Source organism: Genypterus blacodes, unplaced genomic scaffold, assembly GCF_046128005.1.
Source record: "Genypterus blacodes isolate CSIRO-AG114 ecotype Tasmania unplaced genomic scaffold, CSIRO-AGI_Gbla_v1 ptg000008l_1, whole genome shotgun sequence".
NCBI classification, from domain to species: Eukaryota; Metazoa; Chordata; class Actinopteri; order Ophidiiformes; family Ophidiidae; genus Genypterus; species Genypterus blacodes.
The window spans coordinates 2,821,455-2,965,633 of NW_027466822.1; the positions used below are offsets into that span (position 1 = coordinate 2,821,455).

General features: G+C 42.3%; 8 protein-coding genes and 1 non-coding gene across 9 annotated transcripts in view; 3 read left to right on the forward strand and 6 right to left on the reverse strand.

Moving 5' to 3' along the window:
* Positions 1 to 34,387: 34,387 nt before the first annotated feature.
* rnd3b (Rho family GTPase 3b) lies at positions 34,388 to 43,551 on the reverse strand. Its single transcript, XM_076157292.1, has 5 exons — positions 43,243 to 43,551; positions 42,268 to 42,355; positions 38,444 to 38,553; positions 38,142 to 38,267; positions 34,388 to 35,077 (listed from the first exon to the last, which is right to left on the reverse strand). The coding sequence occupies exons 1-5, from the start codon at positions 43,345 to 43,347 to the stop codon at positions 34,838 to 34,840; spliced, it is 669 nt and encodes a 222-aa protein (XP_076013407.1). The 5' UTR covers positions 43,348 to 43,551; the 3' UTR covers positions 34,388 to 34,837.
* Positions 43,552 to 56,403: 12,852 nt separating this feature from the next.
* trnal-caa (transfer RNA leucine (anticodon CAA)) lies at positions 56,404 to 56,514 on the reverse strand. The gene is made up of 2 exons: positions 56,477 to 56,514; positions 56,404 to 56,449 (listed from the first exon to the last, which is right to left on the reverse strand). It is a non-coding gene; the product is annotated as a tRNA-Leu (tRNA).
* A 763-nt stretch (positions 56,515 to 57,277) lies between these two features.
* dhrs12 (dehydrogenase/reductase (SDR family) member 12) lies at positions 57,278 to 62,174 on the forward strand. The gene is made up of 10 exons (XM_076157281.1): positions 57,278 to 57,399; positions 59,123 to 59,256; positions 59,439 to 59,521; positions 59,956 to 60,048; positions 60,152 to 60,233; positions 60,500 to 60,561; positions 60,680 to 60,784; positions 60,881 to 60,971; positions 61,486 to 61,623; positions 61,808 to 62,174. The coding sequence occupies exons 1-10, from the start codon at positions 57,344 to 57,346 to the stop codon at positions 61,924 to 61,926; spliced, it is 963 nt and encodes a 320-aa protein (XP_076013396.1). The 5' UTR covers positions 57,278 to 57,343; the 3' UTR covers positions 61,927 to 62,174.
* A 3,333-nt stretch (positions 62,175 to 65,507) lies between these two features.
* wdfy2 (WD repeat and FYVE domain containing 2) lies at positions 65,508 to 82,468 on the reverse strand. The gene is made up of 12 exons (XM_076156219.1): positions 82,169 to 82,468; positions 81,214 to 81,281; positions 76,876 to 76,949; positions 74,144 to 74,198; positions 73,857 to 74,007; positions 72,236 to 72,348; positions 71,974 to 72,100; positions 70,372 to 70,477; positions 68,658 to 68,759; positions 68,128 to 68,258; positions 67,779 to 67,887; positions 65,508 to 67,219 (listed from the first exon to the last, which is right to left on the reverse strand). The coding sequence occupies exons 1-12, from the start codon at positions 82,303 to 82,305 to the stop codon at positions 67,190 to 67,192; spliced, it is 1,203 nt and encodes a 400-aa protein (XP_076012334.1). The 5' UTR covers positions 82,306 to 82,468; the 3' UTR covers positions 65,508 to 67,189.
* A 2,039-nt stretch (positions 82,469 to 84,507) lies between these two features.
* ints6 (integrator complex subunit 6) lies at positions 84,508 to 101,502 on the forward strand. Its single transcript, XM_076156829.1, has 18 exons — positions 84,508 to 84,948; positions 85,087 to 85,164; positions 85,656 to 85,805; positions 89,517 to 89,606; positions 90,043 to 90,226; positions 91,334 to 91,459; positions 92,072 to 92,223; positions 92,619 to 92,771; positions 93,081 to 93,213; positions 93,385 to 93,479; positions 93,578 to 93,688; positions 93,859 to 94,077; positions 95,016 to 95,142; positions 95,265 to 95,407; positions 96,432 to 96,618; positions 97,090 to 97,461; positions 98,415 to 98,508; positions 99,341 to 101,502. The coding sequence occupies exons 1-18, from the start codon at positions 84,838 to 84,840 to the stop codon at positions 99,432 to 99,434; spliced, it is 2,619 nt and encodes an 872-aa protein (XP_076012944.1). The 5' UTR covers positions 84,508 to 84,837; the 3' UTR covers positions 99,435 to 101,502.
* A 564-nt stretch (positions 101,503 to 102,066) lies between these two features.
* On the reverse strand, positions 102,067 to 107,912 carry serpine3 (serpin peptidase inhibitor, clade E (nexin, plasminogen activator inhibitor type 1), member 3). Its single transcript, XM_076156865.1, has 9 exons — positions 107,822 to 107,912; positions 106,964 to 107,238; positions 105,358 to 105,591; positions 104,239 to 104,481; positions 103,532 to 103,730; positions 103,154 to 103,254; positions 102,915 to 103,001; positions 102,416 to 102,499; positions 102,067 to 102,299 (listed from the first exon to the last, which is right to left on the reverse strand). The coding sequence occupies exons 2-9, from the start codon at positions 107,226 to 107,228 to the stop codon at positions 102,247 to 102,249; spliced, it is 1,266 nt and encodes a 421-aa protein (XP_076012980.1). The 5' UTR covers positions 107,229 to 107,238; positions 107,822 to 107,912; the 3' UTR covers positions 102,067 to 102,246.
* Positions 107,913 to 114,726: 6,814 nt separating this feature from the next.
* On the reverse strand, positions 114,727 to 132,703 carry fam124a (family with sequence similarity 124 member A). Its single transcript, XM_076154789.1, has 4 exons — positions 132,480 to 132,703; positions 127,418 to 127,449; positions 119,751 to 120,502; positions 114,727 to 116,092 (listed from the first exon to the last, which is right to left on the reverse strand). The coding sequence occupies exons 1-4, from the start codon at positions 132,533 to 132,535 to the stop codon at positions 115,265 to 115,267; spliced, it is 1,668 nt and encodes a 555-aa protein (XP_076010904.1). The 5' UTR covers positions 132,536 to 132,703; the 3' UTR covers positions 114,727 to 115,264.
* Positions 132,704 to 134,262: 1,559 nt separating this feature from the next.
* On the forward strand, positions 134,263 to 137,086 carry tsn (translin). Its single transcript, XM_076157277.1, has 6 exons — positions 134,263 to 134,419; positions 134,959 to 135,052; positions 135,181 to 135,277; positions 135,604 to 135,719; positions 135,797 to 135,876; positions 135,989 to 137,086. The coding sequence occupies exons 1-6, from the start codon at positions 134,354 to 134,356 to the stop codon at positions 136,217 to 136,219; spliced, it is 684 nt and encodes a 227-aa protein (XP_076013392.1). The 5' UTR covers positions 134,263 to 134,353; the 3' UTR covers positions 136,220 to 137,086.
* Positions 137,087 to 139,579: 2,493 nt separating this feature from the next.
* Positions 139,580 to 144,179, reverse strand: part of arhgef49 (Rho guanine nucleotide exchange factor 49) — an 18,024-nt gene continuing 13,424 nt past the window's right edge. The window contains exons 4-6 of the mRNA XM_076155111.1: positions 141,291 to 141,883; positions 140,814 to 140,959; positions 139,580 to 140,531 (exon numbers count right to left, since the gene is read on the reverse strand). Of these exons, the coding sequence (XP_076011226.1) occupies positions 139,697 to 140,531; positions 140,814 to 140,959; positions 141,291 to 141,883 (1,574 nt within the window). The 3' untranslated portion in view covers positions 139,580 to 139,696. The remainder of the gene's footprint in view (positions 140,532 to 140,813; positions 140,960 to 141,290; positions 141,884 to 144,179) is intronic.

Consider the following 144,179-nt stretch of genomic DNA (forward strand, 5'->3'; position numbering starts at 1 on the left):
AAAATAAGTAAAATAAATAAAACAAATAAAATTAGACTCCCTAAATGGAAATATTTTGGTGAAAGTCCAGTTCCAATTCCAGAATCACAGCAAAGAACAGTTCTCACCAGAGGTGGTCTGAGACTAAAAAATGTTTTAAATAAACTCTGAATTGGTTCATGTTATATTGCATGAAGGAAATTCTAGCCTCAGTGCTACATACATACAGTATACTACAATATCTCATTTGGTGTGGCTCATCTCAATGTACTTGGTTCCCCTGGGTGATGTTATCAGAAAATACAACATGCATTCCCATAGCTATGCTGATGACACACAATTCTACATTGTATCTTAGCCACTCTGTACATTAATAACCTGAAACTGAGCCCCAAGCAGTTTCAGGCTGTCACATTTTTACTTAATGTGGGCTCATTTTTCCCTGCATCTGCAAGTGCTGCACCACTATGGAAAGAGCACAATCATGGCTGGAAGCAGAAAGAACTCAAAAATGTCGTTTGTACACTATAACACAATTATGTCATATAATATCTATATATAAATCATAAAAAATGAGAAAGTCAAAAAGTGTAATTTCTTTGATCATTTATTTTACAAAGAAATTTAAAAAGTGGAAACTATGGGTCTGTCCCAAAAACTAGTGTGCTGCCTCCATAGTCAGCATTTAAGTCATCATGTGCGCGCCCTCGACACAAAGGCTGTGCCAATTCTTAGTGAGCAGGCTGCTAAGATGCCTTATTTTGATCGAACTTTTTAGGCATCATGCCATGGTGACTTACAGAGTGAGGCAATCCCACGACGCAAATGTAAGTTATTTCAACTACTGTGGAGTTTGTGTGTTTTTTCATGGGTTAGCATGTTAGCTAGTTGTGTTGTCTTGGCAAATAGTTTCTAATGCGTGTGACTAGCTAGTGCTATCGCTATGTTAACAGTAACATGGAAATAGAATAATTCATTTTAAATCAACACGGTTATTAAACTAATCAACCACCATGGTTACTGGCACTTATCTGTCAGTAACTGGCAAGGTAGTCATTTGTTTGTTTTTGGTTCTCTTCACTTTCAGGGACCAAGCAGCAGCTATACTGAGAGGAAGAGTCCCTGGTTGCCATAGCACTGAGCACCTGGTTCACCTGGAGCCTTAAAACAAACATGGCAGCCACCAATGGCCCCAACAACATACTGGAAAACTCTGTGCTCTTTTATTTGTGTTTATCTATATTTCTATCTCTGAAATGTTGTGTTTTATACTATTAATCGCCTTGTTCCTTTTTATGTCAAAGTAATTTGAAAACTATGTTTTTGAAGATGCTATACAAATTAAAAGTTATTAAGATTTTGGGAGTAAACCTCCCCACCTAAGCTGAGGTAAAGATCAATGGTTTCTTCTTCATAACATTTTATCTTAGATTATAATGAAATGTCCAGTGTTGTCAAAGGTACCAAATATAGGATGATGCATTCAAGGCAAATCTGTATAATATATCTCAAACCGATTTGTAAGGAAAATTAAATTTAATCAAAATGTTATTCATCTTAAGTCTTTGAAATTACCCTAAATGGTTTTCCTGAGATGCTAAAAGATGTGAAATATAACAAGTAGAAACATCAAATAAAATCTTAAAAGCTGTGATTTACAATTTGTGACAATAAGCTACTATTTAGGCAGCTGAGGATGTAGGCAGTTGTGGGGCTCTGTTAAACGTCATACCCTGTGCTAAATTGTGATCTCAGTATAATAGTTAACAATCCAGGAGTCCCATGTCCAGCATGAGAACTAAATTCAATAACTTGTTTTTGTACTTCTCAAATGTTTGCATTTATTGCGAGTTATATAACTTCAGGTCAGAAAGCATAGAGTGTTAAAACTTTAAAGCCCTTGCTCTGAAAGCGTCTGGACCACATAAAACCTCATAATTATATGGTCACAATTATCAAAAACAAGACATTTGTGACATTAATTCAATTAATTCAAATGCATTATGGGTATTTGTACTATCGGTAAATGGTAGGGAGCCAGCACACTCATCTCCACACACACTGGGAGGAGTTGAGAGTGAGCATCTGGGAACTTTTCGCTGACTTGCACTTTCTCACTTCATTATCATGGCAGCACATGATTCCCGCACTTTCAGTCCCCAACTCACCAACTCCTCAGGTCAGCTCATTGGGATACGACCTATGTTGCCACACCTCCATTGATTTTAGGTCTTGCACTGCACTCCGACATGCCACAATCAACACAGGGAGACACAGGATGTTTATTACATCACACAGCTGTATACATCACCAAGACATGGGGCCTGTACTACGAACAAAGCTCAACAGACCGAGCCTTGTTTTTGTAAACTGGCTTAACAAAATCAAAACCCCACACCCCACACACCACACTACGTCAAAGGGATCCTACAGGTTCCCTGGAAATTCTTAAAAAGTTTCCAACACTAAACAGAACTTTCCCAAACTTAAAAGTTTGTGAGCACTAATATCATACTTTAAATGTTACTGCTGTGCATAATATGTGGTGAATTTTAAATCTTTTAGGATCATATTGTTATATTATATATTATATTATTGTATTTTGTAATATTATAATGTAATAACATTGTTACGCAGATGGTAATTGACACAGATTTTCACTGAAATCCAAACCCTGGTGTTTTGCGGCTAAGCAGTTCTGCAGTAAATGTTTCTACATTCCAGTTATGAAGTTCAGAGCAGAGACTGAGTGATGTACCAACTTTAATCCCAACAACCATGCAGGTAACAAGCTGCACAGAGGAAGTGGTCTGGAAGATGTCCCATGATGCATCTGGACTGGGACTCAATGAGAACACAAATATGCATAGCTATGGTATGAGAGGTGGGAGAGAACACACACACACTTTAGCTCTTTATCCACCAGCACCTTGGGCTCTAGTGTGATAACCCTAAGCTTTACCTTTGACATAACTACCTGAACTCGTCACACCCTCATTGGTGCACTCCTTGTGTGCGTCTGCATAAGTCACCTCTCCTCACCTTCTGCTTTGCGCATGAAGTCCTTCAGGTCTTACCAGCTACAGCAGCTTGACAAGTTCTCCACAATAAGCAGGTACTCTGTACGGACTGGAGGCCTGTACTTATCCCTGCCAGTGTGGCTCTACGATGCAACTTAATGAGCCGATGGAAACACCTGACTTCTGGATACTGGGCTCCAAACCATATCTTAAAACATGCCAAAACACTTACAAAACATTATACTGCTTTCCATTATGTGCGGATCCAATTTCAACACAATATTAAAAAAAAAATCTGTATCTGTGGATCAATAAGGAGAGGACGAAGGGTTAACGCCATGCTCCAGCCATAGCTCATTTATATCTGGCCTGCACATGAGCAGAACCGGTAACTACGCTCTCCCTACCATCTCGTGTGTCTTTGGTAAAGTTCACAAATGTAAAGACTGAACAAGTTATGGGAACATTAACACAGCTCAACAATTATCAACAATTGGGGGTGTCTGTTCAAATATAAACCACAGATGTAACACTTCTCCAACCTACTGCAAAGGCAGTAGGAGGAGAGCTGCAAAGCAAAACAGAAATCTGAAGATCTATTGTCTATTTATGTTTTTGTACTTCATACATACAGTCATAATCGTAATCATCAAGTTCATCAGCTAAAAGTAAATTCTCTCTGTTTCTGATCCCTGTGCTGTTAATTGACACTAACCTTCTCCTAACAAAACTGCTTACAAACAAAATGCTTACAACTTTGAAAGAAACTGAGAAACTGATTGTATCCAGACAGGCACAAGGCAGGTGACTGAAAATAGAGAGTTTGAGGGATTTCAGCTTCTAGTTTCTGGCCAAATGTATAGGCTACATACAGCAAAAGTAGTTGTAGTTTGTATATTTAGCATAAGACATGGACTACATTTCAATGAATAATTCATATTTGTGCATTGTATGTCCTCCTTTACACTATGTGTCATTTGATTGATTGTAATGAGTCACTTTGTGTACGTGTGTATGTGCCATCGTGTGTTTTTATTGTGCTTTGTGTTTTATTGTGTGTGAAAACTAAAGTTCTCATTGTGGGATAAAAATAACTCAATGCAAGGTTTCACAGAGAATGACTAAATTTGTTGAGGAACAGATGGAGAAAATGAGTTAATGATTGACAGATGTGTATGATGTGTGCTGATAAGCGAAGAGGCCTGTGATTACAATTCCTCTGACACTGAGAGGTGTGTGAGAAAAGTGTAATAGTGTTTGTTTTGTTGTTGTTTTTACGAACGTTTTATTTTTACTGTGTTGAAACAGGATTGCACTGTCATACAGATTTAAAAGAGATCTGGTCACGACATGCACGTATTTCAGTGTGTCTGGAGAGAGTAGAGAAGAGAAGAGAAAGTAATAAAAGCACTAAACAGCATTCGGGATCAGTGGATCGATAACTTTCACACCATCCCTACTGTTTCTGTATGGAGAAATTGTCTGGCAAAAAGCAATGAAAGATTTACAATTTACAGCTTTCTTCAATCAGCCTTTTCATGTGTCATGTCTGTGAACTTGTTTAATACTGAAGTGTGTTTTAAACTATTCAATCTGCACTGCAAACTGTGTATTACAATTGATAACCCAACACACATTGATCATTGTTGCAGTCCAGCAATTTATGTAGAAATAAAGTGATGTCGCAATATGCTTTCAATAGAAAGCAGCCTCAGCGGGGACATCTAACATCTGTGCACAGAACGCAAGAGACAACAACAAGACAATATTTGAGCAGAAAGTTGTATAAAGATCTTGTCACTGAATACAGTAATGTCTACTGTCTTAGACATTGCAGAGATGGATGCATTCATCCTATGTAACCTCTCTGTCTTTAACTTCACAGATGTTTGATGTCTGTCTAACTTGAATGCCTCCTGGTTACATTTGAAAGGCTTTTTTCAGAATTTGACAGTGAAACGGGAAATCAGAGTAGAGCTCCAACAAATTTCAGTACTTCTAAGTGTTAATGGTCTTGATCTTAAAGATACCACACAGCATACACACACACACTTTGTTCCCCATGTCTCTCCCCCAATTATGCATCATAAATTCCAAGATGTGTGTCATTACCTTTGGTCCTCTGCTGACTCTTTCATGCTTCTCTAAGCTATGAGTGAGGGAAGAGGAGCAAAAGAAACTGAGAGTGGAAGGGAGCGATAGAAGGAATCCAGATCCAGCAGGAATAAGAAGAGGTAATAAGAAGATTGAGAGGAAGGAACATCAAGTGATGAGAACAGGAAGGATAGGGTCGATTCTATAAATGGATGCAGAGAGAAGCAAGCAGAGCAGGAAGCATTCAGAGAGAAGATCCAAATGGAAAGAAAGCAAGGTGGATGTGTTTTAAAGAGGAAGTGGGGAGTGAAAGCACTTGCTGCCAAGTGTTGTGAATGGAATTATTCAGATGAGGAAGAGGAGAACGTCAAAGAAATGTGTGCTGTGAGAAATGGCCAGCATTCACATATATTCACATCAACCCAAAAAACAAAAAGTGTGACTGCTGTTGAACCTTCACACTAACCAAAAAGGATCCCAAACCAAATTAGCTACTACTGCTACCAGAGCTCCTCTCAATGGCCACTGTGTGTATTGCAATAATGAATACTGAGACATCAATGTATGTATGTGTGCAGCATTATTAATACTCCATCGTTATCCTCTGCTCCTCCTGTTTTAGTCTTGCGACAGTTAACCTAAACATCTTGTTGCTGGAACAAGTAACCATCATTTATCATCATTTTCTCAAGTAAAAGTAAGAATACAACAACAGAATTCATTTATTTTCAGTCACAAAATGTACTCAAGCACCCAAAGCATTGATAACATCCAGCTCTTAGTTTAGTTTCACCTTTAAGTCAAAACCTCATTTAATGCTTTCATAAAAATATTACATAATGTACTACAGATTTACAGCTCTCAGATAATCGATCAATTTAGATAAAGAAACATAATTTATTCTCCAAGTAGACATTTCTGCCAGCCAATACATGATTGCTTTGCTGTTAACATGAGCTTTGCTTTCCTGCTCCTCTACAAACACAGCTCATGCGTTTCAGAAACTCTTGGTGATGTTTATTGACATTCTCAGACCACAATGCCAACCAATTCAGACCAAAGTGTAACAGTGCTGAATTTAATCCAAGCAAACCAATCTACATCAACAAAAGTCATGTGAGAACACTCACTCTGCTCAAACAGTTCATTCAAAATTATATGAACACTCATATGATATTGTGTATTTTTGCATCACAGCCAAATAAATGGCTTTGTCTACTTGCCGGCTGCACTCTGCTAAACTAAGAATAAAACACTATTAATCTAGAGCCTCTTTATTTGTAGCCTGCTGCAAATAGATGTGACAGATGAGCTGTTACACTGTGATGGTGACAGGCAGGAATGATTTCCTGACACATTCTCTGCTGTGACAAAGAAGCTGAATGAGTCTTTCAGTAAACAAACTCCGCTGTGTGTCCAGTTCGTCATGGAGGTCATGGTGTCAGTGGTAGCAGTTTGTTCAGTGACTTCCTCTCCATCACTGTTTCAAACGGCTCCAGGTTGTGGCCAATGACAGACCTGGCTTCCATTGATCCCTCTGGCATCGCTAGCATGGATGCTGCTCCGCCCGTAAACCACAGCAAAGTAAAGTCACTCACTTCAACAGACAGACCAATATATATAAGATCACATGTTGAAGGATGTCAGCTTCCTCAGTAAATAGAGTCTGCTCAGCCCCTTCTTGGACACAGCTTCACTGTTGGCCTTCCAGTCCTCTCCGATGTCCAAGTGGACAAACAAGGACTTATTATCATCCACACCCCCACCTCTTCACCCAGGATATGATTTTTTTATTTTCAAAACTCCAAACCAAGCAAAAAAACAACAACATTATACTTCTTTTGCAAAAGCAAACGGTTCTTGCAAAATGCAAACTGTTTAAAAAAGCATCAACACAGTACAGGCAGACCATTACTTGAATAAGCACACAAAGCACCAACTTCACACTGATGGTATAAATGAAAATCCCTTCTGGCTTATGCTTTTTCTGTGTGCACAGCATAGCAGTTTCCAATAAAGGTTTGTTACATGTGGTCAACATACATACACGCAGGTATCCAAATGTGTTAAGTATGGATATGTATTCCCTAACATAACACATTATCAATACAAATAAGGGGAAAACTGTTACTAACACAAAAGCCAGATGGAAACTAACATGGTCCCAGATGACAATGTACATGAGTTTCTTTTGAAAGGAAGTCTGTAGATTACAGCACTTGTAGTTACTTACAAGTTCTAATTTCAAAATATCCAGATGATTCAGTATAGTATAGCAGTATAGCAGCACAGATTTGGTTGAACCCTTTGCCTAGCCTCCCTTATGTTCACGTCATGGTTGACAGCATGGTCAACCACAGTCACCTCTCCCTCCTCTTACATATTCACCTCCTCGTTCTCATCCTCCTCCTTTTCCTCCTCTTGTTCTATGCCCTTCTACTCTCTGTCCAATACTGGCCTCCATTGTTGTCAAATATTTAGAGGGAGACCTTATTATCTAATAGTGTTTCACATGTGTGTGTATGTTGAAAGGCAGTTGGCAAAATACTGTAGCAATGGGACCAATGTTTACAATTTAGCTGGAAGTGTGTGAGCTGGTGCTTAAAAAATCCCTGAGTGTTTGCATTCAGAAATCCTGTGATCACTGTAACTTTCCTCCTAAAATGCAGCGCCACCTCCCTTGTCTTGTTGTCATCAGGCATCATCCAACGCCACTCAACAAAGTGATTCACCAGCCCCCTGTACTCACTCCTGCCCATCCCTACCACACTCCACCACTGCAGTCATCAGAGAACTTCTGCAGCTGACATATTACATGACATATTGTGATGTTGCCTAGGAACATGAACAATAGCACCCAGCCCAAGGTTTCTCCCCCAGTGTCCATTTTTGGCTATATTGAAGCCAACCTCATCAATACATATAACACAGGGAAGGGGGAAGGCAGTAGCTCAGTGGGTAGAGCTTCCGCCTGGGAACTGGAGGGTCCCCGGTACGAGTCCCTGCCGAGGTGCCCCTGAGCAAGGCACCGAGCCCTCAATTGCTCCCCCCTCTGCGAAGGGTGGTAAATGTAATTAATGTAAGTCGCTTTGGATAAAAGCGTCTGCCAAATGCTCGTAATGTAATGTAATAACAATATGCTGGACTGTAGCAACATCTTGCTCCAGGATTCTCTGAAAGTCAGTAAAAGCTCCATTGCAGCCTGCTAACATTTTAAAAACCTTACAGATATTTGACATTTTCTGACATTCAATATCAAGCCTCCTAAATGACAAACTCTGAAATTACAATATAGCCCTATAGCTCCAAAGCGCTCTATAGTGGAAAAAAGTCATATGACATCACAATGTGAAGCCACCTGCCCTGGCTCCCCTTCAGATGGGTCACACCATTTCTCCTTATTGGCCTATTAATGCATCTGTCTAAGGTGCTTCTCATATGCAACTGTCTCATTGTTTTCCTACTTAACTGTTTCTGTGCACAAAACATATTTTTATTTATACTTTATATATCTATTAAGATCAATAAAAATGTATAGCCTATAATATAAACATTAGTGACATTACTAAAAATTACATCAAACCATGAAAACTTATTCAAATTATTCAAGTATAATTGTTTGATAACCCCACTGCGGTTTATTGCAATACATTCACTAAATTGAATACTGTTAAATAAAGTGAACGTGCAGGGGTTTATGGTGAAGTGAGTGGAAGACCCGGGTCTTGTTGATGAGAGGGTTAAAAAGGAATGTTATCTCAATCCACTGACCTCTAGGTGAGGGGACAAAGTAGTGGATACATTCACACATCTCAATCTGATGTCAGTGGGTGTTCCAAAGAACTGATGTGACAGTCTTTCATTGGTTGTGGCAAAAGTATGTAAATGTCCAGGATAAGGGTATATAAGAGGCCATTCAGAAAAGGGCCCTCTGTCTTCTATCTGCAGTCTGCTACCTTCTGCTCCCTTCTATATTCTCTTTGACTTGACCTGGGGCTCTGTCTCCCTGGCTCTTCCCTTTCTCCCTGATCCTTTCCTTCTCTTGCTCTTTCTTTCTCTCTATTTCCTTTCCCATTCTTTTCTTATTTTTGACCATCATTACCTGGTTTGTTTATCTAGTTTATTTTGTCATATGTACCTCTTTAGATTCTTTCACTCTCAGCTATTGCAACTGTAACTGTAATGTCAGCTATCAGCTCATGTTAGTAAACTATCCACCATTCATCTCACTTCTATTGTGCCATGCCTCTCTGTAAAGCTAAATTAGCATCACTAAATCATAATGCCATTCTTATTTATTAATGGAGTCAGATAAAACACAGTTAACTATCTCTGTCCATAGGGTGTGAATCCTTACACCAGCCTTTTGTATACTCAACCCAGCTCAACCAAACCTGCCAAGACGTATCAAAGTAGTTTCATAAACCAGTGGTTCCCAAACTTTTTTCTTTCGTGCCCCCCTTATAAAGATCAGAAGTTTTTTGCTGAGGGAGGCGTAAGTCAGTTCTCCAAACAAAATCAATTCATAAATTCATCATCAGATGAGATACAATATCCATCAATCTGAAACCATGTCTAATCTAAATAATGTTTATAAGGTCTATGAATAAAACTCTCTCAGGCGCGCGCACCCGGTGGGTGGGAGCTTCTTCAACGCTGCAGCTGAATCTTCATCTTTGGGGACAGTTTCCTACTGTCAAGCTCCAACAGACTTTATTTGGAAAAAATCAAGTTAAGTTCTGACAGGTGTTGCTGAACTGATCATCATTAAAAGTCAGAAATAACCACATTTACCTACTTGGTACTAACATGCTCTTTACATTCAGCAGAGCCGGGTTCGTTCACAGGCATTACAGGCATGTACCTATTTAGCACATCGAGCCAAAATGCTATTTAAAATGAAATTTATGATTGATTTATTTTTCTTCAGAATATTTGTCAGGTTTGAGTTATTCTAGGTCAACAGACAGTCCTTTAAATTCTTCTGTTTCAGTTTACGTTGTCTTTCTGCAGATGCTCCAGCTGCAGGCCACTGAGATCAGGAAACCTCCCTTTGTTCTGCAAGCTCAAAAACAGCTTGACAACAATTCAGGAGATGACCACCATCTCTCCCACTCTATCTAGAGATCCTCCTGACATTGCAGACAATGACACGGCAGTAATGGAACACTTTGTCATATTAATATATGACTGGAATAGAGCCAGACAAGAAGAGGCCCTTCAAGCCCAGCAGTCCTCTGGGAGCATGAAAACTGCACTGCAAGAAGAAGGGTACAATTGGAGACAGGGTTGTCCAGCAGCAACACAATACCCAAATGCAACTCACAGGTTTGACATGAAACTCAATGGGCACGAACTGGACAACCCTTTCTGAGGCATCACAAACTTCACAAGCTACTTAATTGTGGACTCACTAGAACAACTGTAGCAAAGACTGAGCAACAGATGCAGAATGTGTGGTTCCTGAATGTGTGTTTCCTCTATAGGGGAGAACTGCAGTCAATAATTCCTTGCCACAGAATGTAATGTTTTTGGTTCTTGAGACATTTTTACAGTAGTACATATCTCTACATAATGCCGCTTTTCAACCTGTTTATAAACATAATTATAGTAATTCAATAGTCATGGTTTATTCTTCAGATTTAATAGCTAACAACAACATTTCTTGACTGCAAAAACATTATATAAAGAGAGATCAAGTTTCTCATTGCTTCTCTTCCTGTGGTATAAAATAATGCACTGTTGGTGATATTGGCAGCAATTTTGGTAAAAGTTTGAAGAGCTATTTGGAGTAAGAAGAGGTATATTGCGAAATATGGCTGTTGTAGCAAAAAGCTCACAGTCTGTCACATACCTGCTTGGCTATTAAGCATTACACTTTGTAAGCAGTTAATACTTCTGTGAGTTACCCATGTGTCTTCTCTTCCTGCTGTGGTAGATGACTCAACACCACACACAGCACTTGCTATCTCCGAAAGGCTTTTCCTAGGCTGGAAGGTTTAAGCCTCCAAGCAAAGCAGTTTTCTCTAAAACCCCATACATAACCACACAGAAACTCCACTGTGAAGCCAGGAAAAAAGAAGATTGCTGTGTTTTGTTTGCTGTGTAATCCAGCCGCAGCGTTTGGTACACAGCAGGTTGGATCTATATCTGTGAAAACCCCCCATGCTGGTCAGGAAAATATATTGATTGTTATGTGATGAATTTTGTCTTGGTTTGTGGAAAAAATACAATTACAAGCAGAACTTTGCACATTAGTTTTTTCTCTCATGAAACCTGGAAGTCATTTTTATTCAGATACAGACTGATTTGTGGCTTTTTCCATTTTGTTGTCAGCAATTCTCTCTGCAGCTCAAGGGACCTGTACAAGATGGGATGCTGGAGCTGACTGGCTGGCTGGGTGTGTGTGTGTGTTGATCCAGCGCAAAGCTCATTCTGTTATTTGTCACCTTTGGCTCAGTGAAATATTCCTATTTTGCTACAAGGAGCTGTAGTCGTGGTTTCCTTCCAAATCAACCAAAGTTTTCTCTCCAGCATGATGCGTATGCTTCTAAATAAGGGGTCTCCAACAGGTCGATCGCGAGCTACGAGTACCGTACCGTGTTTCTAAGTAGCTTGCTAAAGGTTCAAAGAATACATTTGACAACACAGCGCCAGTTGGTAAACCTGTTAAAATTTCTGTCCAATCAAATGTAAAGACATCCCGCCACCTTCTGTTACAAAATAATTATAGGCCAAGCAGCTGTTAGTCCAACAAATGACCCTGCGACATGAGGCGATGTTAGCAGGCTAGCCAATGCACGCCGGATTCGACACCTCGATTACCTCGGAAAATAGCCCTAATAAAAGGCACAAAATATACTATTCTCATGAGGAATTAAGGTGTGTGTGTGTCTCATTTGCGGTGCTAGCTTGTCTGTCGAGCACACAGCAACTTTTCACCGGACTTCTGGCTGCTGGCAGGCTACGAACAGAGGGGGTAAAGAAGCTCCATAAGAGTGAATTTAGGAGGATTACACTCAGGGAGATCAGCAGACACTCTCCCTCATCTCACTAAAATCAGAACAGACTGAATGCATGTGAATTACAGATGATATGGGAACTACAGGGAATACCCAGAATTACAAGGAATATGAAGGGTAATTGTGACAGTGATAAGTGGACAGACATAAAATTTGAAATAAAAAGCTGGAGACCCCTGTTCTAAATGATTCCTCCTGAATTATCAGATCACACAGGAATGACTTCTGATTCTTCTTCAACATTTAAAACAATATGGAATTGAAGGAAAAAATACTTAATATATTAATAATGTCTTATATATATTAATAATATATATACTCCCTCTTATGAATGCACAGTGGCAAAATAAAGTTACCTTGATTTCTGCATTAGTCACACATCAAATGTGGTTCTGACCTGCATCTATATTATAATAATAGACCAAAACATGTATAGTATGTGTGTTGTACTAATGGCAGACAAAACTGTGTATGAATATTCACAGTCCATCATTGATTAAGCAAGTGAAGCTCTTGTCTAATTTTGAAATTTTAATTGTGTGGGTTGCAGAGTGGCTTACTGACTATTTGGAGGTATTAATACTTCTATATTTTAAAAATCATGCAAATAAATAATAAGCACTGCATAATTGAAGCTCATTCAGAAAGCTCCAATTATGTTAATTGCAGAGTTTCCAATGACAAATTAAATAGGATTTCAATTTTAATTTCATCAGTTCATATTATTTAGCAAGAAGTGAGCAGAAAATCAAATAAACATAGCAAAGTGGTTTTCTCTCTGAGGCAATTCCAGAGAGCCCCAAACTTGTGTAGAGTGTAAAACGTCATCGTATAATAGGTGATAATAAGATCGCTGGCTTTGTGTGGTATATTGATCAAGTATGATTATATAAACAACTACCTGTGGGAATAATGGAGTTGGTAATGAGAATGCGGTGGAACACACAGGTATCACTGTCACTGGAGTATCCTACTGTAGTGCAAAGTAACATCAAAAATGTATTATAGGTCAAATGATATCTATTTAGAAAAGTGACTGGTAAGAAAAAAGAATCAAAGAAAGAAAGAGTAGGATGAAGGGTTGATAGGATGACAGGAGTAGAAGACCAGGAAATGCACACACAGTGTTCCCACCGATCTTAATACCAGTTATTATCACCTATCCATACAACATATGGACATATTGTTGCCAGCAATCTCATTATTATCACATATTATTCATTATTCAACAAAACATATCACATGCACACATAACAGATACTATGACCATTGGGTCATTAGGTCCACACACATGCCTGTATGTGCATAACGCATGCATGCTCACACATTTTCACATGTACCTGCAAGAAACTTTTTAGATACTAAACTTTCTCCATTAGTCCACCTCTGTATACATCTACACAAGCAAACAGACAAGGACACAGACTAAACCATCTTGCAACCAACAAAGGGAAACAAACCTTTGTTAGTTGCAAGATGGTTTAGTCTGTGTCCTGACTGTATCCAGTCCGTCCATCTCCTAGTCTGTATGTGCTTCAATTCAATTCATATTAAATAGATGTATCAGATTATATTTATAGAGCACCAAATCACAACAAAGGTTATCTCAGGGCACTTTTCACATAGAGCATCTAGAGACCCAAAATTCTCCCATAAGCAAACAGTTGGCAACAGCACTAAGGAAAAAGCCGGGAGGAAACCTCAATTAGAACCGGGCTCTAGGTGTGTGACCATCTGGCTGGACTGGCTGGGTTGAGAGAGGAACAGAGAGAAGAGAGAGAGGGACGAAGAGAGAGAGGAGAGAGAGTGATTAGGAGAGAGAGGGAAAGTTAATTGGTCTCTGCCTTTTTGGCTGAACTACATTCCAACACCTTCAATTTGTACATTATGCACCATGTAGGTGTGAAAAATGAAACATTGATGTTTTTGGATTTCCTACATGTCTTTTCTGTTTCTTGCTGTACTTATCAGCTCATGGATCCCTATCCAGAGGGATTTATAGAGCAGCTGGAGGTTCCAGGATGCCGTAGTTTTACATCAGTATGCTGGGACCTTGGACAGTTAAGTCTGCTGGGGATTAGGTCATCATCATTCATCTCAGGACATCTTGGTGGCCAAATTCCCTGATGTGTAGGCGAAGGGTCTTCTGCAAGAATAACTCTCCACTTTTTCTTTTACTCGTTGCTACTAACAATATAACAGCAATTGCTTACTGGAAACATATGGGCTATTTCAGGAGACTAAGAATCAGCTCCACATCATGAATGAGCTCCATCATGACCAGCTCTATCCAAACCTGAGCCACCTGGCTGTGATCACCCTTACGATAAGTACAGCTGTATTCATTTATGAACTAGGTAAGACTGCTTCAGATTGATTGGTTTGCTTGCCATGTGTGTGTAGCAGTGAGCATGAGAACAGGACTTGCTTTGGAAGTGTATTCATTTCAGGAGTTACACAGGTGGTACTTACTATTACTGCTCTTCTTATTTTTGTTCCTGCTGCAGGTGAAGACAGGCTTGCTGAACCTCCTGCGGGCGGAGCACCTGGCTGCCTGTGTACCATATCAATCAACCAGCCCCCAGTTGCTGACTTTGCATATGAGGAGGACTTGAAAACCTTCTTTAGAGAAGAAACAAGAAAGGAGCGTGCCACAAGCAATATTGCACAGTTTGTAACTAAGGCTGCAATGAGTAACAACATATTGCAATTATTAAGACAGATATTGTGATTTAAATAAGATCTACGATCACTTCACAGTGATACAAAGAAGCCACTTTGTGTCACTCTGAAGTATTTTGGGTTTTTAACTGTTTGATATCATTGTTGTTAAATAAACCAAACATTGATAGTAAGAATTACACCTAGATGTAATTTAATAAATGAAATGTAATAATGTAATTTGATGTTAAAGTCCAGTTGCCTAAGATTAACTTTCCTTGAGCAGCACCTTATTAACAATGTGTTTGTTATGTCATCTTTATTAACTTCAATAAAAACATGAATGCTGCTGGCTTTGTTCGCCCTTGTGAAGGCTTTATTATAGAGCTGCCCTGAGCAAACACAGGCTAAGGAAGGTAGACGCCAACTCAGTCTACTCACACCTACTGTAACTCTGTGAGTACCTTCTTCCAAACTCACAGAGCCTTTTTCATCCACAACTGATAACTGATAGAATCTAATGTGTGTGAAAGTGTGAGAGAGAGAAGGACAGAGATAGAGTACATGTGTGTGTGTGTGTGTGTGTGTGTGTGTGTGTGTGTGTGTGAGAGAGAGAGAGAGAGAGAGAGAGAGAGAGAGAAAATGTCAAGAGATTGTTTTTTTTGCATCTTTACATCTGGAAACTGAACTTACAAGTTCTCCAAGTTTGAGCAGCTGTACATGAGGTTCCTAGAGCAGCAATGAGCAGGCGCAAAAGAGTGGGTGAGAGGAGGAAGGACTAACAAACTAAACCAACAACATGGCCTCTTTCAGTTTCAGTGAGCATCTCCTCCTTGCTTGGTCCATATTGGTACAGTGGCATCCTCTGCGTTTTCAATTCTGCTTCAACAACTCCATAAATAAATTCATGAGGGTTTGCAATCTGACGCAATTGAACCATCCTGGACAAAACAGATGTGTGGATTACCTTCAGCTAGACTGGGACAGCATGTGCTGTGAGACGGTGCAAGTTCTCTGTAATTAATGAATGACAGGAAAACATCTGGCGTCAGTAAAAGGAGACCGAGAACAATTTGTTGGCATATGTAGACTCTGACACACCAGCAATCAGTCCCATTTAAATGAAACTGCAGCAATTAAAAATCCATTGCAAAACTGTTTTAGATAAATGCTTCACTTTTTAAAGGTTGAGCAGCTTTGATTATTAACACAGCAGCTTTGGTCAAACCCACAAACACACTGGCTTTCTTTTGATTTGATTGTACACATTTCAACATTCAGGTGGTTTAATGATCTTTACTGATGATAATGATTGTGGTGATGATACTGCTTCTTACTGAAAAGCTAACAACTAACTTATTAATAACTGTGATGAAATGAAAGGCCAGGGGACATCTGGTGGAATTTAGTCCAGATCATGTTGGCTGTGTTCTGGATGGAGCTCTTCAGCTATTGAGGATAGATTTAAATGACTAATAGATAGAATAGATGATGGAAATGAATCTGAAAATGTATGTGTGAAGACCAGCTCATATTGGTCCAGATCCAATGGTAGTAAGTGTTCTGGTTTACAAAGCTGGCAGTACTGTTCTTAGTCTCTGCTACCATCTAATGGCAGTCTGAGGGAGAAGAATGTTACAAAATTTAATAACTACGATCCAGATTTATGTCAAAATCTGTCTTCAGGCCAAGCCACACAATTGAAAATATACAAGCTTTAGAGTTATCTTGCTATACCCATGCTAACACACACACACACACACACACACACGCACGCACACAAACTTAGGCAATAACATAACCAACTTGATGGAGGAAATAAGTCTGGAATCATGCAACTACTGCCAAGTGATGGATATAGATGGAGATGATTACAATGAATTTACACATTTAATTTGTTTACACATCAGATATCTAGATAAAGGTAGTGAAAATCTGGATATTTATGGATGAGTGAAACAGTGGACTGATGGGACTTGGAATAGGTATGTACAGAATCCTAGACTGTATATTTAATGACGGTCATTTAAATTTATCGCCCGTTTTATTTTATTGCGCTGTTTAAATATTTTCCCAGCCCCGATTTAATCTCTAAATTATGTATATTTATTCTTAACTTTCATTTCTTTCTGTAAATGCAATCTGCTTCGTGCTGTGTCGTAACTTGGCTCATTTGGTTTTATTCTCATGGTCTTATAAGGTGTCTATGTCTCTTCACTCACTTTAGGTTCTTCCGTGAATTTGTGCATCTTACTTTAGAAGAGCGCAATTGTTGTTGTTGTTGTTGTTGTTGTCCTAGTGTCTTTTACTTCTTTGTCACACCTTGGATTTTCATACTTGTAGATACTAATCACATTTTTTTGGGAATGCAAAAGGTTGAATGAGTAGATTTGATACAGAATGCAGTGTGTGTTTTACCACCTGCTGTGCTCAAGGATTTGGACACTGACATTGCGGTTACACTTCCCCTGTGCATGCCACGACTCAGACTTGGGAAGTCCATTTCCCCTACACGGGGTACTCTCCAGCAGGCAGCTGGGAGGTATCACATACAGTATCTGTCTGATATGTGCTGGAAGACACAATTTACTGCCTGAAACTCATTATGATCACACACTCATGCAGCAACGTATGCATATACATTTGTGTAGTTTGTAACTACATTAAAATGTATTGAGTGTCTGTTGCGGTCAGTGAGTTATGGATCATTTGACCAACTATTGTGTACTCCAGCATCAACTTACAGTCGTGCATATTCAGGCTATGGAACATTGGGTACATGAAACTTGTGCTTCGTAAGGCAAAATGATGAAAATGAATGTGCAGCATCGTCAGGATGTGCAGCATCGACAGATTCAAAGGAAGCACCGCTCTAATATGAAGCTTCGGCCTACAGAAATATGTTGAAAGTGCTAAATGCTTCAACAGTCTTTCCAGTTGTTACCATCAGGTCGCCGTTAAAAAGTCCCTTGGGCCAATTTCTTTTTTACCCGAACTCCATCCTTCCCACTGCCATAAACGCTTTAAACAAACAGCGAAACAATGAACTCTGTCATAGATGTGCTAGGACAGTTTGAACCACGTCCAAAATTAGTTTTCTGAATGTGAGTCTGAACACGTAGCACTCTTATGGCCTCAACTGGCCCAAAAGCAACTGAAGGGCCACATGGGCTGATCTGGTTGGGGATTTAAGCATCATCATGCACAGGGTGCCAAACGGCCAAAGGGTCCTTAGAGTTCTCATTCAGTAATCCATCTCTGCTGTGGTGCATACTATCTGTCTACATAGGCAAAAATGTGAATAAGATATATACTTGAACAGAATTAAAATGATTCTATCAAGTCTTTCAAGTCTGCCTGCTGAAAAAAAGCTGACTAGGATGAATAAATCGATTTACAATCACATAATCGTCACCTCATGGTGTTTTAATGCTGTTTAAATCAACGTATTACCTTAATCAGTAGAATTTTAGTTAAGAAACATAACAGACAGAAGAAACCTTTATCACAGCAATGACATTTGAATGAATGAGCTTCAGAGGTCTGTGACTGGCAGAGCTGACAGATAAAGCTGTGACTACTCAGAGAGAGGAGAGGTACTCTCTCTCTTCCTCTCTCTCTCTCACTCTCTTTCTCTCCATCTCTGGAATGCAGTAGCAGGAGAAGAGGGGAGAGGGAGAAACAGATAGTGAGAGGCTGTGAGATGACAGAGAAACAGGAAGTTTGCTTGCTGACAGGTTGACTCAGTGAGAGGCTGCGAAATTCACAGTGACAGAGTGAAACAGGGAGTTGGAAGCAACTGCAGCAGACACACACACTTAGTATAGAGGGAACCAGAGAGAAAACACCCACAGAGAAGGTGGGAGGAAAAGAGCCTGACAGGGTGGAAAAACAACTGGAAGAAGAGATCACATTTTCCCCGGCCTGCCTGGATCATGCTGCGTTGTAGACAACAGCCTTGGTATTAATTTAAGGGTGATAAAATGTGTTTGCAAAACAGTGTTGATCGTGAAAGTGAAAAAAAGCAAAGAATGCTGATGGAGTGTGTGAGTGTGTGTCATCCAAAGTGATTATCGGTTTGTGGGGCTGGCACTATAGCCGACAAACTTTGTAACTTTCCAAATCCAGCAGTCTGACTGGCATGTTCATTTCATGCCAGGAGTGGTGAGGAATGAGACGGGGGAAGATCTTCATCTCTCTCTTCATCTTTCACTTCTCTTTCCTTCTCTTTCGCCATTTCAAGGAGTGTCGTGAAGGTGAGCACCATTATCTCCATTCATACTACTGTTTATAACTGTGTGCAGATTACAAAATAATGAACAAACAGAATTTCTGCAGACAACAACTCCTCTCTCTAGGGCCAAGGTTAAGGTTTTTATTTTATTTTATTAAAGTCAATTTTAACTGTATTTGTTATTTTTGTGTTACTTGTTTTGAAATTATTTTGAAAGCGAGTTGTAGTGAGCCTTTGTCAGTTCAGTAACTGATCTGAGTGGCCTTTACTGTCTTGTCTTTAACAGTGAGACTGGATCAACAACACAACCTATCAGCAATTCATGTACCAAACGTGTAGAATTAGTATTTGGCGTAACTGTGAGCGTACAGTTATGGGACATTTTGGAGATCGTTTTTGATACAGAAAGGAGGGGTGGGGGGGGAGGGAGAGAAAAGAATGTAGACAGTTAAAAAACACTTAACTTAACTTACCTTTGACCTTTGTCGACGCTAACTGGTGACTTCACTTTGGCACTTCGAGGAAGCACTAAATCACTCACTCACTCACTCACTCACTCACTTACACACACACAGCTTTTGTTGAAGTGTGAGTACAGTGTCTGCGCTCTAAGACCTGCATGCACAATATGAATGAAAGCACACATCTCCCGCACAATTTCACAACGAATCCAATGAATGTTATTAGAATTGAACATTGGAAGACAGAATGAGAGGGAGAGACTAACACAAGTGAAAGGCACAGTGAGAGGGAAATACATGCACAGACTATGCAAGACAAATTCACAACAGAGAAATTCTCTATGATATCAAGGAGGTCCGACAGCAGCCACTCGTGCATGTGTGTGTGTGTGTGTGTGTGTGTGTGTGTGTGTGTGTGTGTGTGTGTGTGTGTGTGTGTGCCTGTACTGCACTTCTGTACTATATTAAGTGAAACAGTTAAAGAGTTTGAATTGCAGCCATACCTTTAAATGGATTTATTTCAGGAGAAAGTCTTATCAGCACCGACTCAGCCACTGTGCTACAGGGTAGAATTCATCTGGCTTCTACTTTCTCCATCCTTCCTAATGGGAAACATGTTCCCCACCCTGCTTCAAGCTTCGGGTGAGATTAACAACACTTCTGGGAATGTGATGAAAGCAGTGTATCACACTCCCGAGGAAAGCTATTCTGTCCATGTCTCTGTAAACTGTGTGAAAGCCATAGAGGAGACAGTCCAATGTGTGTGTGGCATCCAGCAGCCACAGTCCTATTACTTCCTCAGCTCTGAGCCCCACCCACCTCTTCAGCCCTCTGGGCTCACTGAGGGGAAATCTGGTCTCACAAATAGTTTACCCCAGAATCCAAAAGCATTCATTATGTAATGGCCACTGAAATTCACTAACAAGGAACCACCTCCAGGCTAGACAGACATGTTTACTTGGCAGATTTATCTGCAATTTATACGCTCTAGCCTGTCCTGATTTAAAAAGACCACAGAAAAAGTGTAGATTTTGTTTGTTTTCCAAAATATCCACCTGCTCGGTTTCCTCAGGGCTGCTCCAATTAGGGAGGGGACACTAACATACTACACTTACCTATACACCCAATGGCCATCTTTGGGGAGTACACAGATCCTGTTGCTGTAGTACCACCCATTGGTTAAAAAAAAAGACATTTTGCAGGTTGGCTTAGCTGTGCATCTAATTTTGTTTCTTACAGTTAGGCTGACAGTTTGTCCAATTATATTCCATCCAAGTCATCACTCAGTAAGATGAGCTTCCTCTGTACTGTTGTCCTGTCACAGTCCCTCATTTCCTCCCACCACCTCTCACCAAAGCATCTGCAATCTCAATCAGCCATCCTCTCTATTTAATCAGCTTGTCCCATAATGTACATTAATTACACGTACCATGTCCACTTTGAAACTTGTATGTTTCAGGTGATTAAGCATTAATTTGCTTTTCCAATTGGAAACACTGTTGTCCTTAATAATACTGTGTGCCTCTCTTTCCGTCCTCACATGGTGTTTTACAAAAAGCATGCATACACACACAGCTGAGGTGCCTCTGTCCTTCATAAGAAAGTCATGTGAAGGCACAGATGTTGTGTATGTAATAATTCATTATTACATTTAATCATTATCTATAATTAACAATTTGTCCCCTGCTGAAAGGAAGACATGTCTGCACACTGGGGAGGGAGCTGTCTGTTAAAACAAACATTTATTACAATAACAAAGTCGAAGGATTGCAGATATAAACTGCAAGATTGACCTCATCTCTCTATGTCATAGAACACCTGTTGTTCTTGCAGCAGTTTAGAATACGGATGCTGATAGATTTCTCTCACAACCTGTGATTAAACTAAGTGTTGACAACTCTTGGCTGCCTCTTTAAAGCCTAAAGGTTAACATTGCCAAGGAACCCAACAAATGGTGAGACACTGTAATAGGACACACAAAGAACTTGAAAAATTATAAAGACTGTAAAGTTGGTCTGTTGTTGTCTCTTAAACCTTTTTCAGGTCCTGATGGTTTGGCGCCACACTCCATGTCAGATAAATAGCCTCACCAAAAATATTAAAAATAAATGTTTTTCTTGTCAAGAAATACGTTTGTTCAAGTGAGTGCTGTTGTGTGAACCTGTTTGTTCACAAAAGCAAAGCAGAGCACAATCAGAGAATTTGACAGATGTTTTACATCTTTAAACAATATCGTCCTTGGCAGAGGTACCTGTGAGAACTGTTATTGATTTGTCAACTTCTTTCTTTTTTGTTTTTCAAATGTTATTGCTATTGCAACTGCAGCATCAGAAGCACTTGGGCTAAAAAAAAATTCTTGAGAGCCCTGAGGTTCATATCATTGGTAAATATGAAGACTGGGTGGAACAGAGTGGAGGACTCTGTGATTGCTGAGGATGAAAAGAAAACATCTGAATGCATTGGAACCATTTTAATTCAGGAGCTCTGTGGTAATAACTGCTGCACACTCAGATAAGATTAAGTCTGCAAATAACCTGCAGCTACACAGAGTCTTCAGACACACTGTGCTGAGTGGGCGAGTGTGTGTCCAATACTGCAGGCAAATTCCTAGTGCACACAGATTCCTCGCAACTGAAATCCCTTCCACCTTAAAATTTTGTTGCCTGAATTAGTATTCCTCCCTGATATTCACTCTGATAGTAAATGCAAGTTTTTGTGGGTTTGGTGGATCCCAGGAGTTTTTCCCTCAACTGCTATATGATTATAAAATACAGATTTTTCTGAGGTTAAATATAGAGCATTTTAAATGTTACATTACCACAGAGATAGATAGATTTAGTTTTCTCTCAATACATAATTTTGGAATCTCATATGGAACTCATTACCTCTGAAAAGGACACAAAAAAGAAAAAAAAACATTATCAGGAGCAGCAAACTGAGATTTTGAAAATGAAATGCTGATGCTGAGGTCTACTGAGGTCTACTGGGGGCTCTGAGTTTCCCTCCACAGTCCAAAGGAGCAGGCATAGGAGTCATAATATTAATACCCTGAAGGCATTTTATTCTACATCCTTCAACACCTCCACCATAGCCAACCTCCATTAAAAATATAAGGATTTTATAATGTTTTATTTTTGTATTTTTGCAAGTTTCGCAAAAAGTTTGTTGTGACTTAAATTGCCCGGGATCAAGTGTCAACTGAAATGTTAGACCCCAGAGGTCGAATGTCATCCTGCCTTTCAAACGAACTACAAATGAACTTTCCCACACATAGAGTAACGCACCCAGTGTATGGATAGTGAGATTGCATGTGTGTGCTGGCTGTAAAGGAGTCTTAAGAGCTGCAGTTCTGTTGATTTCTAAAGCTTGACTGATAGATCAAAGGTTGGGTAGGTTTTTCTTTACTTATCAACCTTTTCATGACCAATTTACTCAATGTAGAGACTGGTCAACATTGAATTAAAGGATCAGCACGTTGGCTCCAGCACCCTGGTCAGGACAACCAGATGCATTAACATGCCATAGGTCAGCACCGTTTCATCTTTCCAAAGCATCATGAAATTCATCGACCTTAGATGACGTCTATGAACTCCAACGCATACAACTCATATTCCTCAGACAGTTGGGTTCACCCTCTGTTCACATATTGATGTTCTGACTCTACTTTTGATTAGTCCATGTTTGGAGAGGTGTGTTTTACCAGAATTTGATGCAATATACCAAGAGCAATATCCACATTTGGGACAGTCCTCTCTCCCTTTGCAGACTTTAATGAATTCAGTGTTGAAGTGTGGGGGATTTATTTTTTACAGAAAATCATAAAATTGTTCATCGGGGAAATGTTTTATCCATTTGAGTGATGTGCTTTCTTTGCAAATTGCAAACAGCCATGTGTATCTCAGTCTCTGACTGTATTCAGTCCTCTGGTAATTACATAGATTCTAATAAATGAACAAATAAACAAATAAAGATTATGACATATCGGCTGGTGAGGCCTAGAAGAGGAATAATTGGGTTTTATTGCTATGCACTAAATAACATTGTATTGCGTTGTGAGGTGTTTCAGTGATCCTTCTTACTTTTCTGACATTACACTCAGCACTTTTCCCTCTTCATAATGAACACTGTTACTCTGTCTGCAGAGGACTTGGACTTGGTGTCAACTGCTGCTGCATGAAGCCAGGGTAGACTGACCCGGAAACTAGTTCTGTTCAGTTTTATGGGAACTGCATTCATGAATTACACCTGTGTGTTTTGTTGCAAACCTCTGTGTGCAGTGTTTGTCCCTATGCATAATGACCTAAGAAGGTTAAGATTAGCCCATCATAAGGTTAAGATCAGCCCATCCAGAGAGTTGTAGGAAGGTTTCAATTAGAATGTGATTGTGTATTCAGAGTCAGAACATGGACATCTGGATGAGCTTTTTATCCAGCTTCTGTAAGAATGCTGAATAATTCTAATAATAATGTTAGGCGTACTCTACACATTTACAAATCATCTTCTCCTGCTGCAGTCTGAGGAAGGTCAGCTGCAAAAAACTGTATTTCCAATATGTAGTATTTCATAAACAAAGCACATAAGATGCTTTTTGCAATGTGTCACTATCAAGGTAAGTTTTTAAAGCATCAATCAGACAGCAATTCAAAGGCATTTACAGACGCAAACTACAGATTAATACCAAGTCTTCAATAAAAAATGAAAGAAAAAAAATACTGGAAGTAAAAAAATTGCAGATGAAAAAATATAGAAGAACGTTGAATTTGATTGTATATTATGAAAACTTTACAAAGGCCATCCTTTGATCACTGCATGTTTGTCTGCATATTAGCCATGTTTGTGGACTTCAGCTCTGCTTTCAACACCATCATCCCGTCACTGCTGCAGGACAAGCTCTCCCAGCTTCACGTGCCCGACTCCACCTGCAGGTGGATCAAAGACTTCCTGACTGACAGGAAGCAGCACGTGAAGCTGGGGAAACACGTCTCAGATTCACACACCATCAGCACCGGTTCCCCTCAGGGCTGCATTCTTTACCCTCTCTCACAGTGCCTCGAAATGTATAGTGAGGGCTCTTTATGCAGATCCTTCATCCTGTGTGTGCTTATGAAAAGCATCAATACAAGACAGGAGGGGGAGAGCGACACATTGAAACAAACCTCATCCTGCTCTATGCAGGTTTCTCTCTTCAAGTGTCAAATCCGGCTCAGGTCTCAGGAGCAAAATCTCCCCAGGGAAGAGCTCAACCCTGAGCTTTGGACTTCAAACGTGTCAGAAAGTTCATGTCACTGCTAAGACCTCACGTCTGGCGTAGAGGATCTAAGTACAGGGTTTTTACCTTAAGCAGACTTGTATGAAGTGCCTGAGGTGAACAGCTCTGACCCTGGCAAGAACTTCTCTCACACAGAATGATATTACTTTTTTGGGGCAAGTAGCTGTCACGGCCAAAGGTGGGATTTCTTCTCCCTCTTCAAGCCCACATAAAGACATCAAGCCAACATGCTCTGCCATCTTGTTCACTGAACATGTGAACAGATCCAAGCCCTCAGGTCTGGATACACCATCTCCAGGAGCTGTTAAAGAATAATCTCTGATATGTCTGACGGCTGAATTTTCTGGCTTCACTGACTTCACAAAAAAGTTTTTCAGCCATACATACATCCAGTGGGGTCTCTCACAACAGAAACTCACAGTGAATCAGTTTCATACCTTTCACCCCTCTCTGTATGGACTGTATATATTGTGTCTTTCAGGTGTCTCTAGCCGCTCTTCCTGTCTCTCCCAGCGTGCTGCTCAGTTCTCGAGCGTTCCTTTCTCGGTGAACTGTGTGTGTGTGTTGGAGTGTAATTAGACCTCTGGAAACTAATTTACATTCCTTAATTTGTCCTGGTGTTCTGTGTCTGCTGATAAAGACTTGTGTTATCACAACAAACAGAGGTAGAATACAGTCAGAACAGAGGCTCTACATAGGCAAACAATGATGCACTGAAGAAATCAAAATATGAATATGAAAACTTTTAATAATGCTTTCACACTTAACCTTTTGGTCCAACTTTTTATGGGAGAATTTGTGCTTTATTGGAGTATTTATGTTTACACAAATGATTACTTTTACTTCATTACGTTTCTGAAATAGTTTTCCTCTACTACTTAAAGCAAAGTCTACATATATTCAGTGCACCTATGGATAATAGAGGGGGTAAAGAAGAAGGTACAGTTATGTAGAGATGTAGAGAAGTGCACAGCATTTTGTCCTAAATGAATTAGACTGGCCCCTTCTCCATCAGGGGCCACACACTGTTTACAGAAAAGCAGCTTCCTGTCAGCAGCTTCCTGACTCTCTCTCAGATATTACCTGGGACAATTACAGGGCATTTGGCCAATACATAGTGCTACATGAACATGATAAAACTGCAACAGAAGCATATCTGATTACAGGTTACATTTACTGCATCAATATATAAAGCCCTTTTAATATCAATTTAAGTAAATCTTGCAAGCAAGCAAAGGAAAAAACACCACACACACATACTCTAACTTTGTACTCATAACAAACTGTAGACAGTAGCTGTTGGCCTGCACCTCACCATTTTAGGAGTTGTGAAAAGCAATAAGCTGCAGGGTGAAGAAGAGGTGAGGAGTAAAACCGTGGGAAAGAGGTGGTGCGAAAAGACAGTGTGAAATTGTGTAAAGGACAGCATCCATTTCATTCCCACAGAGTAAAGGAGGAAGGCAAATTGCAAGTGAACATATCAGCATCATGAAAAGAATATAAAGTGATTGTGTCCATAAATGTTGCACCAGTAATTACCAGCAAAATAATGGAATCCTGTGATATGCTCACTCTGAAATGTCCCACTAGTTAAAAAAAAATGTGGAGAGTACTTGCACGTTGGACTGCTTGGTAAGGCTCCACAGTGCTGGCTCCAAACTATTGCAAAACTCCATGAGGACAGCTCTTGGTAGCCTTAAGCGTCCTTAGAGGTACTAGTCACTCTCTGCAAATATTTCTACCTGGTCCTGGAAGATACGTTCCCTCCTCAGGGCATGATACGTAACATCCTGAAGCAGCTGAAAAATATGCCTTTGTACCAGTAGGCCTAGTGTGCAGATATAGGCCTACTCTGGGTCTATAAATAACATGATTATGGGATGGCACGGTTACCAACAGTGTGAGTGTAGTCTTTATTTGCTTTGTTAAATTATGGAAACATAACGGAAAGAAATAATGTAAAATGATTAAAGTCATTGAAATCCTAAACTGTTAAATTGAAGAAAACACAATAACCAATTAGATTTGACACCCATGTTGGCATGGGGCCAGCTGTAAGGAATGACATTTCAGGTGAACAAGAGAACTTTCAATACATGTTCTCACTGAGAAGCAAATTAGTAAATTAATCTTTAATAACAGTCTAGCCATGAGTCAAGAGTTGTTGTTTCCCCAGAGAGTAACCCCGGGGGCAACACTGGACATGCACCGAAATCGTGATCGCAGGGAGACCAAACAAACACTGTTAACCTTTTTAGAATGCATTTTTGTTGTGAGAAAAAAAAAAGAAGAAAAGGCTAAAGTATAAACAAAACTTATAGCAAGGAAACTGTTGAAAAAAAATGTATTATTTCGAAACAATAGGCTGTTTAGGAATGAATGATCATACCAGGTACACTCTTTATCTTCTGCCACCTCTCATTTGTTTAAGACTAGGTCATATTATTAAAATTGAATCAAAGATGGAAGCAAAACACCATAGGAGACATGAATATTTAAATCTGTTTTGCTTGTGAATGTTAACGAAATGCTAATTTTTGTAAAAAGCTGCAGCATTCATTTTCTCCATGCTTGTGTGTTCCATGTGAATATCAGGATTAAAACTGTATTCCGAGTCTATTCTGAAGGGCTTTTCCAACCAATGCAGGCCATTTAACGCGTGGTTGAAATACATTTCTTTGGATAGGAGGAAAGATTTATTGCCAAGACGTTTGATTCTTTTTGAGGTAATGCTGGATATCCTGTGTGAGCTCCTCAATCTGCAGTGATTCAATATATCTCTGGCTCTATAAATAAAAGTTGTATTGTTCTGTTTGGGGGATATTTCCATGTTTTTCTCCCTATTGTCTGATTGTCTCAATTTTACTTGAATAGTTTTACTCTTAGTTAACAGTACATCTTGCCAATAAGAATAGAAGATGCAGTAGATCTACTACACACTTTGATTATGCAACACATCATGTATACTCAAAGAGTGGTAGACTCCTATTGATTCTGCTTATACTGTAAATGGCTAAGTCACACTTTGAGTATAATCACAGTAAGGACAAATACTCCTTACCGAATGTTAAGTGTATATGTAATGATTGATTGACTTCTGCTGCTACTACATCTGCTGCTGATTTGTGCTTTGAGGGGATCTTGTCATGTCCCGCCAGATTATGTAAAAAAAAACATCAATCGACCTGATGTTGGTTAACAACAACAATTACATTTTGTCACTAACTTTGGAACCTGTCATGATACAACCAAATACAATCAAAACTTGGTTGCTTGTTGCTTATCAGAGGAGGGAGGGTTTATCATTGTCATGGAGTCGTCATTGAAGAACTACTCTGCCTTGGAAGAGGTATGAAATATCTGAGTGCTCTCTAGCTCTCCCCTGAATCTGAGCTTTCTGCTATCACAAACTGTGGTATCAGGGTTTTGACAGTTCAAAAACATTTTCAGTTGCGCCCTGAAGTTATTCCTGCTTACACTGCAGCTTAAATCTCTGAGTGTGCAGACTGCACCTAATATAAAGATGAAGTTTTGGTTCTGCGTGTCACAGAGGTGGGAAGTTGTCATATAAAATACAGCACAGTCATGACTGAATTGTTATTGAGAAATCCCTACTCTTTTTTTTTGTAGTACTTTGCACTAATTTCAATATGCTGCTGTTGTTGCCACGTCACAATGCATGTCAAGGTACAGAAAGACCCTGTGTTTTACTGAACAAATGACGAATACACTTGAATTTGAACCTTATAGCTGCATTTGGTGCTAGCAGCTGCTAATCTCATTCACATTTAAAAACCATGGTTCCTCTAATCCTGATCCACAACACCACACACACACTTTGATCCCGAGGTGCTGACAGCCTTGATCTAATTTGCTCCTCTGCCCTTCCCAGCATACCATCTGTCATGGGTGCAGCTATTCCTGCTGGAGGGTGCACACAGTCTATAGGTCCATACAGCATTTCATCTGAACAGACACCCAAACCCAGCCCAGAGATGCATCATGTAATATTCAGTCTTGTCTTTTCAAGTCTCTTGTCTGTATTTCAATATGTCTCACACTGAAGCAGACTCCACATTAGCTCTGATGTGTCATAATAACCATACTTCACCTTAAATGGGAAGAGCTGGGAATGAAAGAATCCTGGGCAGAGCCCAGGTATTTGGCACATATGTTGTTGATCGGGAACTGTGCATTACAAATCACTTGAATGTTTACAGAATGCTATTTCTGTGATGGACGCTACATCTGTCACAATAGATAAGATAACCCTTTATCCCTGTCACCCACACACCCCAGCAGCTGAAACACAGCGCAAAGGCAGCAAATGTGCAGAATATGGTGAATTTAAACAAGATCAAACAAAAGAGCGAAGAGCAGTCAGCTGCCACCTAGAGCGGCTGTCTAGTGAAGTGGAGAACACAGTTCAATCATGTCTGACAGACTTAAAGATGTCCTCTATAATGCTCCTCCTGTACACTGGTAATAAACCCCTTACAAATGTTTAGGGCGTGTCCAAATTAAAAGCTGTTGTACTTAGTGAGTGAGCTCATCAATTTTCAGTTCTATTACACCAACCTGTCTGTTGATGGCAACTGCATACTTAGGTGGAATGTTGTGAATTGGCTTTCGGTTTAGACTTTTAATTGAGAAAATTATTCAGCTTTGAATTATCACCCCTTTATTGTTGACGCGTTGATTTCCGTGTATATGCTGTGTGTACACCTACCCTGAAATTCCTGATCAAAACATTTGGAAGGTACAGGCCACAGAATTGTAAATTTGAACCAAAATTAATATAGCGCCTCCCTATGGTTGACTTGTATTTTTTTTATGGCTTAATCTGCCCATGTTATACCGATCCTCAAAATATGACTTCAGTATAGGTTACAGGTATAACCAAAATGCCTTTACCTTCATTAAAGCGCCACCTTGTGGTTGATATGGCCTGGAATGATGAGATGATGATGTGGGTTGTGGGGTTAGGTAATTTAGAGAATTTTTCCAAAAATGGCATTGTGTGATTGGCATTGTGTGTAAACCACTCTTTGTGAAATATTAAAAGGAAGAATCAAGGTTTCATTTTCTACACAGAGATTGACTTTTACAGAGTAGTGTTGCAGCCAGAGTAGTCTTCTTTTCAAGTCTTCCTTAAAATCCTCTTCAAGACCAGGGCCACCAGTTTCCATCTAGTGGGATAAAGTATTTTTCTCCATATCACCCTCAATGCGTCCTTGCTGGGTGAGCTGAGGGAGAGACCACCAGGGTCAGACAAGGACATTGCTTCAGCAATACAGGTTTTGAGATCTATTTCCAGAAACATCTACAGAAATGCGTTTGGCCACAGGAGGATCTAGCACAGCCATCCATGGAAAGGTCAGACATGTTTTGAAGATTAGTAAACCAAGATCTCCCTGCTGCTTTTGCACTAACTGAAGGTCATAACTTATGTGTGTCTGTATCTGTCTTAATTTATGTAATTTCAGTGAGCCACAAGGGGAAAAAGTGAGGGAAAGACCGAAGGAAATGCTTTCCAATTATAGTAGTAAGGTGGCTGTATGTGTAATGTAAAGTTCTGCTCATTTTCGATGTTGTGCATAGTCATCCACAAATGCAGTGAATAACCTTCAATTTTCACGTAAGAGATTTAAGATACTTTATTCTAGTCATTTTGCATGCAATTCACGGCAATCACACCCAATTGATACATATCACACTCACAAACACATGCACTACAGACGGGGTGCAGGGCAGCCATTCTACGGCGCCCGTGGAGCAGTTGGGGGTTCGGTGCCTTGCTCAGGGGCACCTTGGCAGTGCCCTGGAGGCAAACTGGCAACTCACCCGCTACCAGTCCACTTGCTTGGTCCATACGGGACTCGAACCGGCGACCCTCCGGTTCCCAAGCTGAATCCCTATGGACTGAGCTACGGCCGCCCCCAAACCGCTGTATTTTCAAAAACATGTCTAAAGCCCTGATGTGCACTGTTTGTTGTGATTTAAATGTACATAAGAAAAACGTATATCAGAACAACATTTAGTGTCTTGATTTCACAAAACTGTAAAGATGCAGTGACACAGATAGCTGGTATCTACAGAAACAGAAAAGTGTGGAAATGCAGGCTCTGCTTACATTTTTACATGCCATGTAAATTGACAGGAATATAAGTTGTAATGTTTTTGCAATGTGTGAATGAAATGCAAATTATAATTAACAGTCACAAGTTGTACTGACATGGGCATACATAACAATGTAAAGCTCAATCAACAGTTGCAGACAGGTGTTCTGTTTAGTGTTGATTGATTGGAGATTTGACATGGAGTGTGAAACCAGACTGAAAATAACATCTGATGTCCCTGCTGTCTCTGATATTACTCTGGGATTTAAGGATAATAACCGTTGGATAAGTTGAGCATTAAAATGTCTTGAGACAAAAAGATTCACAATAATATTTGGCATCCATAACACAGGCAAAGCCAAGTGTTCATGCAGGGTGAAAAATAGATTTGGTGTAGCACTGTGGAAGAGTGTCCCCTGCTGGACGATGAGGAAGGCAGCGGTGCCACTTTAAGTGTACTGACAGGCATGAGAACTAATTTATGTAAAATCAATGTAACTTCTCTGATAACTTCCTATTTTTTCCACATTTCTTTCTGCAGTGTATCCCATAACAATTACAGCAGGATTTCCAAAAGAGCCTGATTTTTAGTACAAACTGATTTGTAAAGCAAGAGTGCACATTGATTGCTATGTCGGAAAATGAAATCTGAAAATGATCATAATAGAACCACCTGTTTTTAAAAAAAAATTATTGCAATTATTCATGTAATCATAGAAAATAGTCTTTGTGCATTTTCACTATCAAGGGAAGAAAGGCGGTGTGGCATTGGGATGAGTGTATTTGTACTGACAACATTTCCCAAAAGGGTAAGCGAGGTGACCAGAGGGGAGGACTACACTGCATGCTGGGAAATGTTAAGTAAGTAGTACAGGTGGCTGTGTGTTGGAGAGTTATGTGTGAGTGTGTGTGTTTGACTTTAAGTTCAAAAAGTTTTGGACTACCCTCTGAATGCTCACCCAATTTGTTGCACATACAATGTGTACTGATAAATCATTCATGGATCTGCCCCTGGATACTTTCCTAGTACAGGCCACATCTGGAACTGGTTTTCTCTGTTTAGAGGCCAATTTGTGGCCAGCTTAAGACAATTAAGCATTGAAACAATAATAAGGTAAATCTGGTCTGGCTGAGTGTGTGAGCTGACACAAGTAGAAGACAAATGTGATAGATGATCGAACCCACACGACAATCTCAGCCACATGTTTTTCTTCTGCCCCAGGCTACACAATTACTGGTTTAGTTACTTTAACACAATGTCCGCCATATTTTGACCGCAGTTTCTACCTTCTCCTCATACGTCCATCTTTGGAACTCCACTCGACTAAGGTCATCTAAACACTGCGCAAAAAGAAATGATCAGTTTCACTTCTCTGCTTGCTAGACAGCACCTGCTTTTGCAGTGGTAATCTCTCACCCATCCCTCTATTTCACAATGGCTGGGGTCTTCGGGTGGGATTTCTTCCCTTTTTGTTTTTCTTTTACGTCTCTCCCCCTCTTTTCTGTTTTTTTTTTTCAAACTTTCAACTCTGTGATCACACTATTGTGTTCAACATAACCTTTGCTGGCTATAGCTGTCGCTCTTTTTGTCATCGAATAGTCTTAATCAACATGAATAGTACACAGCCTAGTTCTCTTTATGGTTTTGGTTTTTTTCTGTCCCTCCGCTTCTGTCCCCCGGTTATTTAAAACAAATAATAAAGTGTATGGCACATTCTTATGACACATGGACCCAACTAACAGAACTGTGACAATGTGGCTTCACTAATATCACTCTGGTAAAAACACAATTATGCATCTCCAACAACCCTATTATCGGCCACACATTGTACGTCATTAGCTTCTTCGTCTTCTCCTACATTTTGTCCACATGTGTATCATATTTCCTAGGTCCCAATCAATATTTATTTCCTTTCGTAACTAATTAACAGGGCTGAAAACATTTCTCCTATGTCAGATGTAATGCCCTTCTCGTAATAGCGACAGCCATGTCTCCAGTTATTCCCTGTGTTTTCCCTCAATGTTCATCGCATTCACCTGCTTCAAGCCACATACCTGCAATAGTTCATCTCATGAGCTGTGCAGCATCTCTGCCCGGGGTACATATGACCGGGTAGACTACACCAGATCTACATACACTCTTTGAATTTTGTATTCAAGTCATCTCTTGAGTGAATCTTTGGATTGTCTTTAACTGTGTCTCTGTAGGATCACTGCCCGCCTGTTCATGCCTCACTATGCTTCACCAGCACCCTCTTGGTCTTTCTGCCTTTGCCGGGCCAGACTTTGCCCCTCATCCATCCTGATCTCCGGTCAAATCCTGACAACAGACCTCTTTCTAATTAATTTCACTCTGTGTTATGTGATTGTAACCCTGTGTCAGTGTTTGGGTCTCCCTGAGATGATCGTACCTGAATATCTTGATTTCATTCTCATTTGCCAACAGAAAATGTAGCAAGATAAATGGGCCAGGCCACTGATGCGAAAATCCTTGCGACTTAACTAGTCATGAAGAAACCATGGTCTAATGAATACACTCATCATAGTATATTTAAAAGGAAATTTTAATTTTAATGAGATGTGCAGTGTGATCAGGAACACCATACAGTATGGAGGCCTTAATTAACCCTCCTAACATGTCAAGGGAACATCCTGCCTTCATCTTAACTGTGCATATCCTACACAACACTTCGACTCTAACATCTAGTTCCAAACATGATAACCAAACAACAGAAGGAAAGGTACCTTTTAAAGCTTCTGAAAAAGAAGCTATAATATAAATCCCAGAGTTCAGTTTGAAACACATTTAACACAGTCTTCAACTGGGCAGTTATTAAATGGAATTGATTTTGTCCTCAGATGGTCGTCAAAAACAAGCTGTAAGCAGAGACCATTATATGGTGCCACAGAGATACAGCTGTGGGGAATCAATTATACAACTTTAAGGACACAAAAGAAGAAATCACATTACAAAAAATTATTTAGATTGAGTACGTATGAAACCCTGCAAGTCATTGTCACTGTACGGGTTACAAGTAACTCGACAATGGGAACACACAGAAAATAATGTTCTTTACTCATTCAGAATTGACCGTTAATCTTGAAAGAAAAACCCTTTGAGGTTACTTGGCAACTGCTGATTAAAGGATGGAAGAAGGCTGAAAATTTGGTGTGAAAGTTTCAGCATAGGTGCACACGGTCGCCTATCAGGTTTGATTAAACAAAACCTAACTTTACCATGGAAAGTGCAGCACATAATTTCAAAGTACCTAAGTAGTTGGCAACCAAATACTTGGCAAGGCCTTAATTTAACTTCAATTTCACTTTTAAAAACTCACTCCGGGCAAAGATGTCTTGTTACTGTTTGACTGGAAAAGGTGGTTTGCCACCCATTTCTGGAAAGCTGTCATACAGGAGAGCAAGTTCGTCCTGTCTGTTATTAATAAAAGAAGGGTACAGCTGAGTCAGGATGTCATCAGGGACCTTAAGAGTGCCCATTTGCTACTGTGCCTCTTTTTAAAAGCCTCCATGACACCTGATGATTGCTTAGCCACAAACATTTGTTAACTTAAAGATGATTGAATGGCTACTTGAAACATGGGATCTCATGTCTGTCAGAAGTAGCCAACTGGTCCTAGTATGACGCTATAGAAGTCAATATGTGTGAGAAAGATCAGGCATGACATTGATTTGCAGCTCAGGGTGTATGTGCATTAATTTAGGTCTTACATCAAAGTTCATTTTGTTGGGAGAAGACTAAAGGCCTAATGCGTCTATACATTTTACACTTTAAACTTGGGCAATACAGCAATATATCCCAAATCTGTCCAGTTACACTCAAAATTGATTTTACAACTACTACTTCATTGTCTAATAACCCCACAACCCAAAGATACAACCTCTTGTCCTTCATTCGGCTGATAAACAGTGTGGAGCCTGGATGAAAGCCAGCTGTCTCAGTGTCTCCAGTCTGTTTGTTTACATGAGGACACAGCTTTTGACTTTGGTCTGCTGATAGTTAGTTGCCACAGTTGGCAGGTCTCCTCGACTGTGAGACATCCTCTTGGTGACCCGAGATGACTTTCTGCGCTTGACATTCTTGCTCTTGTTCACACAGGCCAGCGTGGCCACGTGGAAAATGTCTCTGACGCTGTTCTCAGACTGCAGGGAGGAACACTCAATGTAAGGAGCACTCAGCTGCTTGGCTGTGTTGAAGCCCTAATAAAAGGAAACACAATCATCTGGTTAGGTTAATGAAGTATGCATGTGACATTAGACATTAAGTGTTCATTTCACATATCCTTTAGTTTTCTGCCACTGAGATCTGTTTTCCAAAGGCAGGAGGCTACGCAACATCACCCAAAGGTTTGGTTCTGATGATCTGAATGACAGTAATATTAAGAAACGACCTGTGTCTCAAATAACCAGACAGAATCAGTCAATCAATATGATAATTTGAGGCGGTGCCCCAATAAAAGAGATGGGACGTTACAAACAAACAACTCAAAATTCTTCAACTTAATATACAAACTCTGTCACAGAAAAACAAAGTACTGTACTGTGTAAGTACTGTGGTCATACAAGCACAACAAAACATACCGGTACATCTCAACTCTCATTACTGTGATAAGATAAAGCAAGATCATCTAAGTCCAGTGATGTTAGCATACGCTTTTGGAAAGCTGCTGATAGACAGCTGGATAGAGGGACAAACCAACAGGTTGGATGGGGGTTCATTTGTTCTGGAAGGGGCTGTCAATACCTTTTTAATCTGAGCTGTTCTGCCTCTGTTTCTGTAAAGTTGTTGTTCCTTATGGCTGATTCTGTTGATGTGATGAGCTCAGCTGTTGGTAAATGCTGTGGTGTGACGGCAAAATGTAACCCTCTGACTGACGTAGTTCCCTGTCTGACAAATTCTTCAGCTATCTATTGTCTGGTAAGTGAAAAGGGGTGAGCGACCCCTGCTTTTCAGTCTCTAGGGGGCGTATCTCTGACATCAAGAGCCCAGTCTGGAATGAAAGTGGGAATTGATCCTTTACATGCAATAAAAGATATATACACATATATATACACACATATATATATACATATATACCCCATACATTACAACTTATCAATGGATATTCCAATGACATGAACACTTGTGATTTCATGGAATATATGAATAGAAGAACAGATGCAGGACAAATCTACGTCACGGAAGATTTACGGATGAAAGATCTAAATCTGATTTACTTGATTAAATAACTGGTTACCATCTTTCCTAAATATCAAAGTATCTAATTCTTAATTCAATATCACTACAGTTATCACTACCCGCCATTGCCTGAACGTCTACCGCCCTGAAGCACTGACATCCACCATCATGAAGTGCTTCCAATGGCCAGTCAGAACCCACATCTGTTCCACCCTTCCTGACAACCTTGACCCCCCGTCAATTCGCCCTCCGGCGAAACACATCCACCGACGACGCCATCGCCCTGACGGTGCACACCACCCTATCTCACCTGGATGCTGCTGGATGCTGTTTGTAGATTACAGCTCAGCATTCAACACAATTGTGAGCTAGTCCCCAAGCTCAGGATCCTGGGTCTTAACAACTCCCTTTGCAACTGGATCCTGGACTTCCTGACAGACAGGCCCCAAGTGCTGAGAATGGATACGTCACCTCCAAACTGACCCTGAGCACTGGAGCCCCCCAAGGCTGCGTACTCAGCCCTCTGCTATACGCCCTGTACACACATGACTGTGTGGCCACAAGAAGCGACAATGTCATCATAAAATTTGCTGATGACACCACCATCCTGGGTCTCATCTCCAACAACAATGAGACCGCCTACAGAGAGGTCAGTGCCTTGGCAACCTGATGCCAGGAAAACAACCTCTCTCTCAACATCGGCAAGACAAAGGAGATGATTGTGGACTACGGGAAACGGCAGGAGGTGGGGCACGCCCCCATTCACATCAATGGGGCTGAGGTGGAGAGAGTTTCCCATTTTAAATTCCTCGGTGTGCACATCAGTGACAATCTCACCTGGTCTAGACATTCTGTCACGGCAGTGAAAACTGCCCAGAAACGCCTGTACTTCCTGAGGAGACTCAAGAAGTTTGGCATGTCTACTAAAACTCTGCCACTACAGGTGTACCGTCGAGAGCATCCTCTCCGGCTGCACTACTGCTTGCTATGCTTTTTATCTACCTTTGTTGAACACACTTATTGTAGGTCGCTTTGGATAAAAGCGTCTGCTTAATGATCGCAATGTAATGTAATGTAATGTCTATGGCAGCTGCTCTGCTAAGGAACGCAAGGCCCTCCAGAGGGTGGTAAAGACAGCTGAGTGCATCATTGGCTCCAATCTCCCCTCCCTGCAAGGCATCTATCACACACTATGCCTTAGAAAAGCACGGAAAATCACCAAGGACCACAGCCACCCCTCACATGGACTGTTTACCCTTCTGCCATCTGGTAGACGCTACCAGAGCATCCGGGCACGACTACCAGACTCAAAAACAGCTTCTTCCCCCGGGCCATCAGGCTTCTTAACCAGTGACTTTGCAGTCTATTATCATTGGCACTCATGCCACTTTAGATTTATTTTTTTGTCTGTTGTTCTGCACTTTAATTCAATTTACTGCCATGCTTAGTACTTTGCACAAATTTCAATATGCTGCTGTTGTCGCCACGTCACAAAGAATTTCAATATACAGTATGACCCTGTGTTTTACTGTGCAAATGAGATAAACTTGAAACTTGGTTAGCAAATAAAAAGGAGTACCGTTTATGGCCACTGGATGGCAGAGTGACTCCACCCGCAGGGGTGTAAGGAGGAATTGGTTAAATTGTGATTTTCCTATGTACTACTGTAGAAAACATCACTTTCCTTTGGTCAATGAAATGAATGTGGGATATTCTACTCATCGTCTGTTCTTTCATTTATGTTCTGAACATTCAAACAGAGACTTGCAAACTTTTCAACTCTTCAAAAATTACTTGTTATTTTCATCTAAAAACAAAGAAATTGTTGTGATTTTGAAAGTTTTGTAAACATTCACAAATAATTCTGTGGCATCATTCAAATAAATCACTGGCTGCACATGATGTTGAGTGTTTCTAATTTCTACACAAAACAGGCGTTACATTTTTTCCGCGAAGCTACTTTGTAGAGCACAATCACCACACGTGACATTAGAAAGAACCAAATCTGGAAAGATGTAGAATCAGTATCAGCAAAGACCCAAACGATACCAAATCCTATTGTGTATCCTGACCAAACGCACTCACCTGATCATATGACACTGGTGTCTGTCTGCTATGGGACTTGGTGAAAAGGTCTGTTCTGAGGTCTGACTTGCATCCCACCAGGAGCGTCTTGATGTTGGGACAGAATTCCTCTATCTCTCCTCTCCACTGGATGGAATGAAAAAGAGCAGGGAGCCATTAACAACACTGTGTATGACTTTGGGGATGTACTGTATCTGCACACACTCAGCACCGAAATGAAATCAGAACTTCACTTAAAATCATAACAAACACTTTGCCATTAAGCGGCCTGTCATATTAAGCACATTAAGATCTTAACCCACCTTTTTGAGAACACTGTCTAAGGTCTGTGGTCTGCTGATGTCAAAGCAGATGAGGACTGCATCAGCATCAGGGTAGGAGAGAGGCCGCACGTTGTCATAGTAGGCAGAACCTTCAATTAGAACACATCCACGTTAGTTACGGTGTATTATGCATCCATATATTTTGTATATGCATGTGTTTGTGTGTTCGTGTGTCTGTGTGTTTGTGATGAAAGTGATGGACGTGAACACAAATTGCTGCAAGTCAACTTCAGCCATTTATCAAAGCAGATTTTCAAACATCTTGTCGTTGCATTTTTGATCCAGCAGGTAGAGCCGTAAGAGCTTCACTGGTGCAGACTGTCCAGTTGCTGCTTGAAGTGACAGTGAGCAGATAAGGAAGTGTGTGTTGGACACAGGGCACGATGCTTACTGTTTCCCCCCAAGTTGAAGAATGTAGGGGCGCATAAAAAACTTTAGGTCGGGTGCAAAAAAACGATGATGATGATGATAATCATCCAACAAAAATGTCATAACCAAACTTGGGCCCTTGATTCATGTCCATTCTTTGAGAGCGACTTCTCACTATTGAATAAATGTTCCAGCATTATTTAAGTGATGTGCTAAAAAAAATGGAATGCAAACAGTGCAGTAGCTGAATCATATTTCTGCCTCTAGTCTAGGTCTCAGTATAGTTTACCAGAGAAAGTTCCCTTTAGGTAGCTAACAATGAAGGGGAAAATGCCTTTATTTCAATGCAGTGCTATGGAATTACAACCCTTAACTTCATGTACACAGCTTACGATTCATTTGACACACCACAAGCTAACACTGGTAACCTGGTGTGCTCCCTGTGCCAAGACCATTCCTACTGACAGAGCAGCGGCATGACGCAATGGAATGCAGCAAGGCCTCAGGCTCCTGATCCTGTTTCAGATCCTGTATCATATAGCCTGACCTGTCGGGAGAGAAACCTCTCTATTGTCTGTCAGGGGTTTCCCAGGCTCAGATGGGCCTCAGAGGGCGCCAAGTCAGAACACTGCTCATTGGTCAGAAATATCTGGGAGTCAATCCAATATTACCCTAGCTAAGTAACTTAGCTAAGTAACTTAGCTAAGTAACTACAATCCCAAAATGATGATTCTTGTTTTTCTGTCATCAGTATAATTAGCCATTTATCATTAAATCTGTCTCATTTAGGTTATTTGCCTTTAAAGACATACACCAGTAAACTATGTGACTTGTTACATTGTCAGTATTACTTGCGTAGAGGTGAGTAAAGGGCCACATAATTTGGTAACAATACCAAGCTAATGTTACCACCTTTTCACAGCATGTTTGATTTGCTATGGACGAATGGTGAACTTGACTTCATGTTAACACTTTCAATTGTAGATCAATCAATAGATGGCTCTGTAATTAAAACTGGTGCAGATCATGTTCATGCCACAAACAAACACTGCTGTTCATGCTGGTGCATGTTTGACACACGCTCCTTGTTTAGGACAATGCTTTATTATAGCTGTATAAGAATTATTTTTGTATTTTATGTTACAGATGATATTTGTCTGTTGGGTTGGTTTTACGTCACAGCTGTGATGTGAATGTCATTATACTTTCTCCACACAAAGTGAGACCAAATGTAGAAGGTTGAATTCTATTGCCGACTGCAGTCAAACACCACTGGAAACACTTTTATTACATTATGTGGTCATCCAGTGTTGTACACCTAGAATTATAGTTAGGTGGAGACATTTTGGCCTCTTCATATTCAGTCAAGTCAATAAACAGTATGCAATTAATTATTGTGCCACCTAGAGATTTTCACTGGCACCATCTCTGGATTTCTCACTGCCAATTTGGAGTGTCAATGCTTCTGTCATTGCTTGGCCCACAGAGACGGGCGCAGACAGTCACACCAGGCTTCCTTGGGAGAACAAACCTAGCTTTGTTAGCCCACAACCAAGACATGACACTACAGCTGCGAGGTAGGTGGGTGTTTGCCCCTATGCCACCTGTTTTATTAATATATAATTAATGATAATTATAATAATGATGTAATGATAGTTATTCCCCTGTACAGTAGCAGATATCACTTTATCTTAGAAAAGTGGTATGATAAAACACATTGTGTCTGGTACTAATGGAAAAGATGGACTGGCTTTGAGCTTTGTATGAGGTGACCAGAGAGCCTTAATTATGGATGGTAGTGTCTGATTTCACACATAACTCACTGCAGGAGAGGGTTTTTGGCAGGGAAAGCTCTTTACCAAAAGGCCTTTCCGTCAAACACAAAAGAGTATAGAATAACCCTGCTTACTGAATCGCCCCATTGAATCCTAGAGAAGGAAGAGGTAAGTGCGCTGATTCATGACATTACTGGAAGTCACAACAATCAACAACAAACTGATCTAGCCTCTCTAGACACTGACTCTGCGTGCATATCTAATCCAGATGGTCCCTTCTTGTCCAAAGTGAGAAACTAGTCTCATGATCAAAATAATTCACAAAAAGTCATGATAAAGCTAGTCAGACTCCTTCGTTGTAAAGTCAGAGCCTCTGTGGACATGCAGCAGTTCTTCAGTGTGCTGCAATCTGACACCACCCCTCCTCCACATTTTTCCATGAACAAATCCACATGGGCAGATGTAAACAGTGATGAAATACTTTCTCGTCTAGCGAATCAGGTTTGGTATGTTAAACAAACTGAGAGGAGGCCCTTATTGTCATAGTCTTGACCGCAGTGCCTTTAAAGTGTCTGCTGATTGGGTATGGGGGTTTTCCATGGAACAGCACAGATTAAACTGCAGAATTTGTTAAGTGCTCTGTCTTTAGGGTCGGAGTCTTGGTGTGATTTTAATACTAAGAACTGATTTAAATATCTTGTGACTTGGTGAGTAGCAAATCCCCTAGAAGGAGCAGCAGTGTGGCATGTTCACATTCCTGACTGGCTCATGCATATTTAGTAAAAAATCCGCGTTGATTTGGCAACAGGAGTTCATCTGACATTGGTTGTCAGAAATAAAAATAAAAATTCCCCCTGTAAGTAATTTGAAAATTTATCATTCATGACAACAATCTGTGTTTTCATGCTGACCCCCCAAGGAAAAAATAGTTTCCCAGCCCTTCTATAGGATCTGACCATGTCTAATCAACAATAGATTGGTTGATCAATATGCACCAAAAGTCCAAAAGTTCTGAGACAAACGTTTGTCTCAGAAGTATGTTTTCAAAAAAGGTTGAGGGGTAGTGGAAACAGCATGTCTACAGAGGTAATTACCTCCAGACCACAGACGGCAGCAACACTCCACAGAGCTATTGTAAGTGTGTACAAAACTCCCAGAGAGAATCCTTATATACTTTGCATTACACTTTACTAAAGGCATTCTTCTTCATAAGAAAGGAGATAGCATCATTCTGTGATTGAATAACTGTGTGTGTATGTTAGGAGGGTGGGCTTGTTCAGATTGTTAGCAACAGTGAAATATGACTCGTAGTTTATGTCCCAAAGCTCCAGAGCCAGTGCTTCGCCTACATTCCAGACAGAAAGCGTCAGACTCTTTCTCTGGAACTCACCATAGGATCGCAGTCTTTTAGCCAAGAGTAGCACATGGGAAGAGTCAGCCCACCCACCCAAGTCAGGGAGTTCAACTTACACTACCTTCACTTTCTCAGGAATCCTAGTCAATATAGATCAACATCTGATAATCCAGTTTTGTCACCCACAGCTAAGGTCAATAAAAAATCCATATACGCTCCATCCAGATTGATCCAGTGCAGTTATGCTGAAAAGCTATAGCTCAAAGGCGTGTGTGTGTGTGTGTGTGTGTGTGTGTGTAGTGTACCTGCAGTGTCCCATAGACAGAGCTCCACTCTCTGCATGTCCAGTTCAAAGGTGGTGGTGTAGTTCTCAAACACTGTGGGCACGTAACCCTGTGAGGGAAGCAGAGGCACATCACAGCCCATCACTCCCATAGCTACTACAGCAGACTACACACCTTTTATCACACACTGTCACTGAGAGACACAGAGTTGGGCTGTCTTCAATTTTTCATCCGATATATTTTTCACACCAGTTATTGACCAAAGTGAACAGTCTTTTACATTCAGTTACAGTGAAACCCTGAAAATGCAAAAGGCCTAAACCTACTGATCATTCATGCATAATAGTGATTTGTGTTGAGCCCATGAGTGTGTTTTTGGTTGGGTGAAAGATCTATTCAGATGAGGGTGTTTAGATGATGGATAGTAGAGTGCTCACCATATTTTTGCCTGTATGGAGCACAGTTAGTTTGACGCCATCCAGTCGTATAGTGTGAGTGTGTGTTGAGTGTATAATCAATGTTAAATGATTGGTGAATAAGGCAGTAATTTATATATTCATTTCATCTGCTATTTGTCAGCCAATGGATTGTTTGTACTCTTGAAGAAATCATTTTCCAATTGCAGAATCCCTTACTTCTCCCTTTTATGTTTACTCTATGTATGTCGAGATCCACTGTATGAAAGATGGTTAAAATAAAGATTCAAAATATAAATAATAATTCCTGCTATCATCTAGGTCTGAAGTTGATTTCAATCTAATGCTGGCATTAACATATTGTTAGTTATTTTTAAACATATTGTTAGTCATTTTATGAAGTTAAAACGTGCTTAGAAACATACTTATAGTTAAATTCAGTTCAGTTAAATGAGTTACCGTGTCTTCCGTTAGTCCATTTCACTGTTAGTAACTGTGTTAGTGCAGCCACACAGAGGAGGGCGCAGTTGTTTGAAGTGTGTGTGTGTTGTGGTTAAAGTATGAAAGGACTTCATATTACCTGAGGGAAAGAATCTTTGGCGAACACGTTGAGCAGCGCCGTCTTCCCACACTCCGTATCTCCAACTACTACGATTTTATACTTGATGTGCGGGTTTGAATCCATCCTGATCCTCTCTCTCTCTCTCTCTCCCTCCGCGGCTCTTTTACAGCAGAACTTTACAGACTTGTTGTTGTCTTGGGTTCGGGGACAGATCCGCTCCAGATCGCGGTTCCTGCTTCAGTCAGTCTTTCTCCGCAGAGCTTACATGATGTTCGAGCCTCTTCCGACTTGGAGCACAGTTTCGGTCCGAGCAGCAGCGGCCAAGATCGACCGAGCCCAGCGGAGGAGGAGGAGGAGGAGGAGGGTGGAGCACCATCATCACAGGAGTCCTCCTCACTGCAGGAGAAAACCACCAAGCCAGACTGCTGCTGTATGTAGCCTGTCATGCATTAATATATTACCCCGCTTGTTATAAGGCTACTTTGCAAAGTAACAAACCATTTGTTGAATTTATTTACAATGTATTAATTTTAAAGTAAGTTATAGCCATTTGTAAGCTTCAGCTGAGATAAATAGTGTGTTGTGATATGTAAGAGGGGCACGCAAGACACATTTCCAATGTGTTTGTCCCAACTTTGACCCAATAAAGTTTCTTCTAAAAAAATGTTCAGGTGAAAAAAAAAGTCCCCCAGAAAACTAAATTAGGCAGCACAAGTTTCATGGTGATGGAAACTCCTGAGACGAGAGCCATAGTCCTGACCTGCAAGGGGTCCCAGGCCCATTCTGCCCAGCTTTATGTACAATGTTCAATCAATAGCCAGAGTCAATCCATTGCTTTTCATACTGCATCAGTCTAGAGTTGTGACTAAACCTTGACAGAGACTAGATACATCTCATTTGAAAATGATATGCACTGTGCAGCAATTGGTTGTGTTCTCCAATGTAGAGAAGCCTACCCGGTGAATGTAATACGTTTTCTGGATTTCTCTTAGTCACAATCGTGGTCTCCTGTTGTGGTGTCCACCATGGCCTGTCATCCCAGTTCTGCAGATGACCCAAATACACTACTCACAAAAAGTTAGGGATAGTCGGCTTTCGGGTGAAATTTCAGGATGAACCTAAAATTAAAATGCACTATAACCTTTACAGGTGAACTTAATGTGACCTTCTCTAAACTTTTAAGTGCACATGTCCAACTGTTCAATGTTTCAGTACTTTTTGCACAACTTGCTGTTCTATGACAAGGAGATTAACGGTAAAATTCACAACAGGTGTTTGATCCATGAATCGACCAGTAAATGTCCTGGTTCAATCAGAATTGGTATTTAAAAGTCCTCATCATGCTGTTCACATTTTGACATCACGAGACCAAGATGACGATTTAAGTGACCACAGAGCTTAGAGTGTCACAGTGTCATCAGCAGGTTGCAACAGAGATACAGAGACTGGAAGAGTCACAGAAAGGCATGGAAGTGGACGTCCTTTGGCCAGATCCAACACTGATGACCGCTTCATTGTGAACAGCGCCCTGCGAAACTGGATGATGAATGCCACTCAACTCCGGGCACATTTATAGGCTTGTCACTGTACCATTCACAAAGTGTAGGGCAGTTCTGTATTGACTAGAGACACCTGCCCACACTGTAACACCACCACCACCAAAGGGTCGTCTGGTGACAACAGTGGCTGATGCATAGCGCTCTCCTTCACGTCTCCGACATCTTTGGCGGCCATCATTTCTACTCGAGGTGAATCGACTTTCATCAGAGAACAGCACTGAGGCCCACTGGTCCCTCGTCCAGCTTAAATGCTCCCTGGCCCATGCCAGACGATGACGCCTGTGCCAGTTACCCTTGCAGGTCGTCTAGCACACAGACCACGCTGATGTAAACTGTTTTGAATGGTCTGACGTGACACTTGGGTGCCTCTCACCACCCTTAAATGTGCCTGGAGTTGAGTGGCATTCATCATCCGGTTCCGCAGGGCGCTGTTCACAATGAAGCGGTCATCAGTGTGGGGGATGTGGCCAAAGAACATCCACTTCTATGCCTTTCTGTGACTCTTCCAGTCTCTCTGTATCTCTGTTGCAACCTGCTGATGACACTGACACACTAAGCTCAGTGGCCACTTCCGTCTGAGAACATCCTGTTTGAAGCCTCGCAATGGCGAGGTACTGTTGATCAGTTGTTAGGTGTCGTCTTGGTCTTGTGATGTCAAAATGTGAACAGCATGATGACTATTTGAATACCAATTCTGATTGAACCACAACATTTACTGGTCGATTCATGGATCAAACACCCGTTGTGAATTTTAACCGTTAAGCTCCTTGTTAGATAACAGCAAGATGTGCAAAAAGTACTGAAACATTGAACAGTTGGACAGGTGCATTCAAAAGTTTAAAGGTCACATTAAGTTCACTTGTAAAGGTTATAGTGCATTTTAGGTTCATCCTGAAATTTCACCCGAAAATCTCTAACTTTTTGTGAGTAGTGTACATGGTGATCTGCTGGTCCTTGGCCCCCCTCACTCCTGGACCTCGAGCTGTTGCTTCACCATTGGCCTCCAAAATCAGGAGCTCACCTGTGGCCTAATGTCTCCAAGCAACTAGGGATGACTCCTGTGAATGGATCTGACCATTAATAAATTAAGTTCACCATATAAAATGCTATTAAGTTCCAAAAAAAATAAAAATAAAATGGATGCTGCCCAGCAGCATCCATTTTATGATGCAGAAATTGGATGCAAACATTTGTTGTAGAAATTGTGCATGTAATTCTGCAGACCTGGTCTGTCTGAACATTAATTGCATTCCATGTTCAAATTTTAGTTTGTAAAGGTAGATATTCCCCCATTTAGTCAAATGATTTCAAAACTGCCTTTGCATTAATTGGGTAGGAGAATGAAGCTGTGATTTGTATATGTAGCGAATTCATAAAAATTAATGAAACACAAGTAGTAAGTAGAAAATTATTTAATGTACGCTTCAGGTTTCAGGTCGTACTGGCCATGGCTGTAGTGCTGCCGGCCAGGGTGCTGGATGCAAGAGTCGAGCTGCTGTCGGCCGGGGTGCTGTATGCGACAGTCGAGCTGCTGTCGGCCGGGGTGCTGTATGCGACAGTCGAGCTGCTGTCGGCCGGGGCCGGGGTGCTGGATGAGACAGTCGAGCTGCTGTCGGCCGGGGTGCTGGATGGGACAGGCCATCCAGCACCGCTGCCGGCCACGGTGCTGGATGCGACAGTCGAGCTGCTGTCGGCCGGGGTGCTGGATGCGACAGTCGAGCTGCTGTCGGCCGGGGTGCTGGATGGGACAGGCCATCCAGCACCGCTGCCGGCCATGGTGCTGGATGCGACAGTCGAGCTGCTGTCGGCCGGGGTGCTGGATGCGACAGGCCATCCAGCACCGCTGCCAGCCGGGGTGCTGGATGCGACGGTCGAGCTGCTGTCGGCCGGGGCCGGGGGGCTGGATGCGACAGTCGAGCTGCTGTCGGCCGGGGTGCTGGATGGGACAGGCCATCCAGCACCGCTGCCGGCCACGGTGCTGGATGCTACAGTCGAGCTGCTGTCAGCCGGGGTGCTGGATGCGACAGTCGAGCTGCTGTCAGCCGGGGTGCTGGATGGGACAGGCCATCCAGCACCACTGCCGGCCACGGTGCTGGATGCTACAGTCGAGCTGCTGTCTGCCGGGGTGCTGGATGCTACAGTCGAGCTGCTGCCGGCCGGGGTGCTGGATGCGACAGTCGAGCTGCTGCCGGCCGGGGTGCTGGATGCGACAGTCGAGCTGCTGTCTGCCAGGGTGCTGGATGGGACAGGCCATCCAGCACCACTGCTGGCCACGGTGCTGGATGCGACAGTTGAGCTGCTGTCGGCCGGGGTGCTGGATGCGACAGTCGAACTGCTGTCGGCCGGGGTGCTGGATGCGTCAGTCGAACTGCTGTCGGCCGGGGTGCTGGATGCGACAGTGGAACTGCTGTCGGCCGCGGTGCTGGACGCGACAGTCGTGGTACTAGCTGCCGTCGCGCTGCTGGCGGCCACGGTGCTGGACGCGACAGTCGTGGTACTCGCTGCCGTCGCGCTGCTGGCGGCCACGGTGCTGGAGGCGACAGTCGTGGTACTCGCTGTCGTCGCGCTGCTGGCGGCCACGGTGCTGGACGCGACCGTCGTGGTACTCGCTGTCGTCGCGCTGCTGGCGGCCACGGTGCTGGACGCGACCGTCGTGGTACTTGCTGTCGTCGCGCTGCTGGCGGCCACGGTGCTGGACGCGACCGTCGTGGTACTTGCTGTCGTCGCGCTGCTGGCGGCCACGGTGCTGGACGCGACCGTCGTGGTACTTGCTGTCGTCGCGCTGCTGGCGGCCACGGTGCTGGACGCGACCGTCGTGGTACTTGCTGTCGTCGCGCTGCTGGCGGCCACGGTGCTGGACGCGACCGTCGTGGTACTTGCTGTCGTCGCGCTGCTGGCGGCCACGGTGCTGGACGCGACCGTCGTGGTACTTGCTGTCGTCGCGCTGCTGGCGGCCACGGTGCTGGACGCGACCGTCGTGGTACTTGCTGTCGTCGCGCTGCTGGCGGCCACGGTGCTGGACGCGACCGTCGTGGTACTTGCTGTCGTCGCGCTGCTGGCGGCCACGGTGCTGGACGCGACAGTCGGGGTACTTGCTGTCGTCGCGCTGCTGGCGGCCACGGTGCTGGCGGCCACGGTGCTGGACGCGACGGTGGGGGTACTTGCTGCCGTCGCGCTGCTGCCGGCCACGGTGCTGGACGCGGCAGTCGGGGTACTTGCTGCCGTCGCGCTGCTGCCAGCCACGGTGCTGGACGCGACAGTCGAGGTACTTGCTGCCGTCGCGCTGCTGCCGGCCACGGTGCTGGATGCGACAGTCGTGGTACTTGCTGCCGTCGCGCTGCTGGAAGAGACAGTCGTGGTACTTGCTGCCGTCGCGCTGCTGCTGGCCATGGTGCTGGATGAGACAGTCGAGGTACTTGCTGCCGTCGCGCTGCTGGAAGCGACAGTCGTGGTACTTGCTGCCGTCGCGCTGCTGCTGGCCACGGTGCTGGATGAGACAGAGGAGGTACTTGCTGCCGTCGCGCTGCTGCCAGACACGGTGCTTGCTGCTGTCCCGGCGGCTGTTGTGCTGCTGCCGGCCACGGTGCTTGCTGCTGTTGTGCTGCTGCCGACCACAGTGCTTGCTACAGTGCTGCTGCTAGCCACGGTGCTTGCTGCCATCGTGCTGCCGGCCACAGTGCTAGAGGCTGTTGTGCTGCTGCTTGCCAAAGTGCTGGAGGCTGTGGTGCTGCCGGTGGCTGCCACGGTGCTTGCTACAGTGCTGCCAGCTGTTGTGCTGCTGCCGGCCCCAGTGCTGGCCATGGTGCTGCCGGCTGTCATGCTGCTGCTAGCCACGGTGCTTGTTGCCGTCATGCTGCCAGCCACAGTGCTGGAAGCTGTCGTGCTGCTGCTGGCCACGGTGCTGCTAGCTGCCGTCGTGCTGGCTGCTGCCGTCGTGCTGCCGCCCACCACGGTGCTTGCTGCCGTCGTGCTGCCGCCCACCACGGTAATTGCTGCAGTCGTGCTGCCGCCGACCAAAGTGCTGGCGGCTGTCGTGCTGCTGCTAGCCACGGTACTTGCATCCGTCGTGCTGCCGGCTAAGGTGCTTGTAACGGTGCTGGAGGCTGTTGTGCTGCTGCCGGCCAGAGTGCTGGCCATGGTGCTGGAGGCTGTCGTGCTGCTGCCGGCCACGGGGCTGCATGTGCTGCCTCTGGCCCCTGTGCTTGTGGCTGTCGAGGTCTGGGCAGCAGAGGAGGTGCTGGCAGTTGTCAAGGTGGATGTTGGGGCTGTTGAGGTTGGGGCGTTGCTGCTGGCCATAGTGCTGCTGCCGGCCACGGTGCCGGTGGATGTCATAGCAGCGGTGTCGCTAGTGGTAGCAGTGGTGAGAGATGGACTGGATGTGGATGAGGGGGGCTCCATGTCATTGCCATTATATGGCTCTTCAGGAATGTCTTCAAATCCCCACATTAAAAAGACATCATCCGTGTTGCCACTTGATGTGACTGCAGTTATATCATTTCCTGGATTGGCTGTTGTTTCCAGGGCATCTGGACCAAATGGCCACTGTGGAATCTCCTCAAAGTCCCATATATCCCACACATCTGGTTCTTCTACAGCTCTAACATGACGCAAGGTACCTTTTTGGGGGACCTTTGCAGAGCAAGTTGCCAGCATTGTGCACAGTTTCCCAGCCAAGTCAAGATAAACTAGTTCAAAAATGGAATCCTGTCAACATTCAACATAGTTAGTTTTTCCACAACAATTTAATTTACAACATGCCAGCCATCATCCATGTCTGAAGTATACTTTGTCCAAATGCGTCACTCGTTTGCATTATGGTGTATATAAACATCGAACAAAAAGTTCGGAAATTTGTGTTTGGTAGATTGCTCTGTTGTAACAATGCTTCTTGGCAATACATGTAATACCGATGGAAAGCCTGTTTATTTCTCTTTGGTGCCTCATTTGTGAGGTACATGCATTTGTGGGATGAGCAGCACAGCTGAGTATGTGGGTAGCGCTCATGATTTTTTTTTGCCAAATCTTCTCTGCCAATGCCAAACAGCTTATTCTGCTGTTGCTATTGACTAGTTTGAGCTTCTGGTACCCCCCAGGTGATGACAATCAGGTGCCTGATTGGCAGCGTCTGACCCTCGTTGGATCGTAGGGTCAGAGTGTGGAGAAGATGGGGAGAACGCTATGCTGATTGCTGCACCGATAGAGTAACACCTTTTGGTGGAGGCAGTGTGATGGTGTGGGACGGCATCTCCATCACTGGAATACGACGCGCGTCATCATTGGAGGCAATCTCAAGCTTAGAGTGTCACAGAGTGTCATCAGCAGGTTGCAACAGAGATACTGGAGTCACAGAAAGGCATAGAAGTGGACGTCCTTTGGCCACATCCCACACTGATGACCGCTTCATTGTGAACAGTGCCCTGCGAAACCGGATGATGAATGCCACTCAACTCCAGGCACATTTAAGGGTGGTGAGAGGCACCCAAGTGTCACGTCAGACCATTCAAAACCGTTTACATCAGCGTGGTCTATGTGCTAGACGACCTGCAAGGGTAACTGACACAGGCACAGGCGTCATCGTCTGGCATGGGCCAGGGAGCATTTAAGCTGGACGAGGGACCAGTGGGCCTCAGTGCTGTTCTGATGAAAGTCGATTCACCTTGAGCAGAAATGATGGCTGCCAAAGATGTTGGAGATGTCAAGGAGAGCGCTATGCATCAGCCACTGTTGTCGACAGACAAGTTTGGTGGTGGTGGTGTTACAGTGTGGGCAGGTGTCTCTAGTCAATACAGAACTGCCCTACACTTTGTGAATGGTACAGTGACAAGCCTATAAATGTGCCTGGATTTGAGTGGCATTCATCATCCGGTTCCGCAGGGCACTGTTCACAATGAAGCGGTCATCAGTGTGGGATGTGGCCAAAGGACGTCCACTTCTATGCCTTTCTGTGACTCTTCCAGTCTCTCTGTAGCAACCTGCTGATGATATCTGACACTCTAAGCTCAGTGGCCACGTCCGTCTGAGAACATCCTGTTTGAAGCCTCGCAATGGCGAGGTACTGTTGATCAGTTGTCGGGTCAGGTGTCGTCTTGGTCTCGTGATGTCAAAATGTGAGCATGATGAGGAGGACTGTTTAAATACCAACTCTGATTGAATCAGGACATTTATTGGTTGATTCATGGATCAAACACTTGTTGTGAATTTTACCGTTAAGCTCCTTGTTAGAGAACAGCAAGTTGGACAAGTGCATTCAAAAGGTTAGAGAAGGTCACATTAAGTTCACCTGTAAAGGTTATAGTGCATTTTAAATTCATCCTGATTTCACCCGAAAGCTGAATATCCCTAACTTTTTGTGAGTAGTGTATATATAAATATATATGATGATTGATGTTTTGCCTTAGACGCAGTCTAATCCAAGTTTTTAAACTGCACGTGAATGTACTGACTCATGAATCTCCTTCCATTCTCATCTCTGGAACATCCAAGTGCATACCTGACTGAGTAGTAATGTTTGACAGGTTTACCAATCCACATTTACCTATTTGGACATGTTATTTAATTGACATTTCTGTATGAATGTAACCAGTAGCCCGTTTGCATATTCAGTGATATTCTGGGTTAGTGTGCCAGATTCTTCAGTGTACATGGAGTATTTCTCTTGAACTAAAAATCATCACATTGTACTGATCTACTACAAATGCATGCTACTAGTATAACGCTTTTTTTTTTACTTACCGTGTCTGATTGTGATACATCTACAGATATTCCATTTGGGCTAATCTGTTGTCTCACCCAGTATCTTTTGTTAGACTCCAAATTTGTAGCACCTGCAAGTATAGAAAGCCAGTTATAAAATGCAACCGTCTCATTTGGGTTTCACATTTTATCCTCGAGTAAATTCCAATTCCTAATGGCATTGCATTGACTAGAAGGACACAAGGTACAATGAGAGACAGCTGAAATACACCGATCATGCAATCGTGTTCAATTTGAAACTGCTGCGGGTCCAAAGCAGAGCTGGAGGAAAGGGGGCATCAAGTCATGAGTCAAACAGGAAATTTTCCATTTTAGAAGTCTTAATGAACAAGACAAATGGGACCAATTTAAAATTTCGGTTGCAAATTTTGACGAATACCCGTTGAAATCTTTTAAGTAGATCTAATTTTAATAACCCTTTTTTGCAATTTTCCGCAAATATTGTCGTGACTTAAGGGTTCAAGAGTGGGAACTAAAACCGAGGTAGAGATAACAGCTCATCATCATTTAACTGCTCCCACGTTCTGCTGCTTGGTTCCAATGGTAAATATACTATTTTGACAAACATGCACACAAGGGGGAAGACATCCTTATGCCATGCCATTTTGGTACGAAAAAAATCCTTACCAAGCTCCTCCACCTTCCTCAGCCATGTTCCAAGATGCAATTTCATGGTAACATTTGTTGTTTGGCAAATTACTAGAGGTGCAGCATGTGACGATGTCACTGGATCTTCACAGGTAGCCATGCCAGTCAGGTTCTTCTGGAGCAGATGGTCATAATAATACAGCTTCAACACCTGGAACTGGATTCCATCTTCAGTCTGGGGGAAAAATAATATTGTCACATATCTTCATGCACTGTAATTCTGTGCAACTCAAGTGGAACATGAATTCCCTTTAGGGCCAATTTAAACTTTGTTTGGCTTGATGTTTTTAATAAACATTTAATTCATGGCAATTTACAAAACACCTCACTATAGGAAATTAAAATTAAGGGAGATGGGGGTTCCGGACCTGTCCAGGAAGAACTTACTGCAAATTGCCTGAATTGTATATTTGGTCACATTACATTTTAGAGTGGCGGAACGTGAATGTGACCGATTTAAACCTGCACTACCATGCACAGTAACTGGACTGTGTCATTAGTCATTTTGTCAGTCTCCCTTACCACATGAGGGCTGCCCGACAATTGTTAAATTTCCTTTCAAGTGAGACTTAACCTTTCTTGCTGAACAGTAATAGTTTGCACTGAAGAGGCTTTTTCAGACTTATCCATTTTGTGCAGTTTGTCGTGATTCATAGGTACTTGAATGCTTCCCTACAAATTCCTAATATATTAAATTATGACTATAGTTTTGTTAATGGTGTGCATGCTAAATTATGATTTAGCATGCATTGATGTTCAATTTTGTCTTCTCCCCCTGTGTGGAAGATAGTGATTGGAATCATTTTTAGGCATTTGAAATTCCGTATTAAAAAAATGTTTTACAAATTTACCAGTTTTGTCATGTGGCAGCCAGTAAGAGGGAACTTCAGCAGCAACCAGCGTGCATGAATATGAACAGAACCTCGACACTCTTCTGACAACAGAAAACCATCTAAGGAAAAAAATAAGTTTGCTTATGGTTGAGCTGGCATCGCTTTTGTGGAATCGCATAGCAGGTAGAAATCGAACACACCTTCCACTTGTAGATCCGAGTGTCGGATCAGCGAAATGCGCACGGACAGCGTTTCATCGCTGCAGTGATACCGAGGCTGGTTTAGATCAGACAGCTCCTGGCCGGCTTCATCCCCTGCAAGTGGGACAGACACATGGCCTGAGGTATTTTTGCTTTTTAAAAAAACATTGCACAGCCGTTCATTTGTTGCCATGGTTGTGTTAAATCTCAAATGAAGCTGGATCTTACCTTGTAGAAATTTCCAAACCTCTGCAGGAAAAGTCCTGGAGGTCCACTTTGGAAGTTCCCTCCCAGTACCGTTTTCAAGCAGTTCCGAGTCCGACAAACGGCCAACTGCGCCCTCTTCGCTGTGTCCATTGTTGAGCCGGGCTAGAGGCAAAATGATCCAAACCCAAGCCATCAGTGCGGGCGCCATGGCAGCGTGCTGGTCCCGTCCGGTCTGCTCAGCTCGGCCGTGCTCCTGATTGAACACCTGGCGCCCAGAGATTGGAGGCCAGAGAGACTCACCTGGCTATTTAAAACCTGCCGTCTAATTACATCCGGGAAGCGAAGCAGGTGTGTGCGATTTAACGCGCGTGCGTGCGTGCGCGCGTGCGCGCGTGCGTGCGTGATTAAATTAGAATATTGTGGAAAAGTTATTTTATTTCGGTAATTCCATTCAAAAAGTGAATCTTCTATATGTTATAGGTCAATATTGTACTTAAGGTTAAGTCAATACTCTAATAACCTTTAAATTGTCTCTCAGTCTAGTTCAGTAGGCTACACAATCATATTATAATTTATTGTGTGGACAAGATGTTTCAAGATGTTTCATGGCATCAGTTCCTGGCTGAGGCTTGGTGACACACCTGCTGACCCCTGCTTACATCACTGATGTTTCATCCATTAGATGTAAGTTACATTAACACCACAACCTATCCTCTGCTTTCAACCCATCCAGCATGAACCCTGAGCAGAGGGCAGCCACTGTGCAGGGCCCAGAGACCAAAGTCAAGTCTAAGCCAGTGCCTTGCTCAAGGGCACCTTAGGACACCTAACATACGTGTTTTTTGAGGCACCACCATCTATACAACATATATATATGTATATAAACAACGAACAAAAAGTTTGGAAATTTGTGTTTGGTAGATTATTCTCTGTTGTAACAATGCCTCTTGGCAATACATTTTATACCGTTGGAAAGCCTGTTTAGTTCCCTTTTAAATGTTTCCCCATTTGTAAGGAAGATGTATTTGTGGGATGAGCAGCACAGCTGAGTATGTGGGTTGCGCTCATGAAAAATTAGCCAAATCGTCTCTGCCAATGCCGAACAGCTTATTCTGCTGTTGCTATTGACTCTTGTTTGGTGTTGTTTGGTGGATTGGATGATTGAAGTCTATCGGTAACAAGGAAGAAACAAGACATATTGGCAATTTTACAATTTATTCATTCAACACCAACCTTAAAACCTGAACCCATGAACCTTACCTGGCTTCCAGCTGGTCCCTCTGAGAGCCTGGATAGAGGGAGGGTGGGTCACAGTTCTGTGGGTCTTATAACCTTCTAAACCTTAAAACCTTTTAAACCTTTTAAACCTTTTAAACCTTTAAAACCTTTTCAACCTTAAAACCTTTTAAACCATAAAACCTTAAAACCTTTTCAACCGCCAACCTTTTAAACCTTAAAAACACCAACCTTTTAAAACCAAGACCAGGCTGGTGACCAGCATGAGGAGGAGGTGCCAGGCTGTTGTGGCTGTGTATGGTTCTTCCACACGCTACTGAGGCTCCTGACCATTTGTTATATGAATAAATTGTAAAATTGCCAATATGTCTTGTTTCTACCTTGTTACTGATAGACTTCAATCATCCAATCCACCTAACAACAACACCAAACAAGAGTCAATAGCAACAGCAGAATAAGCTGTTGCTGTTGGGCATTGGCAGAGACGATTTGGCAAATTTTTCATGAGCGCAACCCACATACTCAGCTGTGCTGCTCATCCCACAAATACATGTTCCTTACAAATGGGGCACCGTTTAAAAGGGGACTAAACAGGCTTTCCAACAGTATAAAATGTATTGCCAAGAAGCATTGTTACAACAGAGAAATAATCTACCAAACACAAATTTCCGAACTTTTTTGTTCGATGTTTATATACACAATAACTTACAATCGATAAAGTCTGCAGGTAAAAAAGGAGATTAAATTTGCTTTACTCTCTATCTTCACTTTGAGTCCTGATTTGCTGAAATTAGATTCAATCCATTCATATATCCAAATAATGTATATTCCATATTGCTCCAAAATCAGGTTGTTGTGTTCTTGCACATGTTGGATGCCAATCGACTGGCATCAAATGTTGATGAGGGTCTTTATCTAAATGTGGTCACTGGTGAAGAGGAGATCCTGATCTGATGGACTGATTACTCTCACCTGTGTTTTGGCAGGCAGGGAGACCCGGAGAGAAATGTCTGGATTGAACAGCAGAGAGAGAGAGTGAACTTCTTGTGGTGCGTGGCTGCCATTGAGGCCTATTTGAGATATTTGAGTTAGAGGCAGCATCAGTGGTTAAGGGATTAACAAAGGTGGTAGCAGCTTAAAACCTTCACAAAGTTAATAACAATATGTTTGTCAATGAGAATATGATGAATATAAGTATTGTACGAAAAGGGAAAAGAGATTATTTATATTGAGAATTTCATGTGTCATATTTTCTTATTCATATTATTTAATTTATGTTGTGTTTTTAAGATTAGAATAAAAATTGTAACCATAAAATGCATTGTAATGCATTGTAATGACAAATACAAATGTAACAACAATTAAACAAATAAATACACAACATTCGATACATTTCACTTTACATATTTCATATTTTCTTATTCATATGCTCATTGAATTAACGTAATTTAATTTTCATGGTTAATTTTTATTGTTAACGCAGTATTATTCTGAAAGCCAGACGCCTATACGGGGTGGTTGAGGCGTCATTAACCCACACTGGTTGAAACGCCATTAACCCATCCGTCAAAAAGCCGTACATTCACTATTTAATTAAATAGCGCAATATTGTAAAAATGCATACGAGTAGTGGGAATGGGGCGTGTTTTAGATTTTGGTATTATTTCCACCGTTATCGTCAGTGGTAAAAGCTGGGTACTTCAGTGTGTTCAGCTGTAAAAAAAAAAAAAAAAAAAAAGATGTTGTCAGAAGTGGGATTCGAACCCACGCCTCCATTCGGAGACCAGAAGTCCCGTATTACGGAAGGATTTTTCACCTTGAGTCTGGCGCCTTAGACCGCTCGGCCATCCTGACAACTACGATTTGTGTTGACTTCACACAGGTTTTCACAGTGGAAGAGCGGTGACGCGACGGTTATTACATATTTGGAGGTTAGGAGTTGACCTGTGATGGTTAATGTTTTGAACGGTATTTCAATGGGAGAGAACCCTTCCGATCGTGTTTGAGAGCTGAGAAAATGGCTGTTTGCATCATGTTGATGCGAACGTCGGCGCCATCCTCTATTTTGAAACGATCATTCATCGCTATGAAAACAGAAATACACACCAACATCATAGACATCCTTATGCATTTTTAGTGGTGGTATGTTGGTACTGAATTTAAACAATTAATACAAAACAAATGATCCAGAATGCAGTAGCTTGTCAGAAACAGCAGGGGTCACTGTGCAGCTCATATCTCTCGACTGGCGTCACTCATTGCATGCACCATGCAAGGATATAACGAACTGTTAAAAGAGCACTGTGCATTGCATATATAATTCATTATCATTGTTGTTGAAAAAGGTTGTTACTTCAAATGAGAGGTTTCTGGGATTTTTTTCTCTTAAGTTGATGAGCAACAAACCAGTTTGATCTCTCTCTCTCTCTCTCTTAATCACTCACAATCTCTCGCTCTCTCTCGCAAAGTGCGTCTCCAGACCAAAAGACCCATGTTGATGGGAAGCTGTTAACTGGAGAATGGCGCCTTGGATTGTAATAATAAATACAAATGTATGCAGTAATGTCCTCATTTGTCCGGAGAGGGCGCTGTAGGGGTTTATCACGTGACTCCCCTGACCCGCCCACGTTACTACATAACCACTTAGCTTGTGAAACAATTACGCCAGTTTTGTTGAGAAAACATGTCGATTTACAGGAATACCGTCTGGTTTGTCAAAGGACTTAAAGAATATACAAGGCAAGTGTGCACTTTTCATTCTACTTGAGAGTTAGCAGGTTGTCTTACGTGTGGATCTATTAGTTTCTACGGTTTGCATAACAAACAAACAAATAATCAGTCTTTTTTCATATTTATTGCGGTAACTTAGACAATGTGCCGCTGTTGGTGTTTGTCTGGCTCATGTTCATCTTACGGGGACGTTCATTTCCACTCGCCTGTCTATTATCTATGGGCAATGATTACATAGGGTGTTGCGCAAGGACTGGTTGCCATGTTATCTGGTGACTTCGTCGCCGATTGCTCGTATGACGGCGGTTGTAAACACTTCTTTAGTGTAACGGAGTGGTGTGTTTGCGTTTGCAGTGTGCTCATTGTCTGTCGCCAATAAGGCGGGTTACTAGCGACAGAAGGAGGCAGAAAAAAACCTACAAGTGAATACATTTTTGTTGTAAAGGTTTTTGTGAGGTAGTGTCTCCATGTATATGCGTATGCTGGCAGTATAAACTGACATTGAATTTACTTTTGTACTTGTACTATGCAAAGACAATACAAATTGTAGTGTCTGTAAAGCTGAAAAAGACATAGAGCTTGCCACACAAATATTTATGTTACTATTTATTACTGTTATACTGTGCGTTATTAATTGAACACATTTTAGTGAACTACACTCTTCCTACCGCTCCTGCATGTATTTAAGTTGTGGAACAGGTTCACTTCCTCCAGTTGACATGCAGTAGCATTAACAATTTGACATACATACAGTATATGTACATACATATACACTGTTGCCCATATATATATAAAGTATTTTTATTCCAATTTTATGCGCAACAGTGTGTAATTTAAACTTAACAAGAACTGCATTCACTGTGAAGAGATTGAACTTTACAATGCATAGCAACAATCAAAGTAACACTCTGCTTTGCAAAGTGTCATCTGTGTCCCGACACTATAATGGAATTGCATATCTTGGCTCAGGTGTGTGGCAGGAGACCTCAGTGCATGGGCCAAGGTCCTTACAAATAAATCAGAAACAGAATCTCCTCCCATCAGCTACTGCTAAGCCAAGCCAAAGGGGCACAGGTAGGGAAACAAGCCTGACAATGGTTCTGCCTTTTCTTAACGTCTAACATCGAATCAACTAAATGGCAGCCAATACAGTTCAAACAATAAAAGAAACAAAACTGGCCTGGTCAAAATTATTGATACCAGGTTGCACTGATATTTCAAGCAGACATCTCTCTTCTTTCTCTTGTGCATGTTCAGTGTTGGGCTTACAATGATACCAAACAGCACATGGCCAACTTTGATCCATTTAAATAGAACGAACATACGAATTATAAGATTGGAGATATCTGCTTCTAATTAAAGAAAATAATCGGATTAAAATTTTACTGCAAGCCAATTATTCAATTCATTTTCATTTGTTCTATTACTTGAAATAGTACGTTACCTTGAACATTAAAAGCAAAACCTAAATCACATGGTATATTTTGAAATTATGTAAGACATTTTTTTCAATGTAAATCGGTTTTTATTTCAGTTGGAAGTCTTTCAAAACTAGTTTCATGGTCAGGACATTTGTTGGGATATCAATCATTAATGCCTTGAAGTCTGCACCAAAAAGCACTGAATTTCAATCCCCATCCCCAAATATGCATTCTGCCAGCCTTTAACCCATTCACAAATCATTTTACATTTGAAAGAAACACATTCATTTTGTTGTACTTTGCTCAAACAGGGGTGGCTACGAGGCTGCAGCAAAGCATTTCACTCCAGACGACCTACAAGTGGACCTGAGTGGGAGGTCTTTTGTGATAACAGGGGCCAACAGTGGTATAGGAAAAGCTGCAGCACAAGAGATCGCCAGCAGAGGTCAGTGTATGGACAAAATTATAAAGAGGCAGTTTTTTCTTTCTTACCTTCACACTTAAGCCTTTAATGTGAATGTAGCTTCTGTGTTGTGCAGCCGCTCAGTGGTTTGCTTACTTTCCAGTAAAACACAGCCTCTTTCTGGGAGTATTCAATAACAAAATGCTTTATTTGTGCGTCTACAGGGGGAACCATTCACATGGTGTGTCGAAACAAGGACAGAGCAGAAGCAGCTAAAGATGAAATAGTAGAACAGAGTAAAAATCAGGTAATAATTAATGTTTTTTTATTCTTTCCCCCCCCCCCCCCCCCCCCCAACAAATTATCTTTTTTATTTTTCGTACTTTTTTCACATTTAAATATCTGATTTAAACTGAAGCAAACAATGAGACACATCTATGGAACATTTACTCATAATAAATAGAATTCCAATTTAAAATCATCAAACAAAGGCCTTAGTTACAGGGTAAGTGAGAGGAGGTTTCAACCTGAGCCTGAAGGGTTATTGAAACCTCCTTATCCAAAAAGGACTATGTTATACATAGCTCTAATCTAGTCGATTCACAAAACAACTGCTTAACTCATTTATACATTAGCATATTTTAAGAAATCTGTTAAATTTGCTACTACTGACATTTCATTATGAGATTTAAAAAAAACCTGTGTTGATTACTGATTGGGATCACCTTATTTTATTTGCAGAATGTCCATGTACATATTGTGGATCTATCCAGCGCTCACCAAGTGTGGGAGTTTGCACAGAACTTCTCTCAGAACAACACCGTCCATGTATTGGTACGTATCTACACGCCATCAGTCTAACCCTCCCTAACCCTTCAACAGTTATTTAAAACACAATTTATATTTCTTTGTGTGTTGTTGTTTTGATGTTTACCAGATAAACAATGCAGGCTGTATGGTGAATCAGAGAGAGTTAACTGAGGAGGGTTTGGAAAAAAACTTTGCCACAAATACACTCGGTAAGGATGCTTTCTACAGAGGATATGACCAAACATGGTCACTTTGTGTTCTATAAGGATTCAGTGAGAATTTCAGCAAATTCGATAAATGTGTTTGGGTTTTTGAGTATATTTGCAATATTTTAACAACAAAGTGTTTAGCAACAACACAAAATACATGAATGTTTTTATCAGGCTGCACAGTAGACACAGTTTCGCTTTAGGGTTTTCATGCATGAAGCTCCAGGTAAGGTGCTGAACTGACTTCTGTGTTTTTGTGTTTTCAGGCACGTATATTATCACGACAGCACTGATGCCTGCCTTAAAGAAGGTCCAAGACTCCAGAGTGGTGGGTGGGGCTCACCATGTCATAAATACAAGCCCTATTAATGCACAGATATCCAACAAAAACCTTCGCCCTCATGTGAATCCCAATGATGAAAGGTTCTCATGACTGTCTCACCCAGATCACTGTGTCATCTGGAGGGATGCTGACACAGAAGCTGAACGTAGACGACCTCCAGTTTGAGAAGGGGACATTTGATGGCACTATGGCCTATGCTCAAAACAAGGTAACATACACTGGGTTAAAGGAGGAACTACACAGAGCCTATGTTTACATGTTTGTATTTGTTGACACATCTTTGTGTTTTCATTTCATTGCACAGCGTCAGCAGGTGATTCTGACTGAGAGATGGGCTTCACAGCACAAAGAAGTCCACTTCTCCTCCATGCACCCTGGCTGGGCTGACACACCGGGTAAACACAACTGAACAAGTCCACTACACTTATTTACTGAAGATCCATCAGACAATCCAGTCAAATTAGTGACACAAGCTACACCCAATATGTTAATGAGATTACTTCAAGGTTAGATAAGATAAGGTACTTCGTTTTAGTCAGGTCACATGCAATTAGCACAATGTTTATCACACGTAACTTGAAAGTTGTCTTACACCCCATCTTACATATCACACACACACACACATGCATTATAGAGGGGGTGCAGGGCTCAAGTTGAGGTTGTAAAAATACTTTCTGAAAAATATTAGTAGAAATGCACTTAGATGAGGCTTTATGCACGACACGAGGTTTGTAAGTTTGTTGAGGCAGGTTCAGAAGTTAGCATCGCATTTTCATTATTGTTGTAGCTTTCATGTAAAGATAGCCTATGGATTGTTGAACCTCCTGTGTCTTACTAACCCATGAGCTCACCATATGTTCCACCTTTAACTGAAGATGTGACGTGAAGTTGTGTTTCTCCTGACCGTAGCTGTCCAGTCGTCCATGCCGGGCTTCCATGCAAAAATGCAGGGCCGACTTCGCACAGAGACCATGGGAGCTGACACGGTGGTGTGGCTGGCTGCGGCTGCAGCTGCTGCCAAGCAGCCAAGTGGACTCTTCTTCCAGGGTCAGAAACAAACACCTCTTCTTTTGACAATTTTGACACCCTGAATAAGATGAAATAATTTCTGAATGGAATTATTTCACACATTCCATTCCTCCCTGTCGGAGTCACAGCAGAATGTGGTGTAAGGGCTCTTAACAAAACATCATTGCACATTCAAAAACCCTTTCCTTTTCCCCCCTTGCAGATCGTAAAGCTGTAGCGACCCACCTGCCTCTGGCCTCTTCCAGGTCCACACCGCAGGAAGAGGAGAAACTTCTCCAAGTTCTCGAGCAGTTTGCTGCCAAGTTCAAACAGTTTTCATAAACCAAACACTCCTCACAACAGATACTACTCGTAATCTGGTTGGACTAGAATAAGCTTGTAAATCAGTGTCATGTCATGCTGGTGAAAATCCAATTTAATTTTGCCATTTTAAATGTTGTTGATATAAAATGCAGCATTGCTACCTCAGAGGCAGACTTGTTGAAGCATAACCTAGCTCTCATTTAATATCTAGAAGCAAATAGTGATACTAATTTCTGTAAAACATTTGAGTAAATTATTGTGATAAATCTTGATTGGTATTGTCTTTGTGTGTGTATCTTTTTTTTAAAATATATATCTATGTTCTCTGACTGAGAATGATCCTACTCCGGAGTTTATGAGCAGATCTGTATGTTTCAGTCAGGCAAGGTGGCTCCCATCAAAGTCCAACTATTGCAAAAACATCACTGACATTTCTCAAAGAATCAGAATCAGAAGAGCTTTATTGCCAAGTAAGTTTTCACTCACAAGGAATTTGTTCTGGTCGTTGGTGCGATCAACATATGAGCAACAGCAAATCTACAGTAAAAAAAACATACATTGTTTTATACAGAAAGTGTAACTGAATGGGTGCAAAGATAAATATAATATGAACCAAATGTGCAATATTCAAACTGCAAAAAAATTAAATTAAAACACACAAAATTAAATCAATTAAACGTGCAAGTTACAAAGTACAAATGTGCAAGTACCAATTGTTCTGATTGTATGGTCAGTGGAAGACCTGGGCCTTGTTGATGAGGCCGACTGGAAGGGAAGAAGCTGAATTTGTGGCGTGAGGTTTTGGTCCTAATGGACCTCAGCCTCCTGCCAGAGGGGAGGTTTGTGTCCAGATTGTGTCCAGGGTGGGAGGGGTCGGCCACAATCTTGCCTGCCCGCCTCAGTGACCCGGAGGTGTACAGGTCTGGATTTGGATTTTCCACCTTCCGGCAGGACAGAGCTACGGAGTCAGGTAAACACAGGGGTGGTGGGGTGTGTATTATGGTTGACTGAAATTGGGGTACAGATGTAGCAGTCTTAACACCAAACTGCTCACCAGACCTGGAACTACTAACTGTAAAAGTACGCCCCTTCTACCCCCGCGGGAATTCAGCTGCCATCATCACAACTGTTTACACCCCCACCCCTTTGCTGATGACACCACCATCCCTGGTCTCATCTCAAACAACGATGGACTGCCTACAGAAAAGAGCTCAGTGCCTTGGCAACCTGGTGCCAGGAAAACAACGGCAAACAAAGGAGATGATTGTGGATTACAGGAAACGGCAGGAGGGGCACGCCCCCATTCATATCACTGGGGCTGAGGTGGAGAGAGTTTCCCATTTTAAGTTCCTCAGTCTACACACCAGCGAGGATCTCACCTAGTCAAGACATTGTCACAGCAGTGAAAACTGCTCAGAAGCGCCTGTACTTCCTGAGGAGACTCAAGAAGTTTGGCATGTCTACTAAGACTCTCACCAACTTCTACAGGTGTACTGTCGAGAGCATCCTCTCCTGCTGCATAACCGCGTGGTATGGCAGCTGCTGTGCTGAGGACTGCAAGGCCCTCCAGAAGGGTGGTAAAGACAGCGGAGCGCATCATTGGCTCCAACCTCCCCCACGTGCAAGGCATCTATCACACACTATGCCTTAGAAAAGCACAGAAAATCACCAAAGACCACAGCCACCCCTCACATGGACTGTTTAACCTTCTGCCATCTGGTAGACGCTACCGGAGCATCCGTGCACGGGCTACCAGACTCAAAAACAGCTTCTTCCCCCAGGCCAATAGGCTCCTTAACCAGTGACTTTGCACTTTGTTATCATATATATATATATATATATATATATATATATATGTATATAATTCTGTTGTTATTTAGTCTGGTCTGCTCTCTTATGCCATTTTCTTTTATGCTTAGTACTTTTGCACAATTTGCACTAAATTCTATATGCTGCTGTCAATGTCTCCTCCCAAAGAATTTCAATTTACAGTATGACTCAGTGTTTTACTGTGCAAATGACAATAAACTTGAAACTTGAGGTCCCAAAGGGAAGCAGATTGCAGCCAATCACCTTCTCTGCACAGCGGGTGATACGCTGCAGCCTGATACCCTCTTAAGTCAAGTTTATACTGTCGTGTGAGAATGACACATATGTACTTTTATATACAAAGAAAGAATTAATCAAAATGGAGGGTTAAGTCAGTAACACACACACACCCTCCATTCGGCATATTTGCTTCCTTTTAATTTGAGGAACTGTTATGGCAAACCAGTAACTCAGCAAAACCAGTTTATGTGCCATTAAATGACTCACTGACACACTTCAAACACCAGCATACATGGTGACGCATCAACTGTCAGCCTGTGAACAATCCCTCTGCACTGTTGTTACCTACCTTAACTGCAACCTTTTGGTAAATGGTGACTTTATATGTTGCAAAATATATAAATCGTCTAATGATTTCAGATCAATTTAAAGCTAGGACTCCATTCCTCAAACTGTCCCAACTTTTGTAAATGTGCACCACACCCCAATAACTATAGGTGAGGGTAAGCTTCCAATTTCAAATTCATTAAATAAGAAGTACAACAAAGGAAGTCTCTAAATGAACATACTTAAAATATAAAACCAAAATGTTCTCTATAGTCCTTCAGGGCCCTTGATTTGAATGGTATCTGCCCAACCCAGGAAGTGGAAGCAGGCATCTTACTGCTGGCACTTTGACAAAGTTCTGTATAAGAAAATCTTAATGTTGCATTCTGACAATAGAATTACTCAACTGTGGTTCAAGATCACTAGCATGAAAAGGTGAACATATTTAATTTTGCCGTTCTTGCTAAATAAAACCAATAAAAACAAAGGAAATCATTCTCGAAAGAAAAAAACTTCACTAGTTTCACCGTCTTCCAGACAGTATATGATTTTACGGGTCATTGTAATGAGGACATTATGTGCTAAATAAGCCACAGCATGCCCAGATGATTTGTTTGTGAAGTCAGCAGCTTGAACAGAGACACAGCTACAGTGTATCAGGTGTGTCCAGCATGCTGCTCATTGGTATGAAAGTATCTAGACTGGATCTGACCTTTGGAGTGTTTTCAAGTGACTCATCAGTGTTGCTTGTGTACATGAATTCACTAAATGCTGTAGAAGTGGCTTTGGTGAATTGTTAGTGCTTTTGATTTGTATTTTTCCAATGCCAACGGGTAGTAATCTTTATGAATAACTATGTAGAAAACTTACAATAGCCACAATAGCCACTACACAGTTGTTTTCAAGTGCCGAATAGAGTCACCCAGGACCAAAATGCTGAAATAGGCGTTCCCTTTTAAAGCTCTGATGTTCATGAATGCCAGCCTATGAAACAACAGTGTGTCTTATACTGAACAAAGACTTTGTCCCAGTACAAAATTAAATGATTTAGTGTCTTTAGTTCAAATTATTCTTGTTTGTCAATTAGTCCTCAAGATTAATCAATGATGTTTTATCCCCAGTCTAGTTTGCATGTAATCACAAATAAGGAACACAGAATACAGATACAGGATACAGAAAATAAACGTGAGTATGAAGAGGTTTGGGGTGACACTGAATCAATACAGGGGGATGTATTTGCCTTTAATGACCAGGTTTGAACGTGCACACAGTGTTTTGAGTGTAATGAAAAGCTGTGACTGTCAATTTTCCACTCATTTCTAAAGTAAAGATTTTACACAACAAAACTCAGCATGGATTGACGCTTTAGTGGTATGAAATGTGACCATCTGACCCATTTCAGTAGTTTCTCCTTTAAGCAGCCTTTGGTCATATAATTCTTATTTCTTGATCCCATAACAGTCAATCTGTACAAAAAGCATTTAAGACTTCACAAATGGTTTAACAGTGGGACAAAATCAAGACAGATATAGTTATCATACATGATTCATTTTAGTCTTGATTCATGTTCATGCTCTCACAGTAAATGATTAGCTTGATATGTACATTCTCAGAGATGTAGACAACGCATACAATAATTTCATGTTTAAAAAAAAAACAACCTTGCGATAACATATAACAAGAGATCACTTGAGGATTAGCGAGCAGTTTGATTGATTAATAAGAGAAATGGATCAATAGTTTTATGTATTTCTGTGGGATTCATTCCTACAACTGCACATTTCCATTGTCTCAAAGTAAACACTACAAACTGACAGGTAAGCTTGTGCTTTTAGTGGGTTAAAACGTACAGCGTGAACTCATATCAGGAAAGAGTGTCATCAATATTTATTCTTTTGGACACTTAACCTCTTAAACACTTGTTTTTTTCCTGTTTCATTTCTTTAAAAGCTTCCCCACACAGTATGATAATATCACATGTACAACATGGTGCGCGTGTTTGTTCCTACGCGTAATTGAAGGTACGCTAGGTTTTGCGCTGTAATGAAATGATCAAACCCATGCTTCTAAATGTCTGTGTATAATTTCATACCGCTTTAGCCAGAACTCAGACTGATACATTGACCAGATTAGTGTGAGGTGAGATTTTGTTTAGTTTTTAAAAAGGTAAAGGGGTATATAAGGGTTTAAGAGGTTAGTCTGGAAAAATGAGTCTCCTGATGATCCAGTCTGTTCTCAGCAGGTAAGACCTCTCTAGTGGTCAGCGTGAGGTAGAGCAGCCTGAATGTGAGACGTCAGCCAAGGGTTTGGATCATAGTTTGGTAAAATATCATAGAAACAGCACAAGCAGTTTCCTTAGCTCAGCATCGCATCCTTATTGTTATTCCTGCTCAAGGGTTATTATCATTAGAGGTATTTTAGGAGGTAAGAGATGATTTTAATGTTCACTTAAACACAATAAAAGCACAAAGGCTGTGATCGGACATGGTGAAGATGGACCTGAAGATGTCCAATATGAGACAGCCAAGGAATGTATTAAAATTAAATTAAGGTTTGTCAATTGTTGAAAGAGCCACATGGCTCCTCTCACATATATGTATGCACACAAACACACTGCCAGATGCCCCCTAATGCACACAAACATCCAAAACCAAACAATAACCCCGTGTCAACCAAGGCCCTGCCAGTCCCCTGCCTCCACTCCTGATGCAGAGCTCACCCACCAGCAATGTCCATGCTGTGTTAAAGTGCAACACACACACTTTGTTTGAGCACACCTGTTAAAAACGGTTAATCATTACCGAAACTGACACCATTATCATCACTGGATCTTCCCTCTCTTACAAATGACACAGTTGCCATGTGAATGTCGAGCTTGCTGACGTCTCCTGCTTGTCCACAGACCTCAGGACACCACAGGAGTCATGTCCCAGAGCTGGAGAGAGACACACAGACAACGTGATCAGCAAGTGGAACACGTGAGGGCTGCACAATATTGGAGAAGAAAAAAAAAATCACATCATGAATTTTTTTTTTTTTTTTTGCAAAATCGCGATAATGACATAATGAAACGTGTGGAGAACATTTTGGTAAATCTGCTCTGTTGTATCCTGCATTAGATGGTGTAGCACTCTGCCTAATAACCCCCAAATCATGTCATTCTTTCAGGAATACATGGTTTACTATTGAAGCAATGGCAAACAGATGTTCCTATAGTCAAATAATAATAGTCAAATAGTCCTCCACTTTGAAAGTTGTAGTTGGTTTAACTCATGGCTACATCCATCTCACCAGTGGGAGTGCTGAGATTATACTCTCTAACAGACACACTGTACGTGGACAGTGGATGTGAATGTACAACTTCCAATATCTTGCAGGCCTTGAGTAGTTAAGAGACATCTGCCAGCCAAGAAATAAGCCTCTGGTTTCTGCCCAAGTGTCATGTATGTACGATGTGTATAGGATTGAGCTCAGTACAACAGACACAGCCAGACCTTGATAACCTTGTCAGCGCCAGAAGTGAGGAGACATCCGGTGGTAGGCTCATAGTGCATGTACACTATGCTGTGCTTGCTGTCATGGAAGGTGGCGGTGGGTGCTCGGCTAGAAGACACAACCACAATACCAGTTACTTCAGTATAATCGCTGGGGAAAACATCATACTGCCCAGTTTGTTAACAGCTACAGAAGAAGGTACAGGTTTCTGCTTTAAATAAGGAGAGATGAAAGAAAGTACATGATAGGCCTGATGGCTGATGATGAGCTGGAGACGCCCTAGAGAATGGATCAGACACAACCTGTGATTTCTACACTGTACAGTAGCAGAGCAGAATGGTTACTCACTCCTCATCTGTGATGGACTCGTGGCAGCTGTCGCAGACACGCACCTCAAACTCAAAGCCCATGAGGGGGATGGTGGAGCGTTTGGAGGAACATTTCCCACAAACTGCCTGGCCGCACTTCCTGCAGTGGTGCTGAGGAACAGAGGGGGGGAACTTCATCACATGCTCACACAGCAGATGATCATCATTTCCCAATAATGTAATGTAAGCCCAATAATATGATTTTCTTCCACTTTATTTGATTAGAAACATAACAAAACACAATCATGCCCACAATAATATAACAAATGTTGTGGCAGATAATGTAATAAAGTTTAACCTTGAACCTAATAACTTTCTTTCTGATCTTTGTTTCATTGTTGGATTGCTCATACTCAGTACATGTTATTACCTTATTCATTGTTGATGCCAAAAGAAAAATACATTTTCTTTTTCAATATAGCAAATGACACAGTGACTGGTTCGGACTGGAGCGCCCAGAGCTCTGGACAAGTGTTTTGTTTTGAAATGAAGAATAGACATGCATAGTACCTGTCGGAGTCCAATCTTCTTACTGTCCCACATTTGTTTGAAGTTCCAAAAGAAAGGCTGCTCACATTTCTGACAGGAGTCACTGTCCAGCCACTCTGGAGTCTGAGCCAACAGACAATGAAAGAATGCAAAAGTTACAGAGATTCTATCCAAGTAATCTGACCATAAGAAACAAAGGCTTCTGTCTCACAAAATAATTCAATTTAGACTCAGAGCTTGTATTACAGGCAAAACATTCATCTTTAAACACAAAACAGTCAAGTCATTTAAAATTTCAATGTCAAATATGTACTTCATTAAATTATATTTAGAAATTGTGTTTTATATTATTTTAATGTTTTGGGGGAAAAATTTAACTTTCTCCTAGCTTCATCTGCTCCCTTTTTTTGTGTATTTTTTCTTTTTCACAGGAGAGAGATATGTTTACACACACACACAGATGATTTCTTTCTTTCCCAGAAAGTAAGTCAGCTATATATGATAGCGAGGCAAATAAGAAAACTGAAATGAACTCAATGAAAAAACTCCAAGCATCCTGAGACCATTCTACTCGGCAGTCACAGAGAGCAGAGAGATGTACCTGCGCGGTACAGGACCATCAGGTGACCCTTCCCCCCCATGCAGGACTTATACACCAGAAGATGACACAACCAGGACTCGTAGCATCAGGACACAAACCCACTCAGGACACAAACTGTTCAGGCTGCTGAGGTCAGGGAAGTGCGTCTCCTGCCACAAGACGCAGACTGAGAAACTCAGGAGGAGTTTAGATCCTCAAGCCATCCAAATCCTCAACAGCCACACAACGACATTACATCACTATTACATTCACCCAATGCTCTCCCTCTCTCTCCCCCCTCTACTTTAGGACCACTCACAGGCACATGCGAGTCCCTTTCTCATCTGTACTATGTAGAAACCGTAAATAGAGGTGTTCCTTCAACTGTATGTCAAAATGTAAATAGTAAATAGCATGCACCTTGACACTTTAATGTTGTAGGAAGCACAGTTGGAGAACTACCAAAAAAGTGTTTCACTGTTGTTATACTCATATGCCCGCACGTGACAAATAAAGACTTTGAACTTTGAATTGGATGAAACCCAATGCTACAGACAAAAACAAGCCACTGATCTCTATTTTTTATTTATCTTCATTGGTCTTTAAAACTCACTATGTGGGATATAACATCGTGTCAGATTGCAGAGCGGCTACTGAAAGAGAACCTGGAATGGGACATTGGTATGAATAAAAGAGACTGTGCCACAACTAAGCAGAACCAAAGTGACTGTGAATGAATACCTGATAAATAAAAAGCAATTAGGACAAACTGTATGTAGAGCAAGCGAGTGTGATCATCACACTGTGATCCATGTGCATACACAGGCAGGAACTAAAGGCACATTTACACAATGTCAGTGTGCCAAATGTGGTTCCTCATCTGGATTGGGACGAAATTGCACTTGAGATTGAATTGATTGAGACCATCATGGATAAACATTCCTGAGGGTCTTCTTTGGGTCATGCCCAACTCTTCAACACTTCCAACATTAATTAATTGTGAACTTTGAGCTAATCCTTCTAGCAAACAAACAGCTGTGGGTGAAAACACAACAGAGGGAAGGTCTAGATACCTAGATAGTTTACTGCTGCTTGGACAACGTGGGTTCATGTCTCTTCACTTTAACACTCCATTACTCTCACTTTTCCTCTCACCTCCTGTCTTGTAACATCCATGTTCCAGATCACGATGCCTCCATCTGAGCCGCAGGAGATGAGCTGACGTGTGTGTGACGCATAGCACAATCCCTGAACCTTGTCACTGGAGGGACACGGATAGACACAGACACACACACAATTAATTGGCTTTGAACCTACTTCAAATGTGAAAAACACTACATTTAGACTAACACACGTTTATCAGACAGCTGTAGTTGGTAGCTAAATATATATTATAAATGAAAACTGTAATCCCTCAGCATATATTAGAAAAAATGTGAACTACATATACAGTGCTGTGAAAAAGTATTTGCCCCCTTACAGATTTCTTCCGATTTAGCTTTTTTGTCACACTTAAACGTTCCAGATTATCAAACAAATCGTAATATCAGACAAGGATAACCTGAGTAAATAGTGGGAAGTGGGAAAAGCTATTTCAACCAACTTGACCACATTTTTGCTGAAGTTGAGTTAAATTTAACTTTCCACAACCAGGCCTGATTACTGTAGAATCAAGAAATCCCTTAAATAGAACCTGTCTGACAACATTAAGTAAGGTAAAAGATCTCGACACATCATGCCCCCGTACTCCAAGAGCGCATGGACGACTCATCCAGGAGGTCACAAAACATCTAAAGCCCTACAGGCCTCACTTGCCTCAGTTAAGGTCAGTGTTCATGATTCAACAATAAGAAAGAGCCAAAACATCGCGATGATCCCTAAGACTTTTGGGAAAATATTCTGTGGACTGACGAGACAAAAGTGGAACTTTTTGGAAGGTGTGCAGCCCGATACATCTGGTGTGAAACAAACACAGCATTTCAGAAAAAGATCATCCTACCGACAGTCCAACATGGTGGTGGTAGTGTGATGGTCTGGGGCTGCTTTGCTGCTTCAGAACCTGGGCGACTTGCTGTAATTGATGGAACTATGAATTTTGCTCTCTACCAGGAAATCTTGAAGGAGAATGTCCGGCCATCAGTTTGTGACCTTGAGCTCAAGCCCAACTGAGTTATGCAGCAGGACAATGGTCTGAAGCACACCAGCAAGTCCATCTCAGCATGGCTCATGAACAACAAAATGAAGGTTTTGGAGTGGCCTAGTAAAAGTCTGGACCTCCGATCGAGATGCTGTGGCATGATCTTAAACAGGCTGTTCATGCTCCAAAACCCTGATTCAAAACGGTTGTGCAAAGAAGAGTGGCCAAAAACTCCTCCACAATGATGTGAAAGACACATTGCCAGTTATCCCAAACGTTTGATTGCAGTTGTTGCAACCAAGGGTGGCACAACCAGGTATAAGGCTTTGGGGCAATTACTTTTTAACATAGGGTCAGGTTGGTTTGGATAGCTTTTTTCCCTTAATACAATAATAAGGGGGCAAATACTTTTTCCCAGCTCTGTATGTTAAGCACTTGTCAATGTTAACATCCTGTGTGTGTGTGAGTGTGTGAGTGAGTGAGTGAGTGAGTGAGTGAGTGAGTGAGTGAGCAAGCGAGATGCAGAGCATAGACTGATGCTTGAGGAAGAGGTGACATCACAATATACTGTATATACTGTATGTATATATATATATATAGGGAGAGAATGTGTTTCTTACTTATGTCCCTGCAGTTCAATGGCAGTGCCTTTGCGTCCTCCAATATCCCACATGATGATGGAGTGATCCAAGCTGCCAGAAAAGAGAAGCCTCTGCACAGGGTCCCAACATAGTGTTGTCACGTTACCTGGAGCATAGAAGAACAAGCACACACACGTGAACACATTGTGCACACGAACTCGGTACGGAAAAGGTTTACGCAAAATCATCTTCTTTCATTTATCACAGATATGTGTGTGTGCATGTATGTATGTAAGTGTACCAGTGTGTCCCTTGAAGGTGGTGACCAGACTACAACTGTCCTGCTCCAGCTTCAGGATGGTCACCTGACCAGACTGGTCCCCTACAAAGGAGTGTCTGGTCTCCACATCAAACCTGAGATAAGGTTAGGTTAAGAAACAACACCCTGTTCTGTGGGACAAAAACACATCTGTTGTTGTATATGGTTGGCCCTTCAAATAATTCTCTCATAATTGTCTCAGTTCAGTTCATCCGAAGATTAGTGCGTCAGTGATACTCCTTTCAGTGGTCATTCATTTGTTTTCCTTCCTCCTTTTCTGCTTAGGTCACTATAGGCCTAAATAAGCTTGTCCACACCATGGAATGGAAAAGGAGGAAGTCAAGACAGTACAAGAAACAACCTAATTATTCATTTGACTTAAGAATTAACCACATTACAACTCAGTCAATCAATGTACAGTTTCTCTCAGTAAAACTTGAAATGACACAAGGCTCTTATATTAAAGTCTGAGAGGTTCTTAGCCAGCCTAATGCTGCTCATTTGCAAATGAAACAAGACTAAAGGTCTATATCCTTTCTAATGACCTGTAATAATCACTATGCAAATTTAGCTTGGTCACAAATGATTACATGTAGAATGTCTGGACCAAACAGGATTAAACTTATATCTTGTGGGTGTGGCAAAACATTCTACAAAAACTGCTATATCTTATGAAGAAATCAGCCCACTGTAACCAACTTTTCTTGTACCTTTGCACAGAATACATTTGCATAACATGTGGCTTGGGTGAAGCATCTCCCTGAGTGTCCCTTTAGCCCAGAGGACATTCGACATTCCCACTCTAGCTTCTTCGATTCTGTAAACCAATATTTTTACTTTGTGGTGATGAGTCAATAAAAGCAGTAATTCCAAAGTAATGACAAACGGTGACTGATTGTTCTGTAGGACATGGCATTGAGTGTTTAATTTCCAATTCTAGGATTCTAGGGGTCTAGATTTTCTAGGTGAGGGCTGATGAATGCTTATAGAAGACAGGTGCGATTAGTGTGGACCATCAGAGAAAAAGAAGTTACAACTACACTAGATGGAAAACAATAGCATAACACAGGAATTTATCAAGAGTGACAACTTGCTAACATGATTTGCTAATATACAGTCCGTTCAATTTTTCCAATCACTTACATTCATCTTACACACAATAGGTATGCCTTCACCCACAAACTGCCAGTCACTGTGTTCAATTCAATGTGGCCAACAGCTCATAACAGTTTACACACTATTTATCACCATCACTATTTATCTGTCCTTTATGCTCTGTTTCTCTGTATTTCTTCCTCTGCTAGCCAAGCATAGTGATGCTTACCATGTGCAGGTTAGCTTGACACCAGTAGCAGTCTCGTTAATATGGATCATTGTTCATCCTCTTCTCTAGGAAGAGCCCGGAATAGAATCAGGAACCAGGAACCAGGAAGCTTAGACGGCCGATCTACCTCACAAGCCATTCCGCCCTGCATTTATAATCCCTACCATAGATTCTGGGTCTGCACCATGGTCTCCCAGGTGGATGTGCATGCAGAACCTCCATCAGGAGGTGTTCTGACATCCAAATTGTGTGTCGCTGCATTTAGACTGAGAAGGATACTGAAGTCCTGAAACTGAAGATGGGGTGCGATAGGCCCCCAGCTGCTGTCCGCTCTCTGAGCAGTGCCAGGTGAAGTTCTTGTCTTGGCCCGTACTCAGAATCCACTCCATCTCCAACACAAATAGCACCACTGTCACTTTACCCTCATGGGCTGCAGGCAGACACAAACAAATTCATCAAGTATGACAAAGAGGAAGTTGTCCTCGGTGACAATGAGAAAGAGAACACAGGAAACAAGGACATGGAGTACAGATCCTTAAGAGTGCAATAAAATAGAGCAACATTACCTTGGTAGGTGCGGGCTGGGATTATTTTGTTGTAATCTTCTGACAGAATGAATTCCTAAAAGACAGGAAGTGTAGAAATGTGTTCATACTGACCAACGCCCTAGTACACAAATATTGCTGAAGTGAAATTAATGCTGAATGTGTAAAATGTGCTGAATCTGTGTCTTGTTGCCTCATGACACATCTATCAAGGTTCAAGAATAAACTGGCAAAACATTAAAAAACATGTGTTACAGAATCTTGTGCTGTAAAATTGGTCTTTTTAATTGTAACTTTGGGGGTGCATGGGGTGTTGTAGCGCAACTCTCTGATGTATATCCGCTGGACTTAGAAGGCAGTGTTTGTAAGTCCTGCTAAAGTCTAAACGCCTATCACACTCAAGCCATACTCCACCTCTGTCATTAGGACAGGTGCACCATGGGTAGCTCAGCCTTGCGGCTGGATGAGCCAACTGAGTTAAATGGCGCCTGGAATGCAAAGTAGTCTCTTTCACTGTGGGTTTGGTAAGAACATTTTCAAAGGCAGATAAATTCCGAGACTCGTTATGTGATAACAGTGTATTACATCATTCTCTCTGTGTGCTACCTGTTTGGGTCATATAAATAGTTTTACACCTGTATGCTGGTAGCTATGAAGAGCAGGCAACATAAAGTTGAGCCCACGAATTACCACCATATTCAAATTGGCACAGTATGTAAATGTAAGAATGGCAAAGTGCGAGAGCAAGTTAGCGGAGTGTGTGCTTCACGCCAAAGCACTACAGCATGACATCGAGTTTAACGATCGCACACTCAGTGGATGGAAGGTACGTACAGTACCTTCCATGAATGGTATGCAGAGGAAGCCAATGGTTGGTGTTGCAATATTAACTGCCCCCCATGTGAAAGTTGTAGATGTGAAGCACTGCTTAGAGGCCAGAATATCGATGGCTAGAGTTGTTGTCCTGGGAGTCAAGCTATGTGTATTCTCTTGTTATTCTCCTACAGAAGAATACGCAAGCTCACCAAAGAAGCCTTCTATAATAACCTTTCTAGAGCTATGAAGGATATCAAAAAGTCCCATCACTCCTTCAAGATACGCGCATGTGGTGATTTCAATGCAACTATCGGCAATGATTGCCAACATCTGGCAAGGTGTTGGAGAGTACAACAACGTAGAACCAACAGGTTTCAATGGAACACAGCTCATAGAATTATCTGAGAACAACGGTCTGTTCATTCTCAACACCATGTTTGCCACCAGAACAGTGGTCCTTTAAATCAAACCTGGGGTATAAGCGTCGTCTAGATTAAATTTTAGCAGAGTGGTACATTAGAAGAGCCACAACAAATTGCAGAACATACCCAAGAGCGACTGCGGGAAATTACAAGCTCTCACTCCATTCGAGACTTCTCCCATGTTCAATGTTTAAAGTACATGGGTCATGTATGCCGCTTAGAAAATGATGCTATGCAACAGCAGATGCTCTTTGACAAGAGAACGTCAACTAGGACATGGACGAAACTCGAGGACCTCTTGGGCGTCGATCGCCAACAGGCTAGAAAGATGATTATGAACAGGACAGAATTTACTTGTCCGTTCCAACAACGTTTCCCTGAGCAGACGTGCCCCAAGGCCGACCTCAGGCACAGTGGGAAGCATTGATGATGATGATGCACAGTTCACTGGTCATTAGTGTTATACAAAAGCTAGCTTGCAAAAAAAGAAGCTCTCTAGAATCACAACAAATAATATGTGAAAGCTAAGCGATTACCCATAAATTAAGCCAATATTCCAAAAGGAGGAGTTCTACATCACAATGTTGTATCCTCTGGGTTTTGCATGTATGGGAGCTATTTCATAACAAATACCGCCTAATGATCAATGCAGTTGCTTGTGTTTGACTGTCCTGTCTGACTAAAGCAGGAACAGAAGAGTAGGTCCCATGGAGTGGTGCTCAACAAGGTTTCATTCACATTAAAAAGCCATTATAACACAAATGGCAACTTAGTTAAAAGTCTGCAAAATGCAAAAAGTTACGTTTCCAGTTGAAAATACTTTCTATAACCTTTCTTTCAAGACTGAGTACTGTCCAAAATAATGAATAAGTGAATGAATGAGCTGTTGGTCCATCATTACAAAACCACTACAGACACTTCTCACTCTCACATTAAGTACTGTGCAGACTAACTGCAGGCAATTTAAGTCATGAAATGTTAAATGTGATTTTTACAAATCTGGACATAAATGTTCAGGATAAGATAAGATAAGATAGGATAAAAGTTTATAATCCCGAGGGAAATTAATTGCATAAATTACTGCATAGCTCATGATGGTCCAGCATCGAAATAATGTGATGAAGATCCAGACCGTTTCAACTGAAATTTTATTTATTTATTTATAAATTACGTATAGAAAAGGACTGTGCTAAAGTTTAAAGGCAAAACAATATAAATTGTGTCAGTGGGATCAGCAATATGACTGACAACAGCCAAAGCTCAACCCTCATTATGACCTCATTACTACCTATTAAACACACTTGTAAGAACACATTCCTTTCACAGTTTTTTTGTACAAAAAAAATATCACCTGTCCATCTCCTAAGCCAACAAAAAGATATAACTTGTAAGAGTGGTATGCGTCCCTCAGGTCCTCCCTACTGGAACAACAAGTCAGACTATCCCGAGGCCCATTTGAAGGAAGACAAACTAGCAAGATGTCTTGAGGGGAAGTGTGTTGATGGCTGCACTTACACAGATAGCTCCAGTGTCCATACCCAGCGATAGCCTCCTGGTCTCCGGGTTGAAGGACATACAGGAACACGAGGCTACAGAGATAAGGACAGAAACAACTGTTGAGTTTATAGAACTGAGAAAAGTCAGTGCAATATCACAAGTTACTAATTACTAGTTAGTGTTAGAGACACTGTTCAACTCTACTGTTCTCTAACTGGCTACTGTGGTATTTATTTTTCTGCATGGAATAATTGTATAGATTTATATCATGGGACTTGTCTGATATTGTCATTGGACGGAGAGACTTTGATCATGACTGTGGCCATGACTGCGTGGATTGAAAATGAGCAGGAGTAAACTCGCAACAGCTAAGAACAGATAACATAGATGCAAGTCATGTTAAATGAGAACTGTGACATGCACTTGTTGTGCTTACAAATGTATTCCTTACTGACACTGTACAGGCAAAGACTAACAGAAGCCTGGTACCGTGCAGACAAGTTACTACAACACAGTAGAGTGGGAGGCAGTAGTCGAGTGGGTAGAGTGTCCGCTTAAGAACCGGAGGGCTGCCGGTTCGAGTCCCTGCCGAGGTGCCCCTGAGCAAGGCACCGAACCCTCAAGTGCTCCCCCCTCTGCGAAGGGTGGTAATATAATGTAATGTAAGTCGCTTTGGATAAATGATCGTAATGTAATGTAATGTAATGTAGAGTAGTAGTTGTAGTAGAAAAGAAAGGACGTTGACCAAAGTGCTGCACAACTAAAACCAACTAAAGGAGCACATCAGCTCTGTCTGTGTGCACTGAGCCCAGTCAGTCAGTGTCCCAGTGTCGGTGACGGAGGAGGTGCAGCCGATTGCGATACAAGCACCATTGTCATAATCAAGTTGTGATCAAACATGATTTTAGGGCTTTGTTGTGCAGAGTGATAAGAGGAAAACACATAATATAACTGATCTTTAATCAGGGATTGCAAAGCTAGCCAAATACCACACAGTGGAAGTAATTTGGAGCAAGTCGCGCCAACACAATTGCACTCATCCATGTGTGCACTTCTGGGAGTTTGGCTAGTGGGCGGGGCATACGGGGCAGCCACACATGCTGAGATCTATTCATATGATATCTGGATCAATTACAACCAGGGGAGAGACCAGAAGTAGAAAAGACAAATATAGTGTTTGATGTTGTTGTTTAGTCTTGTGAAGCATAGAATGGCTTTGATTGTTAAGCCCATGGAGGAGAAATCTATGGCTGTAACTGAGAGTGCTTCACAGGAGAATCAAACTGATATCAAATGAATGAATACATAACCCCAAAAAATAAATACATTAGAAGAGATGACTTATGAGTTCATCCTTTCACCCTCTGATGTTACTCAGATCCAAGTCTCACATCAACGTCAACATCTTCTTAGTTTACTGGTGATAGTGTTTCATGTTCTTCCAGTGTTGCAATGTGGGATTGACTAAACTTGCTGACAGCTGAGCGGAATTTCCTTCACTAACTCACATTTCAGGGCTCTAAGCCTGCAGAATGCTTTTATTCCATCCAGTTCACCAATAATCAGAATAATATAACCAATATAATATAACAATTCTGGACATTTTGAATCTTTAAACTGGAAGTAATCAAGACAAGAATTATAAATCAAGGCCATGGCAAAACAGATTCTACGAAAAGCAGGGTCATCTAAATTGAGACCCAAAGAGACCACTTACTCTGAAATCACAGAGTATAAGCTACAGACATATTACACAGCTGTCCATGTTTTCATGGGGTCTCTTGTGCAACATTTTAAGTATTGTGATGTCTTGAGAGGTCGGGAGCTTTTCTCTTGGAGCTTTAGATGTGGTGGTGCAGGAACTGAAGACAGACAGGCTTTGCTTTCCAACTTAAATTCAGTGTATTCAGTCTTCTCTTACCATGACACAATCTCTCATGACATCACAGTATTCAATCAGTATGTTTACATAAACATATACTGTATATACTGTATGTTCATGTAACTAAATACACACATATATAAAACTTGAATTGTACCAAGATAGTCAGTCCCTCCAGTTTTTGGTGATTCTGCGAATGCGGGGTTTAATACAAATTCAACAAAACGCTGCAATTTTCAGAGACGAGAGTGAGGAAGCGAAGCAACACATTGGTCACGGCACCTTCACATACTGTTAGCTTGTTCAAATCTAAGTCACGTGGAAGTGCTGATGTGTAGCCAGTGTTCATTGAAAACAGAAGTGGAAAAACTGTGTTGTTCAGTTTCACTTCATTCTAAAGTTGGTCACATAAATATTTGTACAAACAATGAATACAAAACACGTTTAAGGCAGTGGGATATAACAGACGGTAATGTTTATGATGACATTTTCTCTTTGTTTCTTTATTTTCATATTCTTTCCTGGGAGAGTGAAGAGGAGAGCAGCTGGGTATACAGGGTGAGACTCTATGGGCTTGTTTACGAGGGCATTACATAGTGACATGGTTTGTCATGGAGGTAATGGATGGATGCATGTCTATAACAATGAACCTCAGGTCTGTGTTTCAAAGAGAGACTGTGGTGACACGACTATTAAAGAGTGACACCAGGTGACAATCATCAGGATCTAATCAGACAATAAGGAGATCTGTATAAGCCTAAATGCATACATACATATTTTTGTGTATTTGCTACATCTATAAACAGATATAGTGCATGTAGTAAATATCCAAAAAAGATAGAAAAACATATCTATCTTGACGTTATCAAACTGAACGATCCTATCAAGCCAGATTTGACCAACTATGGTCTGTTTGAGTGGAAGCACAGGTGTGGAGCAGCGGCTGAAGATGAGACTGTTACCATTCCTGAGTCGGCCAACTGCAGCGCGCTATTGGATTCCATGACACCATTTAATACAAGCCCCAGGTATGGATGTCAAGAGTGTTTCAAGAGTGTTGGTAGTACTGACTCACAGCACGGCAGAAAACAGCTTGTTGCTAGGGCCACTGAGGTTAGAGTGGGACTAGCTCTGATGTTTGGTAACATCTTCCTCGCCTGTGTCCTTCAAACAATGGGACTTATATAGATACCCTTGGCTAAGTGCTATATGATCGTTATCGCTGCCTCACAGCAAAAAACGACAACATTAAAAATTCATCGCATCAGGCTGAGGAAATAGCTGACGTGGAGAAACCCCACAAAGCCTACAAGAAGTTCAACCTGCCATATCATCCACTGTGCAGAGAAGGGGATCGGCTGCAACCTGCCATCCCTCCAGGACCTGTACGCCTCCCGGACCCTGAGGCGGGCAGGCAAGATTGCGGACACAAACTGTTTGAAACCCTCCCCTCTGGCAAGAAGCTGAGGTCCATCAGGACCTAAACTCCACGCCACAAAAACAGCTTCTTCCCTTCTGCATTGAGCCTCATCAACAAGGCCCGAGTCACCCACTGACCAATCAATAAGATCAAAATTGATCTTGCACATCAGTACTTGTTACTTGCACACTTAACACTCTATATCATGCACAGTTTGTATCTTGCACATATTGATACGCACTGTTTATATACGCTCATAGCCATAGTGTACATACTGCATACTCCACTCTCCATAGACCCATTCATCTGTAAAATTGTATTTATACTTTCTGTAAATAACGGTGTATTTACTCTTTTTTGCTCTTAATATGTTGATTGCACCAACTATCAAAACAAATTCCTTGTAAGTGAAAACCTACTTTGCGATAAAGCTCTTCTGATTCTGAACACAGACACAGACAAACATTACAGGGGCACCATGAAGAGGTTTAAACCTCCACTGAAACAAGAAAACAGAGTAGAGCAGCAGCTGCATACATAGACACGGAGCAGGATCCTGCAAACACTCCTGTGTGTATGTGTGGACATTTCATTTGGTGGTTTAATTGTGCTATCCCATCGATAATTAGAATGGTGAAATGTCACTGGCATTGATATGGAGACGTGTCCAGGCTTGGTGGTGGATGTTTATCCTTACAGGACTATTACGGTGCGCCGCAATGTGTGCGCAAACACAGCACTGGGGAAAGGTCGGGGGCCGTGTGTGTTTAATCCAAGGCCCTGGCAGTTTACACCAAAATTCTACAATCTCTGTAACAAACGAAAGGCAGCACCCATAGCTATTAACGGCTCACAAAGCTCATGTTTACCAGCATTCCATCTGAAGTATTTGGTGCAAACACCTATATGTTCTTGACAATATAACACATTACAATATCGACGTTGTTCAAACTTGCACAGATGCTTTAATGACTGTTTGATAAGTATAATAAAGATGTTCTACTCTGACCATGAAGACAGTGGGATTCCACATGAGCTTCTCCAGTGGTCTCACCTGATAATGTGTGGAAGATGCTGGGCCAGTACTGACCACTGTCCCTCTTAAGCCACACACGGATGGTCCTAAACATGGAGGGAGACACGACATTATAACACATACTTACTCTGTACATGAAGAGACACACCCACACTCAAGCACTCACACACACACACACACATGGAGTCAACAGGCTTGAATAAACACACTTAGCAACAAAAGAACACACACACACAGGCAGTTTAGTAAAAGAAACACAATGGTAGAGTGAGAGAACAAATCGTACAGCTTATTCAAACTGACAAGTCTAACATCTAACAAACATGGTGCAGGTTCATCTAATGTCCCTTCTTGTAATTTCATCTCCAATAGCTTCTGCACACTGTAGATATTCCTGGAGCAGCTTATTCTGATGCATCATATTACCAGAAGTCATTCACAAAGCATCTCAGTACTCATGGTAATACAGTTCTCTATGTGTGGAAACTGTTGAGTTGTTAAAGAATGACAACAATGTATTTCTTTATGTGTTTCTCAAATCACTGCTTTTCCCCAGATTATGGGGGTATGATGTATAATTTGGGAACAGATAAAAAGGGATAGCGTTAAAGCCCAACAGAGAGACCATCACGTGTAAACATGACTGACAGGTGACTTCATGTTTATCATAGATGACACACGGTAGCTTTCTTTTCCTACTATCATCATCATGCATCGTTTACAGCGTGTGGAGCTAATGCGGTTCATTTAACACGATCATTTGTTGCGGGTATTTAATATTGATGCAGTGAATGTACCGCGTTACTAGCATGTACTGCACACAAATGACTATCTCGGCAGGGGGGGTGAGGTCTATCAATGGCAGAATGGAACGCGACCATGATGGAGTAAACATGCAGGTTATGTGAGATTAATGGGTTGCAGGTGTGTGTTTCTCCAGCGTTCTGCAGCCTTGCACCCGGATTAGTGTTACCTGTCCTCAGACACGCTGATGACGCCGTCCTCCTTTGGAATGATCATCGCCGTGCTTACAATAGATTGGACGGCTTCGATTTTGCTCAGCATGACTGGCTTTCGAGCCTGCGGTTTGGGCTGACTTTCGGCCGCCATGTGTAGCTGTGGCTCCCGGAAACATAACACCCCGGTCCGACGGCAGAGCCTGGGCTCGGGGCAGCTCTGTCTCTAGCGAGGGGGAGTGACAGACGGGAGGCTCAGCGCGGTGACAGGCGGCCTGCGATGCTGCTAGTCGAGTCAGCTGACACACACGCTCACTGACTCTCCTACTGCCAGAAACGTTTCCTGACACAGTCCTTCAAAATAAATGCTCCCCGAATTCAATTCAGTTTTTCCCAAATACTACACAAATTATCGGAATTATTTTAATTATTATCGGAATTATAAATCAAATTATTGGAGCACAGCGGCAATGAGAAATACATTGTTCACTTAACACTTAACATCACTTAACAATATGTATGTATATTTATGTTTCATTAAATTATACATTAAAAAAATGAGCACTATCCTTGTAAAACGTTAGACTTGTGAATGGACAAGTACCTGAACGGAAGTCATCTGTGCCTGATGAAACAACATACATTTACCGGTTTGAACTTTCAGAGTAAAATGTGAACAGAGTTTGGTTGACTCGTTTTGGTCATTTCATGGTACTTTAAACCCACAGTAACTAAATAATACTTGTTAGTCTTGCCACGGACATATATGATGACGTAAAGTTAATTGTGTAAAAAAAATTCCGTGGACTTCACAACAAAAGTCTGTGACGCTCTCAGGATGGCGTCATTTTAGTTATCTAAAAAAAATCAAAATAAAAGCTTCTCTTAACAGATGAGTCGATAGACAACGTAACGCATTGCCGAACATTAAAGGGTTTATTCAAACATCAGCATCAGTAACAATAAGACAAGAACGACAACATTCATCTGTTGGAATAATATATTTGCATAACGTGAAATGAAAGGAATGTTTTGCTTTGGAAGCTGAGAACTGATGTCTTAACCTGACACTAATCAACGACCGTGTGTATGCCAAAACTGCTCACGTGAGAGATAAATTAAGCGGATATGAAATCAATATAATAGAACACAAAGCAACGGCATAATTTCTATACACAAGACGACTCAAACTCTTTATGAATGCATTCAGATTCATTTAATCATTGATGAAATCAAACAAATTATGTAAATATACATTTTGTACTGTTGTCACATGACTCTACTACGCAAAATCCAAAAAGTAATATTATTTTGAAAAACGCTTTGTTCGAAAGCGGAAAACGCGCTGTTGTGTCTGCACGTGTTAGTCCAGAGTACTTTGTCAAACAAGAAGCAAAAACTCATCCTCCTCTTTGGTACAGACAGCGGCCGGATGTTTTCCTCCTATTTTATAGGAAGTGATCATATGTCCCACGATGCTTGCCACATTAAGCAAATTCTATTGCGCAATCGCGTATGTGTAGTTAAATGTCACGTAGTATAAAGCGCTTAAGTGGACTTGCCTGTCAGGACGATGTGTACTTCATGTGGAGTGTGAAGTAAATATGCCATCTGTGAAGTATGGAGAAAATACAGTCAAAGCACATGACCATATGTTGTGTTGGCGTATAACTTTACCCAAACACTAACATCCATTAGATGCCAACTTGGCCAACATAAGTGTACCTTGTATCAATCGATCAATCAATCAATCAATTAATCAACCACTTCACCGTTCTGTTTTGAGTGCTTTCAAGTGACTTATGTGGCTCAACCCACATGAAAAATTATCAATCATCATCAATTATCAAGTAGAAATATGTTCTGTTGTGTGAGACAAGTGCTATTATGTCAGCAAGTAATTTCAGTATTTTTTCCATCCGTTAACATGTCACTGTTGTCGATTTAAATAATGGCTATGTTAGCTCGAGACTTAGTGGGCTGTCCATCACACTGGTCCACGCCCGTGCATATGGTGAACTGATTATGTAATCAGCCCCTATGGCAGATACAGACTTACACCTAAACATTATACGCTCAGAAATCACCGCATTGCTCCAGCAAACTGTGCAGACATGTGTTATAGTGTTTAACGTGTGTTCACTATAGTGTTCTTCTTTTGCGTTCCAGCTCTATCGAACAGACAAGCATGCGCGTGGGACTCCGTGGCTTTGGCCTTATTTGGATATGGTAATTGGTCACTTCAGACAGCCAATGATGGACCGAGAATGTATGCACGTGACAGTGAAAGACCGCTGGGGAGGCGGGGTCAGGCGCAGAGCTTAGGTTAGAACCAGCGGACAAGACACAGCGCGTTCAGTGTAGGGAGAAGCAGGGCTCACTGTGAGGAGGAACTTAGTTGCTATGCAACTTAGGAATATTTTAAAAATATTGTAAAAATTACCAAAATCCCTCTTGAATCAATAAGCTGCCCCTACGGTTTGAGGTTTTCAGTTTAGTTTATCTGGAAAGGGAACCTTCACTCACTGTTCTTACACTTTTTTTGAAAGAATTTGTGAGACAGACAGTTAGCCAGCTAGCTACCTAGCTAAGAGCTGATACAAGCGGCAGGAGAACAAAAGATTTTTTGCGTTTTGGTCGGTTGAACTGACACCAAGTCCATGCAGAACGTGTCATTAGCATCACAATGCCCGTTTTACTTTTTCTGGTAGACACGTCCGCTTCAATGAACCAGCGCTCCCATCTGGGCACTACCTATCTGGACATAGCAAAAGGCGCTGTTGAGACTTTTATGAAGGTACTGTAACCACGGATCACATTCATGTTGTGAGATCCCAAGCGGGATTGCAGTTCAAATCATCATTGTACTGTTGAAAGCTCGCCTGTCAAGCGTGATCTCTCGATAACGGTCAATAATTGTCTACTATTTCCACAGCTCAGAGGGAGAGATCCGGCGAGCCGAGGGGACCGGTACATGTTGGTAAATTTTGAAGACTTTCCGTGCGGGATAAAGGTAGAGTTTGCTTTCAGGTCATGTCCAGCTTTACATTGCGCAGATTGACTGTCCTTCCATCGCTCCACTACATTGTGATCATTACATCAATTGTGTAGAGAAAATCTTCAGCAGGAGCTTTCATACCCCCTTTAAAACATGGCCGACATTTTGTTTCAGTGTGAGCAGCAAGGAACTCTGGGTGTTATTTATACAGCGAGGTGATGTCTGGGGGGAGAAGGAGGGGTGACAGACTAGCCTACTTTACTTGTTTAGACCAATCTGACAGTACACATGGAGACTTTGCTAATCGTTTATATTTTTGATCTGTTGGCACTAGGCCGATTAAAAACAGAGTCTTGGCTGCTCTGCCGTCGGATGAGAAGCTCATTTTAATAAGCATTGTGCAACCATTAATTTACATTCATATAGTGAAATACTGATCTCTGCAAAAATATTACTCAGTTTTATGCAAGTTATTAACCACTTTTTTTCTTCTTTTTTTTCGAAAGGCTGGATGGAAAGAGAGCCATGCCACATTCATGACAGAGTTGAGGAACCTCCAAGCAACAGGACTTACACCTATTGGCCAGTCCTTGAGGACCGCATTTGATTTACTCAATCTCAATAGATTAGTGACTGGGATAGACAACTATGGACAGGTATGTGTTTTTGAAAAGGCAGAGAAGAATTTAGGCTCATAAAGTGCCATGATAAGGTACTATATACCACCACAGACCCTCCACACTCCCCCCTTTCCCCAGTCTTACAAGCATCAACCACCTTAATATTGCCCCCCCACCCCCACCCCCCTGCACACTCATGTTCATCGCACACTGTGACAGCCACAAAGTAAAAGGAACAACTCACATTTTCATGCCATTAGCCACTATTGATCTCATCAATTTTGGTATCTTATTTTATTCCTAGCATCTCTGCGCTCTTAAATCTGAACTGTCTCAATGCTAGTATCGACTGTGCAGGGTGAGGATGGTGCATTAAGCTCTGCTATCGAATACGTTTTAACGTTGAGGATCACTTAACAGTCTTCCAAGTGGTAAATAGTTGTGGCAGACTCCAGCTGATGTCATTTGTAGGCTTCCAGGAGATCTTGTAACTGTTGCAATGGCAAGATAAGTTTATGTAGTATATTTTCCCGATTAAGCCCATCTATTACTTAGTGAGCAAATTCATGTCTTCTGATTTTTGTTTTCAACGGGGTTGTTAGAAAACGGAAAAAAGGGCTTTGGAAGTAGGTTCAGTAAAACCTCACCACAAGAAAGAGTAGCGTAGGCATTTGGCTTTCAATCATTTATTTGTTTTGTTCACAAAATTATGATTGCTAACATATTCAAGGAAAGAGTTTATAGTGAAAATCTGATGCAAGACAAAGGGTAAATGCATTTTTTAAATAGAATTAATCATGCAGGTTCAATAGTTTAGTTTTGGAATAAGAAACAAAGACTCCTTGAGCTCAAATTTATTTTGCTCCATTTTACAATGTGACTCGATGTCATCTATCTTGGTTCTCTAATTTCCAGCTTTATGCATATAGATAATGCAAGTATAAATGTACAGTAGTAAGTATTATCAGGCACAAAAGAAAGTAAGCCAGTGTATCACAAAAATATTCTGGATCTAGCCGCATTTTAGTTTTAGCAATATGAGGCTAAACCATCATATTGTGATTATTGAGAAGAAGATGGAAATTGCGGTTTTGATCTATGACATGATAAATGTCATGATGTGTGACTATGGCTGAAAATGCATAAAATCACTCTACCAAATGGTTAAGTCTTATAACTAAATCCCAAAATTAGACACCCTTTTGATGTATCAAAATGAAATTGCTTTAACAATGCAAGTTCTTACTCCAACCTTAACCTCATTTACACAAGTGTTGATATTTTTATAAGATAATAAGGTAAACTTTCATCGTATCTTATCTTGTAAAAATATCAACACTTAATATACATGGACCTTAAACAGTTTGTAGTCTGTGTATCGGGTAGATCAGTCAGAAGCGCTCCTATTCTTTGCGCATGCAGTGCATGCAGATTATTTAATTAATTAAATCTCTGCCTGTCATGATTTAATAATAGCCCGTTTTGATGATTTGGTTATTTGCATATCCTTTTCCACTGCAGAGGTTCCTCTGCTCAGTCTCATCAGGGTGGAAATGAGACGTGTTTTCCAGTTCTAATTGTGGTGAAGTTGAAGTGCGAGCAGTAATGGATGTGTTGCTGGCATTTCAAATGCAAAACCTCTGAGGTCAAGGTTAATGTATACAGCTTCAATAATGTATGGCAGATGTTATCAGGGAGTTTCAGTGACGATTAACACACACTATCTGGCTGGTAGATGCAAGCACAACATGGACACACAAGTCTTGTGACCACGTGTGTCATACACCTTGGTCAAGCTACTTAATTCTGCACTGCCTTTTATGATCCGTGTCTTTTCTTCTATAACTAATGACAATTCCATCTAATTATAAAGTACAGTCCATTTATAATGACACTTAAATAATCATTCATCTTTGCCTCATTACCATCCACCACCCACATGATTACTGATGTTACCAGCAGATAAAAGCACCATAGGATTTCTGTTCAAAACTTGACAGAAGAAATGTAAACAGTGGGTATATTTCACCTCACATGAGTTGCTGCTTCCTTAATGTAACATTTCACCACTTAGGTCAAATGGGGTTTTCATGTGAAGTGGAGCAGAGGGACAGTATTATTACTGAACCGTGATGCATATAAAATCTAATACGAATCAACAAACATTTCTTTAAAGCTGGTGATGACCTGTATGAAAACTACACACACTCCCTCACAGTGTCACGTGCACCCAATGCTCTGTGTCCTCCCTGCCATTAAAGGCAAAAATGTGATTTAAGCGTGCATATGCATGGAATCACTGAGGAAATACAGGTGAAGGTGGCATAATCTGAATAAGACTTAAGCATGCCTGAATAAATTGATTTCCAATTGTATTATCATGCATTATTACTGAAGAAAGCATACTTTTATTTATATGATTTATGCTGGATGCATGGCGTTTGAAAGATCATTTGTCCTCTTAATTGCAGTCTTACTTGTATATTGATCATATACATGTAATATATGATCAATGAAGCAAAATGGAACAGTGCACAAGACACTCAGTGAGCGTGTTAGAGAGGGAGAAGACGAAAGGGTGCGATACATGTGGAGGAGTTAATATTGCCCCGGAGTGCTTCTGTCTACAGTGACAAAGAGCCCTGGAGGTTGCCAGGCGCCTGAGACAACGCTCCCCTGGGAGATAAAGAGGTTTATGGAGGCAAGAGAGGAGAGAGCCAGGTAGTGGCTTATCCTGACACTGATCACATTTTCATGAGGAGACAACTCAAAAGGATGTGAGAAAGTGGAACCATGATGACAGTGACAAATATGACAGCTGATGATGGGTTTACAAGTAAATATGACACTTGGGGTTGTGAACAAGGACTCATTATTCCACCACCGGTGTGGATCGCTGGGGTTGTGCTTGCAAACAAAAAGACTCTCCTGCACAGACAGAGCTATGCTATTGTATGGTGTGTGTGTGTACCAGGAGCACATCTGGCTGTGGTTCCTTATTGTTGACTTGTTTCAAATTCCCCAAAACAACAACAGCCTTTTTGTTAGTGTTTGACAGTGATGAAATAATGGCTTTTATAGAAAATTAGCCCCTTGCCAGTTTAACTTGTTAACATCCCAGGAATGTACACAATTAAAGATTTTTGGAGAGGAAGGAATCCTAGGTTGTCATGGATACCGGTGGTAGGTCTTGGTTGTATCCTGGGTTGTTTACTTTGGTTTGATTGTGTAACAGTATAAACCCATGGTTCAGCAGAAACAACAGGCTACAGGTTGCCAAAATGAGCTGATTCACATCTGCTAATGATTGCGATGCCGTCAGGACAGGGTGGGCTCCGGCTCTGGCTCCGGCTCTGGCTCTGGCTCTGGCTCGGGCCGGGTCTCTGCAGAAAATCCAGGTTTACTGTCTCATCGCTGACAGTTATTGTTGTGTTGCGTTGTAGTTTGCAGTGTTAACTCACCAAATAGCAGAGGATCGGATAAATCGTGATGAATACAGTTCCACTTCTGTCTCATTTTTTCATCAGTGTGCTGTGCTGATATCATGAGATATTGCTGGCTAAAGCAGAAAATAAGTTTCATAGATTTTGCTGGCACTGTGCAGAATAGAGGGTGATGAATCTCTGTAAATGCCTTTTTGTCTATTAACATGATACATTGCCTTTTGCACTGTTGTGAATTTGAGATTGTAAAAAGCACTAAATTGTGACTGTCATCCTCTGCAAACTGTATATTTCTCTTTTACAGGGAAGGAATCCCTTTTTCCTCGAACCTGCCATCATAATCGCCATCACAGACGGCAACAAGTTGACTAGCGGCAGTGGAATCCAAGAAGAGGTCAGAAGCATGATTTACTTACAACATACCTTTTCCATCTGAATCCAGGCCTCCTGTTCTTATCAAATATGAGTCATAAATAAGGTCAGAGGGGATTGTAGCATTGTTCACACTTCAAACACGTAAGAGAATTTGCACTTTTGAGAAACAAAGCTGCCACAATACAATTTGTGGCGTGGAAGTGAATTCCATTTTAGTCCCTATTCAGAGTGGACAAAAGTTCTGTTCGGTGAGAAAGTTTGACCTCAATTGCAGCTCTTCTGGCACAGGCATTCAAAAGTATCTCAGATGTCTATAATATGCAAATTTCTCTGCATGAAGAGTGTTGAAACTGTGGAGGTGAAACTGTGACCCCCCAATATTAGTGTTGGTGCTGCCATGAATTGCATATTTGACATCAAGCTCCAATTGTTTACCCTCTGTTGCCTCCGTCCAGCTGCACCTGCCCCTGACCACGCCGCTCCCCGGAAGCGAGCTGACCAAGGAGCCCTTCCGGTGGGACCAGCGCCTGTTTGCACTGGTGCTGCGCATCCCAGGCATCAGTTCAGTGGAGCCTGAACCCCTGGGTGGCGTCCCCCCTGACGATTCACCCATCACACCCATGTGTGAGGTCACCGGAGGTAAGATCAGGGATAAATCTTTATCCTGATAAATTGTCACATACTTGACACTCTTGACTACAAGTGTCAATCCAATTATGATGCTTTGGTCAGTTGTCTGGGGGTCTATGTGCCCTGCTCAAGTGCCTTGCTCAAGTGCTGAGATCCACCCACACACATTGTACATTTAGAACTAGAGTCCAGCTGAAAATAACAATCTGCTGACAGATTGATATTGACTTCTTACTGCATTTGGGTTTGACAGTATGTGTTTGCACGTTCATGATGTGTAATACTTAAGTTTCCTGTTTAGTTTGCGGTTGAGAATTCTTTTGTCATCTAATATTTACTCTGACTGTCGTCTGCAATAATAATTTATCGTTCAACATGATATGTGAAATGAATTATTCAGCACAGTGATTAAAATGTGTTTTTAGAGGGATTTTAGCCAAGATATTGTAATCAACTTTATCAAAGTATCAACCACCAGACTAAATACACTTCCTGTTTAAATCTGGAATTTTTAGATTTGAAGAATTAGAGAATAAGCTTTGCAGCAATAATGAACGCCCTGATCAGCATTGTGAGCAAATATTGTTGTGGAAGCAATAAACTAAACGAATAAGTGCCTGCTTGGTCAACAGAGCTGTGTGTCCCTTTTTTAATCTTTTATTAAGATTTGCATCTCATTCTGGTTTTACTGAGATGGTAACCTGTCGCAGCGTTAAAAACACTGTTGTTGTTTTGTCAACTTTAACATGGAAGCTATACTCATGGATTTTGCCTTCACTGAGTTTGACCAAAGCTGTTTTCATACTCAGCGTTCCTTCCTGTTACCGCTGATGGCAGATAAGACACAATGCCACTGGCTGTGTGAGTCCGTGGGCACATAAGAAGGTCACTAGAGGTCAAGGTTGAGGCACTTAAAGGAGCAGGCCTGACAGCAGACCCAGGACTCTCAGCTGTAGCTTAATATGCATACATAAGGCTGTAACTAATGTGTAAAGCCTGTCAGTAGTGTAATTGTAATGTCAGTGTAAAGGAATGTCCTATAATGTCATTTGATTTGACATTGTGTGTGTGTGTGTGTGTGTGTGTGTGTGTGTGTGTGTGTGTTTGTTTTTGCAGGGCGTTCCTACAGCGTGTTTTCCCAGCGCATGTTGAACCAGTGCCTAGAGTCTCTGGTGCAAAAGATCCAAAGTGGGGTGGTCATAAATTTTGAGAAGACGGGACCAGACCCAACCCCACTGGAGGGTAAGGGGACACGTCTCTTTGACTTTGACTTGACCGCAATTTCAAAAGAGTTGTATTGTATTAGTGAAGAGCCCATTCTTCTCTCTTTGACTTTTATTCAAATTCTCTGAGATCTTCTTCTGCTGTTCATAAACAACTAGCAGACATATTGTTGTTCTTTTAACGCTTATTTATCTGCTGCACCAAAATGTCAGCTTCTACAATTCGTTCAACTTTGGTTCAACTGACTCCCTGTTATGAAGCTGAAATCATGCGTATCTTATTATACAGGCTGGAATTTTCCCTGTTTTATGAGATTATTTTGATATATTCCTTCACTTAATCCTTATCTTGTTCATTTTACACTGTATTTTATTTATGTAAGACAAAAGCAGCTCTCGTTAAGTCACCATTAACACAATAAGTGAAGCTTCTTTTCTTAAATGTGATACTCATGTATACTCAGTAAAGTAAAGACAAATAAATGCATTAGCTATTTAGTTTTTGTATTGGTGCCAAATGTAGATTCTTTTTGTTGATCTTTGTATCTTTTGTCTTAACCAGCTGATGGATGTTTCAGCTTTGAAGTTGACCTCAGGCTCCTCTCTGTCTCTTGTCTCTGTGCTTACCCAGATTGTCAGAATGAGCCGGTGAAGTCCGGGCTCCAGCCTTGGCACTGCTGTCACAAGCTCATCTACGTACGGCCCAACCCTAAAACCGGTGTTCCCATAGGTCACTGGCCCGTCCCAGAGGCCTTCTGGCCCGACCAGAACTCCCCCACACTGGTAGGAAACACTCCATTCATCATTTGTTGCTTTTTTATGAACAGTTTTAGCCGGAACCTTAAAAAAAATGTTTTTGCTTGGTCACTATAAAATCTTAAACTATGTTCCAGTGTAATGTGTGTAGGGGACAAATGTGTAGTATACAAGGCAGTACAACATAAAGAGTTCAATGTATTGAACAGTACCAAATGAAGGTAGAGCATCTCCACGTTTCCTATAGAAGTGATCAGTATCATCAGTCAATCACATACATCAGATATACTATGTTACTAGACGCACCTGCTTAATGTTGAAATTGGAAGCAAAATGGGGAAACGTTCTGAAGTTATGTCATAATCCTAATCTGTAAGTGTAAAATGGTAATGATCCCCTAACCGTCCCTGTGATCCTCCTAGCCCCCCCGCTCGGCCCACCCTCACGTCCGCTTCTCCTGTGTGGATGCCGAGCCCATGGTGATCGACAAGGTGCCCTTCGACAAGTACGAGCTGGAGCCCTCGCCTCTCACACAGTACATCCTGGAGAGGAAAGCTCCGCACTGCTGCTGGCAGGTACCACAGTACAACACACACACACACACACACACACACTATTTTGTCTACACACATGCTATTCAATACATTGTGAAAACGTAAAGTAAGACAACTTACTAGTGTCTGCGAAACAATTGAAGTCATTTGAGTTTGAAGTAACGTCTTAAACAGAGGGAGCATTTCAAACAAAGGTTGGACAGAGATGAACATTAACCGACGCCACCTTATGGTATCCAAACTGCCCCGGTCATTCTATTTCATTTCATTGTGTGAGGTTCATAGAAAGAACCCACTCTCCCTCCGCTCATTCACTCTCTTTTCTTCCAGGTGTTTGTGTGTAACAGTGCCAAATACAGTGACCTGGGCCAGCCCTTTGGCTACCTAAAGGCCAGCACAGCTCTCTCCTGTGTCAACCTCTTTGTCATGCCATACAACTACCCAGTGCTCCTGCCACTTCTGGGTAAGACTATGACGATGACGAGTCGTTTACGTGTCACCTTTGGGATCTGCATTTGTTTTCAGTTCAAATATCTAAATTCATTATGATTGGGGTTACATTAAGATGTGTGTTATACTGCCAGCAGCCATGACACTCACTTAGTTTCATGTTTTTCCTTTTCATTTATTACAGACGACTTGATCAAAGTGCACAAGTTTAAGCCCACAATCAAATGGCGACAGTCCTTTGAGAACTACCTGAAGACCATGCCTCCCTACTACATCGGGGTCAGTGGACGCACCATCATTGTTCTGGCTTTTTTTTCTGCTTTTGTTATCAATTCAATAACATATCTTGTGTCTTTATTGCTGTGTCATTTCCGTAGCCACTGAGAAAGGCTCTGAGAATTATGGGAGCACCGAACCTGCTAGCAGACAACATGGAGTACGGCCTGAGTTACAGCGTGGTCTCCTACCTCAAGAAGCTCAGCCAGCAGGTTTGTTCACTTCTGCTCACATCTGCGGGCACGTTGCACTGAAAGAGCTCACAGTTTTGAATCCAACTGTCATGACGACTCGTGTGTTCGCATGTATGCAAGTTTAACAATTTGTACTGTATGTTAGTCCTTTGCACCCTCTAATGTACTTCACTCGCTCACATTTCCAGACCAAAATTGAGTACGACCGCCTGATCGCCTTGATTGGTAAGAAGCCACCACCGGATGCGGGCATCAAGGTCCGCTGGCGGGGCGGGGGTGGTCTTTCCCTGGCTCAGCGGAGGGACTTTACCCAGCAGCTGCTGAGTGTCACAGGAGTTGTCCCGACACTGCCCATGGAGCTCAACGCAAAGGAGTTCCAAGGCTTTCACCTGGCACAGTTCACCTTTGTAAGTTTGGAGTTTGTTTGTTAAAGTCGGACCATGCTTACTGATCACACTGAGCTTTTTATGAGCAGTATATTTGTTTATTAAGGTTATATTAATCATTACAGGTTTGTAGCTATCACTTTTTTCAACTGATTAATACTCAATGTATAGATCATTACATTATCCTCCTCAAATTGCTTTTTCATCTGAACAACAACCAAAGACATTTTAAAACATTCGTATCATGTTTGTATGAAACATGATATCATAACATCAAATCTAGAACCAAGAAACTGAAAATCCCTATATTGTATACAACAAAACGGTCTTGTTTCTTTAACTTGTTTTTTTTAATTGCAAATGAGGCTGCAGTTCCAACATCCAGTGTCAGTTTGGGGGCATAGAAACCAAAACGCAGCCTCACCGGTGTTATGTGGAACATGCAGAACATCTAAGAGAGAAGAGCGTAGGGCCTTGGCACGAGTACAAAAAGAAAATATTTGTTGTCTAACCAAGCAAGGTCATTCAACGCTAAATAAGAAAAATAACAGTCTTAAGAGACGGATGAGAGCGGAACCAACTTTGATCTTTCTTGAAAATTCTTACTTATGAAATAATTGGCTCATTCTTCAAAAGTGTTCTATCTCAGGAATGAATCTGCTGTAATCAAACTTCTTGGACATGTGCACTCATTACTAAAAAATGAAACATCAGTCAACCTCACGGTGCTCGAAAGAAGTGGAGGAAAAACGAAAAGGGAAAAGACAAAGAAATGTCAGCTGTTTCTACACTTGACTGCTCTATGGCTTCATTAAACATAGGGACAGGTTTTTATCTTCACACGGCTCAAACACACACTTGTTAGGGGAACTGGAAACCTTTGGAAGTATTATTGGGTGGTTCAAGCATTACTGCGTTTCTAACTAGTTTACGTTCCTTCTTTATTCTGTCCTCCGCAGAGCCGAAAGCCCCAGCCCTTTAGGAATCCCTACGACATCTCCCGGAACCAACTGCTGGACCAGCTAAGCCGCATGAGGAGGAACCTGATCAAAACCAGTGCCTGTTCTTTCACAGGACACGATGCAGGTAGGCCACTGTGCATTCTGGCTTTGTTCACCCTACTGTTACAAATGTGAAACTAATGAAAACATATGAAAGGTTCTAAAAGCAAACTATATAACAGCCTCCTGTGTCCTTGTTTGTTCCAGACCAGCTCCATAGTGTGCCAATTGCCCAAATGGGTAACTACCAGGACTTCCTCAAAGCTGCGCCACAGCCTCTTCGAGACCCCGACCCTGAGCAGCCCAAACGTCTGCACACATTTGGCAACCCCTTCAAACTCGACAAGAAGGTAAATTCCGTACCTAATCCTGAAACGTGTCAAAATGATTCTTTACCGGTTCAAAAATCACAGAATGGTCAGAGGCCATCAGATGACTTCAGAACTAAACGAGACTATCACTCCACAAGTAATCTGTGAGAGAGAATTGTTTTTCAAAAGCACCTCATCTTGTTCAGGGAAATGCTGAAGATGCCTCATTGTGTTGGGCGGACTGAGCTGAATATTAAAGCTAGAAAGTGCTTTTCTCAAAGGAAATGTGGTTTGATTGACTGAGATGCAATTAGAAATAACTCTTAAAGAAGCAGGAGCTGAAATATTCTGAAATAGTATAGAATGAAAAAGTTTGAAGACTCACAAGTGCAAAGTTCTATGTTCTAAACAGTTTAAAGCACTTGTCTGCAATTTCCTTTGTTCTAAGAATTGGCAAGTACTAAATTTGTACTAAAAGTGCTATTACAAACTATTGACTCCTAAATAATAAGTATACAATTTAATGTACTACTATGTACCAAGTTAGGTAACTACTAAGTAAAAAGTAGTAAGGACGTAGTATAACATGGGACTAAACATTGGATGGTTGCTAGGGTGTATGAAGTGGTTGCTGTGGTGATTCCGGCTGGGAATGTGTGTTTCTGAGAATTCCCGCTGTCACTTACAGTTGCTGTACATTTACTTATGCATGTTGCCCCAAAAGTCGTGTTAAGTGGAAACAAATAATAGCAGTAATGTAAGAGAGCAGGAAAGCAGTAAGGGATTCCGTTTACCACAAACTTCCCCAACACTGCCAGTTCCTTACAGTTCACATCTATCGTCAGTTTGTCAAACACAGCCCACAAAACAGTGTTAACACGTGTTACAGTCGCTGAGAACCTTCCAGTTTTAAAACAGTGACTACATCTCATTTGGTGTTTTACTATTGTGTTATTGTTACTTTCTCCTTAGTGAAGACTTGATGTCCCTCCACCACTGGCAGATAATGAGTTAAATATGTTTCTACCCTGACACTGATGTTTTCCCCGATTGTTTTTCCCAGGGAATGATGATCGATGAAGCGGATGAGTTTGTGACAGGTCCTCAGAATAAGGGAAAGAGGCCAGTGGAAAGTAACAACATCCAAGGCGGGGGGCCCAAGAGACGTCGCTGCATGTCCCCTCTGCTGCGCCTGGGCAGAGCATACACACCCCCAGTGAGCCCTCCTGCCAGCCCCCGACCTACATCTGGTAAGGTTCTCACACTCTATCCAAAGGTGTATCCAATTTTCTTGACCCCCCTCGTGTGTGATGGGTTGGAAACGTGAATTGAATGAAACACTGATATGTTTTGCACGAATCCTGTAATGCGTCCTCTTGTGAGCGTGTGTGTCTTGACTACCACCATCACCTTCCTGTCCAGGTGGTGCTGGTTGTTAGGGTGTCAGTATTTACAAATGGCTCTTCCAAATGTATGTACTCGCATTCTACAACATAATAATAAATTTAGTACATGTGCCAGTAAACAAAACATAAAAAATCCCAATTTCCCAGCTTGCTCAACTTGCAGGTGAAGTGATTGTTTATTGCGACCGGCCAACATGCTTTCCCCCTTTGTAGCATATCTAAACTATCCTAATAAGTAAAAAGACAATGGCATAAGTGCTTAATAATAGAAATTGACCTGTGACTAATGTTTCCTTCAAACCTTTGCACCTGCAGACATGGATGTGATCGACGGAGCATCAGAATCAGACCTGATCATCAACCACCTGAATGACAACCACTACAGCCCAGAGGAGACATCCGACTCCGAGCCCGATCAGCCCTCGGGCCTCATCCACCACCAAGAAAACCACGTCGACGAAGATCCCCAGGACCATCGGCACGGCGACGAGGAGGAGGAGGAGAACGGGGGACACCTGGAGGACGAGCTGGACATGGATAGCGGCGGAGGAGTGGTGTTTCTCGACGACCAGACGCCACGTTTCCTTTCCCCCGAAGCTCTGAAAAAGCACATACACACTGAGACGATGAAGGTCAATAATGAGCTGAGGGCACTTATCACCAAGGAGATCAGGAAACCTGGCAGACGTATGTAGTCGAAAAAAAAACTATTTGGGGCACAAATATAGGGACATTATAATGTTATTAATATACAGAAGCACAACTTTAATAATGACCTTGGATGTGAATCAGCACCTTTTTGAAACTGTTCAGGAACATGGGAACAAAACGCTGAGGAGGCAAGCAAGCTAATGAATCCACAACAGGGCTGCAGGATCTTACAGATTGTGATTATTCTGAGAAATATCGCGATTCCGATTTCATCTCATTTAGAGGAACGAACCAGATCCAGTGATTCTTCCCCCGGGGGCAAGGCACAGCACATTTTCCGTCTCTCTGAGCTCGACCCACGCATGATTTGTTTAAACACACCTGTGCACTCGATCTAGAGCCGGTGACTCAAAAGTGCTTGATTGGCAGAACACACAGCTAATGACGTTTTTATCTGCCTGATCTGTAAACTGTTTTGTTCCACTCAGGCAGTCCAGATGTCTGTAGTGGAAGAATGCCCATGGATGTGAAGAAAACCTACAAATACTCAAATTCATGCATTGTTAGGGTCGTGGGTCGGTGTAGCCTAAACTGACAAATATACAGCCAAGAAAATAAGCAGCTGTCTACAGACAATATGAAAGAAGTAGGAGTAACCCGTCCTGAAGTGAACAAAACCTCTGATTGGTTAATACTCACTCATTTTGAGGATAAGGGTTATGGTTAGGTTTTGGGTTATTTTGCCATATTTGTACAAAAGGAGAAACAAGTACATTTTGGTGTCGCCCTAATGGTGATTATCCAATCCCATCCTTGTTGTCATAGCCACAGGTGGGGAGAGAAGCGGTCCTGTTGTAACATTACTTCTGTTATTCTTCTATCACCAGAACGTTGACAGTATTTAAGCGTGCCGCTGCTTATGTATTTGTCTTGTGATGGATCTTTGTTTGGTTTATTACTTTCTCATCCTGCTCTTTGTGTCTTATTAGACTATGAGAGAATCTTCCATTTCCTGAAGCAGATCCAGGGCACTTTGGAAACGCGACTCATCTTCCTCCAAAACATCATCAAAGAGGCGGCCAGGTAGTTCACTTCTCCTCTTGTCTCATATTGTGTCGATGCGGATCTCAATATCCACCTGACAAACAAACAGTCATTGTTGCGTTTATTTGTTTAGTTTGGCGAAATTTGAGGCAGCTAACAAACAAAAGGTTGAGAGATTCTGAACAAACTGATTTGAAACAACTTAACTTATCAGCTAAAGAAGGAGAACCAGCTGATCTAATGAGTCCACAGTTTCGGCAGTCAAGTCATTCCAATATCACAGTTAGTATGTGTTCATTAAACAACAAGAAAGAAAGTAGTAACAAAAATTGAAATAGAAAAAGAAGAATACAGGTTAGAACACATGTAGAATTACACAATTTGCTAAGTTGTATCAAAAGGAAAAACTGCAAAGTAAGCTTGGAAAAACCATGTCAGCATTCCACCATCCAGGCCTTTCTATCAGTGGTTAGATGGAAGCCGCTGTTTCCTGCCACTTTAACCAAAATGCCAGTAAAGGACTTTCAGCACATGACCAACAAGTAATCTGTGATGTGCAGAAACTAAACTTGAACTCTGGCCTGAATGCCGAGCTGAACAGGGACATGGTAGGTTTGTCTGGAGAATTGTTCAACATACAGAGAGATGCTTATTGGTTTGTCTACGATTATCAATGACCCAATCAAAAGACAACATACACTTACTATACTATTACAGTGTCTTGTCTTTGTCCATGTGATGTTTCTTTTTTTATGTCTAAGTATAAGTTACATTCTGAGAGTCTTCTTCTAAAGGCTGTGTAAAGCAGAAGAACATCTGTGTGTTTGACGCGCGTTCGTCACCTTTTTTTGCTTTGTTTTCCGCAAACAAGGTTCAAGAAGCGCGTTCTCATCGAGCAGCTGGAGAACTTCCTAGAAGAGATCCACAACAGAGCCACTAACATGAACCACCTGGACGCACTCTAATACGAGCTCATTCCCAGACCGAACTTACTCCAGATGCCCCTCCAACCTTCCAGACCCTGTAAACCTCCTACAGATCCCCCCCACCCCATGGAGACGGGACAAGTCGGGATCCAGCTCTCCACGGTGGACCCTCACTCTTCAGTTGTCTTAATGATTTATGGTTGTTTTGTTTTTTTGCTTCGTAGAGAATGATGGCATCGTCGTCCCTGAATGACACTGCGTTTCTCAGTTCATCCATTAGGGGGGGGCGTGAAAAAGTATTTGATTGCTACATTTCTAATGCCTATGCAATGAAACTTGCTTCTAGGACGGTTTGGGTGGTTGATCTCCATTCTGTAAACACTCATCCTGCTTTACTCTCATTATTTCTCCGCCTAATCCAGGCATGAATTCTTTTAAAGGATGCGTTCACTGTTAGTCAAGCCAAAGTCCCCCGTCAGTCCCTTCCACTCCCATCGTTTCTACGTGTACATAGAACAATCTCAGCAAGTGCTTCAGTTTAGAGAGAAACAGAATGAATTGTATTTTCATAAACAAGCCGGCTGGCAGAGTACAGTCAGATACGTCTTTTTATGTTCTACTGAAGAAATACAAACTGCACTTTCTATTTATTTTGCACAACTTCCTGACGTGGATAAAGCCAAGAGAAATAAATTGATTTACCTGATGGAAAGCATCGTTTGTAAACGCTTAGACATAGCTGACTGTTCTGTCTGTTCTTTCATTTTGAAAATTCATTTCCCTGGTTGGAGACAGTGAGGTTGTCTTTATCGTCACAGTGGTGGTCGACGGTTTTTTTTACTAGTCTCAGTTGAGAAACGGTGGCCGTGTCCTTTAAACGCTCAAAGTAGGATGAGACGTTGAATGTTCTGTGTAATCGCAGCTTGGTTCTGAATGTGATGCTTGGTAACGAGGACGTGACGGACTCAAACTGGAGGATTCAGATAGTTTGCATTTTCAGGCGACTCCAGTCAAAAAGGAAGAGAACCTTCCCTCGTCCCCTTTTTCCCCCCATTCTGTTGCATTTTTGTGTGAGAATGAGTCTTAATGCACTTTTCAGTGTTGTTTAGTTTTGTCTGAGACGTTTGGTTTGTTTGTACCACTCCACATTAGAATGCACTCCTCTGCCGGGCATTTAAACGGCCACATCTCAGCTCGCTTTACCCACAACAATCAGAATGTCTTTGGTTCTAATGAATGATTACGACAAGGATTCATTTTTCCTTCCCTTTGTGGAAAAGAAATGACTTCCATTATCGGTTATGTGTCTGCCTACAGTGAAGTTGAGTATGTGACTTGTTTCATTATAGTAGACAAATTGATCCAAAGTGAAATGCTATTGGTTTTGTGTAATGTGGAATCATTAGTTCTATAATTGTGGAAGTAAGGGGACAGTAGTTAGCTCAGGAAGTGGCACTAATGCATCATGGGTAGCAATAACATTAGAGCTGTTTTTACCCCATGCTTTTGTTATTTTCAACATGAAACAGCATTAAAATGTCACACACACACACACCCCAACCCACCCTCTGCCGTGTTGTTGAGCTGAGGTGGATGAAGCTTGTCCCATGTGCTGGTTGCTGCCAAATAATGAAACCCTTTCCCCAAACTTTCTTTTCTAACCACTCAAACCAACTCTTGCTCACTTCAACGGGAATGCACTTGTGTGAATTTGAGATGACTTATTTAATATAACTTAACTACCTTGTCGCAGAACAAAAATTTTCCAAATGTGGGTCACAGCCCGTCTGGTTTTCTCAAATCTACACAAATGTGTAGGAAAAATGTCCAGAGCAGGAGTTGATTTGTGTTTTCAGGGGGGCAGCACTCTTCTGTTCCCTCCCTCCTTGGATAGGGACCAAAATCTGCTATACGTGTCTTTGTTTGTGAAGAGGCCGCTAACTAAAAAGAGTATTTTGAATACACTGTAAAAATGTAAATAACCCTAGAGTACTATTTAAAGAGAATGTTCAGTGGAAATGGCCTTTTTGTAAGTATTTCCATGAATAAAGTTTCTATTTTACACTGTGAAGGTCCATGTAAATAAAGTGCTGCATTGTTCTGTAAAGATGAGCGTTTTTATCATTTTGGTTACGCTTGGGTTACATACAAACACCATCGTTGGATTGAAATCTGCAAACGTAAATTATACAATGTGAAGTTCATTTAAGGCTCATACAAACTGCAAGACCAGCCACCCATGCAGCTTTCACACTGACACACACTTCTTCATGAAACGTTGTAGTCGGGTCAGGCATGATTTAGGGAACAACCTGTGACATCAACTGATCAAACTGATAGAGATGTCCGTTTAGATTTTCAGTTTGCTGGTTGGTCAGCTCGGCCAAGGCAATAAACTTACATGTCATCAATGAGAGAAGAGGCCATAATTGGAGGAGTGTTGGGCCCTTGGCGGAGGTATGTGCTGTAGGTTACTTCTGCTTAATCAGCTTGCTAGTTGCATAAGCATTCGGTGCATCATCTGCCATGCATCCGTCATTAGTTCCAATCATGTACATTCATCTACCTTGCCTTAAATCACAGCACAGGTACAATCAGAGAAGAGGTACTGAGTGTTTCATCACCAGTGAATGATTCTTCATCATGAAAGGAAAGGACCAAAACACAAGAGTGTAAAAACGTGTATTAAAATTTTATTTACAGATATGTACAAAAGTATTGTCCCTCTTGGTGAAGTGTCCATGGCCTTTCCTGCTGGCCCACAAATAAATACCAGTGGTGTAGTGGAGCTAGGAGGAGGGGTGTGTGTGTGTGTGTGTGTGTGTGTGTGCGTGTGAGTGTGTCCTAGTTCCTATGAGGTCTGCTCAGCTGGGTTCATCACTCGTCCCATAAACAAGATGGATCCTGAAATGGAGATAACAAACAGTTAGGCACATAAACGTCACAGTGCTCACCACTTTAAAGTAAATTTAAAGTATGAAGCACAGTGTAAAGTAAATACTGTAGTATAGTAACAGTACCTGTGTTAATGTGACGCAGAAGATATAAGAATGGCCGGTCGGCCTTGAAAACAGGAGCTCGGGAGCGTTTAAGTAGCACCATGGCTGCAGAGGGAAGAAAGAAATAGTTTTTCATGAATCACGTCTCCTACTCCTGGGATTACGTGTTGCTGTTCAAGGGGAAACAGTGTGCAGCAAATACAAAGCTGTGGAAGAGGTCACTAAGTGTTTGGGGGGGCGCGGCGCGGGATAGGAAGAGGAGCGATATGAATAAGGACCGCCTCAGGTAAAAGAACGAAGCGATACTTCTTCGTCTCGCTGCAGGAGAATGAACATCCAGATAACATTATTATTATATATGTATTTTGTTCCCTCTGTTATCAGGTTTGTCTCTCTGTCTTATTGCAGCTCTTCAGCCTGGTTGTTGAATTACATTGTCCCCTATTGCTTTATATTTGATATCGTCTCTCCTCCTCTCTTCTTGGTTGCTGTTCTGTAATCCAGGTATAGAGCGCCTCACCTGTTGCAGCAGCTGCCTTTGTCCCATCTTCTGTCACTTCTATTCTCACGTCATGGAAAGCATCAGACACGTACAAACCCTCCGCCTCTGTATGGACACACACACACACACAGCTGTCAGTTTTATATTACATTTATGGTGAATTTTGTTGAAACTTTAAAGCACCAATCTTCAACTGACATCCACATTTAAAGTTGATCTGTACTTTGACTGTGTGTATAAGAAAGTCATGTATTTACCTGATATGCCTGTGAAGTCAGCAGCTGTGGGGTTAAAAGCGTCACTGAGGCCGATAGATGGTAACACTGACCTCAGGTTGACCTTTTTCTGCATTTTGAACCTGGAAATGCCAAATAGAAAGTATCTTTAATCCACTTCCATATGCTAAAAACTAGCTAAAAACTCAAGACAAGACATACTCAAGACAAGGCTGCTACCAAACAATTTGCACCAATATGTGCGTGTAAGAAGAAAACACCTGATAGTAACTTATGTGGAGACAAAGTTGAGTCTGCTTTATGTAGTATGAAGTTACCATACACACGTGTTTTTGTTTGGTGTCTCAGCGTTTCCCTACTAAATCTAGACAACACTCACTATGAATGTTCCAGATTTACCTGGGTAGGAAAACATCCATCTTGATTCTGCGTAGCCCAGTTTCCCAGGAGGCCAGCTGCCGTGCAGTGAGCTGGGACTCCAAAGAAGACAGCGGGGTCTTCCTCTCACTGGGCAGGACCACCTGCAGGCCCAGCGTGCGCCCCAAGTATGGCAGGTCCAGCACAGTGTAGCGCTGGTCTGACACTGTGCGGAACTGACCTGCCAAGAGGGGGAACGAACAAAACTGCAATCAATTACTCCGTCGACCAAATCAATGACTTGAGTAATGATTAAACAGCACCAACATGCAGTCTATCTGATATAACTACTGCTCTCAGTGATTCAAGGAAATAGTTTCTGACCACTTTTAGTTGCTGTGAGAAAAATGTTAGCAAGTAAGATATTTGGTGTGATGTGACTACGTATTAATACTGATTTCTGCATCTGGAATGTTTAGGTTAAGTAGCTCAACCTTCAGTCTCAAAGGGTTACTCCCAACTTCAGCATGTGACAATGGCCAACTTGCAGTATTATTCATTTACTATTTTGTTTTTGTTTTTTGTTTCAAACGTATTCTCGTAATTTAAAATACTAAAAATGCTTTGCTGAGTAATAACATGTATGTATTTACAGTAAACTGATTATGTGAACAGAGAGATACTATATGTAGATGGATGGATGGTTGATGGACAGACGGACAGATGGACTGATAGATGTACTTTCTTACCAAAGCTGACCTCTGTGGCCTGATACATCATGGGCACCTTGATGGCCGTTCCATCAGAGAGTACAAAGGGAAGGTTTTGCGTGTTGGTGAACAGGAACTGTTTCTGCCAGACTCCCCTGAAGCTTATGGTGTTCACCAGGGCCATCTGCATCCTGTGGCCCCACCACAGGGCCTCTCCCTGGGACTCGCCTGAGCCCGCGAGCTCCCCACTGCTACTTCCTGCCTGGAGGGGCCATGTGTCATCTAAGACAAAGTGAGGAAGAGTCAAAGTTTATCATGAAGGATATGATGTCTGCAATTCATTCTTCAGAAGTATACACAAGTACTTAGAAGTGTACTTGATGATATGACATTAGCGTGTGGGTGACTATCACTATACATACAAAAAGTTCATACTATACTAGATCATCATAGGAGAATTTCACATCGCATTCAAATCTGTAATTGAATTGTATTGTGACATATTTTCTTAGCATAAACCTTGGGACATTGATCGAGGTTAGAGTCAAGTTGTTTGCTATTGATATGTTTTTAAATTGGTCAATGGAACATATGAGTGACAAGAGACTTGTGTTCTACTATCATAGCAGTGGCGTGGTTGCACCATCCTCATTTAATTACACACACAACTTGTGTAGTTAATTTATGTAATACGTGAACATTAATGATGTAATGCTGCTGTTAGCTAGATAAACTGTAACCTGCAGTGACCGTGCCTTGCATTCATAATTAGGAGTGTCCTCTGGGTCATATCCAATGTCATTAATATCACTTTCACCTTTTTCTGAGATAAAATAACTTCAAATATCAACACACACACACACTCCCTCCAGCCCTTTGGCGGTAACATCCCAACAGCTCCCCTAACAGCATCACCATGTAACAGTTCATGTATGATTCCCAGGGACACACTGTACATGCGTATGAATTAAGTCCATGTTCTTTGGAGAAGTAAGAATGCTCTCACTCTGCCAAACACAATTCTACAGAGAAGCAGTTACAGCCATTGTTTTAGTGGGGAGTTTGGTGTGTGGCCAAAGAAAATGTGTCCGAATCCACAATTTTTGTATAGTCCATGAAAACGGTTCCCTCCCCTCGTGGCGTAGCTTTCTCACTCACCATGGCCACGGTTTGGTCCCCACTTCACCAGCTGGCTGTGAGTGCGGCTGGCGTGGCTAAAATTGGCTCGGATCAGACTGGTGTTGGCCCAGGCTGCGGCATGCTGGGTAAACTGGGTTAATAGCTGGACTCCACTCTGGATGAACAAGGTGCAGGTCTGCTGCAGCCACAGACCCTGACTGCTGTTGCTGATGTCGCTGTGTGAATGCAAAAGGAAGTCTTGTACCCTTGCGTCTGCAAAACAGAAGGAGCAGAGGACACGACTTTATACAAAGGTTCCATCTGTGCTATAGATACCTCTGTACTTGAAGTGGTGCCCCCTGCTGGTCGTCCAGATTACCCTGAATAGTTCTCGAATTGTGCTGGTATGTGTCTCCATCTCTCTCTTTTGAAATACTTAAAATAATTGCTTTAGTGGAGGGAATGAGGTGTCAACATTCAATCTGTGACTTCTGTGTGTTTTTGCACTCTAAATACAACTATTTGATTCGATTGATTAACTGACAATCAATAACTAAAGCGTCTGAAGATTGATTCCATCAATCTGTCCTGGTGTAACTCTGGTCCCACACAGGGGATGCTGCGAGAGAATGAGTGATGTGAAAAATAAATAGAAAACATCCCTTTCTTAGTCATCCTGACATGTGACAACAAACAAACAGCTTAATGTTGCCATGGTACCAGAAGGCCGCCATGTGAAAACATTGTGCACATGTGTACAATGCATTTTTTGCCGCCAGTACACGTGTTCCTGTTCCTGTGTGGAGCCAGTGTGACATGTGTGATGAAACAATGACTTAACAGGTGACAGCAGTAACATACGCATGCTTTCATTTAGTTTGTAATGAGACACATTGACCTCCTGACCCTGGGCTGAGCTGCAGGAGTGGTTAATGAGATTAGAGTTGGCGTGGATGCAGGTCTTATGGCTCCAGACACCACTGTGCTCTGCTCTGGTCCACATGCTCAACAGCAGCACCACTGCACACCACCTGGTACCAGCAGCATAGCACCAACAACCTCACTTTCCCAACATGACGCACACAATGCATTAACCAACACATAACCTCTGTTTTTGGTTCCACATTGCATTGATTGGTGCAAATAATATATAATATAATTTAAATTAAATATATTATAATATCTTATATGAATCATAATAATAAATGTTTAATAGATCAGTAATAAGCAACTTTTGGGTTGCCAGGTTGACAGACTGACTGCATTAAAGGCTGCAGAGTGTATTATAGACATGCAATTTGACCTACCAGACCTCATCACACATTCACCGCACTGTGTCTTCCTGCTTCCTCTGATTGATAATGTTATTTTGAAGGAGTTGTGAAAATGAATTAGTCATATTAAAAATGTCTAAAGCTCATCCACTGAGCATGGATGAGCTTTAGACATTTCCACAGGTGGACAGATCATCATCAGTGCAACAACATGTCTAATCAGAGCATAACGCTTATTGAAGTATTTACAAAGTCATTAGTAACAAACTATGACGTGTGCTTTATTAGAAATATGGGACCAGCTCTTGTTTAGTTCAGCCTTAGCCCTTTTCACCTCTATCCAAAAGTGTCATTGTAGGGATGTCTCATACCGTTGACGTGGTATCCGAGCGCTCCCTCTAGCTGTGCCAGCGTGTTGCCACGGGCACCCAGCTGCAGCAGCCCCAAGGACAAAGAGATGCTCACTGGCGACACTATGAGGTTGGAGTTGTTTTCTGTCTCTGAGAGCGCTTGGTAGAAGCTGACAGCGAACCTGGTGTGCAGCTCGGTCATGCTGTCCTGCAGACTGATGCTGCACCGGCTGCTCTCCAGCAAACACAAGCAAACAAAGAGTGAAGCCACAGGCAGGTGACACATGACCCCAGTGCTGCAGACAGAGACACACACACATGCACAAAAGACAAAAAAATACACAGGTTAACTTACTTATATGGAACTACATACAGTGCTTTATACATGTGTGAGAGTGTACAGTAAGTGTTCTACCTTATAATTTTCACTCAAGTTACCTTCTATCACCAACAATCATGCAAATATAGTGAAATGAAAAATTCCTGCAGGTGTATTGGCCAATGGAAAAGATAATTATAACTGATTCTCATTTTAGAGAATCGCCCGAATACAAGCAGACTGTACAGTAACACAGGAGGAGTTAGTTCACCTATTTCATTCTCTATTTCATTCTCATCCTGATCGGGACCACAATGATCACTTTCGCTCATTTGTGTACATGTTTGCTGCTAATATTTAAAGACATTTTAGACTTTTGGTTTTGGTTTTGTTGCTGGATGATGAGCAACCAAGTTGTTCCCACGCTGTCACAAAAGAGGCAAATGTGGGATATAAGAACTATGATAATGTAATGCAGCATCGCGAAGGTGCATGCAGGGCTCCATACACACAGGTTAGCAAGTAAACACTCCACACTGACCTCACGCTGTCTGTCTTACCTTACAGGTGAGCCGGTATCCGATTGACTCCAGGTGTTCAGTCACACTCTCTCCTCTCAGCCAGTCAGTGTGTGCGTGTGTGTGAGCTTCCTCTCTCACTGAAGAGCCCGCAGTCATGGGACCGTGTTTAAAGCGGAACGCTCAGTGTGTGAGGTCTCCGTCGGCGATGTCCGTACCACACGCGTCCGGGATTCCTGCTGCACCGCCGCGGCGCTGCAAGGAGCCTGGAGCTGCTCTCTCTCTCTCTCTCTCTCTCTCTCTCTCTCTCTCTCTCTCTCTCTCTCTCTCTCTCTCTCTCTCTCTCTCTCTCTCTCTCCTCTCTCTCTCTGATGGGGGGGCTACTCTTGCTCTTTCATAGTGACATCACCTGCTGATTAATACTGATTTGAGAAGTTTCCAGATGAGACTAAACACCTCCTGACCCTGATGCTTGAGCACAGGTCATGCCTGCTGTTCCTGTTCCTGCCCTGTGCTGCTCATCATCAGTGGGAAAATGAATGTAAATGATGTAATATATGTGATGGAGTGGTTATTGATCAACACAGTGTCAGCATGTTGGTAAGGTCAGGAATCTCTATGGAGCTAAATCAGGCTATAGCGCTCTTATATAAACACTCCCAATGAGTCTTGATTTCAGGAGCAGTAACAAAAGAACCCTTAAGACCCTTTAGCCTTAAATATTGACATTGATACTGGTTGGACAACTGTGGAGAGAAGAAAAGGAATTTTCTAAAGCAGATGGCTTCCTGTGATGAGCTTGTAGGGCCGTCTCTCCCCAGCTGACCCTCTTCATTAGAGACGCTGAATATCTGCACTAAAATTGTGGACATTTTTTCCCATGAAGGACAATCACGGCTGGTAACCATCAGGTATTTAGTGGCTTTGTCTAAACGGATTCCACTCATTGCTGGGCCGGACTAATTAGTGGATCAGCTTGGCTTGGTTAAACGGAGTCTTCACATTCTTAAAAAACCAAACTCGCAAATGAAGGAACGTGGAATTTAGTGGACTGGGATAAAGCAGAAGAGACGTCATGGTAAATGACCACGGACAAGTGCCAGGCTAAATAAACAACAGCCTTTTCTCTGCTGATCCGAAGCCTTTAGACAAAGGGTTTCAGAGCTAGATGGATGCAGGAAATATGAACTAAATAGAATGTTCTTCTTTATGATACTTAGCCAGTACAGAAGCAATTCAGTCTGCATGTACGTGTGTGTATATGCACATACATATCTATGTGTCTGCAGTATGTTGCAGGTTTGACATCGATTCTATGGCTGTTGACAACCAAATGGTTCACGAAAATAATGACTTGACAAATGAGTAAAGATAAAATGTGAATAAGTATAATATAAGAAATGGATGAACAAATAAAGCACTCATATGTGTGGTTGTGCGCAAGTAAGTGAGTGGGTCTGTGTTTGTGTGTGTGTGTGTCTGTGTGTGTGTGTGTGCGTGCACGTGTGTGCGTGTTGAGAACGAGGATAAATGAAGATGTCCAAGAATAGTATAAAGATCAAATTAAAAAAGAAAATATAAAAAGAATAAGTGATGATTTACAATTTTCTATGAATGGATTAATGAATAACTGTAAATAAAGAAGAGACTCACTCACTCAGACAGTGAAGTATTGTTACACTTCATCCCCTGTATACACACATTCTGAAAAATGGTCGTTATAAATATTCTCAATCCCTAATCTTCCATCATAACATTCCATTGTTGTTATGATGCTGAGAGTGTTTCTGCCTCAATAACATAAGTAAACATGTCCATGTCTATGTGTGACTCTGCGATGCCTCCGCCTTGCCCCACACGGCAGCAACTTAATCCCTACTAGCCGCGACGGTCCCCAGGCTCTCCATTCACACCCGGGTCCCCTTGCCTCTGTGACCCTTGAACTGTGGAATGATAAACGAAGGAGGAACTCTGTGGTTTCCTCCTCGAGTTTAATGCGACCATGAATAATGCTCAGCTGGTGAGGGCTCCTCATGTGTCATGAAGAAGAATGGAACAAATGATCTGAACTTTTATTCAATGGTTGATGATCAAATGAAACAGCACAGTGATTATATATAGAAATAGAAGGAAGGGAAGCCTGGATTAGGATTCATGCTTCAACTGAGTGCGCAAGCGGTTTTTATGTGAGGCATTCTTTGATGCAGTATCACAAAAGATTTAAAAGAACATTTAGATCTTCATCAGTACCTTTGTTTTTGTAGGTTTTGATTGAAAGCTTAAAGCAGTGTTGTCCTTTCACTTGTTCTCCATCTTGACTCTACATGCTTATTGTTGCAGACTGAGGTAATGACGTGCTTTCAGATTTCCTTCTGTTTTGGAGGAGTAGATTAAGATTCGGCGTACAAGAGATTGTAGAGATCGTACACTTAATCTTGAAGACATTGACTCCACTTTTAGAAGACGTCCCAAGTCTCCCTCTGAAGTGGTAGAAGCCAGCGGAGAGTAATTGGTCTCCAACATGGATTGGATGTATTTATAAATTGGCATATATACAGTATGATCCGATTATCCAGATACTCCAGATGCATGACAAGACCAAGTGACCGGTAGGTGAGCCATTTTACTATTAAAGCCCATCCTTCATCCTTCTTGTGGATGAGTGAGTGGAGCTGGGAGGATGAGGCTGAGTTGTAGCTGCTGTTGTAGCTCACGCATTGATACTTGTTCACTCTGGTAGATTGGGTATCTTTCATCATCGTCATCGTCATCATCATCATCATCATCATCATCATCATCATCATCATCATCATCTCAATTAACACCAATATTTGATGTAGGTTGGATCATTTCTGCAGCCAACATGATTGCTTGTAATCTTCCAACAGCCCTCAGAAATGACCTCATGTCCTCTGACACCATTGACGCTGTATCAGTAGGAATGTAAAAATGGATCAGATTGTACAACGTGTATTGAGTTGATTGGCCATTTGAGGGACTTGTTGTAGATCACGTCCACTGTCCCAGTGCATTGTGGGCACTTGGGGCCTGTTGGCAGGCAGGATTAGAGGGGCTGCCGGTGTGCAGGATCGGGCCGGGCCGCAGCGCTGTGAGCCGGCGTCGCCAGAGCGATCTGCCAGGTACGCCATGGAGGATTAGAGCCACAAGTGTTGGCACTGGGAGAGGGGCGACATGAGGGGACGTATCCCACACTGTCTACATGCAGGAGTTAGTGGGTTGGCTCTGGAAAACCATGTGGGAAAATCCTGGTGATTGGTATTCTTAACTGCAGGAAGGCAAAGAGTGCAGTCGACACATCAGAGCACTTTTGTTACCAATATCCAGTAAGATTACTGCACATTAATGCACACAAATATAACCTCTTCTATATTTAGATGACTTTAACATGTATACTCTTTATTTTAGCGCTATTTGCTCTGCCAAGAATGCTTACACTATTATCTAATATCATTATTACACCATTTGTAACCAGTTACCGCAGAGAGAAGCACTGTAATCATTATTCATCGAGCTACAACTAATGAAACTACATAAAGGAAGAACATAATGTTCTTCCTGTCCAGTTTGACAGTAGAACAGCTATTTTCAAAACAATGTAGTTTTCCGATAATGTATCATTTTTGGGAGGTTACCATAGCAAAACCGTGGCAAAACCTCTACTTGTGACCAGAGTCAATGACAAACACAACTATGTTCAGCTGTTTGTTGCCAACCTTCTATAACTATCTGTCTTGTACAGAACAGTAGAACGGTTTCAAATATTTATTCATTTATTTATTTATTTATTTATGTGTTTGTTGTTGTTGTGTAAAGCTTTTTACAACTTTCTGCTCACTAGCACCACCTGCTGCCATTTGGTAGTGAACAAGCTCAAAAATACCTATGATACTTTATATGGCTTGAACTCTGGTTTTTCAATCTGAGGTTCCAGTTCTTTAACGCTTTGAATGATCTTGATCTATTCAGTGTAGATACTGTAGGTAAGTAATTACCATTGTTTTATGCATCCCAGAATAATTGAGCATCATCAACTAACAGTGATGTTGATGCGATGATCTCATAGGGTAAATACAGTTTCTACAGGAACAGAAGAACGACAGAAGAGAGAAACAACCCCCCCCCCAAAACAAACAAACAAACAAACAAACAAACAAACAAAGAGGGGGCCATCCCACCCAGACACCCAACCCAACCCTGCAGTCACACAACCCTGTAAAATAAAATAAAATAAATAAATAAAAAGGAACTGTTCGGTGTTCTGGTAAAGCGTCACTGGTCTGGCATAGCCTGTAGATCTGTGAAGTAAGACAGAAATGGTTCAACTGACTTCTAGTTTGTATGAATGAACTGAATCAATTGTCTTTCCAATTGTTTACAGAAACAGCTGCACGATAGTCTACAATCACAATCACAATCAGAAGAGCTTTATTGCCAAGTAAGTTTTCACTTACAAGGAATTTGTTCTGCAACAGTAAATCTATAGTAACATACATTGTTTTATACAGAAAGTGTAACTGTATGGGTCGGAGTGCAAAGATAAATATAATATAACAAAATGTGCAATATTCAAACTGTGCAAACTGTGCAAACTGTTAAATTAAAGTTAAATTAAATGACTAAACCTGCAAGTTACAAGGTACAAATGTGCAAGTACCGATTGGTCAGTGGAAGACCTGGGCCTTGTTGATGAGGCCCACTGCGGAAGGGAAGAAGCTGTATTTGTGGCATGAGCTTTTGGTCCTCATGGACCTCAGCCTCCTGCCAGCGGGGAGGGTTACAAACAGTTTGTGTCCAGGGTGGGAGGGGTCGGCCACAATCTTGCCTGCCCGCCTCAGGGTCCGGGAGGCGTACAGGTCCTGAAGGGACGGCAGATTGCAGCCAATCACCTTCTCTGCACAGCGTATGATACGCTGCAGCCTGCCCTTGTCCTTGGCAGTGGCTGCAGCGAACCAAATGGTGATGGAGGAGGTGAGGATGGACTCAATGATGGCAGAGTAGAAGTGCACCATCATTGTCTTTGGCAGGTTGAACTCCTTTAGCTGCCTCAGGAAGAACATCCTCTGCTGGGCCTTTTTGGTGAGGGAGCTGATGTTGAGCTCCCACTTGAGGTCCTGGGAGATGATAGATCCCAGGAATCGAAAGGACTCCACAGTGTCAACTGGGGAGTCACACAGAGAGATGGGGGCAGGTGGGGCTGCGTTCAATCTGAAATCCTTGACCACTCCTTTGTTTTCAGAGCATTAAGCTCCAGCTTGTTCTGCCTGCACCAATTCACCAGAGGGTCAATGAGGGTGGTGTCGTCCGCGAACTTCAGGAGCTGGACCGACTAATGACTGGAGCTGCAATCGTTGGTGTATAAGGAAAAGAGGGGAAAGAACGCAGCCCTGAGGGGAACCGGTGCTGATGGTGCGTGCATCCGAGACGTGTTTCTCCAGCTTCACGTGCTGCTTCCTGTCAGTCAGGAAATATGTGATCCACCTGCAGGTGGAGTCGGGCACGTGAAGCTGGGAGACCTTGTCCTGCAGCAGTGACGGGATGATGGTGTTGAAGGCAGAGCTGAAGTCCACAAACATTGAACCGTGTTCATTGGCTAATGATGACATCACCTCTGCAGTCCGAAGATGACTGACAGCATGACAACACGTTAGTTCTATTATTGGGTTTCCCCTTGCAGACTGGATGCGGACCTCACAAGCAGACTCGCACCTGTCAAAGACCTTAAATGGAGTGGAAAGAGCGAGGCAGGTTCAAATCCCCACAAACACAGGGGAGCAGTGCTTACCTCACCAACAAGCCTCTAACTTGGCTTTACTTCATGTATTTATCATCTCGAAACCAGTATTCAATCTGTACTAAATTACTGAAAATAGAAATAGCTTGTAAAGTATAAAGTATCATACGTGACCTTTTCCTTACAGTGATTCTTACCACGTGGTGATGAAGGCCTCTAACTTTACCCACATTGGCTGAACTGGAGAAGCTTTTCAAATGAACAATGATCTATATGAAGTATTTTACTCCAATGATTGATCGCACTTCTGTCTATTAGACATGTGTGTGTTTTGAGATTAAGATTTGAGTGAAATAGACATTAAATAAAAACTTTAAGCACTAAATCCATTAAGTTATATGTATTTCTATGGATCTTAACTACTTCAAATAATTTAAGTCCCAATCTCTTAAATTTGCATTGTAAGAGAAAGTAATGACTAATTGACTCTGGGTTAAAGTGTGCATGTGTGCAGATTAAGATATAATTGATCTGGGTTGCACAATTTAACAATTTCAGGCCAAATGGACCACAGCAAAGACTGACCACTGAGAAGCGCTATAGATCTGAGCAAATAGAAGGTTCCAGAAGGGGGATACACACTGTCCTTTCCTGGAAATAGAGTTTCACAGCAGCAAGCTTCTCTCCTCTTACTGAGGACTGAGACTGCTACAGAACCACTGTAACTTCATGTATAAAGGTCCTACAAACACCTTAATGTAACTTTGTGTGGACATATCTGAGATGAAGTTATGACAGTCTTAGTTTTCCCTTCTAAATAAACACAAGGGTCACTGTGACTCATTTCTCCATATCGTTTGCATTGCTGACAGACAGAATGAGCTTCACGGAACAAGAAATGTGCAGACAGTGTAAACTACGTGTTGTTCCTCCGTAAGTGGTTACAGTCTGTGGTTCCATGCCTTCCCTGACTTCAACCTGCTAAGTGTCTACAGCTTGCATACAGATGGTCTCACACATGCCTGTTTCCCCGGGGTTTTTGGTTTTACTTGTGACCATATGACTTTATTCTGACAAACAGGCTGTAACTCTCTACAAATGCCATCCTCGTGTCTTTTACTGACTCTTTTCTTTGTTGGTTTTTAAGTTCACACTTTGGACACATGCGGTATAAATAAAGTTTATTGTACATCATTATCTCTCCATAATTGCTGTTTTGCGTAACACAAATAAATAATGGATAATCAATCTTTTAAAGTTCCATTAAACTGGTAGTGTATAGTGTAATAGGTTTATTGAGCAGTATATGGACACTTAGTTAAGTGACTGATCCTTTAAATGTATATTACACTTTAGTTACTCTCATAACATACAAAAAGCATGCAATGCTCAAATCTATACACAACCAAAAGCATTATTATCAAAAACAGCAACTACATTAGCACAGAGCACTGCAGTGATCCAGTGTCCTCTGTAGTTTAACTCCTAAACACCAGAGGGCAGTGTCGAGCTGCGACAAAGATGACAAAAAGTGAAGCTGTACTGTTTTGCCTTCTCTTTCATTATTTCATGCTCGTATACTACTGACTAACACAGTATGTAGCAGAGATACGTAGATAAAACTATATATACTGTATGTCATATATATAAAGTACAGCATTGATACACTTTGTGTCTCGTGCTTATTGTCTCTCATTACTGGCCAGCAGGTCCTCCACACTTATACCAGTTCATCAAATGTAGAACTCTTGCTCCTCTGCATCGTGGTCTTCTTCTTCTCCTGTCTGTGCATCGAGGAAACACCTCTGTTCCGCTGACACACCGGTGGAAGTGTCCGGCTGGTTTAAAGCATCACTCAGGGCAGCGTGTGTGTTTTGGGGACAGGACCTCAGCATGGTTGTTGTTGTTGTTGTTGTTGTACTCTTGGCTGAGAGACTATTTGTTCTTACAGGAACAGGGGGGCGGACCCTTGTGGACGACTTACCCACGTTAGTCGGCAGGGTCGCAGTAGTGAAGGGGGTGCTGACATCTTTTGGTGGTGTTGGAGTCCATTGCGGGCTGGATTTGATGTAAGCAGAGACCACAGTGAGGTCCACACAGCTGCAGGCATTCACCTTATTCCCTGTATCTACATCAGTCTCTTCCGCCCCAATAAGGGCATCCACATTAATCCGGAAGGGTGGGAGGAAGGAGGAACTCTGGTGAAGGGAGCAGCTCCTGTGATGGGGGCTGGGTGAAGGCCCAGGAGACGAGCAGGTGGAGCGGGAGCTGGCTGAGCCCATGTTAGGTAGAGAGAACATGGAGCTGGAGCGATGGCCCCTCCACTGGCAGCTCCAACTGTCCTGGTGCGGCTGCTCATGCTCCTCCAGCTCTTCACAAGCCAATTGGAGCGAGCTGTGGGACACTTGGTGCTGGGCTCTGGGCCTGGATGATGTCCGATGATGCTGACGGATCCTGTACGACGCAACATTACGGGTGCACAGGGAAGGAGCTGAGGCTGACTGGGCGGCAGAGGATGAGGATATGTGAGGAGGTTTGTGTCTGAAGGGCGAACTCTGGACCTAAACCGAGGACGAGAAAAGCAGAATGTGAGTGCAGCACATGTGTTTGTGTTTTGTCTGTGTTTTATGGCCTAAAATCCCCCCTGAAACTGAAGCAGGGTGGAAGGTCTCCTAACACGGAAACACACACGCGTATAAAATGGAAATATCTCCAAACCCTCCTTGAGTGTGTGTGTGTACCTCTTTCTTTCCCTATGTGTACCTGTGAGGTAAAGCAGCCCCAGTGGAACACAGGAAGTGGCCCATCTGAGGTCCTGTTCTAGGTTCTGTGGGGGATACAAATGAGGGAGATGTGTTCTGGAAGCTTCACCTCCCTCGTCTGGGTTTCTACGCTCACTCTCTCCCGTGTTTCCGGTCCAGCCACTGTGAGTCAGAGCAGCAGCTGGGGGAGCCATCAGGATCCAGAGGATCAGGATCCAGAGGACCCCCCTGGGTATCACACCTCCATTTATGTATGGAGGACATTACAAATCAGACTGCTGAGCTAAAATCCAGATCACGCTTTAACATAAATCTACTGACCGATCCAAGAAATACACAAATCATTTATTTATCATTCAGTATAACTTATTTATTCTTGTATATAACATTGTATATTTTGATTAGATTTGATTCCGTTTCCTTTTTCTTTTTAATTCTTATTTCTTCGTTTCATACATCTGTTTTTTTCAGCACTTTGAAACTGAGCTGCTATTGTGAAAGAAATGTGGCCCTGAGATGAATGAAGACTTTCTGATGCTGATTGTACAACAGCAGTACAAGTAAAGGCTCTAGAAGTAAACACATAGTCTATACTACATTCAGTCACATTGCAACTCATCTAAATCTAAAAGAAGTAAGATAATGGGGAAATGAATGATGAAAGGGAGGAAAGGAAGAGAATGACAGAAGGATGTGTGTGTGATGAGATTACATATTCATTAAGCAAATTTAGCGAAGTGAGTTACTCAAGCTGTCACACACACGGAGTGTAACACGTACAGCAATCTAATGTATGGTTCAGTACAATACTCACATGAAAGTACTGTAGCACTGCAGCTACTCTGCACCTCTGCTGCTGAGTGACATCATAGAGTGATAGATTTCCCTGTTCTGAGACAAACGTTTCCTCTTTGAGGAAACTCCCCCTCAATGCTGAGACTTCTCCATGTTTCTCACGTCTGCTCAGTCATCCAGCTTTCCAAACCAACAACACACACAGAGGCACAATAACTCTTCAAACAGCCTCAGCACTGTTACTGTCACAAGGTAACAGATTTCCAAAACTATGGAAGACATTATACGAGTCTCCTGAGCGCAAGAATCGTGTTTACCTGGACTCCACCTCTGACAACCTGCATGACCTGCTGCTCCAGGAGAGAGACTCTTGATAACAGGACTGCACTGTATTTGGCTTATATCATTCTCTCTCCCTCTCCCTCTTTCTTTATGCCTTTATTGTACCTTTGTATAATCCCACTGGAAGTTCCTATTGCACACCCAGCCGTTCATTCATAGAGAGGGAATGCCTTTTCATTTTGTCCTTACACATTTAGGTTTTTCTCTGGAGTTTTTCCCTGACTTCCTTGAATATTTTTTTCAGCTCAACCAATCCGTGCAGACTTTACTGCCCCTGCGTGACAGAAGGCTTTCTTTCTAGCTATGGTCTCAGGTAAGTTAAGAGGACTTTCTGCTTGATTAACTTTCACCAAACATGTATTGATCTGGTGTCAGCAGCAGCAGCAGCGACATGCAGCTTTGCTTTGTCTCCCTCTGCAGCTCATTTTCAGCTCTTTTCTCTCTTTTTTCTTCTCCTTCACTTCTCTCTTGTCTGGCTCTGTTTCTCTCCGTGTTCTTACTGGCAGCGAGTCATGAGGCTGTCTGGCTGCACACTCTGCTCTCACACACAGGAAACACACAGTGCTGCTGTGGATGTGTGACGATGTCGCTGAATGACACTTCACAGACGCCAAACAAACTGCGCAGGTGTGTGTGTGTGTGTGTGTGTGTCTGCTGTCTGAAAAACATACCCAGAGTTTGTGACTGACTGAATCTATGGATGAAAACCTGTAGATCTCAATGTGGTGACGGCATGTTTAACATGTGGGCTTCTCACAAAGCTGCTTAGAAGTCACAGCAGGGGGTTGTGGATAATGAGGTTGTTGACGTGGCGGTGATCAGAGCCTTAATCTTTATCTGCTTTCTCCTCTTTGGGTGAAGCCAGGTCAGCCATAGGTCGACCTCAGCAAGCTAAAAATCACTGCCGACTGAGCCTCGACTGCAGCTGAAACTCACTTTCAATCAACTTCATTTTGTGGTTTATGCACATAATGAAGCCAACAGTGCTGCGGTTTACAACACTTCCATCAAACTGCAAGGCTACAGAGGACACACCTTCACCCTACTGCCAAACAAGTCATGTTTGAATGTTAAACTGGCCCAGAGAGACAGAAACAAATCTACTTGTCGGAACAAAATGTAATTTAAAAAGGAATCTAGGATCCAGGGGGACCAAGGACTGCAGGATCCAGGGAGACCGCTCACTCCAGGTCAAGAGAAACAGGGAAGCAAAAACACTTCTACCACTACAAGCCTACTATAGGGGCTTTGACCCATCATTGCTATTACATCATATTGTAGTCAAGAACCTAATGATGTGTTATTGCTGTGTTACATTGTGAATGACAACATAACACCAAGTCAGCGGGAAGTTAAGCTTCATGCAGACAGATTAGCATTTCACGTTATGTGTGTTCCCTCATGATGAATCTAGTGCTGTTCCACTTCCACTAATGGACCACTACTAAGACAGCCTGGAAATTCAGAACTTATCTTCACGCCGTCGGCTGCTGTTCCCTCTGAAATGGACACCCTGTGTGTCTGGTGTGTGTGTGTGTGTGTGTGTGTGTGTGTGTGTGTGTGTGAGAGAGAGAGTGTGTGGTGTGAAGTGGTTGGATGTTGCATGTTCATGTAAATTGTGTATAGTCTGGAAGTATGGATGGACGGTTGATGGATGGATCCAAGAGCAGTCCAGATGAAGGAGACTGAAGGCTTCTTTGTGTCTGTGTGTCTGTGTGTCTGTGTGTGTAGTGCAGGCTTGTTATTTTTGGCAGCAGGTTTTGTTCCACTTCATGTACTCAACGTGCCGTGTGGTGGGAACTTTTTTTTTCTCTCTCTCTCTCTCTTTCTTGCACATTAGAAACAGTGCTAGGTCTGTGTTTTTCTTGTACAACAACACAAACTGTTGAGAGAGTGACTGTGTCATCTCACCCTGACCTCTGTGTGATCCTGTCTGCATCTGCAAAATAGCAAAGAGCGACAGGACGGCCATGTGGCAGTTTGTTGATGCTGTAACTCACTCCCTTTCTGTGTTATTATCCGGTTCAGAAAGGTTCATAGCCCTGCATTAACATCTGGGAATTTAGTAGAATATGTAACCGACTTCTCTTAGAAGTCTTGAATGACCTCACTTCTCTTTCTACTGACAAACAAGATGAAGAACTTGTTTGACCTCTGGCCTGTGCACATGATACACGAGTGTGTGTATAGTAACTCAGGTCCCAGTTATTCAGACGATGAATGATCTGTACTGGGTAAGGGAGTTAGATGTATTTGATGAGTAGATGAGGTTGATTCAGAGTTGTGAACCCCGTCAGACCCCAAACCCTAATAGTCTCACCTGCAGCAGGATCTTATTCCCATCATAGTCCGCCGTCTGCCAGCGCACCTGACTGATCGGGCTGCAGGGGTGCGGCAGCAGAGGAACCAGCGCTCCGACATCTCGTACCCTCACTTCCAGCACTGCCGACTCCAACGTCTGTGGACTCTGACCCCGTGGTAACCTCTTGAATGACAGCTGGATCTCCATATCCGCGTTGGAGTAAACCACAAACAAGCAGAAGTCCTCCTTCTTTTGAGCGACCCTCCTTTGGAGTAGCAGCTTGTACAGTCGCACCATGTCGACATAGTTCTCATGGCGGCAATACACGGTAAAACGCACAATCTCTTTCCCGTAGTGAACCTGCCGCACAGCCCAGAGCGGCGTCCCAGGGGCCAGGGAGAAAAAGTCGTGACTGCATGGTGATAACGGCAGCATTCGCACGCCATTGCTGACTCTCTCCGCATGGTGGTAGCGCCAAGGCGGCTGCTGCAGCATGCGGTGCAGCATCAGTATCTGCTCCTCGCCTCCATATGCTTCTTGCAGGAAGAGGATGACGGCTAAGGCCGGCTGGCAGGCCGCAGCTTGGTGTTTGGGTCGGGTGTGCTGAGAGATGAAGGCTCGTTCGGAGACGCGAAAGAGCTCCAGCTCAGGGTGAATGTATGCCAACACGCCGTCTGCAGCGCTCTGGAGGAACCTGCCCTGGCCTGGATCAGCAATGAGGTGGACACTGACGAGAAAGGGATCCTGGAGCTCACCCATGGATAACTCACCTCCACATCCAACCAATCAGGAGGGGAGAGAAGGAAAAGAGACAAGAAGAGACATGAGATCAATCATGAGAACATGGTGATGTGCAGGTTGAGGTAAATGAGGAGAAACTGATGGATCGTTTCCATTATTGGTGACAAGATGGAAGAATGAGGCTAAACTATCCTTAATATGATCAAGGATTCTATTGTGTGTGAATAAGACCTGAGTAATGCGAAGCTGAAACAACAGCATGACACCTTCAATCAAACCCTGACTCCTGCAGCTCCCATTTAGCCTTTCTCACCCTTTGTCTTTGTTTACTTCAGTTTTTCTTACACCCCTTTCTCCAAACTCCCATGTTTACCCCCCACGCCCCCTCCCTCTCCTCTCCTGCAGGTCCATATGGAGCAGTGGGCTCATTAGTGCCATTATGAGCTCATTATTGAAGCCAAGAGGAATGTTCCAGAACAATGAATCAAGGTCTAGCCTCCCACTGAACCCATGACCTAGGAAAGCCCGGATGTGGGATTGCTACTGTAGAGCCGCTGTTTTCACACATTTTTCATTTTCATTTTTCATTTGGCCAATTTTGGTCATGGGGGTCAACAAACAAGTACTTGGTGAGTACATTGAATATCTTCTACGGCTGTGTGGACATTCCTGTGTTCAGCACCTGGGACAGTGTAAGACAGAACATGACACTGTGATATTACAGAAGCTTTCATCGGCCTTCGCTCATATGGAGGAGAAATGTCACATAGAATGGAACCCAGTGTGTGTGTCAACTTATTACACTGAACTGAATACGTAAGGAACCACGTTTAAAATATCGTGATCCCCCAAAGGAGAGAAGCACACCTTTGGTTGACTCATGGAGTGACATGCAAACAGCTGTTCCAGGTCCATCTGTCCTGATGTCCTGATAGCCTGGATGAGACTCATAAACTGTATCATTTTGCTGTTAAGTCACTGGCTCGCAACATGTGTGTGGAGCCAGTATCACCTCCAAGCAACTCCTGCTAAATTTCACAGCCCATAGGTGGCGCTACAACAAGGCAATCACTTTAAATGGCCATCACTCAGTGGTGATGAGTCACTTCTTGGTCCAACTGGTTCATGCATCACATACTGACTGAAACTTTCTCTCCATCCATTCTGTTCTCTCCTCTCACATCACTGTTCCTGGTCTTTGCCTTTTCTTCTCTGGGGACTTGCCCCATTTTCGTTTGCCCTTTGAGGCCTCTGAGGTATTTTGGGCTGAGAGAAAGGACGCAGTCTATCCGTCACTGCCACAGAGGAGTGTTTGACCAAACAGGGACAGGGTCTGTCTCACCTGTCCCACTGGCATTTGCTAAAGGACAGTTTGTACTTGACCAAAGAGGTGACATTTGCAGAATGTTAAGATCCAGTTACACAGAAAAAAAAAAGGTTCCATTAGAGGTGTAATGACCTCTAATATGTCTGTGATAAAGGAGTTCATGGCTGGAGTCCATACCTCCATCAAGGCCCAACAGTTATCCCATTATGACTTTGTGTCTCAATGGTAGGCTATTATGAGGTTATTGACAAGAAGACCATGATCAGTCTCCCTGCAAACCAACTAACTTTGGATTTGATCAGTTCTGGTTCCAAAGTCATTGACAAAACCGTTGTTAAATCAGGTCGATGTAATGAGTGTCCATGTCCAGGCTGGTTACAATGGACTGGTCCATTCATGAGAAACAGTACTGATGAAAGAGCCACACCCACACCTGATGCCTAAACAGTTACGTGTATGTTCTATCTACTTTCACAATGTTCTAGAGCTAATGTGAGCCATGTCTCCAGTCTCATGTGTCTTCTTGCAAAGGTTCTCAGGTCCAAGTCTAACTACTAAAATAATTCTGAATTAGAGCCAAAGATCCAGGTTCCCTCCTCACGGCCCTCAGTGTCTGCCTGACATTTTGCATTACAATCAATGTCTGATGTCAATATTTACCATCTGAAACACAGATAGAGAATCCTAAGATTAGATCCTTACTTGATGGCTTACTCAGCTCTTTGTAATGATTGGTCAAAATTCAGCGATTCATTATAATCCTAATAATGATGAGGTTCATAAAGGTACAACACTGAATGCTGCTGTTTCACACAGCTGAGCTCCACCACAAGTAGAATCATTTCACAGTGAATTTGCCTGTTCATCAACCTTTCTGGGTGCACAAAAGGGAGCAAGGTTCCTTCTGCTGCTGTGTTTCATCACAGAACTCCTCAAAAACTGATTTGTAAAAGTACATCAACTGTGGTCCGGTACAAGTGAGACTCTTTTCATAGTGTTCATTCTTCAGATTCAATCCTCCATCAGTCTTCAATGTTCTGCTGGAAATAACACTTTGTTTATATCGCTTTGTTTATATTAACAGATATTTCAGACTGCAGTCACAAGTATACAATTATGTAAATGTATATATAACAAAGTTCATTTTACACAAAACTGACATGGACACTGACAGCACCACACCAATGAGAAAGCTATTATCAGCTGAAACCTGTGATTGGTAATAAATAAAATAATAAATAAAGATTATTAATAAAATCAAAAATAAAATAAAATATATATATTTTATATTTTTATATAAAAAATAAAAAAATAAATAAAAATGAATTTATTGTGTGAAATCTTTTATTTATTAAGAGGGCCTTCATTGCATCTTGGATCATGGCAACAACCTTGCATACTGGAGACTCCACTGAACGTCATTAAAAAAACAGAAAAAAAGAAAAAAAGTCTTGCAGCTTGACACCAGAGACTGAAAAGGCTGACGTAACAACCTCAGTGTTAAAAAGCTTCCACAATTCCTGTAAAATGATTATAAAATTGTTTCCATAGCATTAATGTTGGGACAGCGAGCGGGTAGACTTAGGGACATAAGGACTTGTGTCTGCTCTGTACTTGGGACCTGAGTGGCAAGAATTGAGATAAAAACAATAACTTCTGGCTGTTTGATGGCAGGTGACCATGATATTATGAATACTATTAATAAATACTATAAAATACGATAAATACTATTTCTCTTATTGGGTAAAATATTTTAAAAAGCAAAAGGAAGATTTGCAAAAGCTTTTGTCACAAAACAGTGAGACAGATTCTGTGGGAACTCACATTTAATCACATTTACAAACCCGATTTGCACATCAAACTGCACTGAAGGCTGCAAGGAGCCAGAGAGACAAATACATGAGAGATGAAGTCAGACTGTGCTGGAGGGGTGTGACAGTGTGTGTGTGTGTAGAGCTCAGGAGTGTGTCTGAAAGCTCTTAATCCACTACAGCCTTCAAGATGATGCCAATGTTCCAATGTGGCTCACACACACACACAGGTTGATGACAGACACCTAATCGATTAGCACATTTACAGACGGGCCTGTCTCTTCTTATTGGTGTGTGTTGTAAGTGTTAAGCAGCAGCAGATGCATGCCGCCGCACCGAGATAACCCAGTGAGATAAAGCAACAGGCCTCACCAGTGGCCTCTGCACATATGAGAGTGATTAGCAGCCAAAGCTCCACAAAGGCCTCTCAGTGTGTACGTGCATGTGCATGCAGTTGTAGCTTGCTGGGCTCTGGGTGTAAGTCAAAATAACCCAGGGAAGAAATTCAAGCTGGGGTCCTTTTTTTTCATCTGGTGGAAGAGAAGGAAAGTTCCAGCCGTCATACGTCATCATTACTGGTGCCCAGTGAATTACATTGTAATGGTTTGTTCTGTTAAAGCTATTCTCTTTCATATGTCGACCCTGTGCACACACACACACACACACACATGAAGTCATGATATTCTTTGTCCATGTAAAAGCATTTTTCATTCAACAGACTGAGTCATATAAAGACTTAAACCACAGACAGACAGTGTTCTGTTGAACATTTGACTTTACTTAAATGAATCTGATGAGAGAGAGATGAGAGATTACCTCATGAAACACTATGAGCAATAATCATTAAAGGATTCATCAGCCTTCTCTGTGTTTTTATTTTCTCTTCATTTGACCTGGTTTTACTCAAACATTAATGTTATGAGCATTCATTCAGATACACACTCATGAGCTGAGGTTTAGAAACAATGCTGCTTCAATTAAATCATTAACAATGAGCTGAATGCAGCATATTGAGCTGTGGTTTAAGAATCCCCATTTGGATGCACTTAAGTGGCTCATGGCAAGAAGCTTGTATGTGGTGTTCAGCTTGGGAAAAGGAGTGTGTGACTGCAAGTGTGTGTATGACTGAGTGTGAGCATTATGGGTGTTCCAGGATCCATCAGGTTCTTATTCAAATTGACGGCGCTGAAAAGTGTCTTTGGCTACCATCAGTGCCGGTGGCTTGGTGTGTAAAGTGATACCACAGCAGTGTGTGACAGCACACACACAAGCTTCATCAGCTGCTAACCAATCTGCTACACACGTGAGTTACAGTGGCAGCGATGGAAGGTAACTAAGTACATTTACCAAGGTACTTTGTGCTGCTGAAGACTCAAATAAGGCACCAGGAGGACAAACAGCTGATGAATACAATAAAAGCTAAGCGATCTTGTGGATTCTGGTGTTACACTATAATGGAATGCCTTGTAAAATAAATGTTCCTTAGCTCCTATTTCTCCTCACAGTGCCCTTCACTCAAATGCCTTTAACTAAATGGATCTCTTCAGAAACACACTTGGTTAGCAGTACTTCTAATTTGTTTGTGTGTGTGTGTGTGTGTGTGTGGTTTTGGGTGTGTGAGAGGGAACCTTTCTCTCTGTTTACATGTCTGCATGATGTTCACCAGTGCAACATGTCACCCAAACCCATTCTTGTATTCTGGTGAAGAAAAAGAGTAAACATTGACTGCAGTACCTCAGCAGAGAACATGTACAATTTGTGTAATTGTGTCAAGCTGCGGCATGAGGAGCCTCGCGTACATGACATGAGTTTCTGCTTCTGCTAATCTGCTGCACGTCTGAGCCAAACAGCAGACAGAGCCTGCAGCGTGACTGGATGCAGCAGCAGCAGCAGTCTGGAGGAGCAGAATGCTTCACGATGCAAAACAGACTCATCGTTTCACTGCTGGTCACACACACACACACACACACACACACACACACACACACACACACACACACACACACACACACACACACACACACACAGAGACAGAGACAGAGACAGAGACAGAGACAGACACAGACACACACAGAGACAGGCAAATATAGGAGGAGAAGTAAATTCATATTCTTCTGACACTACAGCTTCAAATACCACACTATTAAAATGAGTACACACAAAAATACAGCACAGTGTGTGTAGGAAACCTTTGGGTGTCCTATTTTCCTTTTGGAGATCCCCCATTAATAGAAGTTTGTTTGCCTGTAGATTTTCACAAGCTTATAGATTCCAATAGGTGAGCTGTAACTGTGTATATGTGTATGTGTGTATATCTGTGCATGGTGTTGTTACAGTGTGACCTCTGTTCTGTTTAAAGCACACACACACACCCCCTGCCCCACCATGGGCCCAGACACATTCATTACTTTGACAGCCGTGCCCCTCTATCACACATAATGTATATTCAGACATGCACACTGGAGACCTGAAGTCCACTGGGGTCTGGGTCAAAGGTCACTCCAGCTGAACGGACACTCGTGGAAAGCGAGGCGGTGTGTGCGATGAAGTGTTTGTACTCTGCTGAAGCTTACGGCCTGTTGAAAATGAAAAGCTGGTTTTGGGTTTGTCGTCCATGTTGAACACGCTGAGTATGAAACACGGATTATTATGAGCTCTGTATAAAAAAAAACCCACTAATCCAACAGTGTGGCACTGTTTCTTTGTCAGTGCAATTGTGATTTGAACTGTATGACATCATGACACAGCTTAGCTCAACCATCACAGTGCTTATTAACCAGGCCAGTGTGTACTTAGCATGATTGTGTTCATGTATTACTCCCAATGTGTTTATATGAAGAGAGGATCATGAACACATTCAATTATTACCTCCTTAAAACCCCACTGAATCTTTTTAACTTGACTACATTCAAATATTCTAGTCCCAATTCTCCAGATGCCCCGATACATTTCCTGCCTCACACACACACAGTTTGATAGATTTCGTATTAAACACGTAAACAAGCTTTGTATCTTTGAAACCTTTCTAAACTACGCAGCTAAATTTAAAACCCAGTTCCTATGTGACACACAGTGGCAGGATAGCTTTGTGTCTCCACTGGGCTTAAGGCTGCGCTGCTCTGAGGGCAAGGGTCAAGCGCTGGGACCACTTGAATCAACATAACCGGGCTCTGGACCAGAAGCTAAATATACTGTCTGTGGAGACAGGAGCACCTTTGCAAATGGACACATCGGTGTGTGGACAGATGCACAGACATTCACACATAAACACACAGAGCTGCTGTTGTGTATTTTTCTTTTCACCCCTCCAGAACAGCATGTGTCCCTCTGTCCTTAATGTCCTCTGTCCTGCATGTCCACATCCTCACACAACATTGCACAGTCACAATATGGAACCTGTGGCTCACTGCCCAGTACGTAGTCTTAAGCATTTACACCCTCTTAATGGTTAATGTATAGTTATCTTAAAAACTAATACAACTGACACAAACAGATAGTGAAATACGCACTGATACCAAAATCTTATTGCCACACAGACGGAAAAAAGAAGCTCTCTCACACACACACACACACACACACACACACACACACACACACACACACACACACACACACACACACAATCCTCCAACCCTTATCCCTGCTCCCCTCTGTGCGGACAAATTGGAGAGCGGATTTATTTTGTCAGTGTGTATTAGGTAGATAGAGTCCTGAGCTGAGCTACTGTGTGTGTGTGTGTGTGTGTGTGTGTGTGTGCTTGGTCACGTGCGTGTGTCAGTTTTTTATGTTGCTGCTGGTTTACTTACTGCTTGCTGAGGACAAGGGACTGTAGTCAGACCTGCAGGGAAGGACAGGAAGAAGAACAGAGAGAGAGCAGGCCAGCATGTGTGTGTGTGTGTGTGAGAGAGAGAGACATAGAGGAAGAGAAGAAAGAGAGAAAGGAGACAGGAGTTTAGGTTATGACGAGCAATCAGTGTGATATACAGGAGGATACACTCCTATTTCAAACAAAGTGCTGACAGCTTGTGAACAGTAGGAGAGGATCCCCTGCAAAGGTCAGCACACACACCGAAGCTACCCATTTTGGAGAGAAACACAAGAAGATATCTGCTCATCTGATCACTGACACATTTAGATGTAACATTGAAAATTCGATGACATAAGGGACTGATATTTCATACTTATATTCCTCCTTCCGTCCTCTATCATGGCAGAGTCATCCTCATATAGGAGGTGGAGCCATGAGCCTTGAAGATTTTCAATCAGCCAGTGCCAAACTAAACTGTCGGGTTTGTTCTTCATACAAATGTGACTGAGTAATTTTCCATGCTGGCAGTCAAACTCTTCTAGTGATGCATGAGCAGGGAAAGGTGCATGGCCTTTTGAGAAACGTTCCTCAACATATTTACCCGTCCCTAAACCTTCCTTTGATACATCAGTTTACATAAAACACACTGCGGAACACGTCTGTCCTCACAGAACAGCGCTGGGACTCCATCTCTAACCTAATAAGGCCATCCAAGCTGCAGGACGTCAGGAAACAGAGGACTGAGTCTGTTTCCTGCAGCAGGAGGTTATCAATCTAGCTGAAAGTGAAGATGTGAATGGATGGCAGCTGGAAGCAAGGAATGAGAGAACATAACAGACAAAATGGTGTCCAGCAGAGGTTCAAAATATTGGATTATGGGAAAGAGAATATGCAGTGTCGATGGGAAGATTCAGACAGAAGGACACACACTCGTCACCTCGTTCCTGCACTGAGAGAAAGGAGGCAAACCTTCTTCATTAAGGCAAAGTTTACGAGTCTTGACAGTGGAGGTGAAGGTAGTAGTGTGTATGTTGGAGGAGTGGAGAGGGGCTTAGTTTTGACGACTCCCTTGGTGTGTGTGTTAGGTAGGCTTTCCTCAAGCCATGCTGGAGACAGACTGCAGAGAGCAGACCAGCTCCAAACCAACTTCACATGGTTAGCTTGGTATGTGGAGAGCAACACAGTCAGGTGTTTCCAATTAGCCTATTACACTGCAGTACATTGCTATAATGGAGGTTCATAATTCTCCAAAACATCTTCTACTTTTGATATCATTAACATATTGGAAAACAATTACCGATCTGCACATTCAGCAGACATTGACCGAGACAAGAAACCTTTTATAAGCACGCACAATCCACCTGATGAATGTAAGAATACCACTACACTTAAGTTCTCTGAACAAAAACTGTGTTAATATTGGAGGGGAAATTCTCCTAATTTCTTCATTGCTTTCCTGAGATAATTAGACAGTGTTCTTACAGTATGTCTGAGTATCTAGTGTGTCTTTTTACATAAAGTGCAGCTTAGCTTTGATCACTTCTTCTTCGCACTTTGGATTTTGATAAATTGATGACCACAGTAATTGGAGGTCTGATGCTTCTCCTCTTCATTCAGCCAATGAAAAAAGATGTGAATGGTTTTCTAAAGGTCAATTTGCTGATTATTTCCAATAGATGTCTGTGACAAATCAGATTCACAACTGCTGTGTACCTGCAGAAACTGCCAAGAGGCAATACCTGGAGGAGATGTGTGGAACACAATATAGTCCTAACTTGGTTTAAGAGCGAAAGAAAACTCTGTGTATTGGCTTTAACTCCTAAAGTCAAGTCAAGTCAAGTTTATTTGTATAGCCCAATATCACATACAATGTCTGAAAGGGCTTTACAGACCCACAACATCAGGACCATTCCCAACCCAAAGCTCTCAAGGAAGACGAGGAAAAACTCCAGAGAAAACCTCAATGGATAAGGAAAAAAGGAAGAAACCTCGGGAGAGGCAATTCCATGAGATTCCCTCTCCACGAATGGCTGGGTGTGCAATAGGATATTATTTCAATGCAATGAAATATTAACACTTGATGTCGAACAACCTGTGTGGTCATGTCTAAGGAGCACAAGCACTGTTCACAGCTGTTTCATTTAGTCCTCTCATGACACACGCTCACACACATGGTGTGTTGTTTGGTTCCAGTTTATAGATAATGACATAGCTTGGTCCCAAGTGAATATGCCCTTGACATTAACGTAAAGAAGTCAGACTACTCTCTCACTGTCCAGCAGCACAAAGAACAAGGAGGGCTTGCCTGAGAGCTGAGCTGCGTTTACATCACAGGCTGATGTGGACCAAATCTGATGTTTTGCCTCCATGTGACACAGATAGTATGTTTCCTGAGCGTCAACAAACCAAATCAGATTTTTCCCATCATACATGGGCTACTTGCATCTTAGTTCTTAGTGCTGATCCATATCTGATCTATGGCTATGCCATCAGCTGTTGTTTTATTTTATCATTATTTATTTCTACATATTTTGTGTGGCACACTTTCAGTATCCACAACTTGCAGGAAGTAAAAAGAAATATGGAGGACAAATACTGGAAACAAGAGGGATCAGTGGAGAGATCAATCACAAATGTGTTAGCTTCTATCCAAGCTAAGCTGGAGGTAACACATTGCAACCCAGCAGCAGTTAAACAAGACATTCTGTGAGAAATGGCAGGGATGGTATGAGATACAGGCCATTACTGACATGAAACGTTGAGATGATGTCTTGTCTTCATGATTCACATTTGTGTTTGTAAGTGACTTTTGTGCCCTATAAGGTGAAAACGCACACATTCAACAAAAACATAATGCATGCACTCATGAACGCTGTAAATCTCCTCATGAGTTCTCATCTGAGTATGAGTAGGTTGGATTTGGACCCTTCAAGCTGGACTGTGAACACGATGAAGTCTAGATAAGATAAGACAAGATACTTGCACATGCAATTCCATACAATGTTGTTATATTATCACACGTAATTTGAAATTTGTCTTGCATATCACACACACACACACACGGATTACAGCCATGATGCGGCGCCCCTGGAGCAGTTTGGGGGTTCGGTGCCTTGCTCAATGTGTGCCCCGGAGGCAAACTGGCAACTCTCCAGCTACCTTTGTGCGTGAATTGCAAGCAACATGACAAATAAATCTTACATCTTATCTTTAATTAATCTTTGATTTCAAGCTTATGTAAATCATTTCAACATCAAAAACACAATCATTAGCTATTTTGTTTTTAAATTTTTATAGCATAAATGTATACGTACGTGCTATAAAAATTAATTAACTACACTTCACATTTACCTATTGACTTTTCTAATCCATTCATCCATACGTGTGTGTGTACACATGAACCTGTGTTGATTGAACATTTCCTTTTGCCCCATGCATGAGCAGCAGTTTCAGGTTTGCTTCTGAATGCAGCTCACCAGTTCAGCAGGATCAGTCCCAGTTAGTGGGTTTTGCAGAGTCCTAGGTGCATCTTATCTAATCTTACCTAGTGTGTCCATCAATACAATGAGCACCACTCCTCCAATCGTCTCCAAACTTGGCAGAACCATTGTTAAGGGCTCCAGCATGTGCACTTTGTGATTTTACATTCCATTTTGCATTTTATCCTTCTCGCTCATTTGGTTATTTGCATTGACAAACTATAAGTGTGAGTTGGGAGGAGACATGAGCAGAATCATGAATGATGTCACGGTTGTTGATGACATAATCGTCACATACGCTACTCTGAAGAGTCATGAATGATGCCACAGCTGACACATATTACCTTGAGAGCACATTGGAGGACACTACTGGTGATGACAGGGCGGGGGGCTGAAGTGGGTAAAAAATCAGAGGTATTGATTATCTGTGGTGGTTTACACCAGGCTGATGAACTTGGAGTGTCCCAGGAGGGTGACGCCCCCAAGTTAGCAAGACAGTGGAGGTATGTGGCAATACTTATTTCCTGACACACAACTGCAAGACAGACACAACAGATGTTTTCACCCCTTGCCTGTCTATATAGTTGTGTAGTTGATATTCATTGTTCACCATGACCTAATGACCTTATTGCTGGCTACGGCTATGCTTCCAACTATTAAACATTTCAAAACAATAAGAACAACTAGCTTCTAAATTGTCCAATTGATGGTCTGACAAAGGCATCTAGACCAAACTCTTTTTTAATTGTTTAACTTTTTTTTTAAACTCTCATTTATTATCAACGTAGTAACAGTCGCAACAGTTAGACCTGCAGGGGGAAATCCTTTATTAATAGATTTAAACTGCAGAGCTGGTGACTTATTATAAAGCCCGGCAGGAAGGAAGGAAGGAAGGAAGGGAGGAGGAAGGACGGATGAGGTGTTTATATTTAGGATATTATATCTCATGTTGAATGTTAAATCGGAAAGCTTGTGGAAATGGCAGAATCCACTGCCATTCCATTGAGAGTCAACAGATCACCTACAAAAGGTCGTATATGGTCTCTGACAACATCACACACTGATCCTTCACAGCCTACAGTCCATCACTGACACAGGCAGTGATCAGAGTCAACCATGCATTCTTTCAACTCTATTTGTCATCTAAGTATTAATTAAACCCAGTCAAGCATGCGGCTATACCCTCATTAAGACGGCTTATTGGTCTGAGTTGTAATTAATCGAAGTAGATTTAAACTGATGATTATGTCATAGTATATCTATTTTCAAATTAACAGTCCGGCTATGTCTGCAAGTTGGCTGTTTGGTCCGAACATAAACAACAAAATCAAAGCTATTTAGTTGAATAGAAACAGAGAAAAGCAACAAATTCCTTTAGGAGTAGAAGAGAAATGTGACTTTCCCCCCTTTTTCGTTTTTCAATATAAATGACCAACGCAATCATGAATCAACAGACAGTTGTTCATTACTAATCTCTCGCTCGACTAATCGAATAGTTTCAGCACTTCCAGTATCTGCAGAAGGTGACATATTAAAGTGAATATCAGAACCAACACTGGTTCTGTTTAGTATGGGACTCACCCTCCAGTCTCCGCTCCGGAGTCCACGCACTCATCGTCTGCTGAGGTTCTGTCCATGTCACCAGCTCCGGTGGGCAGCAGAAGGCTACATGGTCGATCAGTTGACCGGCTACAAACCACAGCGGGATTTAAACACGAAGAGGCTGACGGGCAGAGAGCGACTCACTAACTGAGGCTGATGTCTGACTCTCAACGTAATTCAACTAAGTTTGCTAAACAAGCAACGTCAGCTGCGCTCGGTGATGCTGCCTTCAGGAGCCGTCGGGAATATGAACACAGTTAATCATCCTGGAGTGAAAATTGGTTAGATTTGTTTATAGATGTGCGACGGTGTTGGCGTGTGTATTTGTGAGGTTTTGAATATTTTGTGTAAATGTGAGATAAATGACAGACAGGAAAAGAGTCTAAATAGAAAGAAAGACGTGACGAGAAGTTCGTGTATTTGAAGAAAGAACAACATGGTGCATGGTGTATTACTTCAAGTTTAAATCCATGATCGAATCTCCATATCGTTAATTTGGTTAAATTCTCAGCTTCAATGCAGTTCATTGAAATTTATGCTGCATAAATAAATATTTTCATCACTTGTTTTTCACTTCAATACTAAACTATACTACACAAGTACACTACAATGATTCTGATATAATAGTAATAATTACAGTTGTAATGAAAAGGCTTTATTTGCATTCAGTCCAGTTTGGAAGAGAAAAAAAGTAGTAATGTTAAATATTTAAAAAGTGGAGGGTGGGAGGTGTGGAGACAGACTGAGTCCCAGAGAAGTGCCTGCCTGCCAGGGTCGCTTTATTCTTCCCGTTTTCCTCCCACTGTCGTAATTTAATGCCCATTTGGCATTACCAATTCCCACCATATGCCGCACCACAACACCATTGTTTTACTGAAGAGGGCTTAAATGACCCGGTGACACCGGGTAGCACCATGAGGCATCTTTAACCACTTTTTCCGATGGGTTGTGCGTGGAAGTTGTGTGACAAGTGAGATAGTCACTGATGGTGTTATTTTGACCGTTTTGCGATGCACCTGAAGGCAGCATCCATGAGTGTTCTGCTTTAGCGTCATCTAAAGGAAAAAATAGGTACCCCATCGTGTTGGTCCACCGGTACAGTTAGAACAGGGTTCTCCAAACCTTTTTTCCCCTGATGGCTAATTTGACCAAATAAAAGTGTCCACTTGACCTTCCATCACTCACACTATCGCGCACTAGCCCTAGCCGGACACAGTACACCCGGCGCACTTTCGCCGGTGCGGACGGCAGATTTCTCAATGTTGGTGCTCTGGGGCCATTAAAAACCTACACACTGTCTGACCTCTTTCTCGCGGTTCAGTCTGTTTTCAAATAGACCGGATGATTTTTGTTTGATAGCCAGTTGTTTTTAAGGCATTTTTCTGTTTGTTTGTTTTTTAGAGTGCTAGTTTAAAATCCTTCCCATTTGAAAGGTTTATCAGCTATTTTCTATTAGGATACATTCAAATTTCCCCCAGGCCTTTATACTTTTAGGCCCTTCTAACTTTTTCATACTTCCAAGTACAGAAACCTGAGCTGAAATGTTCATCAGGCCTCAATCGTTAAAGCATTTAAAGCAGTCAATACATTATTCTTTTTTATATTGTTTTGCCAAAGACTCCGCAAAACCTTACAGAAAAAGACGAACACTATCTTCTCTCTGTCATTTATCGTTATTTATCGGAATAACATCATTCATATCATTAACAGTGATTGGTGCGCGTGACAACAATACCGTAAGCTTATCACGCGTCATCACCGTGCGACACGTGCAGCGCGAAGCGTCGCGGTTCTGTGTTAGCGTATTAGCGTGTTAGCTTGTCAGCGTGTTAGCAGCCAGGTTGGATAAAAAAATGTCGGTAACCGATATGTTCAGCTATATTCAGGGCTTCCTGAGCGCAGACCAGGATGTCCGAGAGGTGAGTCATGATGCCCGAACACACACTCAGTCACGTCGCTAATGGCAGCGCGCCGTGTGAACTGTGTGAGCGGCTAGTTTGAGGCTTGGCAGAACCAACGCGCTGCCTCCTAACGTCACAGCGCTTCATCCAACGCGTTCCACCCTTTAGCTCAGTCTGTCAGTGACACAAACCGAGCTGATGTACCTGTGAGGATCACACATGTAGGCTACCTGATGTCCAGCTTAACTATGCATGTCTGTCATATATGTAATATTGAAGCGACGTCACGTTAAACTCAGTTGAGCGATTATTAATCCAAAAATATTCGGCGTTAATACATTAATGTGGAATTAGATGAGCTTTAACACTGGGCATTAAAGCCCACATATAAGAACTTATGTAAGATAACATGATGATAACATGACTAGATGTGATGCTTCAGTCATCCCATAAGTGACTGGCAGGTCTTGTAATATTACCACTAATACATGAAATCAACTACGAGGGTTGATATAAAAGTAGTAGGTACTGTATGACAGTGATCTGTATCGTTGTAGGATATTCGTAAGGTGGTCCAGGTCCTGGAGCAAACTGCTAGAGAAATCCTCACCTTACTCCAAAGTGTTCACCAGCCGTCCGGCTTCAAAGAAAGTAAGTGACTGACACAGTGCTTATAGTTTGGCTGCTTGCCCAATGTTATATCCAACAATGTTTGTCTTTTTCCCTTTTTGAACTTCTTGTATGTTTAAAATGACCCTTTCTTTTTTTTATCCAACTAGTTCCTAACAAATGTGTAAAGGCTCGGGAGTTACTCTGCACAGTCAGGACTCACATTGGAGACCTAAAGACGAAGTTTCCAGTGGAGCAGTACTACAGGTATACAAAGTATTTTAACTTTGTATCTGTGTCATTAACACTAGAATGGAACAATACACAGGCCCCCTTTGGGACATACGCCTGTTTCTCTACATCACTGAGTGTAACATTCAGACGGTCCCTTATGGCAACTGTTGAGAGACAACCAATCAGAGGCTTGTCTCATTATACTGACGATGCTTACCACAGATGGCTCCTCTCTGTGCTGTCATGGAACTTGCTGTGTATGCACCGAATTGAAGAGAATGGAAGAGTGCGGTGCAGACCAAACAACCTTCACCGTGGACACACTTCAGCAAGTTTTTCCTCTCTCTGACCTCCTCTAGGTTTCATGAACACTGGCGCTTCGTCCTGCAGCGCTTGGTTTTCTTATCAGCGTTTGTGGTCTACCTGGAGAGTGAAGCTCTGGTGACCCGGGAGGAGGTTGCTAACATACTGGGCAGTAGGTACCAGCTCCTCACATGGTGTCTTCAGTGTTAAGCTACGAGCTCTGCTTCATTCTGTCTCGTCTCCCCACAGCTGAGGTGCTACGAGAGAAAGGCTTCCACCTGGACGTGGAGGACTACCTGGCAGGCGTGCTGATCATGGCCAGTGAACTGGTGAGTCTGATGGAAATGTCCAGGATGTAAATCAGTGTAAGCAGAGACCAACAGGGACCTGCAAGGCAGATTTGGCTCATTCCCTTACGTCATATTTTGTCTCCACCTTCAGTCGAGGTTGGCGGTCAACAGTGTGACAGCAGGAGACTACAACCGACCGCTACGCATCTCCTCCTTCATCAACGAGCTGGACTCAGGCTTCCGTCTGCTCAACCTGAAGAACGACCCGCTGAGGAAACGCTACGACGGCCTCAAGTACGACGTGAAGAAGATCGAGGAGGTGGTGTACGACCTGTCCATCCGCGGCCTGGCCAAGGAGCCCGAGACTGTGGGAGACAAGTAAGAGCCCAGAGGTGCTGACTGGCTGTAGGAGATGGAGGTCAGTCCCAGACTGGGGTCTCCCACGGGTGCTGCAGATCAGAGACTTCATCCCAGCTGTACGGCAGAACCCAGGGACCTGCCTGAGAACCCAGCAGCCAAGGGCAGAGAGAGAGTGTGTGTGTGAGAGAGAGTGTGTCAGCAAGAATGAGAAGTAGATATGTGGATAGATGAGGTTCTGTCAGCGCATGGAGCTGCTCTTATCCTGAAGGGTCAGACAGGATGTTTGGTTCATGGTTGGTTTATGGAAAATGTTCATACGTGTTTGTTCATCTTGTTTTTGCACCTGAATCTACCTTTCCAATGTGTTCTATTGATGTTCAACTCCTTCTGGAGTAGAGCTCACTCAGTGTTCTGGTAATCAGCTTATATTTGGTTCTTTACAAAACAAAAGAATGCTGAATGTGTTTGTGTTATCTGCTGGTTATTCTTTAGACCACTAAACATAACAATGGCAACACTAACAAAGACCCAGGAGCCTCGTTTAGGAACTTTGTGTGTGTTGCAATCATGTATTTTCATTGTAGGTATTTCACTTTAAACCTTGACATGTTATTGATGAGGCTCCAGTGGAGGTGAAGCCAAACAGATCACTGTTACTTTGACTTTGTGTTCCTGCTGTATATGACTTATGTGCTGAAACATCACATCTCCATGAATATCAGATTGTATCCTGCATTATTCTTAATGGTTTCCCTGTTGTTCACCTAAGCTAAAGCTCTTTCTTACAGTGCAGTGTTGCTCACAGTCTGTTGTATTTCAGTCTCATCCAATTTGTGCTTTTGTATTTCTAAGTGCATTTGTTTCGTTGCATTTAAATGATTCCATCTTTTCCCGTGTTTGAAGCGTGTTTGTTACTAACCCTGGATTTGGATGAGTACATGTTGTGGTTCCACAACTCCTCAAGCCAATACAGTATAGGAGAGAATGCCAAACGCCAGGTTGCATTTAAAATCATTTAATATAATTCACAATATATTACACGAGGATATATTCCATTTTCAAATGAAGGTGAGAAAGAAAATCTATACAATTAATCGGGCTTGTTATTGTTCGGAATACTGAAACATCCTCCATCAGCACAGGAGTGTGAGCAGTGTTTGTGTGTAGTTGTGTAAGCACACACACCTCTTCTGCCGCCAAAACACAGTGATTGACTACGTCTTCAGTGCTACACCATGACAACAAGCAGCGTCAGTATGAGGGTGGGTTTGGTTTGATGACGGGGTCAGTCTACTGCCTGGAACCTCCTGAAATCAGTGTTCTGTCACTTCTTTCAGTGATAATATAGAGAACTAAACAAATAATACATAGCAAATACCAATGAATCTGCACATTGACCATGATAAAGTGCATTAAATAAAATAGCATAAATAAAAACACCATGAAGAGTCAAACACACATCCGGATCAGGTGACTCAGCAGCGGGTCCAGCAGAAGGAAAGATGACCTGGAAATGACCTCAACCCAGTGCCGTTTAGTAACACACAGACAGGGGGCAGTGTTGGCCCTGTCGCAAAGATGAATGCTACTGTGACATGGAACAAATACTTCAGTCCATTTAGCCTAAATCAAATACTAAGGCACAAAAGCTCATCGCTTTCTGTCACATCATAGCACAGAGTCAGAGTGAGATGGATGCGTTTCTGGCAGGTGTGTCACTCTTCATCACTGACCTTACTCCAGACTGTCTGCACCAGCCCGACCACTCAGTGTGTAAGATCATCGTCTTTGCCAACTAACCAGTGTGTCATTTAACTCATTTATTACTAACGTACACACTTCCACATATATATTTATACATTCCAGCTGACCATTTTCCAGGGTTGGGGTTATTATTATTATTACAAAAACAGAACAGCAACTTTGCCATGAAGTGTTCAGTAAATGTTTTCATCATATCTTCCATTAAACTTTCCAAGAGACAAAGAGAGCTGATATTCTATTCTTCCACTGAAAGAGTCAGAATATGACACCATAAACAACATCACTCTATTAGAATTCGTACATTGGAGCGATTTGTAATTGCAAAGTGATCTCAGTTACTGTATGGATGCTGTGAGCTCCTCCGTTTCAAGTCTCAACAATGTATATGATACATTAATGAAATGTATGGATGCCATTTATCACACAATGTCATAAAATCCATATGAAATGATGAATTATTAATGAAAATTCTTCACAATTTGGATGTGGTATTGCTTATATATCAGCACACCCGACAACTTGTTTAAGTGCTGCAGAAATGGATACAATACACAGGTAATCGTAGTATCTTATTCATATACCTTGAGCATACTTCATGACATGTTACCTGTTAACCCCTAACTGGAAAAAAAAAATCAATAAACTGGATGCAAAACACAAAATCAGGAAATTGTTTTATCGCTTTAGTCCAATGGAATTTAGATGAAAAAGGGCGGACTGAATTGCACAAAATAAAGTTAATCCGAACAAAAAAAGACACAATGTTTAGTGTGGCAGTGTTGTGATTATCTTTCTGAAGCAAGTTGATGATTTAATGGCAAAAGCTCAGAAAACCGTTCAACCAATGGTCAGCAGGGTTGTATAGTATATCTGATGTAGAAAAAAATGGGCTCAAACATACGAAACAGTTGAATAGTCCTTTACAATACCAACAGGGGGGGCCAAGGTCGAGGCCCACGTGCTTTTGTTAAGGATGACCAATAGGACTTGGGTTAAATCCAGCTTCCCCTCTCATCAAACCCACTGTAAGAGCCACAGAAAGGCCCATGGACATGAAATGAGATGCATATACTGAAGCTACTGTTATCTGGATTTCAGCAGAGATTATTGCCGTTGTGTGATTTTCCCAGGTAAACACAGTGATACAGGAGGTCTGTCCCATGTGGAGCCTGTTGGAGGCTCCGGTCCACTGCCTCTCTGGCAGCGCACCAGCACACAGCGAGGAGATGGCAGTGAACCAAGCTGTGGTCCGTTACATGGACCAAAAGGAAAATGGTGTTTCCCCCCACTCGTGTGCATCTTGTATTAAAAAACAACAACATTACAAGTCTTCAGCAGTTTTTGCAACCAGTCATGTTCAGTCATGCTATTCAACACAAACATACCTTATTATGATGCTGAAACACAACTCTCTTTCTCAGAAAGCAAACAGTCTTTACAATCAAGGCTGATGAGCACAGCCCAAGTTTTTTGGTTGTCCGAGTGATGACTTTTTAAATTTTAATTTAACATCACACTTCCAGACATAATTTCATGACAGTATGGAGCACTTAAAGGCTACTGGATGTTTGTAAAAGAAAGTGCTGTGTCTTCCTCCTTCAGAAAGACTGAACTCTGATAAGCTACCAGTGATGTCACTCTGAAATGCCTCTTGCATTCCATGTATTTTTGCAGTGGAAGGACATGTACAGTGGACTCCAGTGTGTAGGGGTTGGTTCTCTACCCAGACGCATTCTCAGGAGCGTGTCTGGCTCGTGTTGATCATGATATTGGGCAAAGCGTTACGTCTTTTCCTCCAGGTGCCTAATTCTCGAGCATTTCTCTTAATCTGATGGAACCATTGCTGGGTGCGAGATTTGTCTGATGCGCGGAAGACGAAGGATTCCCTCCGAATATCCAGCACCTCAAACGTGTCCTCACAGTCTGGGTCTGTGGACACCACACAGTTTGCCAGACGGATGGGCTCTCTCAGCACAGTGAACTTCCCACTGCTCTTGTCCTTGATTAAGACCAGTACTCCATCACGGATACTCTCTCCACTGCTCTCCCCGTGCTCGCCTCCGGCCCCCACGTCAGTTACCTGTCCTGGCGCCTCACTGGCCCTCTGTGTCCTCACCATCAGCAGACTCTGGACATTTTGAAACTTAAGAGCCTTGCTGCCCTTCTTCACCCACTGACCGTCTGCTGGCTGGGACAGCTGCAGCGGTCCTTCCATGACGAACCGCGTGTTTTCTCTGGCCCAGCCCACCGTCTTCATCGATAACTCTCGCATCTCGATGTTGATGACCTCCCTGTTCTTGCGGCTGTCGCGGCGGAAAGAGCGGAGGGACCAGGTGACGCCGTTGCCCTCCTGTTTGGTCTTCATGTTGATGTGCTCCAGGTGGGACTCCACGCGACTCTTAGCCTCGCGGAGACGAGCGTAGTCAGGGTGAGATTCAGGCGTGACCTTGATGATGCGACTCAGCAGAAGCGGGTACTTGGTTACGCGCTGCAGGGGCGCCATGAGGAAGGAGCGCAGATTCATGCGACGCAGCGCTGTGTTATCATTCTGGGACACGTCCAGGAAAATTCTGAGAAAGAGAAATGAGAGAAAAAGGAAAGTGAGATTCTTACAACCAATGGTGTTACTGATGCATTGGTGAGATGTAGTTCTGCCTAAAAATATAAATGATCTCAGCCCTTTTTGTTCAAAGTAGAACCTGCTCTGAATTCATAATAACTCATGTCTTTCTCCATTTTCCTCAAAGCAACAGGAGAAACTAGAACGGGCCACCCAGAAGAAACCCATGTAAACAGACAGCAAACAGACCTGAACAGTTGTACAATCGTCACAGCTTCTGCTTTGGGTTTACCTGAGCAGTTCTTTCTCCTTCTCCAGCGTGTTGAGCATGTTGACCGAGGTGGACTGTTGCAGACAGTAGGTCTGGAAGGCCGGCAGCATGTTGACAAACTCCAGAAAGATCTCTCCTATATAGACCGTCAGCAGATCCTCATCCCCCTAGAGTCAAACACACACTCAGTCAGTTATTCAGCAAGCAAAGAACTTCAGCCTCTCTTATGAGGTATATGGGGACATTCAAGATGGACAGTAAGGATGTTTACTGTCTCATTTTACAAAAAAATGTCTTCTGTGCAGTGGGCCTAATGGTACTGAGAGCCATGTCTTCAATGTGTGGACTACAGATGAGCAGAAACCACATTGCTATACTACTGACATGCATCAACTATTACTGATCTGCTGTGTCATAATAACAGCAGGAGACGTCCGCCTCTTGATTTGAGACAAGCAGACACACAGGAGCAATGCAGGTGTTCTTTGGTGGGGTCACCTGGTCAAAGGCCTGGTCTATGCTGTCCTGAAGGTGTTCAGTGAAGCGGTCATTCACATCTATTAGCTCCTGGACATTGGCAAAAACCACAGCCAGCTGCTCTGCGGTCAGCAGCCCAGCGCTCTGCATGGGGCAGTAGAACTCCTCCTTGATGATGCGCAGGTCTTCCCCGTAGCTGGACTCCGTGTTCAGAAACTCCAGGATGGCCTCCTTCCGCTCAGTGCGCAGCTTACAGCAGCGTTCACACATACTCTCGCCTCGCTCCCTGGAGGTGCCGTCTCTCTGGCCGCAGTCAGGACAAGGTCTCTGGGCCTCCCAGGCTCTGAGGGAGGCAGACGGCCTTTTCCAGCTGCGGGCCAGGCCCGGGCCGATGCCGCTGTCTACTCGCTCCACTTCGGCACCTCTGTTGCGGCGGTAGCGTCGAGGCTCGCTGTCTTCCTCCTCTCGCTCATCGCTGAGGCCCACCACGCCGCTGTCGGCACTCAGGCTGCTGATGGTGCTCCACCGGTGCTGACCAGACCGAGTCACACCCAGACCCATGTAACGCTCCTCACCTGGGGGCTCTGAGCATCCACGGAGTGCAGCTGGAGCTGGAGAGAGAGACGGAGGTGAAGACGGTCAGACAGGTCAGTAGAATCTCTAACGGAGACTCCGGTCCTTTAAGTTTTCAAGCTCCTTGTTATATTCCATTTAAGGTTAGCCCTAATAATTATTACATTGAAGAGAAACAAGAAAGGATTTTCAGATGATTTATGTGCAAATTATGCAACTGACATTTCTTTGTTTTTTGTAAGTTGGAGCATTCTAGAGACATTTGGCATTGACTTCCCTATTCATAGACCTGTGAATGGCTGCGTGTCCCTGTGGTAAACATATTGAGTCCCTACGAGCTCATGAGATCATCAGTGGGTGTGACCCTTTCCCACTACAAGCCTGAGTCAGAGTCAAACTGAGCCAGGGGTCTGCCTCCTGTTCCACTCCACTCAAACCCGGCCTGAGCTGAGCTGAAGCCAGTGGAAACCTCCAGCTTAACAGGGCTGAGGCCTGCTGGTCTTTGCCCTAAACGGGGACATGATGTTCGGAGGCATCGATTGGCTGGAAAACTGCTTCATACCAAGTAACAAAGTCATGACTGGATGGCTGAAGATGTTCAGGGATCAGTGCCATTTGGATGGAAGGCAACCTTCTAGAGAGCCCTAGGTGATGCATTTCTCTGTTTTGTTAACCAATCTCAGCCAGTCTTACACAATCGCTCTGTAATTGCTTTGCTGATCGAGACCACAGAGAGCGCGAATATTATTGCTCCATGTATTTGTATCCTTATCCATTGTTTGTTTTTTTTTGGCGCCGCTTCACAGTTTGCGCTGATCAGCATCGTTAGCTTGGCTAGCCAGTTTAGCGTTACAAGCCCAGTTGTGGGATTTAACATTTATCATTATTAACAACGCAGGAGAATGAGCGATAGGGGGGCGATTCTTATCTACAAAGGGAACCCCTTCAAGAAAAAGTTTGGGAACCACTGAGTTAGGAAATTTCAGGTTGTTCATCATATGTTTTGTAAAAAGATAGTTAAATAAAAAAAAACATTTGCAATATGAACCTGTACTTCTTTGCACTAAAACAAAGGGAAAACTTGGAGTTGTCCATTTACATCCATTTTCAGGTTATTTTGATATGATTTTACTAATCCGGCCCACTTCAATCTAAATTGGGTTAAATGTGGCCCTAAACTAAAACAAGTTTGGCACCCCTGCTCTACAAAAAGGACTGGGTGTGCAATAGGAACTTCCAGTGAAGTCAACTCAGGTCAAAAGTAATTATATTTTTGTACTTAGTTTATTTGTGTCAACGCAAGCAATTGTAAGTCTCTCCACTCTCAAATATATCAAGGCTGACACTGACTTGGACTTGCCTTGATATATACAAATCGTCATTTTCATGACTTTGGTCTGCTGTGCATTCAAGTGTACTGTATAATTTGTGCGGCGGATTTTCCATGATGAACTGAGCTCCTCTCAATCTGTGAATGTCCATGTCATTGCGTTATCACTGCATTTCTCTCTGCAACTCTAGTTCTTCATATATACACACTTGTACTATCGTTGTTGTTGCTGTGCCTCTCTGTGTGTGTGTCTCTCTCTCCTTTCTCTATCTTTGTCTCTCTTTCTCTCTAAACCAAACCGGTCAAGGCAGATGGCCACCCACCTAGTGCCTGGTTCGGTTCTTCGTTAGGTTTCTTCTTATCAAAGGAGAGTTTTTCTTTGCCGCTGTTGCTAAGTGCTTGCTCATGGGCGAATGTTGGGCTTCTTTAAAAGCTCTGTATGCAAGTGCCCTGAGATAATATTTGGTGTAATTTGGTTGAATAGAACTGAATAGACACTGTAGCCTACCTGATGAACAGCCATTTTGGTTTGAGAAATCATCACTGGTTCATCAAAATGACAGACAAGTCTAGTATAAGTATCATCTTTCTGTAATCATTAGATCCCCAACCTTCCAGTCAAGGACTTAACCTTCATTCTAATGCAAGTCAATAATGTGTGTGTGTGTGTGTGTGTGTGTGTGTGTGTGTGTGTGTGTGTGTGTGTGTGTGACAGGGATTGCTTAAGGAGGTGGGAGTCTGACAGTTACATAAGAGGCTAAAAAAGCAATTTAATAGCCCTAATATTTTCAAAATAGGGCATGTGAGTGGAATGCATGATGATATGAAACGTATGATGAACCTTTGGACTGTGATGTGATCTCACTCATCAGACTTCTTTGTATGCTCTGGAGAGTTATTTTCAAAGCATTTTGGGGGTTGCTGCTCTAACATTTGTGTAATTACATTCACCAGGAAAGTGTGAACACTTCAATCCCAGGATTTAATTTTCTTAACATTCTCTAAGG

Coding starts and splice junctions, on each gene's coding strand:
- dhrs12 (XM_076157281.1), top strand. CDS start 57,344: ATGTCGATTTACAGGAATACCGTCTGGTTTGTCAAAGGACTTAAAGAA. Junction 59,257..59,438: donor ACAAGAGATCGCCAGCAGAG/GTCAGTGTATGG, acceptor GTGCGTCTACAG/GGGGAACCATTCACATGGTG. Junction 60,785..60,880: donor TGGCCTATGCTCAAAACAAG/GTAACATACACT, acceptor TTCATTGCACAG/CGTCAGCAGGTGATTCTGAC.
- ints6 (XM_076156829.1), top strand. CDS start 84,838: ATGCCCGTTTTACTTTTTCTGGTAGACACGTCCGCTTCAATGAACCAG. Junction 85,165..85,655: donor ACTTTCCGTGCGGGATAAAG/GTAGAGTTTGCT, acceptor TTTTTTCGAAAG/GCTGGATGGAAAGAGAGCCA. Junction 95,408..96,431: donor CCTTCAAACTCGACAAGAAG/GTAAATTCCGTA, acceptor TGTTTTTCCCAG/GGAATGATGATCGATGAAGC.
- wdfy2 (XM_076156219.1), bottom strand. CDS start 82,305: ATGGCGGCCGAAAGTCAGCCCAAACCGCAGGCTCGAAAGCCAGTCATG. Junction 81,282..82,168: donor ATCAGCGTGTCTGAGGACAG/GTAACACTAATC, acceptor CTCCATGTTTAG/GACCATCCGTGTGTGGCTTA. Junction 74,008..74,143: donor CCCAGCCCGCACCTACCAAG/GTAATGTTGCTC, acceptor GTCTGCCTGCAG/CCCATGAGGGTAAAGTGACA.
- fam124a (XM_076154789.1), bottom strand. CDS start 132,535: ATGGACAGAACCTCAGCAGACGATGAGTGCGTGGACTCCGGAGCGGAG. Junction 120,503..127,417: donor TCCCTTGTCCTCAGCAAGCA/GTAAGTAAACCA, acceptor TTGGATGTGGAG/GTGAGTTATCCATGGGTGAG. Junction 116,093..119,750: donor GGAATAAGATCCTGCTGCAG/GTGAGACTATTA, acceptor TCCTCGGTTTAG/GTCCAGAGTTCGCCCTTCAG.
- serpine3 (XM_076156865.1), bottom strand. CDS start 107,228: ATGTGTCACCTGCCTGTGGCTTCACTCTTTGTTTGCTTGTGTTTGCTG. Junction 103,255..103,531: donor ATGGATGTTTTCCTACCCAG/GTAAATCTGGAA, acceptor TGGCATTTCCAG/GTTCAAAATGCAGAAAAAGG. Junction 102,300..102,415: donor TCTGCGTCACATTAACACAG/GTACTGTTACTA, acceptor TCTCCATTTCAG/GATCCATCTTGTTTATGGGA.
- tsn (XM_076157277.1), top strand. CDS start 134,354: ATGTCGGTAACCGATATGTTCAGCTATATTCAGGGCTTCCTGAGCGCA. Junction 135,053..135,180: donor GCCGTCCGGCTTCAAAGAAA/GTAAGTGACTGA, acceptor TTATCCAACTAG/TTCCTAACAAATGTGTAAAG. Junction 135,877..135,988: donor TGATCATGGCCAGTGAACTG/GTGAGTCTGATG, acceptor CTCCACCTTCAG/TCGAGGTTGGCGGTCAACAG.
- rnd3b (XM_076157292.1), bottom strand. CDS start 43,347: ATGGATTCAAACCCGCACATCAAGTATAAAATCGTAGTAGTTGGAGAT. Junction 42,356..43,242: donor CCAAAGATTCTTTCCCTCAG/GTAATATGAAGT, acceptor CTTCCCTCACAG/GGTTACGTGCCCACAGTGTT. Junction 35,078..38,141: donor CACCAGTGTCATATGATCAG/GTGAGTGCGTTT, acceptor TCCTTTTATTAG/GGCTTCAACACAGCCAAGCA.